We start from the raw sequence: 143,598 nt of genomic DNA on the forward strand, positions 1-143,598 counted from the left end.
GTCAGTTCTGGTGTGGGGCCCATGTGGTCCAGGGAGGCTTGACATGAGTGACAATGTGTATCAGCTCTCCCTGTGAAATACCTGAGTCTCAACATTCCTACCTGCAAAATGGGCGAATAATAGCACTGACCCAACAGTGTTGTCACAGCATCAAGTGAGATACTGCGCACACACACCAGCAGGAGCTGCCTCTTATGTGGCCGTTCGTGTATGTCAATCGCTGTTCTGTGTGCTTGACATACATTTACTCCTTTCGTCCCCACAACAGCCCGACAGGCTGGCATTACTACCGGCCTGTTTCCAGCCATAGGCCTGAGGCGCAGGGACACTAATCCTCTTGCTGGGGTCCCACGGGCAGTAAGTGGTGAAGCTGAGCCCACCCCGTTGGCTCCAGAGTCTGTCCCCTTCACCCATCAGGGGGTCCAATAAGTGGTCTCCTCCCAGCCTCCATTTTCCCCAAACGTCGGGACAGTCTGCGTTCTGTTTGGATGAAGGCACCTCTCCCACGGACACTCCTGCTCTCTGGAAAGCCCACTGGGAGACTAGCTCCTCCTGGGCCCACTCAGGGCTCATTCCCTCACGCACTCACCTCCTTCATCCACTCACCATCCCACAACTATTTACTGAGCACATACACGTGCCTGTGCTGGGGACTGTAGCTGTGACCGATGTGAGACCACAACTGGGGAGCAAAGATCAGCCATAAACAAAAATCTAGGCAAACTATACAGGGCCTCGGTGTGTGGGAGCTGCATTGAGAAGAATAAAGCTGAGCAGGAGGATGGGTAGCAGGGGGGGGGGGGCGGCAGGGGGAGTCAGGGCGGGTGCATTTGAACGATCAACTGAGGGGTGGGGGGTGAGTGACTGCATGTGAGGGGACAGTGAGCCAGGCAGACGGAGCACCAGGGACAAAGCCAGGAAACAGGAGGCCGGGGAGACCGGTGTGACTGAGGGTGGAGGTGGGGGCTGGGGGTGGGGGGAGATGAAGGCGGAGAGAGAACGGTGGAGGGAGCCGGTCCTGGAGGGCTCCTTCGGCCAGTGCAAGGCCTTTGACTTGTGTCTGGGAGACAGGGGGGCCCTCAGTGGACAAGAGCCGACTCTTCGTGGTTAAACGGGCTGCCCAGACCGTTGAGAGAGGAAACAGCAGGGCCTGGTGGGTGCAGGGGCCCAAGCGGGAGGTCTGGGGGCCAGGTGATGGCTTGTGCCCAGGTATTAGGGTCAAGCGGGTAAGGAGTGCTTGGATGCTGACAGACGGTGTTTTGAAGGTAGAACCAACAGCGTTTATTGACACATTGGATGAAGGATGGGGAGAGAGTGAGTCGAGGGACCTGGGAGGCCAGGGCACCACTTACTGAGATGGAGGGAGTGGGGTTTGGTGTGGAGCCGGGGGACGCTCAGGGGCTTGGGTTTGGCTATATTAAGCCCAGATGCCTATTAATGAGATCCCCAAGTGCAGGTTCAGGGAGGCAATTGGAATACAATTCTGAATGTGAGGAGATGCCGCACTAGAGATATAAACTTGGGTGCTATCGGTGTGCGGATGGCATTTAGAACTCCGACACGGGATGAGGTTGCCCAGGGAGGAGGAGAATCGATAGGAACGAGCAGAGGTCTGAGGACCAAGCCCCGGAGCAGGGATATGCACAGAGCAGGAGCCTGCGGCCTTGCGGCCACAAGCCCAAAGCTGGACCGGGAGCACCAGCTCCGCGCTTTCGGCGGGCCTTTTCTGCCCTCTAGTGGTTAGCCTTGGGAATGACCCAACGGAGCCTGAGAACCCGGACCACCTTCCTGGGTTTCTTCTGAGTCACTTCCCTCATTTATTCCGCCGTTTCCCAACAGCAGTTAGTAGAAAGCCTGGCAATTTCTACCAAGCACCTACTTACGGGCGGGGCACTGACCAGCGCAGCAGATGAGATGCGCTCGGAGAGCCATTGCATCGCGGAAGAGAAGACACACAAACTCAACAGGGCACAGTGGTGCTCAGCTCGGGCGGTTTGGTCACTGGAGACAGTTTTTTTCTGTTGTCACAACGGGGTGGAGGTGGGTGGGTTGCTCCTGGCACCTAGCGGGTGAGGTTCCACAGCACACAGGACATCCTCCTGCAACAAAGAATGATCCGGCCCCCAATGGCAGTGAGTGCGGGGGGGGGGGGGGGGGGGGGGAAGACCTGTGTCAAGGGCTGTAAGATGGGTGTTCCCCCAGCCGTTTGGCTGCGAGGAGTAACTAAGCTGTCTCCGGGGGAGGCGTAAGGAAGGCTTCCCTTCACAGAGAACGTGTGTCTTAACTTGTCTTGAAGGATGCGTAGAGCTTTGCCAAGTAGATAGGAGAGAGATTAGAAAACAGATGATGGGAACGTGTTCAAATCATGTCACAAAAATACCTGGCTTAGCGAGGGTGACCATGGGCCCAGCTGTGTCTGAGACGGCCCCGGGTCTGCAAGGCGTCCCAGCATAACTGTCCCTGGAGCCCCCTTCCACTCCCACGCATGGCCCAGTGTGGGTGACAGAGAATGGGGGCGCCCTAGACCCAGCAGGCTCAGCGTGGCTGGAAAGGGTGGATGGGAGCTGCCTTGTCAGGGAGGGCAGGGGGGCTGGGTGTTAGCAGAAAGCAGTGGGGACCCCCTGGTGGTTGAAGGCAGGAGTCTTGCCTCAAGAGAGCTGACCAGGGGCAGCATAAAGGTCCCAGAGAGAGAGGAAGAGCGTCTGAGCTGGGGCTGTTAGAACGACCTCCCTTCACAGTCCTGAGACTCCCCGTCTCAGCTGAGGGCTGCAGAGAATGGAGCCGAGGGCTCCACACAGAACCCAGGACAGTTGGAAACCCTCCATGTCCGCGGCACAGGGCCCCGGGGGTCACTGGGCCTCCTCTGCTGTTGGCAGGCCCTTCCTCACTCCCTGTGCCCAGGCAGGGGTGCTAATTGGGTGAGTGCAGGAGCAGGGGGTAAGGAGAGTTGGGACTTAGCCTCAGCTCTGCTGCTGACAAGCCGTGAGGCCTGGGGCGGGTCACAGCTCCTTCCGCCTTTGGTTTCCCCATCTGTGCCAGGAGCAGGTGGACCAGCTCATCTTTAAGGAATTTTCTGGTTCTTGCCTCCTCTGTTCTGGCACATTCTCCTGCTGACACCCTCTGAGAAGTGGATTCTGCAGCCTCATCTGCGGGGACCAGTGGGGACCACGTCCCCTTTCCAGGACTCGGGTCCTTAAAGAAACAGGAGCAATTGTACCCATTTGGAAAAGGCAGCCTTTTAGGATGTGTATCAGCCGGCGCTCTTCTGCCGGACAAGCTTGGACTCTATGGCTGTGAACCCGGGTTGCTCCCCTTCTGGGGCCTGAGTCCAGCGGAGTTTGAGGCGTGTTTCTGGAGAGAGGATAAGCACGCTTTGCTAGGGGAAACTAAATAAGGGCACAGCCTGGAGAGCCATCGGAGAGATGCTGTGCTGCTATTTACAGATGGCTCAGCTCGAGTGGGCAGAGATGACGGCAGATGGGGCCAAGGCAGGACCAAGTGGGAGAGGGCTTTCTAAGAAGACAGCCTCCCACATGCACAGCCAGGCACAGCCAGGCACAGCCCACGGGCAGGCCGAATGGGTGGGTCGTCCCCATCAATGGAACTGAGGTTGGGAGGAGGGCTCATTCAGCAAGTGTACGGCTCAGCCTGTGGGTGGAGAGCCCGAGCGCCTGGCTCCTGCGTCATGCTGCTTCCAGGGCATCTATTCTGAGGTCTTTTCTTTTTCTTTCCTTCTTTTTGTCTTTCTTCTCTTTTTTTAATACATTTTTATTGATTTCAGAGAAGACGGGAGAAGGAGAGAGAGACAGAAACATCAGTGATGAGAGAGAACCATTGATTGGCCGCCTCCTGCATGTCCCTTGCTGAGGACTGAGACCAGCACTAGAGCAGGTGCCCTTGGCCAGAATTGAACCTGGGACCCTTCAGGCCACAGCTCGATGCTGTATCCACTGAGCCAAACCAGCTAGGGCCTGAGGCCTTTTCTTTGGTGGAGGAGGATGCTGGGGTCAGAGAGGAAAATGGAGTTGCCACAGTCACCCAACTGCCAAGTAAAACATCTGGGACCAGATCTGCCCGCCTCCTCGGGGTCTCCCACCTGTAGCTGGGAAAGGGGTCGCGATGTCCCTCATTTGGCCTTTATTTCAGACATTGTGTGTCTCTGTGTGTCCCTCTCTCCGTATACATCACATGAAACTGTCTTCCCTTATAAAAACACAAAGAGAATTTAGAAGAGAAAGCCAGGCTGAAAGAATGGCCCTCCTACCCAAGCATTAACTTGGAGGTACATTTGCTTCTCTTGTTTTTCCTGTACGTAATTTTTTTCCCCTTTTCACATAGTGGAGTTCCTATTGACCGGATCATTCTGTGCCCTGATTGCACTCTCACTATCATAAATATTTTCCGTGTTATTACACACACTCCACAGATGGCATTTTGAAGGCAGCGGGCTCACTGGACCAACCCCTGATGGTTGGACATTTAGACTGCTTGCCATTCTTAACTGTTACCGTAATGCTTCAGAGAGCAGCTTCCTGTAGGTTGCCTTTGAGTCCTTGGGGTGATTTTTCTTGGGCTGCACTTTCAGGGAGAATGCTAACGGGCACGCCAGGCGCCTCGTGAGTGGCCCAGCCTTGGGCGTCCCAGGCAGAAGCTGACAGGCCCCTCCCCTCTTTCTGCAGCCTTCCCTGGAGATGACATTGAGTTCTTGTTCTCATTACTCCCTCGGGACCTAGAAGTTCTTCCCAAGGACCCGCCATTGAAACCCATCACCTTAGCCAGGACATGCTTTCTGTTGTAAGTGAAGAAAAAATTGGGATGTGCTGAAAGATGTGCTAACATACGCATTGAATTTTGAAGACTCGGTCCGAAAAAACTGTGAAATAGCTGATTAATAATTTTATATTGATTACCTGTTGACATAATAATTTTTTTTATTATATTGAGTTAAATAAAAATCGCCGTCACAGCCTTCCTGGGCCTTTCCCTCTCTCTGCTAAATGGCCCCTGGACTTGTTGGCTATGACTCGGTTTCCTGTCTCTTTGCCATTGGCTGGCTTCCCTGGGTGTGTTCCTGTTTGTTTGTAAAAGTCAAGAACCGCACATGAGGCTGGGTCTGAGGCAAGTCCATGAATCCCTGGGTTTTGGAGAAGTCTCTAGTCACTACCCAAGCGTCCCCTCTACTACGCTGCCCAGCTGTGGAGAGAATTGGTTCCAGTCCAGGTATCCGAGTCGTCCCTTCCCTGGTGGCTCCTATGAATCGCTCTTTTAGCCAATTTCAGGGCCTGAAAGCAAGAGGAACAAGCCCAACCGTGTGTTACTGAAAAGGAGATTTATTACATTTAACCAAAGGGATCGTTTGGAAAGACGAGAGCTCTGTGCGCCAGCAACCACAGGCAAATGGCACCTGCTGCCAGGGGGCGCTGCCCTGGCTTCCCCCGGAGCTTCCTTCTCTGCCATTGCCGCCCTGAGGCTCAGAGCGGGCCTCTGCCCATGGGGTGCATCCAGCACGTCACAGGCCCAGCAGGTCATGGCCCAGGTAGCACATGCATGGATCATCCTGGCTTGTGACTCCAAGTGTGATCGATGGACAGCGTCTCGGGACTTCTGTTAACAACACTTCAGCGGCCATTGCTCCATCTTGTCGGCTCCGTTCACGTTACCATTCCGAGGCAGAGGATCACTGCAGATTTCAGTAACTTTCACAGACTCTCCGCCCGCCCAATGGGCTGTGATTATCACCTGATGCTCAAGTTGAAGCCCTACTGTTTGCTGTAGGACAGCTTCCATGAGAGGGTCCCTCCTCTCAGGCAGGCCCCTGCTCACCCCCACCAAAGCCCAGAATGCCCCCCACTCAACGTCATTGCTCTCCAACTGCTAGAGGCTCCTGACCCAGCTTTCCTCCCTACATCTACCTCTGGAAAGGCCACCCCAGTCTCCTGAGAATGACAGCAGGGAAGAATTGCATTCTGGGCTGTGACTGCATCGATGCCACTTTGCAAGCTTCCTGGTTACATGCAAGGCACTGCCACCGGCAGTTCAGGCGTCTCTGCAGAGAGAGGACGTTTTTTCAAAGTCACGAGTTCATGCTGATGTGATGGTGATCATATCATTCCACAAAGCCTCCTCTTTTGTTTTTAATCCTCACCTGAGCATGTGTTTTTATTGATTTATTTGAAAGAGAAACATTGATGTGAGTAACATTGATCAGTTGCCTCCCGTATGCGCCCCGACCGGGGATTGAACCTGAAACCTACGTACATGTGTCCTGATCAGGAATCGAACCTGTGACCTTCTGATGTACAGGATGATGTTCCAACCAACAGAGCCACTCGCCAGGGCCAAAGCCCCTCCTTTTATTATTCTCCTATAAGAACCTCTTGATTTATGTCCTTGTTTCCTTTTCACAGCTCCCAGCCTTTCCTCTCACACACAACACTAGTTTCCAAATGCCATGCTGTACGTTGTTAAACCAGACTGCGTGTTGCATGAGAATAATGCCCACAGCTCTCAAAACAGCAACGTCCAAATGCCACCTTGTGGCTCCTTGCTCTCAGGGTTTCTCCTGTATGACATTCTACACACCACGCATGAGTTTTAGTTATTGGAAATCTGTTACTATTTCTCTGAGCCAGGAGGCTTGCCTTTCTGATTTATTGTCTCCACTCACTCCATTTATTAACAGTGGTTCACGTGTCCAACTCCTTCAGGAAGCTGGTAACTGGCTAAGTTCACCTGCGGTCTCCCTTTAAGGAAGAACACAGTGAGTAAGATGTGACCTAGATAAAATAAGTATCCTTTCCTATTTACACTGGCCATCGGGGTACAGGTACACCCCTGTGCCATTCACCACCCATACCTTTTGGCACAGCACGCAACACAATAAAAGCATCTTTCCCAGGCAAATCTCCTTGGATGATCTCAGGGTGTGGTGGAGATGAAACGGGGCGGGGGGAGCTTCAGGGCTGTACGTAGTGACTGGAAATGACAGAGTTGAGTTGGCCGTGGGACAGCAATCCTGGGTCCCAAGAAAGACTCTTCAGGCCTTGAAGATCTATTGGGATAGAGAACACACACACACACACACACACACACACACACACATACACGCACACACACCTGTAGGGCCACTGTCTGTGCAATGCTGTTCCTTCTGCCCAGAACACTGTCTTCTTCCCCATCTGCCACACTTGATTGTAGTGTGTGTGTGTGTGTGTGTGTGTGTGTGCGCGCGCGCGCGCGCGCGCACACGTGCGTGAGTGGCTCTGTCTGCCTGTCTTCTCTTCTTACCCTAGGCCAGGGGTGGGCAAACTTTTTGACTCGAGGGCCACAATGGGTTCTTTTTTTTTTTTTTTTTAATATATTTTATTGATTTTTTTACAGAAGGAAGGGAGAGAGATAGAGAGTTAGAAACATCGATGAGAGAGAAACATCGATCAGCTGCCTCCTGCACATCTCCTACTGGGGATGTGCCCGCAACCCAGGTACATGCCCTTGACCGGAATCGAACCTGGGACCTTCCAGTCCGCAGGCCGACGCTCTATCCACTGAGCCAAACCGGTTTCGGCAACACAATGGGTTCTTAAGCTGGACCGGAGGGCCGGAACAAAAGCATGGATGGAGTGTTTGTGTGAACTAATATAAATTCAAAGTAAACATCATTACATAATAGGGTACAGTCTTTTTTTTTCAATAGTTTTATTCATTTCAAACGGGCCGGATCTGGCCCACGGGCCGCAGTTTGCCCACGGCTGCGGGCTTAGGCTCTTGGGGCTCAGAAGCACTTCTTCCTCATCTTCATATCCTCAGGTTCTGACATGTGGTCAATACTCAATAAATGTTGAATGAATGACTAAAATTAGCATCCAACGCACCATAAAACCTTAATGAACCTTAAACTCAAAGTGAATCCCATCCCACGCAGAGCCTCTTCCTTGTCGATATGCAGGAGACATTGATATGCACGCTAATGATGACCATGGGAACGTCATTATTTCATGGGAACGTTTCCAGAAGCTACGGGCCCCGTGCCGTCGTTTGCGATGGCATTGCGCTGTTCTACTGCGTTAACACGCTTCACTTTGCTGGGTCAGCCCCGCTTCTTCGGCCTTTGGGTCGTTGACAGTTTTTAGTTATTATGGGTAAGGCCGCGATAAACATGTTTTTCTTTCTTTGGGGCTAATGCCACAGGGTTTGTTACGGACGAGGAAATTACTGGGTCAGAGAGTTGAAACATCGGCGCTTCTCTCAATCATTATGCTGATTGCTTATGCAAATTGGTCCAGTCTCTCCAGAAAGGGATGCTGAAGGGCACGCATGCACTGGCTGCCAATCTTGGGTTGTATCATATTTATTGTGGCTTTAATGGGCGTGTAATGGGACCTGAAAGTTGCTTGCATTTAAATTTGATGTTATAGCTGGCAAGATGGCACAGGTGTCCACGCTGTGACTTACCATCTCCATTGCTTCTGTTGAATCTCCTTAGGCCACTTATCAGGGGACTCACACCGCAGTCCATCCATTATCTATTTGGGGCAGAAATCAGGCCTGGGGAGGAGCATGTGACCGATGTAATAAATGCCTCCGCCTTCCTTTTGATGTTTATTTATATTACATTGTGGTGCAAAAATCTTCAGTCTTATACAGCTGAGCCCATACATCAGAGCTCCGATGGCATCTGTTTCTTCAACAGCAGGGAGTTTATCTTATCGGCAGGGTGGCGATGCGGGTCTCTTGTCTCCCTCCCGGTCTGTCACAGATGAACCGGCCGATAGGGCTGAACTTGACCGGCATGCGTTGTGAATTTAAATGAACTCTCCCCTGGCCCATTAGCCAATGGTCCTGGCGATGTTTATTAAATAACAATCTCTTTACCCAATCTGCCCCTGGGCTGGCCCACCGTGAGTTTTATCGGAGTTCAAATTCGTCTCGGGAATCTCTCTTCTAGTGACCTTTGCTGCTTGTAATTCATCGAAGGGTAATCTCAGCGATCGACACTTCACGTCTTAATCGCTCAGGAGGGATGGGCTCTCGGTGCCATTAAAGGACAAATCCTTGGACGCTCTTCACCTGGAAGGGTGAGCGTCCTGCGCCCCGAGCGGTCAGATTCTATTAGCGGACTTAGGGGATTCACACGGGCATCGCATTAACTCCAACTATTGACTTTGGGATGTAGAACATGTACTTAGGGATTACAATTAGACCAGAGCCGGAAAGCCTCCCAAAGACCTCAGAGCTTTCAACAAAGGGGAGGCTTATGTTTCCTTCACATGGGCCTGGCCTGGGGAGTGTCCCACAGGGTCTGGCCGTCCGGAGGCTAATTGTTTCTAGTAATGTGATGTGTCTGTGGCCTCCCCTCGCCCCGCCCCAGGAGAGTGACCCGGAATCCCGGTGAGAAGGCGGAGAGAGAATTGTGACTATAATACCCCGTGAATCCTGCAGCAAAGGCGCTGGTGGGTGGGCGGTGGTTTGGGGAGGGGATGGCAATAGAGGATTCACAGCCCCTCCAATCAGTCCAGAGTCCACAGAATATGACTCCCACACCTTCGGTGCCAGTATTTCCAATCCCTTTGCCCCACTGCCTTCCAGTTGCACTCTCCAACTTAACTTCGTTTAGCTGGACATCTTCTCCTCAGTCCGCCCTGGGCTGGTGAGAACTCCGGAAGCAAGATCACACCCCGTGCACCTCGGTGCTGGGAAAGTTCACATCTCCGAGCTCACCAATGCTCGCGGTCCTCCTCTGCTTCCGTGGTCTGTATCCCCTCCAGCCTGCCTTTCCCTCCTGCATCCTGCTTCCCTGGGAGCAGTGTCCTTGTCATGCAGGGACCTACTCCTCCAGACCCCACCCGTCTGCCTTATCCTGGGCCTCCTTGTCACACCCTCTACACCCTCAAACTCGCCTTCTCCACTGGCTGCTTCCCTTCCACACCGACAGATTCCCTACTGTCTTCATTGTTGAAAAGCTCATCTTCAGATGTTTCAGGACTTGCATGTTCTTCACATACTGAACGCAAAACAGTGACAATGGATAAGCCGTCAGGGAGGGTGCTCCTCAGCAAAGCCCTGCATTCCCCCCGGCCGTGGCCCGCCTGCATCCTCTATCCCCCCTGCATCTCCCCTGCATCTCCCCTCCATCCCCCCTGCATCTCCCTGCATCCTCCCTGCACCACCCCCCTGCATCCCGCCTGCATCCCCCCTGCATCCCCCTGCATCTCCCTGCATCCCCCTGCATCCCCCTGCATCCTCCCTCTATCCCCCTGCATCCCCCCTCCATCCCCCTGCATCCCCCCTCCATCCCCCTGCATCCCCCCTGCATCTCCCCTGCATCTCCCTACATCTCCCTGCATCCCTCCTGCATCCCCCCTACAGTCACACACTGTCACATCCCTTCCATTGCAGCTCACCTCTCAACTCGCTATCCTAAGGACTTTGGCCTACCCCTCCACAGAAGCTGCTTTTACCAATGTCACGTATGGTTTCCTCATGTCTAAGCCCCACAGGCACTCCTGAGTTCTCATCTTCTTGACTCCCCAGCAGCGTGTGACAATGCTATTCCCTCCTAGTCTCACCTTGAAACACTTTTTTCTCTGACTTGGGGATGGCCTCCCCTCTTGCCTCCCTCCCACCTCCCTCCCTCCTTTCTCAATCTCATTTTATTTTTGGCTTCCCTTCCTCTGCCCAGTCCCCCATGGTGGTGTTTCTCCGGGTGCTGTTGGTGGCCCCTGGGTCTCCCCACTGGACGCTCTGTTCCTGGGCAGTTACTTCCATTCTCGTGGCTTCAATGTCTCTCTGTGTGTGCATGACTTTCCAGTTACATCTCCAGGCCGAGGGCGTCTCTCTCCTGAGTTTTAGAGCCTTGCGATGATCTCTGGAATCCACTTTCTGCATATGAACTTGCCCCTGCCTCTGAGTAGCTATGTGACCTTGGGTAAGTTACTTGACATCTCTGTGCTTCAATTTCCTTCCTCCAAAAGCTATACTGAGAGTTGAATTGGGTTATTGCCATCATTATTACGAGCAGCCAACTGCCTGTTGAACCTCTTCTCCTTCAGGTGACCCAACGACATATTGAATGTGACCTGCCCCAAAGTAACTCACTGTCTTCTCCATCTGTCCTCCAAAGCCTTCATCTCCCATGTGTTCCTTTCCTTTTGGTGGGTGACACCCACTGAAGTCCCCAAACATCCTGGGCATGACCTTCCACCCTCACCCCTGTGGCCTATCAATCACCAAGTCCATGCATCTAGCTGCTAAACTTCTCCCTTCACCCCCTCTTCCCCGCCTCCCCTGTCCAAACCCTCACTCAGGTCACCATCATCTCTCCCTTAGGTTTGCTGCATGCGCTCTGCAGTGGGTCCCTCTTGCTTTAAAGTTCAAATCCCTTAGCAAGGTTCACAAGTCCCTGTCGGGTCTGGGGCTGCTCATTTCTCTCGTCACTCCTTCCCCACCCTCGGGCATCCAGCCGCTCTAAACAGGACTCCTTTTGTCACACTCACTGTGTCCTCCGGCATTTGCCTCTGCTTCCCCTTTGCCTTGAGCAGTCTTTCCCCGTTCCCTTTCTTGGCATCACTAACTCCTAATCTTTGGACCCTCGTGATAAAAGCCATATCCAGGCAGCTTCTCTGACCTCTTATCGCACTCTCTCATAGCACCATACGCTTCACCCATGCTTGGGCCCCCTGCACATCAGCCTGTTTGGAAGTCCATATCCCCCAGCAGGGAGAGGAGTCATGACACTCCTGTTCACTGCAGTTTGTCTGGTGCTTGGCACATAGTAAGTGCTCCATAAATATCTGCTGAATGAATATTCCATTCCACAGCCTTGGGACAATATGCATGCTCTTCAATACATGATTCTACTCAACACCTACTACTGGCTATCAGCTATCCTTCCCCCACTTGTCACTCTCCTCTAAGTAATTCCCAGACCTTGCCATTGAGAAGCTCAGAGTGTAGGAGTAGAGAGGCACAAGGAAGCAGGCAATGACAGTGGGATAACACGAGGTGATCTGTGTGTACCAGAATCAATGGTGTGAGGATGGGGGCAGAGGGTGGATGGGCAAGACTGCCTGGAGGAATTAACTCTGAACCAAGTTTTAAAAAATAAGGAAGGGTTGGATAGGGGACACAGGAGAGGAAAAATGCTCATGTATTTGCCCTAACCGGTTTGGCACAGTGGATAGAGCACTGGCCTGCAGACTGAAGGGTCCCGGGTTCGATTCCGGTCAAGGGCATGTACCTTGGCTGTGGGCATATCACCTGTGGCGGGTGTGCAGGAGGCAGCTGATTGATGTTTCTCTCTCATCAATGTTTCTAACTCTCTATCCCTCTCCCTTCCTCTCTGTAAAAAATCAATAAAATATATTTTTAAAAATGCTCCTATTCTTCTATGTGCCAAATAGCAGCCATGTAGCGACAACCCTATGTCTACCTCCACCTCCCATCAGCTCCATTTCATTAAAAGACTGTGCTGCACACTTGGGGTGCTAAGCGCTCCATCCCCTTCTCAAAACCCCTCCCATGTGTTTGCTCATCTAAATAAGCCCGGCTGGTCCTGCATGGCAAACCCTGAGTAACTGATGCTGCTAGTGTTCAGTGCGCACCTGTCTTCATTCATTATTTCTCCAGCCAAGGGCGTTGACTCAGAGGAGGCGAGTCATTTGCCCAGCGTTGCACAAGGGTAATTGGAAGCTCAGCGAGGAGGCAACTCCAAGGACCTGCTCTTTTCCCCACAACCTGGTGCCGGCTGCATACTTCACCGGCCTGTGCTGAAGGGTGACGTGAAGGCTGGCTGTTTGGTGGGGATGAGGTATGGTGTAGCAACCCCCAAATTTTGAACTTGAACATGAAGAATCTTGGGGAGACTCTCCATGGAATGTATCGTTTACCAGGAGACAAAGACACTTACTCAATAGGAACAGACAGAAACAGTTTCCATACCCTGAGGCTGTGGTTCAATGAAATGAGAAATAAATCGCACAAACGAGGAGTTACCCAGTCGCAGAGTTAGCGTTCCTGAATGAAGCCACGAGAGGGAAGCGGTTCAGAGCGCAGTACTCAAAGAACAGAGACATAAGCACAGCATAGCAAGTGGCCGTAGGAGATGCTGCCATGCTGGTACTGAAAGGGGGAGATATGGCTCTTTCTGCGAGACAGCAAGAGTGACAGACCAGACTTGCACTTCCAGTGAGGTCCCTGCCGCTCTGCGAGGGAGGGGTCAGGACGTGACGCAGGGAGCCTAAGCAAGAGGATCTTGTGTGAAGTCAGGCGGGAGGTGGCCTGCTTGCCCACTTCACTCTCCTAGTGATCCTCCTAGGGGGGTACTATGATTCCCTCCATTTTACAGGTGAGAAAACTGAGGGTTCCAGAGGCTGAGGGTGCCCAAAGGGCACCAAGCTGGCATGTGGTGGCGGCCCAGCCGATGATCTCCGTCGCCATGCTGCCTCCTAACCGAGACGGTGGCCTCCAGGTGCAGGAAGAGACAGGGGTTTCATGGTACTTGAGAGAGAGAATTGCCAGGATTTGGTGACTGGTGACAGCTAGGTTCTGGTTGGGTAACCAGTGGACCAAGCCTCCTTCGCCTATGAGACGGAATATAGTCAGGACGGGGAGATGGTTTGAGGAGAAAGGGGAGGTGATGAATTTGGTTTAGACCAGTGCTCCGCAAACTGCGGCTCGAGAGCCATATGTGGCTCTTTGGCCCCTTGAGTGTGGCTCTTCCACAAAATACCGATTTCTGCGCATGGGCCACAAAGTTTCAATCGCACTGTACGTGCGCACCCGCACATGGTATTTTGTGGAAGAACCACACTCAAGGGACCAAAGAGCCACATGTAGCTCACGAGCCGCAGTTTGCCAACCACTGGTTAGGCCTTATTCATTCTGATACGCTGGTAGGATTACAAAGCCACATTTGTGTGGATTCAGGAAATAACCATAATTCACCCATCCCCTTCACAAATATTTATTCATTGCTTAATTTGACAATGTTGTGTGCCCAGCACAATTTCCAGGCTAAAGCCCACTCCCGAGGAAGGGACCCTATTTTGCCATGTTTACTTTCGATATCTTCTCTGGTATGACCTCATTTCTCCCTTCAACTTGTTCGCTCACATCGATCATCAGTTCTCAATCACAAATGACAGAGTCTGTGGCTAAAATGGCATTTCCACCACCCAAAGCCACAGATGTGTGATTGCCTGGTGTGGCAGGGCCCCTGCGTGCTAACTCAGATTCTCCACGTCACGGGAGAGCGGTCAAGAACGATGTGGAAATTCTTGTCTTTTTGCTCATCTCTTCCTAAGTGCCTCCTCCCCGACAGAAAAGCTCCAGGCAGGGAAAGTCAGGGGGCCACACCTTTCACACGGGAGGAGCTGTGCTGACTGAGAAACCTGCAAACCCACTCACCTGGTTTCCACTTGTGCCAGCCGCTCAGGGCTCACCTTGTGGTGAACCGCAGGTCAGCAAGCCGTGCATCTCACTTCGCCTCTCTGAGCCCCGTTCTCCGATCTGGGAATGGGACCATGATACCTGCTTTGCAGGGATAGTGTGGGAATTCCATAGGAAACTGTTGCAAAGTACTCGGCACATAGCTGGTCCTTCTGTCAATCATGTAGGGGTCTTGATTAGCAACCGCTTCCCGTTTCAGAGATGCTTTAAATCCACTTGACCGTCTGTAAGTTCCTCTGGGTGTGCCCATAAGTGACTTTTTGTATTTTACATGGGTATGATAAATCTCTATGACTATGGGTCAGGTTAATTTTCTGCAAAAGAGAGATGAATTAGATTGACATCGGTGTGATTTTTTAATATAAACGTACAACAGAGCTTGATTCCTCGATATTTTACATTCGATTGAAAGGACTATAAACTTCAATGAAAGTTTCCAAATATTACCCATATTCGCTAGACATGAACACACCTCATTGTATCTTCCTGTCATTGTCTGCCCACCGTTTTGTTGTGTGCTTTTTGCACTGAATAATTTCACAGATGCCTGTGTGTGTGTGTGTGTGTGTGTGTGTGTGTGTGTGTGTGTGAGTGTGTCTTTTAATGTCTTTGTATCAGGAAGTTCTGAGGGTTTCGTAATATTCCATTGCATTGATATTCATTTGTTAAAAAAAGAACTCTTCAATGTTTAATATGTCAGTCTTTGCCTGTGATCTTTTCGGGATAAAGTAAGACCCTTTCTGTGATCATGTCTGTGTCCTGGACACTGGGTGGATCTCTTTTCCTAAGTGAGGGCTACGCTCTCATTTACATTCTCCTGCTAAAGAATTAGAGTCTGGTTTTAGAACTCAGTCTGTTTTATCCCTTCTAGACCGTGTGGGTAACCTTGTCCCATATAAGAGGCAAAGGTAGGTCTTCTTCGTGTTCGGTCTTTCCTTTCTCATTCCTTCTGGTTCCTTCGGAGACAGTCTTGGGGTGGAATTAGCAGCCGTGCTTGTTCTGAATCTTGACTGGAACCGAGACCTGAAAAGAAACCTCTATTTCCCATCTCGTTTTGCTTTGATATCTCATATAACCAGGGCACCCGGACACCCCTCCGGCATTGTCGGGGTGTGGGAAAGGGATGACTGGAGGCACTGCACACCCAGGCTTTGCCATTACTCTGCCATGATTCCTGATTTTCCGAGGCTCTGATGTCCAGGTTTATCTCTGATGTTATGAGATGCCCCAGTGTCCTTCTGATACACTTTCTACTTTCTTATGACACTGATTCCTTCATTTAACACATCTGTATGGAGCACCAACTATTTGCCAAGCACTGTGCTAAGTGAAAAATTGAATTGACTTCTCTTTCTGTCACAACCAAAATGTCTTAACTAAGACACCCAGGTATTACTATGCTTATCTTACAGGTATGAGTGAGGGGGACAAGGGGGCACAGGTGAGCCTAAACTGAGGGCCAGTATCTTCGCCAGTAAGGGAAGAGCTAGGAAATATACCCTTGTCTGAGCTCTTCCCACTGCAAATCATTGCATCTCTGTGAATGGTCAGCAAGTTAGAACTCTCTGGTCAAGGTGTCCTCAGGAGTGAAATCAGGCCACCTCAGTAGTCCTGCACTTAGCGGAGGTGAAAGCAGACTGAGTCCCCTTTGTCTACTGCTCTGTCTGAACCTTCAGGGCTGGGAAGTTACAATGGGAGGAGTGGTCCCTCTGCCTGAACCCCAAAGCAGCAACAACTCCATCCAGGGGAACTACAAAGGGAATTTTCAAAATCTCATGTTTCCTGTATAACTTAACAATTTAATACCTGGTACAATAAACATAATTATATATTACTTAGTACTCTCTCTTCCAGTATCTGGGGGAGATAGAAAGAGAGACAGCAGCAAACACAGAGACAGAAGCAGAGAGAGCGAACTTTCAAATATCATTTGATGCCTAAATGTCACAGGCTTAAAAAATTCATCAGAATTCTCATGCATTCTTTCCCATAGGGGACTACCCTTTAAACAATGACCTTTAAAAAAAAAAAAAAAAAAAAAAAAAAAAAAAAAAAAAAAAAAAAACAACCAAGCAAACAAACAGCCCTGATACTGAGACATGTTTATTTTTTTTTTTATTTCTTTCTAATTCTTCTTTTTTAAAAAAAAAAAAAAATCAGCCTGCACATCCTACTACTGACAGGATAGATTTTGTCAGCCTAAAGTGTAACTATTTGGGGCAGTCTATCTTGGAATCTAACAGATTCTTTTGGACCACATCTATCTGGTGTGATTCAGTCCCTGGCTTTTCCAAGAGGAGATGGTTTAAGTAATGATGATTTCCTGTGGTTGTAAAAATTCCATTTCACCTGCTAGCTGCCATGATTTATCTGAAGACTCAGGGCGGGAAGGTGGGAGCACGGAGTAATCTGTAGGAAAGCATATCAATTACACGGCAGGTGCTACTCCCCCTAAGATCTCAAAGAATGGTTCAAAGCCAGTGCTTCATAGTGGAAAGGGCATGGGTACTTGAAGTCGGTAGGAGTTCATGTCTTGGTGTTTTTACAAGCTCCCAGTGGGAGCTATAGGGCCAGACACAGCAGTCTTTCCAGATAACAGCAGGTGTTTTTGCAAGTCTTGATAAATACAAGACTTGGTAGTGTTGAACTACCAAGACTGCCAAGTCTTGAACAGCCTAGATCTTACTAGGTGGCAAGAACTCTGCTTACAATTGGAACTTTGCACAGATGATCTGCTAGATTATCTCTCTGCGTATCTGTCATACACCATCTTTGTAATTAATATGAAACATGTTGATACATGGAAGTGACCTTCCCAGCTCAGACTGGCATGTAATCAGACCAGCCTGGGCCTAGTGTCAGCAGATCTGGGTGACAGAAGAAGGATCCAGGTGAGCTTTACACATAGACATGATTGTCTTAGTAAGGGATCCACTAATTGCCAATGAGAAGGAATTAGAAGTTTATCAGGATTTTGCTCTGTGTAGTTTTATTACAAATATTCTATTCTCAGCTTTTTGCCTCTCGTCAAAAACTCAAATATAGCAGCCCTTTCTGGTATTAAGGAAAAAGTAAACTCTGTAAGTAGTTGTCCATACTTGCTGTCTCCAATTCCTTCCTTCCATTCTCTCTGGAATCCATTCTCTCTGGAATCCATTCTAATAATTCTTGTCAAGGTCCCCAGTGGTAAAGCCAAAGGTTGAGCCTCCATTCTCATTCACCTTGAACTCTCAAAAGCATTTGGCTTAGTTACTCCTTCCTTCCTGGAGCACGTTGTCTCTTTGGCTTCCGGGACACTATATTCTCCTGGTCTCTCATGGACCTGCTCCCACCCACCATTTCTGCTTGGTGTTCTTTCTTGGTGTCTCCTCACCTTCTTGGTACTTAAACAGTGGAGGATGCCAGGGCTGTCAAAGGACCTTGTTTCTTCTAGGCCTACATCCAGTGTTTGGTGATCTGATCCAATGCTGTGGCTTTAACAATCATCTCTAGGCTACACCATAAAAAAATCACCATTTTATAGATCAAAATAGTTGAATATTGGCATTTTCACATTGCTTTGACATAATGAGTGTTCAGTAAGTATTTGTCGAATAGATGACCTGTGGGTATAGACATGACTCAAGACAGAATGGAATCTGAGGCCTAGAGAAAGGTCTGTGTGGAGTTCTGCTTGTCTGACTGGTCTGATATTACTGGCCTGATATGCTGTTGGGTGCAGCACCTTCAACTCTATCCTCTTTGAGTTCATTCCTTTACTATAATCTTGTACTTCAGACAACAGCAAACTGAAGAAGCAGTGTTTGTTTAAGGCAACTTGGGTTCAAGATCATAGACATGAACGAAGTGCATTCTGGGTCATCTACTTCCTCCTGCTAGATTATCACTCTGGGTATCTGTCACTGGTGTGGGAGAGTAGGGCCAGATTGTGGCACCACTAGCCAGCAGCAAGTGTGGTCAAGAGTAAATATATCACAGTCCTAGACTTCTTCATTGGCCACCTCTGGGGCAGGGGTCAGCACCAGGAATCCTGGGTCCCAGGCCAAGGCCAAGGAGTAAACCCAGCAGTGGCAGTGGGGTAGCCGCTGGGGATGAAGTAGGAACCAAGGGAGGGATTTTGGAGGGGAGAATGAACCACACTGTCTCAGGCTCTAAAGCACGAATAGAGCCCCACAGACCAGGGGTCTCACACCCACCTTGCTATTTACCAGCTGTGTGACTTGGGCAAGTCCCTTAACCTCTCTAAGCTGTTTCCTTCTCTGTAAATGGAGCTGGAAGCATGACAGGACTGTGGTGAAGATTAATGAGACAGCATACACTTTGATATATACCCGTAGGTATTAATCTTATAGTTGTATTTTCTCCTCCCAACTACTCAGTGACGTAGGTATCATCAATCCCATTTCAGAGGCAAGAAAATAGAGACTCAGGAAGGTTAAGTCTTGCCTACAGCCACACAGCTGGAAAGATACACCGTGGGAATATTATCCCAGATCTTGCATCCCCCTACCACCCCCAGCTCATGCTGGTTCCACTGGGACCTGGTGGGAGCTGGGAGAGAGAAGGGGGCCGAGGAGCAGCCATCCACACCCACCTTTTTCTGCAGCAGCTCAGCTCCCTCTGTGCTGTTAGGTGGAAAGGCAGAGCAGTGCCCACAAAGGGTTTCCCTGCCCGACCTTGTTGCTAATTTTGGTTTCTGTGGCTTGGTCCTCCTTCTCAGTCACACCTACCTTGGGAAGTCCTCCTACCCCGACCACAAGCCAGGGAGACACCACTGAATGCCCCACTGGGCAGTTCTGTGCTGAGGTTTTCTATCTCTTTCCTTTCCGGGAGTTAATATCGCCTTTTCATCCCTCCCACCAAGAGGGCTTGGTGAACTTCGCTTTCTCTTAGTGTGAACACCAGAAAGAGAAGAATCAGCGTGGGTGAGTGACTTCCACCGGGGTTACACAGCAAAAAGTTCTCTGTGGGCAGTCAACTCCTTGGTGGCCACCTGGAGCAAAAGATGACAGAAAGACCTGGTCAAGGTCTGATAAAGACCCCAACCCCACAATGTTCCATTCATCTTTGCTCCATGCATGTCAGAGTCTCTCTCCGTGGCTGGGGAAAGGCCCACCTTTGGTTTCACAATAGAAGTCTGGATCTTTCTGGGTGTCAGAACTGTCCTCCACATCCCTTCTTCTCTCCCTCACACTGCCCGCAGCTGACCAGAACCCTCCCCCACAGGGAAATTCCAGTCCCTGCCTTCTGTTCTGCTCACTCTGAACCATGGCGGGTGCTGTCATAAACTGCTGTCCCACCTGACCCTGGCAGTCAGTGTTATTCTCATTCTAGAGTGAGAATACTAAGCCTTCAGAGAGGTCTAGGGAGTTGTCTAAGGTCACAGCCCTGGTAGCGCTAAAGGCCCCAAGCCCTTCTCTCTGGAATCCATTCCAATAACTCATGTCAAGATCCCCAGTGATAAAACCAACTGCAGCCTGCATCAGGGTGGGGCATCCATGCTTTCTCTCACTCTACAGAGGAGTGGCTCTACAGCTGACATCAATCAAGTGCCGACACTGGGTCAGGTCGTGGAAGTATGAACTTGAGCCTGGTCCTGACAGCCCCAGTGCCTATGGCCTAGAAGGAAAGCATGGGTGCGAGAGTGCAGAAGGTCTGGGTTTGAATCCCTGCTCTGCCTCTGTCTAGCCGGTGAGGTCTCTCTCTCCACGGGGTCCTCAGCCATGCAATGCGGGGGTTACCTTCTTCATGGTTGGGTTGTGTTGAGACCCGAGAGGCATCCAGAGATAAAGCTTAATATAGTCTGGCCCTGGGCACGGAGTAGGGGCTCAATCGACGGGAGTTCCTTTCTTTTCTAGGCTTCAGCAAAGTCTTGTTTTCCTGGCTATAAACCAAGAGAGTAGCAGAACCTACTGCATCTCGTGTCGTGAGGATTGAAGGAGCTCGTGCCAAGCCTGGCACAGGGTCTAAACCCTTGATTTAGGTCAGCTGCGAAGCCACTTTCTTAGGAGAGGGGAAGAAGAGATGGCTGTCCCCACTCATGCAGACCATGGAAGGCCCTGGGGTTAGAGCTCAGAAGACATTCTGCTGGAGTTGAGCCAGGTCCTTTCTGGGTCGTAGACAGCTTGCTCTTTCCAGCCTTCTTGTTTTTTCACCTTTAAAAATGTGTAAGTTACAGTTGACATACAATAGTATATTCGTTTCAGGTGTACAACCCCATGATCAGACATTTATGTAGCTTATGAAGTGATCACCCTGATAAATCTAGTACCCCTCTGACATCTTACACAGTTACTACAATATTATTGACTGTATTCCCTAAGCTGTACTTTACAGCCCCATGGTTATCCTGTAACTACCAATTTGTACTTCTCAATCCCTTCACCTTTTCACCCATCCCCCCAACCCCTCTCCTATCCAGCAACCCTGTGAAAATGTTCTCTGTAGCTATGAGTCTGTTTCTGTTCTGCTTGTTTGTTTCTTTTGTTTTTTAGATTTCACATATAAGTGAATCAACTGACATTTGTCTTTGTCTGTCCGACTTATTTCACTTAGCCATAATACTCTCTAGGTCCATCCATGTTGTTGCAGATGGCAAGATTTTATTTTTTTCCTGTGGCTCAGTCACAATCCATTATATATATGCACCACTTCTTTATCCATTTATCTAGTGATGGACACTTAGGCTGCTTCCATAAGTAATGGCTACTTTAAGTAATGCTGCAATGAACATATGGATGCATGTGTCTTTTTTATTTAGTATTTTGGGTTTCTTTGGATAAATAACTAGAAGTGGAATTGAATTTCTGGATCCTTCTTTATCTCTTGTCATAGCCTTTGTATTAAAGTCTATTTTGTCTGGTATAAGTATTGCGCTTTTTTTAAAAAAAAAAAAATCTTGTTCTCTGGAGCTTTGGGAGATACTGGGTCCTATGGTTCCATTTCTGTTCCAGCCTTAATTTTTTTTTAAAATATATTTATTTATTTCAGAGAGGAAGGGGGAAGGAGAGAGAGATAGAAACATGAGTGATAAGAGAGAATCATTGATAGGCTGCCTCCTGCACACTCCCTACTGGGGATTGAGCCCGCAACCCAGGCATGTGCCCTTGGCTGGAATCGAACCCGGGACCCTTCAGTACACAGACCAACGCTCTATCCACTGAGCCAAGCCGGCCAGGGCCAGCCTTAATTTTAATCTTCTTCTTCCCTACCTGCCCTGGCTTCCCCCACCCCACCCACCCTCTCCCTAGCACACTGCCCATGGGTTTCCACTATGGGAAGGTCCTTCTGCCTAAACTCCTATCTGCTTCCTGTGGTTAATATTTGGCAGAGCTTTTGAGTGGGCTCATCTGTCTGAGTCACTGTCCCCTCCCCAGCTTCCACTGACACAGCAGTGGGCTTCTCTTGGTCTCCTTCCTGCCCCCCACCCCCACCAAGGTGATCTGATTCTTGCTCCATTCTAATCGCCTGACAGCACCCCACCACCACCACCACCTTTCAGAGCCTCAGAGAGAGGGCAGGGTTCCATTTCAAGCCCCCACTTTCTCTTTCTCTGAGCACCTACACTGAGCCAAGACCCTGCCCTAAGCACTTTCCATGCATTATCTTACTGGGCTCTCACAACATCACTGTGTGGTCATGATTAGTTAGCAACTGTTTCCTTTTAGAGGCTCAGGGAGGTTAAGAAGTTTGCTCCCAGTCAGATAACCTATGTCCGACTGACTCCAGGTCCCAGGCTTTTAAACACAGTCTTCTGTGTGTTATTTGGTCGGGAAGCAGAGGGAAGGACAGACAAGAGTCCTTCCAGCTGTGAGAATTTGAATGCTGCCTCACTCATTCAACTTTTGGGGGAACATTTGGTTTGTGAGCACCCACTTTGAGCACAAAAGGTGCCCTGGGATTTCCCACAGACCAAGAGGGCCACTGCACGTGGGAGGGAGGAAGTGTGACTCTGCACGGCCTAAGGGGTTCTCAGAACCCAGGGCTCAGTGCCTGGAGTCGGGTGGCTTGGGGAGGGCTTCCCAGTGTTAGGGGGAAAAATAGAATAATGGGAACTGGCTATGGTTATGGGAAATATTAATCATGCTGTTAACCATGATTGCCTTGTGTTGTTAAAGAAAGGACCTTCTAACCTGGCCAGGGTTTGTACGTCCCCGGGACCTGGGAGTCTACGTTGGACCTGAGAGTCCAGCTTGGAGTGTGGTTCAGTCTTATTCAAGAATTGTCTAATATCATGGGGAGATTAACAACCTCATTGCCCAAACAACGGAGTCCCAACCCAGCCTGCATTGCCTCCTTCCCCATGCCTATAAATCCCTACTTCCCCTTGAAATCTTTGTCCTAGCAGCTGCCTTATGGGGGTCTACAGAGCAGATGTTTGTGGGTGACCTGCTGCTCTCCCATACTGCCAGCGTTATTGGGATAAATGCTCATATGTGATTCAACCCTGTCCCTGCTTAATTGGCTCAAGTAGTGACAGGCAACCCGGGCCCATTGGTTGTCCGGTTTCACCAGCTCCCCCCGAGGTCTGGGCTGAACCCTTTGATGACAGCACATGGGTTCAGAGAGGGCCCCCGGAAAGGGGAGGAGGAGCCCGTCAAGGGTGAGGAGCACCAGAATCACCCAGGTAAAGGGTTAAGGGGCCATAATCATCTGGATATGGGTTGGGTTGTTAATGAATGCAGAGACTACTAAAACTCAATTGGTTAGGGTGGGGCCCAAGTTCCCAGGTATGTGCTAGCCCAGCCGTGGGCAAACTACTGCCCGCGGGCCGGATCCGGCCTGTTTGAAATGAATAAAACTATTGAAAAAAAAGACCGTACCCTTTTATGTAATGATGTTTACTTTGAATTTATATTAGTTCACACAAACACTCCATCCATGCTTTTGTTCCGGCCCTCCGGTCCAGTTTAAGAACCCATTGTGGCCCTCGAGTCAAAAAGTTTGCCCACCCCTGTGCTAGCCTAATAACCAGGATTGGGACATTGAAGTGTTTAATGTGTCAGTGAAGTACTTTTCTTACTCCCACTGTCTAAGGGATGGAGAACTTGAGTGACTTGGCAACTCATTTAACCCTTTGCTTCACTGACTCTAAGAGAGAGTAGTCAGATTGCCTCCTCTTTCAAGGACTAAGAATAGAATGGGTAAAAAGTGTCAATCCACATACTAGTCAAGTTTGCTCGGATGTGGTTAGCAGCACACACACACATTTCTCTATGGTGGAGACCAACTGCCTGAATTCTCTAAATATGAACCATCTCCAGGTGTCGGGCTCACTTATTTTTGTTTTTTTGGGGTTGTTGTTGTTTTGGGGTTTGTTTTCAGTGAGAATGAGCTGGCTCAGATATAGCCTGCCTGTATGGTTTTTGCTGTCACCAGGAATCCTCAGCAAAGTGACAGCATGCACTTGCTGGTGAATCTGCAAAAGAGCCAGGCTGAGTGGCCTCAGGCTTGTCATCCATGCCCTGCCCGGCCTGGGTGAGCTGGGTGCTGAGAGCTCGCAGGAGAATGAGAGGAAACGCCAGGTGTTTGATGAGGCCTTTGCAACACTTATGGTTAAAAAACAAGCAATAAACAACAAGCAAAAAACCAGAGAGGGGGACTTACTTGACCAGATACCATGACTTGTTCTGAGTTCTGTGTCAACGAGACAACAGAAAGGTGACCAATGGAGTGAAACAAGAAAGCCCAGAAACAGAACCACATATGGATGAAGCCGGGGTTGTAATTATCTGTCATGTCAATGGGGAGAGATGAGACTTCAGAAATTAGGCCTGTGAAAATGGCAATCCATAGAGCAGAAAAGATTTCATTGGATCCTTACATTACACCATATACAAAAATAACTCCAGATGGTGGTGAAAGGTTAAAAATAAGTTTTCAAAAATTTAATAGAAAATCTTAATAGAAATATTTAATAAGACACAAAAACATTGCCTATAAAAGACTGATAAAAAAAATTTCTATATTAAATTTATGAGTTTGCTTTCTAAAAAAACAACTTGAAAATAAGCTATGAATTGGAGAATATATTACATACACATACTAACAAAGGATTAGTATAAGACTGTATCAAGAGCTTCTTCTGTGGGAGACTATCGTCTTTTTCTTAAAATATTTTTATATTGATTTCAGAGAGGAAGAGAGTAGAGAGTGATAGAAACATCAATGATGAGAGAGAATCATCGATCGGCTGCCTCCTGCACACCCCCTACTGGGGATCGAGCCTGCAACCCCCAGGCATATGCCCTGACTGGGAATTGAACTGGTGACCTCTTGGTTCCTGGGTCGATGCTCAACCACTGAGCCACACCGGCCAGGCCTATAGTCTTATTTAAAATGATTCAGAATATATTTCTCTACACCATTGGCTTGGGGCATGGCCATGTAACTTTCTTGAGCCAATAGAATGTGAGCAGATGTGACATGTGCCCGGCAGAGGCTTTAAAAGCACTGCCGATCCTCTTACCCCTGGACTCTCGGCCTGAAGAATGACATTAAGTGAGAGCCATTCTGTTAGTCTGGGCCCGGGAGCGGGAAGACATGGAGCCAGGACTGGACCCACAGCTTGAGCCAGAAATGCAGTTGACCTGCAGACTTGAGAGCAAAAAAGAAATGTTTCTTTCATGCGCCACTGATAATTTGGGTTTGCTTGTTATTGCAGCAAGAGCTGACCAATATGGAAACTAGTACCTTGAAGTGGGGTGCTGTGCTAACCAACGAATAAAATGTGTGGTTTTGGCTTTGGGGCTAAGTGGCAGACAGCAAGGAAGTTATCACAGGGGCTGGAAAAAAATGGCAGCCTGTGCTACACAGTCGTGAAGCGATTGGTAAAACAGTCAAAATTCAGTATACCTACTGAATTTATGGCTTTGGGAGAAGTAGTTTTGAAACAGAATATTGTTAGTGTGAGTTCGTTGTTACTATTTCATAAGAGACAAAAAAAGTGATGACAGGTAAAAACCGGTTCCTTTGCAAGCATAGAAACTGGAAGGGAACATAGAAAGTCTAGAAATCCTGGGGTTTACTGTGTTGAAAGGAACAATCATCTCTCATTTCAACCTCTAAAAAGTAAAATAGTCTCAAAATAGGGCATAGCTTTAGGGGCAAAGCTCAAAACAAGGCATGGCTATGAACACTCAGCCTTAAGGGCAAGACCAAATCAAGGGCATGGCCATTACTCCCTTCGTTAAGATCTCCAAGGAGATTAAGATAGTTCCAGGGAATCCTGTTTGTTGGACGAAAGGACTCATGGAAAGGAAACTGGATGTCATAAAGCCTAGCACTGCCCAAGTACTTGAAATTATGTGGAGAGAGAGAGAGGGCAGGGGCCATGTCTCAAAGCGAACTGTGAGTTTAGCTACTGACACTTCAAAAAAGTTTTTGAGAGAGTGTATTGCCCAAAGTGCTCCAGTCTAGAATAAGGCTGACTTTTCAGCACATAAAATGATCTTGAGCCTCAACAGCTACAGGCAGAAAGCAGGCTGATGATGTCGATAAAAAAACAACAATACACAGAAGAAAAATGGCAAAAAACAGGAACAGATATTTCAGAGAAGAGGAGGCCCTTGTGGCTGGTAGACCAGTGAAGAAAATACTTCGCCTCATTACTGGTCAGGGAAACCCAAATCCAGATGAGAAAGATATCTGAATTCAAAATGATTTGGTTAGAAAAAAAAGGAAACTCGGACAATACCAAGTGTTGGAGGGACTGTGGTCGACGGGTCTTGTAGGCATTGCTGGTATTTTTATGTAGCTACTTTGGAAAATAAATGGAACTATCTCGTAACAGTGAATTTCTTAAACCAGCAATTTCACAGGTTTCTATATACCTAATAGAAGTCTTGCTTATACAAAAATGGTCATAGCTGCACTGTTTATGATGACAGGAATCTAGAGAAAAACTCAAATGCCACCAAGAGGGAGCGGATGAATAAACTAGTAGCATACTAACCCGATGGAATATCACACAGCAGTTAAAACAATGAATTGCAGGGACACTCAGTCATATGGATGTTCGTTAACAAAATACTATTGGGTAAAACAACAAGTCACTACAGTTATAAACAGCATGATCCCCTTTTAATAAAGTAAAAATATATACATTTTAGGAATACATGAATTCAGGGTGTTGGTTACCTTGGGTTGGAGGCGTCAGGGAGAATGGTGTGGAGGGAAACTACGTTAGAAGTAGTTATTGTCCAGGCGCTAGCTTTTGTTTTGAGTGAGTGGTTCACATGCGTTTATGGCATTATTAAAAAGAACGGGAACTTTTACAAACAGATTGTTTTGATTGCTTTTTAAAAATATTTTTTATTTTGTTTTATTGCTTAAAGTATTACAAAGAGTATTACATATGTCTTTTTTAATATTTTTTTTAATTTTGTGATTGCTTTTTTTTAAAAGTCATAGACTATGAGAGCTATGGATTCTTAGAAGTTGTTTAGTTCTTTCCCTTTTTCCCCAAATAGAGAAAATTGAGGCCCAGATCAGACCCAAGTTATACCGTTCTTGAGTGGCTCAATCCAGCTGCTCTTGTCTCAGTGCAACATAGGCCAACCACGGCGTCACACTTCCTCTTCTCTCCCCCACACCTAACCCATGTCAGTCCTGTGGCAACACACCAGTGGCTGTCCCTTTTGCACACCCCGTGCCAGTGGAAACCACCCTCTTTCCCGCCTGCCCTTCTGCTATGGACGCCTCCATTCTCTGTTGCTCTGTTTCTCAGCTGTCTTCCCAATGCCCTTAGATTAAAATGTAGGCTCATCATGGCCTGCCAGGCTTCACGTGAGCTGGTCCCTGCCTTCCTCACAGACGTCATGTCCCACACGCATGCCCCACAGGCTTTATATGCCATTCTCACTGACTCCTTCTGGAATGTAGCAGATGCGGCCAGTGCCCAGCTCACGTCCCTCAGCCAGGCCTTCCACCAACTGGCTTCAGCCATGGCAGACGCCCTGCCCATGAGCAGTGGGCAGAGGTGCCAGGGAGAGCCCTCACCAAGGACTGACGGGCTTTGGAGTATAAATACCCCCGTTCCTGCGCTTCTCAGTGGGATGACTCAGGGGTGGGCTCTGCACTGTCTCCCAGTGTCACTGGGAGATGCCATTTCAGTCACCTACAATGGAGCTGACTCGATTATTTTTTATTGGCAAATCCTTTCTTAAGTCCTTCCCCATCTTGCTTTTGCTCCCCCACTGCTCCTTTCCTGCACCTCCCAAGTAAACCATTTTCACTGAAATCTTGGCCTTGCGTCTTATTCAGGGGGCGGTGTAGACTGAGTTAGCTTTTGTACTCACCATCCTCTCTGCCGAGCGTATTCCATCCTGTCATTCAGGTCTCAGCTCAGGGGCCATCTCTTGAATCCCACCCCCGCCCCAACTAATCAGACCCTTTGTTGTATCTCTTCATTGACTTATCCTATTTGAAATGATATTGTTTATATAATTAGCTTGAAAATTGTGTCTCTCCCCGAGGGTGTTAGTGCTACAGGGTAAGTGCCTTGTGTATTGTGGCTCCCAACACATTGGAGAGTGCCTGGCCCATAGTAGGCATCCTTTAAACATCTATTTACTTAGTGAATGAGTGGGTTTTTGCTGGGAGGGATGTCTGATACTGCATCAGGACTAAGATTTACAGCAGCTGTTTGAGTCCACGCGTTTGTAATTGGCACAGCAATTGCTGGCGTGCGCATGGAGACTGCTATTGTGTTTTGGAGCAGTTGATTCTCTTCCATGGGTTTAATCTGCTTCGAATGACTTTGAAATGATCACAATTGCTCTGCTAATTACAATCCCGATAAACTCCATGAAAGCCTATCTTGGAAGTACTTCCAGCCCAATAACACTGTTAGAATTACCCACAGTTGAAAGTAAGAAAACCACATTTATTTCATAATGGTCTTCAATTCAACTTGCCTTTCCATTGATGTACCTGAATTAGTAAAGCCAGACTGCATTTAGCTGTGTACTTACTGTACTTACAGGGGTGAGACGTTGACCATGCAGATGTGGAGGCCAGAAAGAAAGGCTCCGTGTGCAGTCCTTTGGCAAAAGCTCATTTCTTAGGTGGCCTGGTCCATCCCCTGTTCACCTGGCATGGACCCCCTTCAGCAAGGGACTAGCGGTCTTTTAGACTCGGGGTCCTGCAGACCAGAAAGATGGCCCCAGGGGCTGGGACTGCCTAGGGCAGTGGTCGGCAGACTCATTAGTCAACAGAGCCAAATATCAACAGTACAACGATTGAAATTTCTTTTGAGAGCCAAATTTTTTAAACTTAAACTATATAGGTAGGTACATTGTTATTAACTTAATTAGGGTACTCCTAAGGCTTAGGAAGAGCCACACTCAAGGGGCCAAAGAGTCAGCTAATCTGAGTTCCTGGACAAATTCTCTGCGCTTCAGTTTCCTCATTTATAAAGTGGGACTGTAAGAGATCAGACAGGTTAGCACATGTGAAGGGCTGTGAGCCATGCCCAGCGCACAGGAATGTCAGCTATTAGCTACTGTTATTCCACAGAGGCTGGAACAGCAGGATTAAGGGACAGGTGGAGGACAAGGAGCCTCTAACCGAATCTCAGAAGTAGCAGACATACAGGTTGAAAGCGAACCAGGAGGGACACCCGTCATAGAAGTCACAGCAAGAGGATGTTTCCAGGGGGGTCAACAGGGTCAGTGGTGCTGAGCGGTCAGGCAAGACCATAGCCAGAGTACCTTGGATTTAGGCACAAGTTGGTCACTGGGACTGTAGCCACTGCCGTTTTGATGATGTGATAGAGAGGCCAGTTTTCAGTACGTTGAAAATGTGGGCCGGGAGGAAAGGAAGAGAATGGCGTGAAATATTTCAGTTTGGCTGGGAAGGGAGACAAGCGAGAGGAGGCGGTGGTACAGCCATGGTAAGGTTAGCAGCAATCTTCTTTGCCGGATACACATTCCATCCGGCTGTGCTATCTCCTTGAGGCTTATCAGGGGGACAGGTTAGGACCCATAACTTACAGATGAGGCCATTTACGTAGACAGAGTTGGGACCAAACCATTTCTTCTCCCTCCACCCCACGCTGGTGTGATTATGTGCAAGAGGGAAGGAGGGAAGGGTGTGATTAGTGCATTTGGCTGCTTTATCACACCTACACATCAAAGGACACATCCGGTGAAGAGGAATTGAGCCGTTGGCAGAGGAGGGCGGTGATTGATTCCTTTAATTCCTTTAACCCATCCTAGTATCCCAACATCTCCCATCTTGCTGCATGACACCCTATCAGTGTGGGAAGAGAAATCTTTGGTTGCAGGAAGTTCCAGCTACAAACAGTGGGCAGGCTAGACTCCAGGCCCACAGAAAGGACACTGTCTCTTTTTCCTATTTCCTCTTCTCCACAATCCCTTCTCTGCCACCTGAGATGTGTCTGGCTGGCAGGTGCCCTGGCCTTTGACCCTGCTGCTGCAGAGTTGGGTGGGGGGTGACTTGAAGGTCGATGTGTCACTTGGAGCAATGCTGGTGAGGAGTGAAATACATTTGGGGAGTAAGTTTATGTCAAGGACTTTGGAATGATAAAACCGTAGTGGCAGGACTTTGGAAAGTCACCTTCCAAACCAGGGCAGGGAGACCCAGAGTGGGCAGAGGGCGATTCCAGGGAGTAAACTGATGGGTGTCCGTCTAACACAGTGGTTGTCAACCTTCCTAATGCCACGACCCTTTAGTACAGTTCCTCATGTTGTGGTGACCCCCAACCATAAAATTATTTTTGTTGCTACTTCATAACTGTAATTTTGCTACTGTGATAAATCGTCATGTAAATATCTGATATGCAGGATGTATTTTCATTGTTACAAATTGAACGTAATTAAAGCATAGTGATGAATCACAAAAACAATATGTAATTATATATGTGTTTTTCGATGGTCTTAGGTGACCCTGTGAAAGGGTTGTTCGACCCCCAAAGGGGTCACGACCCACAGGTTGAGAACCGCTGGTCTAACATGAAGCAGACACATGGCAGGAGGGCCGACGGCCAGGACAGCCCACAGGGTACATGGCCCCTGAGGCCTCTGCTGTCACACTCTGGAAAGTCTTAGTCTTTGAACAAGGGACCCCTCATTTTCATGTTGCTCTAGACCCGGACAGCTATGTGAGCCATTCTTATCAGGGGCACAGGGTTGGTGGAACACACAAACTGCAGGCGCTGGCTAGGTCTGGCCAACAGCAGCCTGACTTCATACGGCAGCTTGGTCCTGAAACTCCCCAGCTCGGAGAAAGCTAGGCCACCAGCCACAGTTGAGCCACAGGACCTAGCCAATGTAGATCACCGCTTTGGAGCAGGTGTAACGCTGCCTCGGATACACCAACTGGGCAGGAGGAGCACGTACCACTCTCAGAAACCATGACTAAGGAGCCAGGCAGCGCTCAGCTCCTTTCCACATGGTTCCGTATTATTTCCCAATAATCCTGAGGTTCAGAGATAATGACTCAGAGGTTCAGGAAGGCGATCCGTGTTGGCCAGGTGCTAGTAAGTGGTGCTGTGGATTAAAATGCAGGTGCTTGGACCCCAAGTCCAGTGCTTGCCCCACTAGCAGGGGTGGGAACCTTTTTTCTTCCAAGATCCATTTGGATATTTATAACATCATTTGCAGGCCATACAAAATTATCAACTTAAAAATTAGCCTGCTCTATTTGGTCAAACATTTCATTAATTTACCCCTTAATGACTTGTCAGACCAAATGATTTTTTGGGTCTTATATGGCCAGCGGGATGGACATTGCCCACCCCTGCACCAGAGGACAGAGGTGATGGCCAGGATACCTGAATGTCAGTGTATCCAAGGCCTGGCCCCAATTCTGAGGGGTGAGCCCAGCTCCAGTTCTGAGGGGTGAGCTGTGTAAGCTCAGTGCACTCTCTGTGGTCTGATCAGCTCACTACGCAGCCCAGGACACATATGGTGATGGTGGCATCTCTCGGTGTAGGCCAACTCTGAGCTGAGCCTGGGAACAGGGCTGTGGGTACAGGGTGTACTGGGAAATGGGTTGTGGTGGGCCCCAGGCTGTCCATCTGCCTCCCCAGAGAGAGAAGGGCTCCTCGGGGGACTTTCCCAACAGGCTGTGGGCGTGACTGAATCATGGTAGCCTCGTTGGGTTTGGTGGGCATATTTTGGAGTCAGATTGCTGCCACTTCCTGCCCCTGCTCTGTACGGTGGAAAGGCTGGGGCGCTTTTCCCACCATTTCATGCAAAGTTGGCACCGTGCCCTGACCTCCAGATGGGCTGTCGGAATCCTCCAGGGCTTCCCGGCACCCTCGGGGCCCGGTCATGCCCACCTTCTCCTTCTGGCTTCAGCCCAGCTCTCCGGACCTGAGCACAAAGCCAGGAAATCACAGAGGCAGAGCCCAGCCTGGGAGTTACCTTCAGGTGCCGTCACTGGGGCCCCATGTGGCAACTCACTTTTCCTTTCTGGGCCTCCTGCTCCTCATCTCTCAAGTGAGACGACCCACCCCGATTCTTCCTAGGGGCTCTTCCTGCTCCGTGGGGAATGGGGCACAGCTGGTGTGACTCAGAGGTTGAGGTCATGATTTGATTCCTGGTCAGGGCGCATCCCTGGGTTGCAGGGTCGATCCCAAGTAGGGGGTGTACAGGAAGCAACTGATCAAATATTCTCTTTCATCACTGATGTTTCTCTCTCTCCTTCTCTCTCTCTCTCTCTCTCTCTCTCTCTCTCTCTCTCTCTATATATATATATATATATATATATATATGAGAATGGGGCCTCTGGGCCCTGCTGCTCACTTTCTTTGGGACCTCTGGCAGGTAACTTTCTGTCTCTGTGCCTCAGTTTCTTCACCTGAAATGTAGGAGGGTTGGCCTAACTCAGTGACTCTTTTCCCTGGAAATGGGATGCATATTAGGATTATTCGGGAACCGTTTATCAAAAGACATGTGCTTGAGCCCCACTCTGGAACTTCATATGCTGAGTCTAGGGCAGTGATGGCGAACCTATGACACACGTGTCAGAGGTGACATGCGAACTCATTTTTTTGGTTGATTTTTCTTTGTTAAATGGCATTTAAATACATAAAATAAATATCAAAAATATAAGTCTTTGTTTTACTATGGTTGCAAACATCAAAAAATGTCTATATGTGACACGGCACCAGAGTTAAGGTAGGGTTTTTCAAAATGCGGACACGCCGAGCTCAGAAGGTTCGCCATCACTGGTCTAGGGCAATAGGAGTGCATTGAAAAGCCATCCCACCACTTCACTCCATCCGAAGTCCCCAGCCGGGGTGCCCTGGGAGCCTCCGCAGTTTGGCACAGTGACTCTGGGTCTCCAAGTGTGAGCAGACCCCTGCCCAGCCACCCCTGGTGGAACTGGCCTTCGGGTCAGGCCTGTGATGTGGAGGGAGCCTTCCGGGAGTCACCTTCCCTTCCTGGTGAGGGTCCAGGCAATAGAGCCTAACGGGCTGATCCCAGCCCCTGGGGCGTTTAGATCCCAGCAACCCCAGGAGCCGTGGGCCCAGCAAAATGCTTCCAGCTGAAACTCAGAAAGCACCAGGAGCCGGAGCTCAGAGAAGCCCGGTAGGCGGGACAGGGGTTTGGATTCAGAAAGCTTTGTGATCCTGAGCTGTCTGACGCTGAATCCAAACTATGCACCTTGCGAAGGCAGGGGAGGGTGGGTGGGAAGCATGTTTTTATGCTCCTTCACTGAAGAACCTCACCTGCCACCTCTCCTGGACTTTCACATCTAAATGTGACTTCATCCCTTGTCTTGCACAAGCCTTCAGTCCAAATCACAAATCTGGCCACACCCCTATTCTGAATTTTAAAAAAGTGTTCATGGCCTTCCGCTGCCAAGAGAGGGCAAAAGGCCTGCCAAGAGGGTCCGGTCCCAAGGCCTGCGCTTGGTGATCGGGATCTTGTGAAGCCGGGCCCACAGCCGCGTCCCTGGGCTCCCTGTTGAGCCACTCCGTACAGGCCTACAGGCGAGTGAGGCATGTGGCCCATCTGGCAATACAACGGCTAAAGGAGCAAGTCCCATTCACGGGGGGGCCGGGGCGGGGGCGGGGGAGAGGGGGGGAGCCAGGTGGGCTGGCCTGCAGCTAGTCAGCCCGATGAGGCTGGAAGGACATCGCAGGCAGAAGGGAGAGTGAAGTCCCATGTGTGGCGCATTGTGTAGGGCTGTGTAAGCGGGGCATTTGTCCTTCCTCTCGGGCACAGGGGGCTGAGTGTTGTCGGCTCAGTAGCTCAGAGGCTGTGTCCACACACTGGAGAGCTGATCACTTTCTCTGGGCACCTGAAGGTTTGCTGTTGCTACAAAAGATGCTTAATGCCCCCTTCACGGAGCCAGAAAAGAGAGGCCTCCTCCAAAAACAAAAGTGCTGACTGTGAGAGAGAAAACAGGGGGCAAAGGAACCCCAGCGGAGTGTAAGAGGCCCTGGAAAATGCGAGAGAGGGTTTTGAATCCCAAGGCGTTTGCACGCTGGGGGACCTGACTGGGAGCTGGGCTTGTGTTTGCAGGAGGCAGCTGGGGCCTGGTCCAGAGGTGGGAACCTATTTCATAAGAGACTGAGAAAGCCTTTCTACAGGCACTTCCTGGTTCTCAAATGTCTAAGAAAAGCGTTGTTCGTAGAAACAACTGGCTCAGGGTTGCCTCTCGATCCATCCTAGGCCATTGTGACCCACCTCATTCAAGTCCACGCATTTTATTGATGTACTGACTATTTGGCCCTCACCTTTCGGCCAGGGGCTGGAGAGGAAGAGGCCAGGCTGGGCTTGGGCAGACCGGTGTGTGGAGCACTAGGTCCTGCCTAAGAGGGTCTCAGCCAGTTCCCCCTGGGCCGGTGCCAAGGAGCCCGGAGGAAGCATGACTAAGCTCTCTGTTCTCTCCTTGCCAGTCCTGGCTCCCAGTGACGGGGGAGGAGAAGTGAGTTTCTGGAGGGGCAGCCCCGTCCCCTTCCCGAGTGGGTCCGCTGTGTCCCCAAGAGAAGGAAAGAATTTCCTGGGTGACCACATCTGTCCTCTCCATGTCCCGAGTGAGTCTAAAGGACCTACGGTTACAACAGTCAGCAGATTGGTCACATACCTTTGTCTCTTTTCTCTCCCAAACCCCACCCCACCCCTAAATTGACAGTAAAGAAATTTTTAAAAGTACAATCTGCAAAGACAAAGAGACCAGGAGAGTGACAACAGCTAGTCATGTCTACTACCTCAAGTACTTTGTGGGTGGCAGGCCGCAGCTGGCGGGAGCATGGGAGCTGATGGAGGTGGAGGTCAGATGCCCAGGTGGCCTGAGTGCCCATAGTCTCATCTCTGCCATACTTTTCAGTGTGACCTTGGGAAGTCAGCTTCCTCTTTCTGAGATGCCTTTTCTCCATCTGTAATATGAAGAGAATGTGCTGGATACATGATTCTTATCTTCTGGGGCCTGAATTACAAGTATAGGTACATAAGTTGTTTATTTAGTTTGTTATTTTTAATATATTTGTATTGATTTCAGAGAGTAAGAGAGAGATAGAAACATCAATGATGAGAGAGAATTATCGTTCGGTTGCCTCCTGCATGCCCCCCACTGGGAATCAAGCCCGCAACCTGGGCATGTGCCCTGACCAGGGATCGAACTGTGACTTCCTATTTCATAGGATGACACTCAACCACTGAGCCACGCCAGCCCAGGGCGGTGCTTAGGTTTTTTTGTTTGTTTTTTGGTTTTTGTAAAAAATATATATTTTTATTGATTTCAGAGAGGAAGGAAGAGGAAGAGAGAGATAGAAACATCAGTGATGAGAAGGAATCATTGATTGGCTGCCTCCTGCACATTGGACCAAGCCCACAACCCAGGCATGTGCCCTTGACTGGAATCAAACCCAGGACCCTTCAGTCTGCAGGCTGACGCTCTATCCACTGAGCCAAACCGGCCAGGGCGGTACTTAGGTTTTGATTCTGGTTCTGAAACGAGGCCATCTTTCCAAAGCTCACCCAGGGCACTTTCAGAGCCACTGTTGGCATATAGTCTTCCAGGCCCGTTCAACTCTGACACGCCAGGACGCCCACCCAGGTGTTTCTCTGAAGAATGCACGGAGCAGAGGGGTGGCAGAGATCTGACACCTTCATGGGGGAGGTCCAGGCGCGGGGGTGGGGGCTCTTCACAGGAGGCTGGATGGGAATAGCAGCAGGGTCTTCAAGGAGACAAAGGCATTGGAGATGGGCAGCAAGTTCACAGAGGGAGACAGCGAGGAGAGCCCTGAAGGTGGAGGTTACAGCAGAAGCGAAGCCCTGGGCACAGAAAAGCATGAGGCAAGTTCGGGAATCGCAAACACTGAGACATGCAGGAACCCAAGGAGACATTCCATGAGGAGCCACGAATGAGCAGCTTGAGCTTCGTGCACTTGACGATGGGAAGCCACTGCTGCTTTGTGAGCTAGAGAGTGCACGGCCGCGCAGATCAGCCCGGCCCACACTCGATGAGCATAGAGTGCACGCTGGCCTCATGGTTTTAACCCTCAGATTCGGCCCAGCTCCTCTTTCTTGAGCATCTACTACGTGCTGCTTATTGTAAGCACTGCGCACAGTGGCTTCATGACCTGGCTGCTTCATAGCTGTACAATCGCATCTCTCCCAGCCATTTCCTCACTCCTGTCACTCCCCTCACGCCCCACCCCCTACTCCAGCTCCACCTGGCATCTCTGAATGAACGTTCTCCATCTTGCCTCACAGCCCCTTCCTCTGTTGGCATGCCCCTTCCCATTCAGCCCTCCGCGGGAGACTGCTTGGTGAACATTCCCTGGGAGGCCTCTCTGACGCCTTCATCTCCCACTGTCCCGACACTGGGGGCCTTTTACTGTTTATCTGTGAGTCCAAGGGCAGCAGCTGGAGGTCAGGTGTGCATCTCAGTGGCTTTCCCGGCCTAACGTACGGACTGCTGGAACAGGGCAAGCTGTCAGGTGGTGAGATCGTTGAAATGAGAAATATAGGGGCAGGGCTCAAGCATTGAGTCATATGCACAACAATGAGTCATATGCAACCATTCGCACATAGCACTGGATAGGTGACTGGGGCGAGTTAACGCAACTGCTGATTGGCAGAACTGGGGACCAAATGCACATGTGTCTTAGTCCTGGCCCAGAGCCCTTTAGCTGGGGACAGCGGCTGCATCCCTGGATGAAAAGATGTGGGATCAGAGAAGCCACAAGCAGGCCACTTCCTCTCACTCACTCTTCTCAGCTTCTCAGGGGGCAGCTCCTACTCACTTTGTCAAGATCCCTATCTGCTCCTGCACGTGGGAAGTTTCCAGGTACTTGCGCATTGCTTCCCTCAGAGAGGTGGGGAGGGTGTGGTCAGCGCGGCCCTGGACCTGTGTACCCACCTCTTCTCCCCATGACTTCCCCACCTGGGAGCACCCATTTCGCTCTATAAAAACCCTGGCCACTGCAGGATGGGGTACGGAGAGCACTTCCTTCACCAGACTCGTGAGACCTCTCCAGAGAGACCCGAGCCAGCCCACGATGAAGCTCACCACCACGGCCCTGGTGTGCCTGCTGCTGGTGGGGATGTGGCTGCAGGATGGGAACAGCTGGAGCCGTGAGTGGGGCTGGCGTCCCTTAGCTTCACCTTGGGGAGGGCAGCAATGTGGGCAGGCACCCTGGGGTTGCAGACAAAGCTCACCCTACACTCCCTGCCTCCATCTCCCCTGCTCCGGGAAGAATTCTTCTGGAAGAGGGGGAATGGGTGGGGCACAGGGCCCGTAGGAGAACCAGGAGTTTGGGCAACCACAGACAGCTGAGCCATTCGCTCCTGCAAAAGGAGGCCCTGCCTCGTCCAGACCCTGCAGACAGATGAAGGGGGCTGTGAGGTTATTAGCTGGAGGCCTGAGGTCCAGAGGGGCCCTGGGTCTTGCCTCCACAAGGTAACAGATAAAGGGCAGAGGTCAGGACCCGGGGCTGTAAGAGTTGGCTCGCCTTCGGCAAGTCACTTGACTTCTCAAACTCTGGTTTCCCCATCATTAACGTGGGACTGAGAATGTCTAACATCCAAGGCTGTTTAGAGAATGATAGATACACCAAAGGGGCTTTGTAAACAGTAAGACCAGGAGGAAGGAGCCAGGAGGGTGGGGTGTGGGCCGGGGTGTCAGGACAGAGCTGAGGACAGGGCATTCTGAGAGCCAGTGGGGGAGCTGACTTCCCTTGTCACTCTCTCAGTTTGAGCTCCTTGAACAGTGTCTAATTCTGCCCCAAGACCATAGTTGTCCTGCATGGGCCAGACTCACCAGGCCCCCAGGGCATGAGATTCCTGAACCCCAATAATGGGGCAGAACCTCACACGAGTGGTGGGATGTCAGAGGTGGAAGAGCCTTTAGAAACCAATCTTGAGACTGGTTTATTTTTACAGATGGGAGGTCTGGGGCCCAGGAGATCTTGCTCAAGGCCACCCACTGGTTTGTGGGGAGCTAACCTGAACCCCAGTGTCCTGACTCTGCCTAAACACAGAACTAGGTGGCTGGTGGGACAATGCTGCCCCAGGGCCCTCCCAAAGCCTGAGCCTGTCCTGGAAGGGTTTTTTGTTTGTTGTTTTGATTTTTTTTTTTTTTTTTTTTTTTTTTTTTTTTAGAGAGAGTCGAAGGGAGAGGGAAAGGCAGAGAGAAAAATCAATGTGAGAGAAACACATGGATTGGTTGCACCATTGACAGGGATTGAACCAGAGACCCTTTGGTCTGCAGGCTGACACCCTATCCACGGAGCTAAACCGGCCAGGGAGGTTTTTGTTGTTGAAAGAGAGAAAAGAAAGCCAGGTTGACGAACTGCTGAACCATTTTTGTGTCTCTCTTCTAGTGCACGTGCCGTCTTCCAATTGTTGCTTCACGTTTGTAAGGAAAGCGATTTCCCTGAAGAGCATCCAGTGTTACAGAAACTCCAGTTCCTCCTGCTCCCACCAGGATCGTCTAATGTGAGTGCCATTCCCTGCTCAATTCCTGACTTCCTCCTCCGGAGAACAGAAACCGCTACTGGAATTAGAAAAGCGGTCGCTAGATGGCAATGTCCCACCAGAGTAAGGTTTCTAAACCCCGGGAGCAAGGCCTTCAAAACCTGGGTGCAGAGCTGAGTGTGGGCGCCAGGGGGTGCTCCGCGCGTCCTCGCCTGCACCGGTGTGTCCTGCAGTGACTAGTTTCTCGGCGCTCCGAGGAGCCCAGTGTTCTATCCTAACAGTATTAAAGGAGCTGCCTACACGCTCCCGCTATTACTGCACAGCGAGAGGAGTGAGGGCATCACGATTAGCGCCTGACCCCAGATTTGCCGGCCTCTCGTCTTGGGTGGCCTCGGGCAGGTGACTCCCTGCCCCGCATTCCCCGGGTGCTCCTCTGCAGTCCTCCCGGTGAGGTGGAGTCCACACCATAGCTGCATCCAGGTCGTTATCACCGTGTCGCTCGGTGTCTAGAGGGCACTTTCGTGTGTACTGTCTTGGTGAATCATCTTGGGGTCACATATTTTCATTACCATGAAAACCGGGGTTCAAGGAGGTAGAGAGAGTTGTCTGAGATCGCCCAGACAGCAAAGGGCAGAACTGGCCGACTTGGTCCATGGCCAAGCTTAGGAGCCAGGAGGGCGGGGTGTGGGAGGGGGCAGATCAGAAAAGAAACACACACACACACACACCCTTAGGATGACAGCGTCCCTAACGTACACAGACACGGGAAAAGAGAGAGCAGGGAAGCCTCCGAGGTTCCCAGGAGGGGAATTTTCCATGCCTGCTAATCCTCGGGAGGTTGACAGCCTTCAGCTCCACTCGGACGCACCGGGGAAAATCTCAGGGAAAGAGGCGCAGGAAAGGCCGTTTAATAAGCTCCCCTGAAGCATGGGTGCGCCCCCGGTAAGGCCGCCACGGGTCTGGCGCAGTGACTGCACCTGTTAGAGAGACAGCAGCGTAGGGGCACCCAGCAGTAAGGAGGGGCAAGGGGACTCCTGTGTGGTGCCTGGCGGGTGACTCGGTGCCTTTTCGGTTCTCTGCCCACAGATTCAAATTGAAAGGAGGCAAGAAGAGCTGTGCCTTGAAGACAGACAAATGGGTTACCGCTATCTTACGGAAGATAAAACCCTGCTTGCCGACGGAAATGTGATCCGGTTCCTTTCTACCCTGGACTCTGGAGGCCTCCTGGCTTCACCTGCCCCCACCCCTACCCCTCCACCCTCCACCTGTTCTGCGCCAACATTGCTAGGCCACGGAGGGTCTGGTGGGTTGTCACACTTTACATATTTAAACTACAGAATCCTTGATTTCTGCCTCCCTGTGCCTCTCAGACCCCACAGGGATCTCAGGTTGCAAAGGTGATTGGCACTGAGGGTCTGGGGCCAGCGACTGGAGGGTGGGGGAGCAGGGGAGACATGTTGCACCTGGTGCCAAGGGAACTGACTTCTTGTCAATAAGAGTCAGTAAGTCAGAGGTGGGGAACATCCGGCCTGTAGGCCTTATAAGGCCCCTGAAATCATTGGGTCTGGCCCTGCCAAAGCATTAGGGGTGAGTTAATTAAATGTTTGACCAAATATAGCAAGCTAATTTGTTGATAATTTTGTATGGCCTGAAAATAATGTTACAAATATACAAATGGTCCTTGGCAGAAAAAAAAATCTCCCCTCCCATCCCCCGACCCCCCCATCCTGCAATAAATGATTGACTCCTCTCTGCTGACTGTCTTTGTCCTGGGGGTAGGCGCTGACTCAAGCTGTGATGTAGCTTCTCTCTTTCCAGGTTGGTGGTGGGGGAAGGCACCGTGCAGCAGCAAGTGGGGCCCAGGGCTGCGTTCACATTTGGGTGCAGGACGTCCTCCCTCCCTGACCCCCTCTCCTCTGCCCCTGGAGGGTTCAGGGGCTGATGCTATCCAGAAGGTACAGCTGCTCTAGCAGGAGGGGGTGTTATAAGGTCACTTCCCTGTAAGGTGTTGCCAGTCCCATTTTACAGATGAGGAGACTGAGGGCTGGAGAGGGACATGGACAGGCCTGAGGATACATGGCAAGTCCGGGTTAGATCCGGACATAAAACTCTTTCCTGTCCCGAGATGTTGAGTGACTGCCTGACACAGCATGGCACAGGCACAGGAGCCCTCTCTCCCCAGACAGACCCTGCCACGTGGGTTAGCAGGGCCTCCTCCTCGGGGAGGGCTCTGGTGAGTATCCAGCATGGGAGGGTCCAGGTCTGAGAGATGCCAACACAACTCACTTAGAGGAGGAGGCGGTGCTGGGAGAGCAGGAGGCCCCTTGGTGCACTGGAAGGAGGGCAAGCACAGCTCCACCTTGTGTAACATGGGACTCGGGAGAACAGCAAGGGAGGGAGCACAGTCCATGCTGGGTCTCGGGATTGGCACCCTTTAAAGACCAGCTCGGTGGCTGTAGGGGAGAAGGTCTCAGGTCCTGTGTTTCAGGGCTTCTCCCTCTTGCTCCAGCATTCAGCATGTCACACGGCCGGCCCACTCTTCTTAAATGGCCCCCTCCCCTCTGCCCCCATGACTGCCCTGCCTAGGCCATTCCCTCTCTCCTGGACCAGGCTGTTCTCCATTCTCCCTTGCCAGCTCCACCCTGCACCGGCCACAGGCTACTTACTCTTCCTGACATCCCCCCGGCCTCCCATGGCTCCAAAGCCTTGGGCATCACCCGCCTGCCTTCAGATCTAACTCCAAACTCCCCGCCTTCACATTGTGACTCCTCTCTAACCACAGCACAACCTTCCCTTTGAAAATCTCTAATGTTTCCATCTGGAACCAAACTCTGACCTTACAGGGACAGTCCTTCCAGGCCCTCTCCCCTCTTTTCCGTCCTGCACCTTCTCTATAGGAATCTCGTGATGACTGTGCTGCATCCTCCAAGGTTGAACTTGTCCCATCTTCTCGACAAGTTCAATGCTAACTAGGACTGGTCAGCTGATTTTCCCCTGGGGGTGGAGGGGGGGGGGCAGGTGCACAGAATGTGTATGACTCCAGGATGGAGGACTGCTCCCAGCAGGAAGGCACGGGTTCAGGGAGACCAATTAGAAGCTGATGCTGGGACTGGAGCCATTGTTCTAGACTAGTCTGGGCTGGTAAGCCAGGGTCCCCCTGACTTAGGCTAGCCATGGCCAGGGCCCACTACATCCACATTCCTCTAGTGCCCTCTGCCAACCTGCACTTCAGAGTGGCCCCTGCTGCTTGGAAGTTACCCTCAAAGAAAACACCACTGTTAGAGATTTTAAATAAAATGTATTTTCTGCAAAATATCAGCAGTCCCACGATTGCATTTTCTCCACAATAACATATTTAGTTAACAACACTGGCATTTATCAGGTACTTTCCTCCCTAGTTGCCCGGGCTCTTCACCCCCGTGGTTCTTACAGGCATGGCCACAAACCCTGGGGCATTAGGCAGGAGAGAGAGACTCTGCCTACAGCTGACAGCAGGAGGAATGGGGGCCCATGACAAGAACCAATGGACTCAAGGCCTTCCTTTAAAACAGACAGGTCAAGCAAAAACAAACAAAACTCATAGACCCAGACAACAGCATGGTGATTACAATGCAGGGAGGCAGAAGAGGGTAAAGGGATTATAAATGAGATGGAAGGAGTCTTGACTTGGGGTGGTGAACACACAATACAATATGTAAATGATATATTATAGAACTGTACACCTGAAACCTATATAATTTTATTAACTATTGTCACCCCAATGAATCCAGTCCTATATAATAAAAGGCTAATATGCAAATCGACCAAACAGCACAACGACCAGTCGCTATGATGCGCACTGACCACCAGGGGGAAGACGCTCAACACAGGAGCTGCTCCCTAGTGGTCATGGCTGGTGAGCACAGCGGTGGTGGCAGGAGCCTCTCCCACCTTCGCGGAAGCACTAAGCCATCAGTAGGATATCCCCCGAGGGCTCCCAGACTGCGAGAGGGTGCAGGCCGGGCTGAGGGATCCCCACCCCCACCCCGCTCCCAAGTGCATGAATTTCATGCACCGGGCCTCTAGTTAGGTTATAAATAGTGGTATCTAGCAGTGACATTTTGTCACTGCTTAGCTGGCATCGCCTCTTTGGAGAACAATTTTTATCAAGTATTTTAATCAAATTTTTCAATGTGTTTATCCAGCAATTCTACGTCCAGATATCTCCCCTAGAGAATACACATGTGCACAAAGAGAGCTGTATAAGAAAATTAATGGCCACATCCTCTATAATAGTAAAAGACAGGAAACCACCACATACTATGCAATAGTAACAAAGAATGAGATAAATCTATATGTACTGCCCTATCTGCTGGATACGTGCAATTAAGTGAAAATACTGAGTTGAATAATAATACAATTCCAACCCATTACTGTTAAAAAATAAGACCAAGATAAATTTTTTTAATGCACTCATTACCTGTGGTAAGCACAGCTGGTTTTTCCCCATAGCCATCCCCCACTTCGCCCCCTCCTCGCGCCACGACCTGTTCCTCCTTGCAAACAGAATGCCCAGAGTTTTTCAAGCAACAGCCAGATAGCTATGGGCTCAGGGCAAGCAGGCCCCTGGGATGAAGAATAATTGGTTTTATGAAAAATTGGTTCTTTTTGCCAAAGAAACATGAGGGAAAGTTTGCAGGGTGACTTCTAGGACAGACTTTCTCCTTTGATCAAAAGGAAAAGCTTTGCTTGGCAGGTGTGGCTCAGTGGTTGAGCATCAACCCATGAACCAAGAGGTCACCGGTTCGATTCCCGGTCAGGGCACATTCCCTGGTTTGGGGCTTGATCCCCAGTAGGGGGTCATGCAAGAGGCAGCCAACTCATGTCTCTCTCATGGATGTTTCTATCTCTCTTTCTCTCTCCCTTCCTCTCTTTGAAATCAATAAAAATATTTTAAAAAGAAAATTCAATATTTAAAAAAAAGAAAAAGGAAAAGCCTTGCCAGGAAAGAAGCTGCTTTTCCCCAGCTCCTTCCTTCCATGAGGAATGTCCCGTGATGTGTGAGAATGTGGGACTTGAGGTGCAGCAGCCGTCTGCAGCCATGAGGCACCGGCCAAGAGAACCCCAGACGCACAGACCAGAGGTGGTGCATTGTTGAGCCACAAATGGGTTCTGAAGCCAGTCAGCTACCTCTAGGCTTCTTAAGCAATAAATGTCCTTATGATTTAAGTCACTATTTTTCAGGTTCTGTTTCTTGCAACTGAACACAGACAACAATGGGAGAGAAAAAAACTACTAGCAAGATATGCATCAAACTGTTAACAGAGGTCCCATGGGGAAGGAGGGAAAAGAGGACTTTCACTTTCTAAAACATCTATTTTCCCAAATGCTATATTTGAGTATTGCTAATGCCAAAAATGGGGGCGGGGGGGAGGGAGGAATATACAGCTCAACTTTAGCAACCATGTATATGGCCTACGTATCTGGGTTCTAATTTCCCGTTTTCCCCAGGCCCTGGTTCATGTATATTTTCCCTTTTTACTGTGTTTTGGAAAGCCACTTCAAATCTTACATGGAAAGACGGTATAAGCAAATAATGCAACAAAGGGTACCAGCCCTATCACAGAAGTCCATCTCAGGCTTGCTAGATGTGCAGAGTTTGAGAGGCACAAAAACCAAGGCAAGGAGGAAGCATCAGAAAAACAAAGGCGCCGGGGAGAAAAGCAGCAGGCTTCTCGGGCAACGTTCACATAGCTCACTTTGTAAAGTATATGGTTACCTAACCACGATGCTGTACACCTAACACTAATACAAAATGACACGGAATGTAAGCTGCAATTGAAAAATGAAGTTAAAAAGAGTATACACACCCTTCTTTGAGGACCACTCGTCTTCATAAGGATGATGGCTTTAACGTTAGGATGTTCCATCTCTCTGAAATTCAATTTACTTTTCTGTAAAAAGGGAAAAAGAACAGTGAGAATTTCCTGAAATACGTATACTGGTATCCTGGTATCAGCACAAGTACGGCACCAGGGGCTCAGAAATGCTGTCTCAACCCCAAATTCTCCCTCCTCTCCACACGTCTGACCCCAGCCCCCACTTCCTCCAGATAAGAAAAACAGGACAACGCTTTTTGTTGTGTGGGACGAATTTGGAAATGAATTCGAGTGACAACCCCAGTAGCTTAAGGGCTGACGGCAGGTGTAGGGAAGCACATCATTTTCACAGGCATTTGCCTGCCTCCACCCCATTCTCAAGCTCAAGTGTAAAAATGCTGGTCACAAACCCTACAGCAGGTCACCTCACCCTGTGCAGGCTTAGAAAGGCTAATGTATCCTCACCAGAAACACACACGCAGGAAGGCTAGAGACGTCTCATCTGTAATTTGTTCAAAGAAAGTCCATAGACTAATAATCCTTTAGTTTCATATTTATGGGAATGGGAGGAGATAGGAGTGGGATACGCCAGACTTCAACTTGCCAATTCACCACTCCAAATAAACCCGAGTATAGCCTGTGTAGCTCTGGATGGCAAAATATCACCTCACAGCTCAAGGCAGTCATTCTTTCCTCCCACCCCCCACCCCTCCCCCCAAAGATATGAGCCACATTCATGTTAACTTAGCAACTGCCAATAGAGAATTGTGTAAAGGAGTTCATGATTGTGGCTCTCACCTCTTTGAAGTTAACTGAGCACTGGCTACCAAGAGAAGTATTAAGAACCTGACTCAAATCTCCAACTTCCCCAGAGAGTGAAAAAAAACACTAAAAGGCAAGACATGGGACTGGTGGCATGTCTGTAGAACAAACAGTACATTTATCATCCATCCAGATTAGAACTGGGGATTCTTGGCTCTGCTCCTAGGAGTATAAAAATGACCCAGAGATGTTAGAGTTAAAACTTAAATTCTGCTTCCATCGTTCTCTCTAGAATAACTTCTTGTAAATCTTTCAGTCTGAAAACCATATACAGAATAAGCACATACAAGGTTTGGTATCCGTTTCTGAAACAATGGTTTGGCAGAAGCTAAAAACAAGGTGGTAAAAATCTACAAAAAGCCTTCCTTCAATTACTTCATAATCCAATGCTGCCCTCTAGCAACTCGAGAGAGGAATAACACTAACAAGCCAAGGGGTCAGGAATCTGAAATGTTCAGGATTAACTTTTTAAAATGTTGCTACAAGAGAAAGGGTCTCCACAATTGTCCAAGAGCCCATCTTAACACAAAATTTCCTTTTGGAAAGATGCTGGGATATGTTAACACAATCCGCACCTACTGGGCTACTCTACAGACTGAAAAGGCCTGAAGACACCCGCTACTGAGCCGTCTGTGTGAACAGTTACGTGGGATTTACTACTTCCCCAGGCAGAGTCATTTTATGTCCCTGGAAAAACTTCCTCTCCCCTGATTCTTCCATGTTTTAGAAAGGAGGTGGACTGAAAGCTTAGACCTACTTGATACTTCTCACAACCAGTACTTCATAAATACATGGTTATCATGTAAGTTTTTCCTAAGAAATGTAGGGACTAGTCTAAAGCAAAGTTATATTACAATTATGGAATCAATTGCCAACCTTGGAACTCAAAGGAAACATTTACATCTTGGTAAGGGGTATTTCCAGGAAGGGGAGTGGCTAATAATTAGGACAAGAAGAACAGGTTTAATCACAACCACTTGAAGTACTACGTCCAGAAAAGGTCTTTCATTTCCACAATCACTTTTCCAGGACGACCTGCAAGTTCGAAATTCATTCTATGAGATGTCATTGCTCTCATGTCAAGCCGATCAGAGCCTGTTAGTTGTTACCCTGAAACATGGAGAGACCTACGCTGGGAAAGGAGGGCCTACTAATCAGGTCTAAGTGTGAAATAGGAGAACATCCGCCTATGTGACTTCTGGCTGCAGACAGGTGTTTCCAATTTCTCAGGTTTCGTCTTAAAAGAAATGCATCCATGTTAGTGAGTCTGTGTGCAGGTGGGGAGGGAAGAACCACATACATTTTTTTTTCATCTTTATTGTTAAAAGTATTACATATGCCCACTTTTTTCCCCCTCATTGACCCCTTCTATCCCACCCCTGTTCTCCCACATACATTTATTTTCAAACAAAAGTTGCCATGTATTTATTATACATTTCTATTAACTTAAATATGTACAGTTGGCTCAAAAAATCATGATCCGTACATTATCACACGTTCTGGAAAGCTTCTCAGATCTATCAGGATGGGCTTCTCTTGTGACTCAACTGAATCTGAGGAAAGAATAGAAGAAATCACACACCTGATTTATAACTGCTGGTCATCAACAAACATGTAAAAAACAAACAACATGTACTGACAATGTAATTTTCAGTGGCAAAATAGCTGGAGTGTTTTCCCCCACAGCTAATGTTTTGCTCAATATTATTCTACTTTCAAAAATTCTTTCCTCTATTTAAATCTATATGCACTCCCAGTCTCTCCTCAACATGTATGAATCCCAAAGATCAAATCAGTCAATTGTAATGAATAGGCCCACTGCAAAGCTCAGCCTCATGTCTACCATGTCTCATTTCAAAGGTCAAACCCTGGGAGAAGCAGCCTGCCCTACTGTTTTAAATTTTGGGCAGCAAAACTAATGGCCAGACATTAACTATGTCTATGACAATCTACTATTAACTAGCTACAGGGCAAGCACTTATAATCTCTCAAGAAACATATAGTATAAAGTAAGAGGATTTGAAGCTCCGGGAAGCTTTAATTCTATCTGAAGATACTTATCTCTCACTGTTCAGTCTCCTTTGTGGATTAAATGTTTAGTAATTACATTAGAGAGCTGACCTCAGAAGAAAAGAGCCAGATTACTGTTGAAATTCCCAAGGAAGCTCTGCCTGTGTGGCTCAGTGGTTGAGCATCAACCTATGAACTGAGATCATGGTTCGATTCCCAGTCAAGGCACATACTTGGGTTTTGGGCTCAATCCCCAGTGTGGGGCATGCAGAAGGCAGCTGATCAATGATTCTCATCATGTATGAGAATCTCCCTCTCCCTCCCTTTCTGAAATTTATTGATTTAAAGAAAAGAAAAAGAAATTCCCAAGGAAGATTCACGTCCAACCAGGCTCTTCCTGATCTACCTTCCATCCCACTCCCCTAAAGGAATACATAGCAACACAGGGGCAAAGAAACAAAGATCAGCTAATGTGGTCCTTTTGCCACTGACAGCAATGGGCGTAACCTTAAAACCTAAAGAAGCAATTTAAAGGATTTTCTTACTTCAAATGATCTCTTTAGAAGTCTGAGTAATGGTGCAACCTGCAAAAGTAAAAGACAAATCATCTAAACAACTTTGTGATAACCCAGAGTACTGTCAATCAGATCACAGAAGGGCACTTAGGGATATTTTAAGGGGGTAGGAGGGTGGAGTCATTCTCACCAGGCAGCTAGGTTGACTTCTCAATCGGACATTCTGAAGGAGTCTAATGCTAATACCTCAGATTTTAGATGAAAGTCTTAAGCTTGTCCCAAAGCATCAAATTGGGGTCTAAGAAATACCTGACCAGCCATACCCCACAGAAATGTTGTCAGTCCAACCTACTTGTTAGAAACTCTCACTGGAGAGCAACGCTCTGGTGGAAACGCTAATGGCCTGTGGGGCTTACTTAAACAAAAGAAAATTTTGGTTATAATAAACCAAAGGAAGAGAATTTCTAAGTGCAACAAGACTCTATATTCTTTTATATAATCCAAACTGAATCACCAAAAATGATCTGAAATGAGGATGGAAAATATCAATTTTCCAGGTATAACCCATTTTCCTTTCAAAGTAAGTTGAACTTGAAACCATATTATTGTTTGCTATATTCTTTTCACAGCTATATCCTCAAAGTCAATTTACATGCCTCCTTTTCTTCACTCCAGATTTCATTTTATTTCGAAAACAGACCTTCCCCAAAGCATATAAACATAAACACAGGCTTCTATGCAGCACCCACTACCAACACAAGGGAGCAAGGCGGTGGGGCTGTGATAGAAGTCACAGGTTTCCAGCTCTTGGGTTCTCCCTGAAGAGCCACCTGTCACAGAAATCTCCTGGCAACAATGCTACTAGATTTCACTTGTTCCTGCTCTATAGCCAAGTATACTGAGTGCAGAAAAGACCCTGGACAGAGCATAACTTTTGGATATCTTTGTGGTTAACGTCCTTATTTATAGCTTACCGCTGCAGGAAAAGAATTTTCTTTTAAAATGTAAATCTAATGAGTAAATGGCAAACTGCCAAATCAACATAAGGCACAAGAAAATGGCAATATTATTAAAGTGGCTACTTTTCCTCAATTTGACATTCTCAAAATACAGCTTACTCAACAAATAAAAAATAAAATTAAAAATTATCCCCAGGGGAACCTTTCTGCTAGTGCCATTTTATGGTTTTATGGTAGAAAAAAAAATGTGCATTTTGTTAGATAATAGAGATGAGATGTCAAACTCTACACTCTACAATTAATAACTTATTGTCATTGATTACAGAATTAACAAATTACATATAATTTGTTAACAATAGCATCTCTGCACACTTTCAAAGGAAGATTATAGATATTTCTGACTTTTACACATAAATAACACCTACCTATACAGTAGGGCCCTGCCCTTCTCATTCCCCAAAGCAAAATATCCACTTCTTGGAGAAAAATCCATGGTATGCACAAGAGAAAGATTCTTCTGCTTAGAGACCGGGAAGTTTGAAAATACTGTACAGGAAGGAAGGTGAACCTGCAGGAAATAATGAAAAGCTTTACATTTCAACAACTGGGAACTCAACTTTCTTAAATTTTCATCTTCACTCTATCTTTTAGCTGGAACAAAAAGCTCATTTTGACTGTAGTACACATTAATGTAGCAAAATATTCCAAAATTAAAATTTGATTTTCAAATTTGAAAGGGAAGGGAAGGAAGAGAAAAAAGCATTTTCTTGATGTTTTTAAAACTGCATCTAGCATGGTGCCTGGGAGATTCAAATGCTTGCCAAATAAATGAATAAACTAAGTCAATAGAAATACCCATTAATACTCTCACTTAATGACCACAGTAAAGAATACTAAAATCTGTCACAGGGAATGGATACTTAAACATTACAAAGAGTCTGATTTTACATGACTGAAGCCTCGGCAAAGTCATGCCACGTATTCCAATAGCATGTAACTTATTTTCTCGCTTTTATTTCTCAACTATGCAACACATCCTTTGCCTTTGGCAATCTCTCCTCAGGGAGGACTGGATCATGAAAACCTGGTTTCTCAAGTGAAACTGTGTTCTGACTCAGAGCTGAAAGCTCCCCTCAAGGCCAGGCCTAAGCACATAGGCACTCAGCCTCTTTCTCCACGAGTCTCAGGGGGAAAATGAGCCCAAGTCCAGGATAGGCGAGACAAGCCCTCACCCAGTTTGCAGATAAGTAAAACTCAAGCATGGAATCAGTTACCTTAAGCAGAATAGGACTTTAACAGCCCTCACTTTTCAAATGTTCTATAGCTCTTCCAAGAAATACAGCACCCTCACATTCATACGCATAGTTATCATTCAGCTGGTTATCTTGGTAGTCTGCCATCCTCCACATTTCTCGATGAGACTTTAAACCATCCAATCAAGGTGGTTTTCATAGACAAGTACCATTAGTATATGCATTTGTCTATTAAACGGGTTTTAGTCAGTCACTTACCAGTATTAGATCCTACTCCCTGATATATACCTATGGACCATTATATGTCAAGAAAGTATGTAGTGAATCCCCAAGTCATTTTCAATTATTCTCAACTTCTCCAGAAGACAGGTCTCACTGCATAGCATGGCATCAATGCAAAGGCATTAGTGCCAATGAGAAGTGGTCTTGACCCACTAAAGCTAAGAAGTTGGCAGTACCCAATTTGATCTTAACCTTTAAACTTCTTAAATACCACTCTGTATAGGGTCTTTGAAAAATTTAAATATATATATTAAAGTACATAATAAAGCACATTAGTATTTTAGGAGAGAAGCCACAGTATGGATATTGCAGAAGGTTTTACGCTTAGTTTGGGAATGCAGGAATTATGAGTTTTGGCAAGTGGCCTGGCTTCTTAATTATTTTGTTTAGTTAGTATAAGTTTGCATCCTCCAAGCATCTGAACAGGTGATCCAAGGCGTCAGGGGAGCAGACCATCAGGAAATAACCACTTGCCGCAAGGGCCAAGGACAGAATTGCCCCAAGCCTTACTTTTACTTCCATCCTCTATGTAACCTGCTCTTTAAACTATGCCCATATATTTGCTCATTAACTCTTCTGTCATGACTTGGAAGTTTGGGGACTGCTTTTCTGACTCTTCCAAAACAAAATATACCGGAACCAACCTATCTACTTGAATGACTTCTTAAAGAGAAGTGTATTAAACTACCTTTTTATTTTCTAACTGAAATTGGAAAAAACATCCTTCTAATTTGGATTCATGTTACTTTATACTTAAGTCAATTGCTTATTACAAATAGGAACTCCCTACAGGGCAAAAGTTGGGGTACAAGATGTATAGTAATATTTTTAAAGTTAATTTTTAACAGAAGGTAGCTGTGTATTTTAGTAGCTAAATCAACAGAACAGAGTACCAAAACACTGTGGTAAATACACACACTTACAACCCCCCTTAGATGTGGTGCCTTCGTGCAACAAATAACCTATACACCCATACAGAGTGGCCATGTGAGGTCTTTCTATTGGAGAATGAACATCAACTTATCAACAACTCATTTTCTTATTTTATCTCCTCTATTGACTTGGCTATTGGGGGCAAGAACAAACAAACAAACTAACAAACTGTTTACAATGTCCTCCCAAGAGACTCAACTCTATCTATGTGCAAAGTCCCCACTGTAATCTCTCACTGCATTACCACATCTTTCCTCAGACCTATGACCCTACCTGGTTAGAAGGTGGCAGTGCTCTGACCGCTATGGTTATCGTCATTATAAGATATAATTGAACAATTAATTAAAACCAAACTTTTTTACTTTAGAAAGTTCCCTTTATCTCCAAACACACATCTGTCATTACATTTAAGGGCCCAGATATAAAAATTCAACAAGTAAAGCTCGCTCATCCTTAATTTAATAGATAAGAAGTTCTCCAACTTTCTACTACATCCCAGATTACAGATGTAATAACTTAACTTCCCGGTCTCTTAATGGCACAATGCTTTAGATTTATATTCACTGTGCTGTGCTGAGATAACAGAGCTGTTTGGATCATTATGAGAATGCATTTAATGATGCTAACATTGTTTCACTGAGCTATTCTGAAGTTGCTAGGCCCAGCTTCTTTCCATTAGATATTATGGTTGACTAACATTTAAAAAATGGGATTTGGCTGTTACTAATGAATTCCTTGTGTGATTTTACCACAATAAAACACCATAAATGCTGCCCTAATCACTGAAGCAAACTAGGCAGAATTTACTAGGCATCTTGCAGAATATATTATGTCTGCATGAGATAGATCCCATGGTTTTATAAAACAATTTACTACCACTGAAATGATCAATGATTAATATGTCCTAGTCCACCACTCCTATTAAAGGAATGGAGATTTTAAAGCTGACTTGAATTAGAACCTTCTCGTTTGCCAAATGACTCATTCAACAGAGGCAATAAAACAACGCTATATTTTTCAAACACTTTATTCTAGTAGAATCCTTTCCTCCTCAAAGAAAGCGTTACGCAGAATGCCAATATGTACCAGGTAACACTGAAGCTGCTCTATGTGATACAGGTGGGAGCTGGGCCTCCTCCTTGACCTACGTGCCATCTGAAGTCCTGTACACATTCTAGGGCTCCGAGGAATTCAGTCAAAAAACAACTAAAGTGCTAGGGAAAATATGGAATCTAGAGGTACAGTACTGCCCTTCACCAGCTGTGACTTTGAGTAAGTTAATCCTGTGAATTGTTATTTGACTCAAGTTTTTTTTGTAGAATTCTCTGTAAATCTTTGTAAACTATACACTATTATACAAAGCTGATGAAGCATGCCAGACTCTTTGTTGAATGAAAGATAAAAATAACAGTCTGTGAAGTGCTTTCCACCTGGAAGTATACACGTAACAACAGCACAATGCAATACTGCCATTCAAAGTTCAATGCCATCTGTATACCTAGTGCCTAGAGCAAATAACCATTAAATGAGTGAAGAAACTGATTCTGCTTAAGGGGAAAGAAACTTCAGAGATGCAGTGACATGTAAGCTGAGCTCTGAGACTGGGCAAGAAAGAGTTAACAGAGGCCTGAGGCTGCTCTCCTTAGAAAGGCCCACTGCTGGCAAGGGGGGTCCTGAGATGGTGTCTGGGAACCTGACTGGTACACAGTCCCATACACTGATCTGAAACTTCCTCTAAGTGAGCAGGGTGGCGCACTGTGCCCAAACCACGGACACAATGTGGTCTACGCTGAGCACCTGCCTGTACTCCTGGGAGCCTAGAATTTCGGTGCATGCTGGGCAGAGGGTCCCTACATATGAACAACCCCAATAAAAATGTTGGCACTGAGTCTCTAATGAGCTTCACTAGAAAACACTGAACATATGCTGCCACACCTCACTGGAGGAGTTACACGTGTCCGGTGATCCCACTGGGAGAGGACTGCGGAAGCCTGCGCCGGGTTTCCTCCGGACTTTGCCCCTGGCCGATTTTGCTCTGTATCCTTTCCCTGTTAACAACTCTTAGCCGTAAGTGTGACTATATACTGGGTCCTGTGGTTCCTCCTACAAAATCACCAAACCTGGGAGGGGTCCTGGGGACTCCTAGTACAAAGGTATATTCACAAGCACTACCTAGCTATTTAAACTGCAATCTTTTTTAAAAAATGTATTTCTAAAAAAATAAATAAATAAGTAAATTATATATATATGTATATATATATCTCTCTTGACTTCAGAGAGAGAGGGAGAGGGGGAGAGAGGAAGAGGGGGAAAGAGGGAGGAAAAGAGAGAAACATCAATGATGAAAGAGAATCATTTTTTAAAAATACTTCTATTGATTTCAGAGAGGAAGGGAGAGGAAGAGAGAGAAACATCAATGATGAGAGAGAATCATTGATCGGCCACCTCCTGCACACCCCACACTGGGATTGAGCCCTTAACCCTGGCGTGTGTCCTGACTGGGAATTGAACCTCATGGTTCCTAGATCAGAGCTCAACCACTGAGCCACAACGGCCGGGCTAAACTGCAATCTTTTTACACAATTTATTTTCAAATCTAAAACTTGCCTCCACTCCACTAAGACAACATACCTCAGAAGGTAGATGAGGAAAGAAAACTGAAGAGGAAAGAAGTGTTTGCCTTAAACATACTCCTTAATAATATGCTGAAAGAAAGAAACCTGTGAAAATGAAGAATAGCCACTTATGAAATTTAATAAAACAGCACAGCTTTCCCAAAACAACCGACATAATACAAATGTGGTGCTACTGTGCATCTTTCCTACAACCACACCCAGAAGCGACAATACTAGTAATTTCTACATCAAAAGAAGCTACTCTTTAAAATAATCCACTCTCTCCTTTCCTGTTATTTTTCCATGTCTTCAACTTAAATTTTAAAATTATCAATGATAAAAGGAAAAGGTAAAGAAATATTACCAATCTGACTGCTTCTTTCATTTTTTCTGAAGCAATTGCCAAGATTTCTGTGGTAGGACTGAAGGTCAAAGAAGAAACACCGGTAACCAAGTTCATTATAGCTTTTATCGGCTTTGGGTTTGTTTCTTGGAGACAAGAATCTTGACTATATATGTTTACCACTCCACAGTTAGAACTGCAAAGAAAAAAGGGAATATGACAGGTTAAGACAAGCAAAGGGAAAAGCAAAGCCAAAGGGGCCAAGCGGTCCCGGGCCTATCTGAACATCTAGCCCCACCAGCTTATGCTTCTGGACAGCAAGACCCACGGGACCTCCCACCCAGGGAGGATTTGACCAAAATCTCTTAGGGATCAACTGTGTTTAGGCTAAGAAAGTCATAAAAATCCACTTCTCCAAGTTCTAAAACTACAGGTGCTGGTTGGTGGTTTGGTGGGTACGAATTACAGGTAAGTATTTAATGCCTCCTCCTCCCACCCTGGATCCTTAGAATCAAGCAGGGGAATGAAGCCATTGTTTTCCAGTGATCACATACGAACGTCCTAGATCAGTGGTCGGCAAACTGCAGCTCTGCAAACTGCAGTTTGTGAGCCACATGTGGCTCTTTGGCCCCTTCAGTGTGGCTCTTCCACAAAATACCGACTTCTGTGCATGGGCCACAAAGTTTCAATCGCACTATACGTGGACGCCCGAACGTGGTATTCTGTGGAAGAGCCACATTGAAGGGGCCAAAGAGCCACATGTGGCTCGCGAGCCACGGTTTGCCGACAACGGTCTTAGATAATACTTTCAAAATTTCTACAGTACTAACAAACAATATTTCCAAAGAACGTATGTTTTTGGTTTATACCACCTAGCCAGATGAAGGCAAAAATGCTTTAAATGCCTTTAAGGCTAAAACAAGTAACTAAAATAGTAATAGGAAAATTTGATGTGATCAAATAGATATTTCAAATATAAGAAAAATACAATGAGCCGAAACCGGTTTGGCTCAGTGGATAGAGCATCGGCCTGTGGACTGAAGGGTCCCAGGTTCGATTCCGGTCAAGGGCATGTACCTGGGTTGTGGGCACATCCCCAGTGGGAGATGTGCAGAAGGCGGCTGATCGATGTTTCTCTCTCATCGATGTTTCTAACTCTCTATCTCTCTCCCTTCCTCTCTGTAAAAAATCAATAAAATATATGAGAAAAAAAAAGAAAAAAAGAAAAATACAATGAAACAAGGCAGTCCAGTGTTTTCTTTGCTAAAGAACAGATAAACCACCAATATTATGTCACTGCATTAAGACAACAAAATGTAAACAACCTGGGTTTACTGATTTCCTATTACTCAATAGTTTATAAACAGTACTTAAGCACCATTTAGAATATCCAATTCTTTATTATTTTCTCATTACCACAATGTGATTCTCTTTACTCACCCACAAGCCACATACTGTCCATTCCTAGATGCTGCAATGCTCAATCCATATAAACTGCCTTCATCAACAAACCTGTTCAGGCACTTCCTAGAGTTCACATCCCAAACGTAAACTTCCCCATCCGCTGAATGAAAGAGCCAAAGGTTTGGTTAATTTTGTTTTAAACTTGAAAGGCAAGTGAACTGACTGATCTTAGTCCCTCTTGAACAGTACAAGGGACTACAAATAAATACCTACTACAAATAACCTAGATCTACAAAACTGGCTTAAAAATATTTCTTGCATACGTTCCCATGTATAGAAAACTGCATTCTCAATTAGTCATTAATAGTATCTTTAGATTTAGAGTGAACATCACAAACTCTTATCTTGCGTTGAGCTTTTAGAAAAAGCTTCTACATTTCACAGATTACTGGAGAAAATTTGAAAAAAAGAATAAAACACCCACCAGCCCAGGTTCTCTAACATCTATCAACAAGTATTAGAGCACCTAATATGTGAGGCTACGTGATTTAGATGTCAGATTGATGATAATGTTGATGGTGAAACAAAGGAAGTGAACTGATCCAGACCACAAGGAATTTGTAATTTAATTAAGAAAGTACACAGTTTATCTATTACCAAATAATTTAAATAACAAGGAATGCTAAATATAAACAACCATAAATAGTTTTGAGAAGGGAGAATTTGTACAAGGAAGAATATTAAATCTGAAGAGAACACAAATATTTTCATAACAGAAATGGCCATCAATTGCCAAAACCAGTCCTTAATTTTTTTTCTCACACCTATAGCCATCAGTATTGATGATCACCCTCTTCTCCACACCCAGTATCAATTTATTTCTATAATAACCCTACAAGTATCTCAAACATGGCTCTTCGCTCACCTATTTCAGCTCTTCCTTTTTTGTGTATATTGCTCTCAAGTTCACTGTTCTATATACTTTTATCCTCCCCATGGAATTGAATATATCTCACTGTTTCTACTCTTTCCTTAACAAATAAAATCTCCCAGGCTGGCATACAGATTTAGAGTAGGTAGCAGGTAAATATAATTGGAAAATTTTCATAGGATCATATTTCAAAACTTTGTTTTTCTGCAGGGTAATGGTACAATAAAGAAAGGTGTTTAAAGATTAGCTAGCAATCGACTAAAATGGAACAGAAGGGATCAAGGGCAGAAAGATCACCCAGAGACCAAGTCTATTTAAATGATCACAAGTTGATGAAGACTTACAGCAAAAGAGGCAACAATGAATCCATGAGGAAAAAGAAAAAAACTGATAAAGTGGAAAAGAGAAAAGGTAAATTATTTTTTCAATTATCATTCTATCTCAAAACATTCTTTATAGGTAACAATATGAACAATATGATGGCAATCACATAAACTACTTCTTTCAGAAGAGAAAAGGAAGAGGAAAGAGAACAGAGGGGAATAACAAGTAAAATATAGGCAACCCCCCATTACCAAGACTCAACTTGTGATTACACCTTCCCTCCTTTTAGGGCCTCTCTTACACTAAATTTGACCTCCTCCATGGTGACCAAATTTGTAAATATTTTACATCCACATCCAATTCATATAGCAAATTTCAGTACTCCTGCTGACTCTCCACCTCTTCTCCCCAGCTCTGACTCTCCCAGGGCCCAACAGCCATTTCACTAGGATTATTACTCTGAGCCAATATTTGTCCCGTACCTCTCAGGAAACCTAGAATAGGGACTATAGATACTGCTGACCTTCTTATATTAATTGGTAAAAAAAAAAAAATCTAACTCAGTTTTGTGAAAGTTTGATTCTAGGCCAAAACAAAACTTAAATAAAAGTTAATGCTTAAGTTAATCTTCTTTTAAAACTTTAAAAAATGTGATAGTATCAAATGCTCCTTGCTGAGGTAAAATAAAAATTATGCTAAAAAGCCCTGCAGAGATTACGAGATGCCACTCCTGGGCAGAACCACTCAAATGCCCCCACTACCATGCAGCATGGACTACACTGAGATTGGGATGACCCTCAAAATCCTTCAGGAAAGGGAGCAAGAGGCAAAGATGACACTGGCCAGAAAGGCAGAAGAGCAGGAAAGCACAAGATAAGAGAACATCAGGGATGATAAAGAGCTGGTCAATAGTGCTGCAGAAATATCAGGGAAGAGGAGGTCTGAATTGCTTTCAGTCAACAATAAAGAAAATTCCAAACATCCAAGTCACCAGGAGCTAAAAGAAAAGGGGTGATGATTCTACGTAACTTTCAAAAAGGAAGTCTTAGAATGACTCATCTTTTAAATAAGCATTTACTTTCCCTCTTTTCCTCAAACATGTTAGTGGTGTATGTTAAATGGTTAGCTCTGCACTATTATTAGCTAGTAAGTGAGAAGGCCAATGGCAACAAAAAAATGCATGCTAAAAACAAAACTGATTTGCTTACTAAAACAAGAAAGTCTAAAATCAAACACAATTTTTGATTAAACTTGAAATGTAAACACCTTCAAAGCTTCAAAGAAGCTTCTGATCATGTCATTAACTTACCCGAAGAGGCGTACACTTTCTTACTATCTGAAGAGAACGTGGATGCTGCAATCCTTCCATTTACTTTCATGCTACTAATCAATTCTTTAGTCTAAAAAAAAAAGTAATAAATATTGCTTATCAAATCGTCGTAGGAGGTGCACCGAAGAATCACACTGTGTAGGGCAGGAACATGGGGCTCTCCATTTTGTAGCACCTACTCGGCGTTTCTCCCTGTTCTCCAAAGTTCTCCCCCAACTGCCCGCAGCTTCTCCCCAAGCGCCACTCTGCCCCTCTACTTGGGATGCAGACTTACGGGCACCATGAGTTACGGTTCAAGACCATCCCTGCACTAATGTCTTATCCTAGAAGCAACGACTAATAATGCTTCACCTTCATTGACAGCAAATGAAAATATCCAGCAATGCCATTTATGAGCAAGAAGGACCCATCTGAGGAGACTTCGAAGCTCCTTACTATCTTCTCTTTCAAACCTAGGAAGAAAGGGGAATCAATTAAATAAGGATTAATATGGTTTTCCATAAAGCTATCTTTCACTGACAATTGAGAGTTTCTGATCTTTTAAAATATCTAAGCACCTCAAATTAAACAAAACCTAGCCTCAGCCACTGAATAAGTCTGACCCTCCTTCCACTCTCTCTGAAAAGCAATGGAAAAAAATACCTTCAGGTGAGGATTAAACAAAAAAAAATTTTTTAAAAAAAGGTTAACTGTATTTTCATCCAAAGTTTACAGTATATTATACTAGTTATATGTACATATATAGCGTTTTGCGTTTAACCTCACAAAAAATAGTGATAATTGCTAGTATCGGTATTATGATTGCTCTTTACAAATGCTGGACCTTTCAAAATATAAGTCAGATAAAATTTACAATGTGGCCTAAGGAAAGAGGATACAATGCTTTAAAGATGTCAAATACAAACCTTTTTATAGATTTGTGAAGATTTTTAGGTCAACTGCTGACAATTGATAAGAAAAGGGACGGCCAATTTCCATAGTATAGTAAGTGGGTGTGTGATAGGCAGTTAGATGGACATTTGGCCAGGTACAGAAGGTCACTAGGGCGGAAAGCCTCGGGTGTCTAGCAACAGGCAAAACTGGAAAAACAAGGACCTTGCCCAGAGTAACCTTTCCTCCGTTAGCATATAGCTGACAATGCAGTTTAGACCCCTTGACCTTTCTTATCACTGATCACGTGGCTCCGACTCTCTCCTGGCATGTCACTAGTCATGCGTAGACACAGACCCCCTTGGAGAGGGAACAAGGGGCTGAAGAAGACTCCCAGGCAGACCCTTGCATGACCACTCCCTTAAGCATTAACCCCTAGGGATAACATCGAAGCCTCAGTTTTGTTTCAGCTCCAGGACCAGAAAAGCAGCAAAGCCAGACAAAGAGATACCACGGCTGACATTAGGACCAGATAAACTGACCAATGACCCTCTGCCCTGGCACCAACCAATCACTGGAGACCACAACCCTGATTGAAAGAACACACACCTGGAAAGCTGATGTATAATTCTATTGAGACGCTCCCGAGATTTCCCAATAAATACCCTCAAGACAAGGATCTAGAGCATGCCTTAAAATACATTCCAACCTCTAAAAGCAGTACTTTATTTCCTTTAAATGTAAACCAAAATTCTATTATAACAAACACTAGAACTAGAGGTTACCAAAATTTCCTGAAGAGCAGAGAGGTGAAATAATTTGTCGAACAAAGTGAAACACACATCTTCTACCTCCCAGGCTCATGCTCTTTCCTCTGCATTAATTGCTAATTTTACAGACAAGTATTTGCAACTGCTTTTCTGGTCTAGGGGGATATATAATTCCAAATTATGATTTTCCCATAATAAGTGTTCAATGCAAAGCCAGTTCACTGTTTTCATTCAAACATTATTTCAACAATGCAATGACATTTTCTAAACAATACTATAACTAAAGAAACTTATTTTTAAGAATCCTATAGGGAGCATTTGATCTTGCTCCCCAGCATAAGTCATCATTTTGGCTCAAATAAATCCTTATAAAAATTCTCTTACAATTATGAGGAGGAAACTAAGTGGCTGTAAATACTGTTAGATGAACTCAGCTGTGGGCTGGGGAGTTGGGGGATGACCAGCTATGTGTTCTACAGAAAGCTTACCTCTCACTTGATGTACTGGAATTAACTTTCCAGCCAGCATATCATAGACATAAAGCACTTTGCTGTGGGTACTTGTGGCTAAAACCTCTTCTCCATTAGCACTAAAACAAGCCTTAAAGATTGGAAACTTTTCCAAATAGATGCTCTGAATTTTAGGATTTGTTTTCCCATCAACCTATAAGGAAGTACAAAATATTCCTTTTGGTTATTTCCATAGACCCTATATCCTGGTAGCAAACTTTTCACTCCAAGTTGTCATTTAAAAATGCAATGACATACCTGAAACAGTGATACAGAGTTATCTAGTGCAGCAACCATCACCACCTGAGCACAAGGATGGAACTGCACAGACGAGATCCGAGCAGTCGTAGGACGTTCAGCATTGGCATGTACGCAGTGCTTCATCTATGGAAAAATAAAGCTGGAATTTTATCAATTCGAATGGGTTAACATTATTTTCTTTAGAGCATGAAGGAAAGACATTATAAAATAGTTTATTTGCAGAACAAAGCCCACTGGAATGGTACCGAAAGACCACAGCTCTGCTACCAACCAGCAGGTCATTTCACCATACAATAACCCATGTTTACTGTCTATCAGATAAGGCTTAGATTAAGCTCGTGGAGCACCAGGATACAGTCACTTCTCCAAGATGCACCCTACTGGTTTGGTTTATTTTTTTTTTAATCTTCATCTGAAGACATGTTTTTATTCATTTTTGAAAGAGGAAGGGGGAGAAACATCAATGTGAGAAACATTGATTGGCTGCCTCCCATGTGCACCCCAATGGGGCATTGAACCTGCAACCTAGGGATGTGTCCTGACCAGGAATCGAACCCACAACCTTTTGGGATACACTCTATTTGGCTTAAAAGACTGAATTCCAGGGAAATTTTACCTAAAACTATGCAGCATCTTTGCATTCATGGCACAAAATAAGAGGTTCTATGATTAGCATGACGTACTAATGTTCTACAGGATGTATGGTTGTTAGTTTAAAGCAGGGGTCCTCAAACTACGGCCCCGTGGGCCACACGCAAATACAAATACTGTATTTGTTCCCATTTTGTTTTTTTACTTCAAAATAAGATATGTGCAGTGTGCATAGGAATTTGTTCATAGTTTTTTTTAAACTATAGTCCGGCCCTCCAACGGTCTGAGGGACAGTGAACTGGCCGCCTGTTTAAAAAGTTTGAGGATCCCTGGTTTAAAGTAATGACGATCTCATGCATCATTCGAACTATTTTCAGTTATTTCTTTGTTTTTATAGGGTTTTCCTTCTGTATTAAAATTTGAATTACATAAAAAGCAAGGTATTATGTGTATGCTTTATAACCACTGAAGTTAAATTTCTATGGTGACTCCATTTTCAATGGAGGTGAATTCACCCTACGAGCTCAATGAATTGTCTTAAGGTGGGGGGAGACAGAATCACTTTTTCCTAATAATTTATCACAACAGGGTCCCCTTCCCCATCCAAATATACATGCACGGCTTTATAGTGGGGAAAAATATCCACGTCAAAGAGAGATCTGTCCATGTGACAGATGTTTAACTGAAGCACGGTGCTGGGTAGGCACTCGGTTACTGCAATGAACAAGCTAACCACAGTGACGAGTTAGAAAGTAATGAGTGTACATTCATGGATAATAGAGACCAGTATAAACTTTTGAACAATAACAGATACAGAGGCAGAGCTGCCTCAAACAGATTGTCAACCTGCAGCGGGAAGGCCGGGGAGGGTTGGGGGGCAGGAGGGAGGGGGGTAAGAGATCAACTAAAGGACTTGTATGCATGCATATAAGCATAACCAGTGGACATAAGACATTGGGGGATAGGGGAGGCTAGGGGACTGTCTAGGGCGGGGGGATAAAATGGACACATATGTAATACCCTTTGTAATACTTTAAGCAATAAATAAAAAAAATAAAAAAGAAAGTAATGAGTGTAGACCACTTCAGATACAGTGGCCGGGAGAGACCTTTCTAAAGTGTCATTTGAGCAGAAAGGGAATAATGAGCTGGCTATTAGCAGTGCCTGAAGAACAGACAGACAGAAAGAAGAGCAAGAGCACAAGTTCTGAGGCAAGAAAGGACTCAGCTCATTCAAGAAACAGAAAGAAGGCCTGCATGGCTTGACTAGGAAATACGGAGAAAGGTCTGAGATGAAGTTTTGGATGTAGGCAGAAGCCAGACCATAAGGGCAGCATAGACCATGAAAAGGAATATAGAAGTTTTCAAAACACAATGAAAAGTGACATAATGCTTTACTTTAAAAATATCTATATGAAGAGTAGTTCAGGAGGAAGTAAAGTGGACGAGGGAAATGAGTTACAAAGCTACTGCAGTAACCGGGGTGACAGAGGACAGCAGAATGAACTAGGCTGGTGCCAAGAGAAATAAAGAGAAATGCAAGAGGAGAAATCAAATAGGATTCCTAAAAGATTCCTAGGGACATCATTTAACTTTCTTGATCATTTTTGTAACAGATGAAAAACTAGCATAAGTATTTACCCAGGCAAAATGACAGCAAACACATTTAGTCCCACAGATAAAAGGAATCCATACAGTTGTAACTGGGAAGCATACTGAATTTCAGAGGTAATTAGCTGGGGAGGCCCAACTTCACTGACTCTCACCTTTAAGATTCCTTTAGGAAGAGAAGTCGATGTGGATATGAAATTCCCAGTCCTTTGCAATAAATCATCTTCATCCTCTTCACTTTCATCTAAGTCAAACAAACCCACAAGGCTGATCTTTAGAGTAATTGAGATGAGCATTACCTACCCCAGATGTCTATAGTTGAAACCTCAACTCCCTTACCAGCCTCCCAACCTTAACTACTTTATTTAAGCTGCAATTGGTAAAAGTAAAACAGCAAAATAAATTTGAAACAGCGGAAAGGATGACAGAGCTCAATATATATGATCAAAATCAAGCCTGACTCTAGAAAGACACACATTCACAGACAGTGACTAGAACAAGATGAAATGAAGTTGAAATAAACTCAGTATTTAATTTGAAAAGAATTCATATTGAGTTCTTTAGCAATAGGGTGGACAGCAGAGCTAGCTTAACAACTCTCGTGAAAAAGAACTAGAACTGAAAGACCAATGTCAGCAAACTGTGTATTAGAACTTCAAAGAGAGCTAAGAGCGCCCTGCTGTGGCTCAGTGGTTGAGCATTGACCCCTGAACCAGGAGGTCACGGTTCAATTCCCAGTCAGGGCATGTGCTCAGGTTGCAGGCTGTCCCCAGTGGGGGGGTGGGGGGAGGTCCTGATGGATGATCCTCTCTCATTATACATGTTTCTATTTCTCCCTCTCCCTTCCTCTCTGAAATCAATAAAAATATGCATAAAAAAAAGAGGGAGAAGAAAGAGTACATTATGTGATATATTTAAGTGGAGGCTAAAGTATCCTCTAACAGATGTTGTAGAAAAGGTTCTTGCAGTGAATAAAGCAAGCTACAACACTAAGATTCCCTCAACCTCTACAAGTATCTGGCTGGAAACCAGAAGATACACTCCTATTTGATAACAGGGTGAGTTTTCCACAGCATTATATAAAACAAGTAGCTTCAGTACTATGAGGACTGATGGGTGTGGTGAAGGTGTACTTTACTACCATGAGGACTGACAGGTGGAGGAAGGGAGGAGAGGTGGTGGTGGTAATCAAACAGAAACTCATCCGATATCAAGGATGCTAAGGAAGAACTCCTGAATTATGTGGGAGGACTTATCTGGGACTCCCTAAGGGATTTCAAAGGTCAATTCCAAGTATAAAATTTATAACTCCAAGCACATAAATCAGATCTTGGCTTAGCCATTCATAGTTACATCTAAACTCAAGAATCTAAAAGCAGGAAACAGTTATGGTACAAACCAAACTTGAAACCTGGAACTGAAAAATAAGTTTTTATAAAGTGACTAATCAATCATCTGGGCTCGACCTGACATGTGCTCCTTAGGCAGACATCCCATTTCCTACTGGTCAGCTAAGTTAGTTGCCAATGTCTTCAGAAGGGACTCTGAATCAAGAAGTAACAGTACTACTCATTTTTCCTTAACCCTATGCCATAAGGCAACACAGTTCTGTTGAGGAAAAAAACCATAAAATCCATCCATTATGTCTTTACAGTGGAGAATATGCTGTTAAGCAAGCCTTACATTATTGCAAAAGGGCTTCCCTCAGAGAAATGGTGGACTTCAAAACCAGATTTTTTTTTAAAAAAAAAGACATATTTGAAACACCAGGCAGGTTTTATTGTTTGTTTTTTAAATATGGAACGCTTCAGGAATTTGTGTGTCATCCTTGCACAGGGGCCATGCTAATCTTCTCTGTATCGCTCCAATTTTAGTACATGTGCTGCTGAAGTGAGCACGAAACACCAGGTTTTAAGGAGCTTCATGAGAAAGCTCAAATAATAACAGAACAAGAATAGCACTTCTTTACTAATAAACAAAGGAATCAACACTTACCATCTGAAGATATTTTCCGCTTATTAGTCTCTACCCAGGCAGGTACTCCCCCCATGGCATGCTGAAATCTAAGCAAAAAACATGAAAAATGTGTATGGTAACCACTGTATGTTCATAGAGCATGATACATTTAAAGAATATAGGTAAGACCATCCTTGAGAACATGTTTATATTCTCTTCCAAAGAAGAGAACAAAAAGAACAAAATAGTCCCAAGGAACTTATTTGGAAACTTTCATGAATATCTAAACTAGTCCTGGATACGGGACACCTGGATACATATTTGTTGTTAATTATTTACAACTAGTTATATGGTTGTCTTATTTGCTCATTTCAGCACATCCGAGATGTTGGGACTCATCCCAGATGGTGAGCCCTACCATCACCAGGATTTTCCCGTGAAGGAATTTTTTAAAAACCCTGGCACAGGGAAAAAGATCAGACCTGAAAGAGGCTGAAGCAACTAGACTTGGAGGGCAGTAGACTGTAGATGAGAAAGCGCTCCAGAAACCTGCACAGTAGTTGGCAGACACTGCTGGGGAATACTAAGCTGCACACTCATAGGGTGAAAACTCCACGAGGTGAGGCCAACAACTACCAAGGAGCTGTAAGTTGCACAATACCAAAGCTCAGCCACTGGAGTTCCAACCAATTAGAGAAGGTCCTTCCTGAACACTGGGCATCCAGTAAGAGATGCCAGGAAGGGCATACCTTAGTAATGGAGCTAAACCAGACTGGAGGATAATATACTACTCTAGAGCAAAGCTAAAAAGAAACCTTTTAAAGGATCAAACTGATCTCTGAGCCAGTTAACAGCCCACCAACACAAAGTTTAATAGTCATTAAAAGCCGAAAACAAAACAAAAAACAGCCTGGCAGGTATGGTTCAGTGGTTGAGTGTCAACCCATGCACCAAGAGATCACCAGGTCCATTCCTGGTCAGAGTTCCAGGCTTGAACCCCAGCAGGGGGTGTGCAAGAGGCAGTCAATAGATGTTGATGTTTCTCTCTCGTTGATGTTTCTATCTCTCTCTCTCCCTCTCCCTCTCAAATCAATACAATTTTTTTTAAAAGCAAAACCCAGACACTGAAGTTAACACACACTTCTCAGAATCCAAAATTACTAGACATGCATAGAAGCAGAAAAATGTGACCCATAACCAGAAAAGTCAGTCAACAGAAACAGACACAAGAATGACAGACACAACAGGATTAGCACACCAGGACTTTAAAATAGCTAATACAAAAATATTCAAGTATTTAAAGGAAGTTTAACATAACAAGAGGGAAATAGAAACTAAACAAAATACAACGTCTCAAGCTGAAAAGATCTTCTAAAGCTGAAAAAAATATAAAAATACAAAAATAAATAATAATAAAGCTGAAAAAATGTAACACCTGAAATACTGTAATAGAGTCACTAAATGGGCTTAACAGATTCAAAAGAGTACATATTGTATATGTTATTGATGACACTCTGGAAAAAAACAAATCTGTAAGGACAGAAAATATCAGTGGTTGTCGGGACTAGAGGGGTTAGAAGTTGAGGCGAGAGGGCAGACTGCCAAGGGTAGTGTAAGAGAACTTTTGGGGGTGATGGCAATGGTCTATATTTTGATTCCTTATCTTAATTATTGTAGTGCTTACATGACTATGTGTTTAACAAAATTCATAAAGATACTTTGAAAGAGTGAATTTTACCATAAATTATACTTCAATAAACCTATTTTTTAAAAAAGTAATAATGCAATAAACCTCTAGAAATGCTTTTAAATGTCAGTACAAACAAAAATAAAATATTTTCTTTCAACAACAAAGATAATAATAAATAAAATAGAAAACAAAAATATTTTTAGTATTTTTCAATGTTTTGCCCTGGCCACACGGTGTGTGTGGTTCAGTTGATTGGACTGTTGGTCCATACACCAAAAAAAAAAAAAAGATCTGTAAGTTTGAACTGGAAGAATCAATATGAAATCATTATGTTAAAATATACACAAATTTCCTAGCTCTGTTCAACTAAAAGAGCTTGGAAAGTGTGAAAAAGAGATGGCTTACCATATACAAAGGAACAAGCAAGTAAGCAACATTATCATTGACTATGATATCTGGGTGATAGGATTACAAGTTTTGTCCAAAATTTTTTTGTGCTTGTATTTCATCTTTCCCCAAAATACTGAAATTTAATCATATCTTCCAATAGCAATGCTCGTAATGTTTCAAAATGGAAATCATATTACCCAAGAAGCTATTATAACCAAAGACTGAGCGAATCAAAATAAACTACTGGTTATAAAGACCTTCTCATTAAGTCATATGAAAAAGGATACTTACTCTTCCTTAAGTCTCTTTTGAAGCTCATTTTTTGAAAGTTTATTTTCACTGGCATTTTTCATCATATCTTTCCGAAAACGATTGTTCCTCATGTCAACCCTATAAAAAACAGAACAGCATGGGTTAACTGACTTTTAAAGGACTAATATAAAAAACAACTGTTGTCTTCAGTAGTTTGAGAAAACTAATTTAATTGAACAACATGTCAAAACTTGTAAGATATGGAACATCTGAGATGCACATCCTCTATTTTCCCCAAAACAAACAAACAAGAAGTCTCCAACATTTTACACTATACAATTTACCACTTGAAGCGCTAATATTTCAAATACATAATGACTTTAGACACAGCTTATGCCATTCACCTAAATAAAACTCAGGTAAAATAAAAAATTAAATTATTTTTTTTTAAAAACTTAAAATCCTATGAAGGAAAAATATAGGCACCCATTTATCTCTGATGGACTTTTTACTTTTTAACAACAAAAAAAAAAGGGAAAAGATTCCTAGACTTGACCATATAAAAACTTAAATATTCTATTAGATATTTTAAAAAGCATTAAAAGGAAAACAGAAAGCTCAGAGAAAAACCTACAATAAATTTGACATATAAAGGTTGGAAATTCTCAACGTGTAAGGAGCTGATATAGCAAGATCATTAAGAAACAGTCTCAGCTGCCATTTGTGACGTGAATGAACCTGGAGACATTATGTGAAGTCAGGGGTCCTCAAACTTTTTAAACAGGGGGCCAGTTCACTGTCCCTCAGACCGTTGGAGGGCCGGACTATCGTTTAAAAAAAAACTATGAACAAATTCCTATGCACACAGCGGCGGCAAAAACACCCGGCAGGCAGGCCGGATAAATGTTTTCGGCGGGCCACATGGGCCGAAGTTTGAGGACCCCTGTGCTAAGTGAAATAAGACAGACAGAGCCTGGCGGTGTTGCTCAGTGGTTGAGTGTCGACCTATGAACCAGAACATCACATCTGGAGTCCCAGACAGGGCAAATGCCTGGGCCGTGGGCTCAATTCCCAGTGTGAGGCATGCAGGAGGCAGCAGATCAATAATTCTCTCTTGACGTTTCTCTCTCCCCCTCTCCCTTCCTCTCTGAAAGCAATAAAAATATATTTAGAGGGGGAAAACAGACAAAAAAAAATACTGCATGATCTCTTTGTATGTGGAATCTAAAAGGCAGACCACATAGAAGCAGAAAGTAAATGGTAGTTACCAGGGATGGGGAGGTGAGGAAAATGGGAGAGATGTTGGTCAAAACTGCAATTATATAGAATGAATAAGTCTAGAGAGCAAATGTACAGCATAATGACTACACTTAATATTACTGCGTTGTATAGTGGAAATTTACTAAGAGAGTAGTTTTCAGGGACTCTCACACACACAAAAAAAAATGGAAACTATATGAGAAGGATATGTTACTTAGCTTGACTAGTAATCATTTTACTACAAAGTATCATGTTGTACCCTTAAATACATATAATTTCTACTAAATAAAGTCTCTACAGTAAACAAATAAAGACATAATAGAGGACAGTTTAAGAAACACCAATGAAAAATGTTTTCTCAGCACTAAGTATACATTTTCCACCCATTAAACTCACAAAGTCTGAAAAAAGCATTGCTTGTAAGAATGAAATGCAATGGGCACCTTTTAATGAGATGATAAATTGGTAGGACCTCATGCTCAGTCTAACAGTGTTCATTCATCAAGAGCCTTAAAAAATGCCTGTGCTCGTTAAGTAGTTCTATCATAATCTTTCTTAAATAATTAGAAAAGTGAGTCAATGTTTATGCTCAAATGTGTATCTCAACATTAATTTTTTTAAAGGGGGAAAAAAACCTATCCATCCATTAACAGCTATGGAAATTACGGTAAATTCATACAATGGACTATAATACAACCCTTTTTAAATGTTTATGAAGGTATTTCTTTTTCAAGTGGGGAAAAAGACTTGTGTCATTTCATCTACTAAAGTACATATTGTGCATACAGATATTTTAGTCTTTTCTTAGTTTTAGGCATTGTGCTAAGAGCTCTACATATACTACTTCATTAAATCTCAAAAGCCTTTTGGTATAGTTACTATCATTATCTCCATTTTACAAAGGAGAAAAGGTAGTTCCAAACTTGCCCAATGATCAGTTAGGAACTGGCCAAATTAGGAGGCAAAATCAGGGCTAGACAACACAGAAGAGAAGAGAAAGGGCGGGTAGTACGCCAACACGTTAACCTCAGTGGCAAGATAATGAATGACCTTTTCTCTCCTATACTTTCCAATATTTTTCAAATCTTCACATAATCACAAATTCGTAAAAAGAACTTTTTTCAAACCTGCGATATAACTTTTAAAGTATTCCGAGAGATTCCGGAAGAAAACATTTGGCAACTTACATTTCCTCATCTTCATCTTCTTCATCCACCCAAACTGGCTTCTTCTGAGGTGGAAAATTATCTTTTGCTTCATTCTCCACTTCTGAGTCACCTGAGTCTTCCTGTACTTGAGCCTAGAGAGGAAAAAACGCCCTCAAGCGCTAAGTTTTTCATGTCCCACGTGACAGACACATAAACCGTGGAAGTTAGATGGCTTGTAGAATGTTCTGCTTTTACAGCCCTCTGATAAAATAGTAAGACAGAATGCTATCACAGCATAGGCTGGAGGGAAAAATAGAAAATGAGGAAATTAGAGAACGGTACCACACACTGGACAGGCGGGGTAAGATGGAACAGTCAAGGAGAGAACATCAACATGCTCGAAGGAAAAGACCAAGCAAGACAAGAACAACAAAAAAGGTAAATTGACAGATGAAGAAAGGAGCAGGAAAAACCCCAGAACGACAGAAATTACGGGACCAGAGGCGGGCTAACATCAAAGATAAAATCACATGACAGAATGTCATAGTTAGTTCGCCTTTCATATCCTTAGACATGCCTCTTCTCCACTTCTCCTGTCATTCCTGACCCCATCCCCTTTTCAGAAATGCTATCCTGCACTATCAAGTCTAAATCTAGACCACACACTACCTGAAGTGAGCTTGAGCTTTCCCCAAACCACAGGGTAGAAATAAACAAATCATTCCTACTGGCTGCTGCCCACCTACGACCCTTCAAAGCCCAATAAATCCCACCTCACATGGGCAGTTTCTTTTCCTGACTAGGAAAGAGTCACACGGTTCAGCATTTTTCCAATAGTAGTTCCGTATCTCCCTACTAGATGAGGCACCCAAAGGGGTTCCTGGCCATCAGCTGTTACTTGCTGGGTCCACGCTCATTTAGCAAACCGCCATCATCGGTGAAGTCCTGCGTGGCCACCCTTCTCTCCGCACACTTATCTCCCTTTTCCCGAACGATTTTTTTTTTATCTCTCTTCAGCACTTGTCATTGAGAATTTTACAGTACTTCTCTCCTTTATCTTATGCCTCTGCCACAATACATAAGCTCCAGGAGGGCAGCCAATGAAAACTGATTTTTTTCCCCATTGCTGTTTCTGCTCCGGTGCCCAGAACAATGCCTGGGGCTTCTTATCGTTGAATAAAAAGCCAAATATATAATAAAAGATGATTTTTGTGTGTGTGTGCAAAAACAGGGTTTTCATTGCTAGGAAAAAATACCTGGCACCTAACAGGCTCCCAAATATTTGCTGAACAGGCGAATATGTGATCATTCTCAACGTTGGAGAGAAAATCATTTGGAGAAATGTTAACACGCAGATTCCCAGGCCCGTGCCCACGAATTCTAATTCCACAAACCGAGTGGAACTCCTGAATCACCGCCAGGTACGGAGGCAGGCGATCGGACGACCCCGAGGGAGCAACACAGAGTAGGAGGACGCGCGGGGCTGAACCACGAAAGATGCTCCCGACTACAGTCCGCCAAACACATAGATGTTGCGCGCCTGCTGGGTGGGTACCAGGCGCAGCAGCTCCCACGCCGGCGGGGAAGGCGCGGTCTCCGCCCTCCCGAGACCTTCCGCCAGGCCCCCCTCGGCGCCCGCGTTCTCCCGCTCCCTCCCACCTGGGTCTCCCCGGCGCCGCAGGTCGCCCAGGCTCCGCCTCCGGAGGTTCGCCGCCCACCGCGCGCCCCGCCCGAGCGCGCCCAGCCCGCCGCGCGCCGCGGCCTCTCTCACCCGCGGGCCTCGCAAACGCCGCAGCAGCGCGTCCTCGTTGTCCGCGGCGTCACCGAAAACCAGCTCCTCCAGGCACCGCTCCACGGCCGGCTTGTCCTCCTCCAGCGTCAGGCGGTGCAGCTCCCGGAGCCGGCTCTCCTCCGCCGCCGCGATCGTGATCGCAGCGGCCGCTGCTGTCGGCCCGGCCGGCGGTTTCCGCTGGGATGAATAGGCAGCCTTTCGGGGCGGCCCGCCCGGCCCCGCTCCGGCTTTCCTGTCCGGCTTCATTCGGATCTTCCGGTTCGGCCTCGACCCGGTTCTCCGCTCCGGTTTCGTTCGGCTCCTCCGTTCGGGTGGCATCGTTGGCTTGGAGAAGAAACGCAGGCGCTCACGTGGAGCTTCAGTGCGCGTGCGCCGAGGCGCGGAGCGGTCCGCGGCGGCCGAGGCCCCCGGGGGCCGGAAGGAGCATGCGCAGCCGGCTAGCACGTGACCACCACTCTCGTCCGACGTAACGCCCACTCCCCGCACGAGCCCCTCCCGTGTGGGAGTTCCTCGGGGAGGAACAATCTTCCGGGTGGAGGGGGAGGCGGCGTGACTGGAGTGGAAAATTTTTTTCCGACACAACTTAGCAGCGGCCACTGATTGAAAGGAGCACGAGGAAGCCAGAGTGTGCACTCAGATGACGGCATGAAACGTTTCCTCTTCCTCCTGACTTTTTAGCCACGCCACTTAACGTGAGCCCCTACTGTATTTTCCACCCCTCCGTCTTGGTACGGCCCTTGGAGTACGGAGCCTGCCGAGGGTCCCACGCTGGACGCGAGCGAGGAGGGTATGTAGGGAAGTGGGCCAATCGGGGCGCGGGTCACGGCGCAGGCGCGCTGGGGAGGGAGGGCTATGCTAATGTTGTTGATATCCTGGGGCCACCCTAGTTAAAGGGGGGAAATCCGGGGGCTGCCGCAGCCGCCGCGGGTCTGGGCCCAGCCGGGGCACCCCTGGAGTCGCCGTTGCCCCGGGGAGAGGTGCCTGCCCCCCAGCTCGGGGAGGGGGCGCCGCGGGCCTGGGGAACACGGACCACCCCGACCCATGAGGCCCTGATGGAAAACACAAAGGATCTGGTGAGAGCCGAGCGCGGCAGCCGCTTTGTGTGCCAGGCGAGGGGGGGACGCCTGCAGCTCCCCGACCCCAGGAGCCCCCGCAGCTGTTTGACCCCGCTCCCAGGCCTGCTCCTCCATCCCACGCCCCCGGAGCTCCCCTCCCCCTCCCGGCCGTTAAACGATTCGGGGGGGTTCCCCTCCCCCCACCTCCCCAGCCCCGGATCCGTTGGGGTTCTCTCTCTCTGCGCTCTCTCTGCACTCTCTGGAAGAAAACATTGAGGAGAAAGTTTTCTCTGCGTCCCGTCCCCTCCCCCTTCGGCTCCGGCTGGTGGAGGGGGGAGGCGAGATACGTGACTTCCACTTTGTTGAGCCGCCCCGGGTGGGCGAGAGGCGTCCTCGCTTCCCCGAGGGGGCCGTGGCGGCGGGGCTGCGCCCGGGACGGAGCCTCCCGCCGCCTCGGGGCCGGTGCCGCGAGGCGTTTTGCACGTGGAGGTGGATGTTGAAAGGGGGCGGGGTGGGCACGTGTGGGAGGGCGAGGTGGGAGTGGTGTCGGGGAAGCGGCCGCCCCGGCTGCGTTCGTTTAAAATAAAAAGGGTTCTGGATGGTGGGCTGGCCTCTAGGACCCTTGCGTTCTCTTTTGTGAAATGAAAATCCTCACGTTTCAGAGTCGGGAGGGACGTTAGAGGTCACCCCAAGCCGCCGCCCCCTCTGCAGCCTCTGACAAGTGGTAGGTAGTCCGCCCTCGGCTTCAGCCCCTGCACACACGGCCCCTGCTGCCCAGGAAAGCCCGCTCCGGGTTTGTGTGTGTGTGTTTTTTCAGTAGTTCTACTTATTTTCCTGCCCTTAACAGACCCTAGAGTCTCATGCATGTCCTTGTGAGGTTGCTCCCTTTTTTTACTTCTCAAATTTCCTCTCACATCCTCCTCACCCACCGCTCCCTGGCCTGTGTTTTGTGCTCCAGGAAGGAGCGGCAGGGAGGTGGAGAGAGGAGGGCTGGGGGCATGGGGAGGGCCCGCTGAAGAGTTTTGCTGGGTCGGTTTCAAAGGTGCTGGTCTGTCTGTCCGAGAATGATGGGTGCTCTTCTATGGGAAGCTTGGGGATGGCGGCCTGGGCGGTTCGGGCTGTTGTCCCTCAATAGCGCGCATCCTTTTGAAGTTAGAAAGTTCAGCATCATCTGCATGAGCACCTTGGCTTTGTTACCTAAACCGCTTCCCTTAAGGATGCCTGAAATTGCCTCCTGGGGGCAGGAGGGGAGCTGTCAAGCTCCTCCTGGCGGAGGGATGATCGGAAGACCCCCATCCCTCGCCCTTGTTGGCCTGTGTGTTCCTTTCCAGCTGGTCTTCCGTCTCAGGGCCCCTCCTACGCAACGCTTTCATGGCCCTCTCTGCTTTTCCCCCCAACTCTTTGATGAGATTTGAGACTGGCAACACTCTAATAACTGCTTCGAGTTTGCCGTGGGTTTCATGCTCCTTGCAGTGTCAGGAGCCAGCATTGAGCACTTGCTAGTAGAGAGTTCAGTTCCTACTATGGCCGGTCCCTGGGCCTTTTTCTAATGTTCGCCTTCACTTGGTGAGCTATATGCTGCCACCAAAAGTAGTTTTGTTGGCTTCAGAATCTTCCTAATATGGTGAAGTGGGAGTTAAGACATAACAGATAAACTGTAGAAGTCATGAATCTGGTCTAAAAGCCATCTTAAACTCCCAGGCCCGTTTAAAATGTTAGAACACCGTGTTTTCTCTCCCCTTTTTACAATGACTTCGAGACTGTTGCCCTGCTCTCGTGTGCTTAGACTGTGTGGTGTTTTTTTCATGTGTTTACCTCAACACCAAAGAGTGTTTAGAAAGAAAATAGCTGTCTTTTTCACTACCTCCTCGGAATAACAAATTGCTTCTATTTATATAGAACCCCAACCCAGGCTTCTGGATGCCTTGTAAATTATGGCAAAAACGGTCTTAAATAAGTATGGGTTCATAAGTATCTTATTTGGGTCATGTTTTTTAACCATTTAATTTTTAATTTTCTACAAACTTTCACATATAGTATTTCTAAATTTAGTCACTGGAATTTAACATGGCATTAAATACTGGATACGAAAAAAAATTAATAGAGTTGTATAATTCTGTCTTTAAAGTTTCAGACACAGTAATATGGAGCTCCAAGTTATTTCCTGCTTGCTTTAAACATGAACTGTCATGACTTAAGTTGACTAACTTTGGAGACATTTGCATTCTAAACATACTAGACAGGAACAACTGGTTTTATTTTAAAGGAGACATTGCTGTATTTTATGGCTGGTTATCTGTTCACTTAATTAGTGTCCAAACCTTCCTAGATGTTCAGGTGCTTCTAGTTCCTCAGTTACATTGGAAGCTAAAACAATTAGACTTGTTAAAACATGACCTAGTAGTCAAAAGGTAAAATTATGCTTAGAAGTGAAAACAATGTTTTAAGGCATAAATACTAAACCACTGAATTACTATAAGCCACAAGAGTTCAGTGGTTTGAGTGGCCACATTCTAAAATTAGACAAGTTTTTTGGTTGCCACTTGTTTCTCTTTCATCTTTAAACTGTTTGCTAAATAAGATTTAACCATTTCACATTTATAATTTAAAGGTAAGTCGTGAAATGTATCATTAGTTAAAGATAAAAACATTATGACACTAGCAGAGGAAACACTTAAAATAGTTCAAACAAGCTAGGATATGCCTCCTAACACTAGGATATTCTTAACTAAGATTACTTTTAATTTAATACAGTAATTGCAGCTGGTTTAGATTTAGTTTTGTGATTTTTTTTTAAATGAACCTTTTATTTAGAACTTTTCCCCCACAAATTTAGAGTTTTCTTGCTTTGCTGGATCCACAAGAGTGGAAAGAAAATAATTATATTTGAATAAATCCTGAATTTGAGGTGACATGAAATTATATAATAAGAGGGGAATTGGCAGAGTAGGTTAGAATTTCAATTCTGCCACTAACTAGCTTCATGCGCCTGTTTTCTTATCCTCACAGTTAAAGGGTTGGTGTAGAACCCCCATCATCCCATAGAACTTTCTGCAGTAATGGAAATGCCCTATATCGGTGCTGTCCAGTATAGTAGTCACTGGCCACATGTGGCTATTGAGCACTTAGGGTAGGTAATGCAACTGAGGAACCCGATTGTTTTTTTCCCAACTTCATTGATGTGATCCGTGTACATTTAAATAGCTGCATCTATGCCATATTGGACATATAGATATGCAACAATATTTGCCAAGCTCAGCTAATCACTAGAATCATCTCTTACTGTAGATTTCTTGTAAAAAAGCAAAACCTCTCTCCTGGACGTTATCATTCAGTAGGCTTGTAGTGGGGCTATTGATAACTTAGCACAGTAGAAATGAGCTCTGGGCAGAATTGGCAAACTGGCCTGGTTTTAGCTCTGCCACCTCCTGCCCTGTGATCTTAGGCAAGTTCCCTAATCTCTTGAGCTTCATTTTTCTCATCTAAAATATGGGCTGAAATCTGCCTCCCTCCCTCCTAAGGTTTCTGTAAATTTCTAATCAGATGTGACCATTGTATAAGAAAATGTAAGCTGCTATAAATGATAATTTAAGTGTTATCTTTCCAGGATTCCTTTTTCTTTGTCCCTTTTCACTGTGTTACCCAATTCCTACTTCATTCTTAAAGAACGGGTTGTATACAGTATTTCTTAATTAATACAGTAATTTCTTGTCTTCCCCACTATTTGGCCATAGTTTTGCCGTCTAGTCCTAGGACATACTAAACCTAACACTTTTTTGTATTTCTGGTGCTTAGCATAATGATTTGTATCTATTGCTCAATAAGTATTGGTTAATACCACCTACTACTTTAATTTTAGGTTTCAAAACTTTAGTTAGTTTCAGATTATTTTATACACCAGAAAAATAACCTCCTGTGTCCCCATAGGTGTTTAACCTTTCTTTTTATCTTCCTTTTTTTTTTTTTTTTTTTTAGAGAGAGAGAGAGAGAGGAAAAGGGAGGGAGGGAGGGAAACAAACATCAATGTGAAAACAAGAAACATCGATCTGTTGCCTCCTGTATTTGCCCCGATCCAGGATTGAACCCGCCAACCTGGTTATGTGCCCTGACCGGGAATCAAACAGGTGACCCTTTGGTGCACAGGACAATGCTCAACCAACTGAGCCAGGGTGATTGTTCCATTACTAATTACCCATAGTTATTACTGCTTAGTGATTATATGTCTTTTGAGCAACTAGCTCCAAATATGTTTTTAAAAGATAAGCACTAAGAGAATACCATTAGTTTACATTAGTATTTTTAGGTTATATCTAGCCAGCATGATGCTGAATAACCTGTTTAACTTGTTTTCGCTCTATTAACATACTAATAAATGATGTCGTTCGATCACTCAGACTGCATTTGCACTACAGCTTTAGTATGAATTCTGTCATTTGGGTAAATTGATAGCTAATAATGTTCTTAAAGACCCTCTAGGCTACTATGTTTCAGACTTAATTTTGACATGGTTGTTTTATTTTTAATAGCTTTTCAGGTTCATACTTAAGGATTCATAGCTTTCTTCTGAAGAACTGAAAGTCCATTCATGTGAATTATTTATTTTATCATACATCCTTTCTGTGTGGTAAGTGGTATTTTCCTTATTTTGAAGAGACGGAAACTGAGATCCAAGTTATTGTTAATATCCAAAGTCATAAGTGATAGAACCGGAAACCAAAGAAGTAGAAATTTGTATTTCTTATAGATCAAGGAGTAGCTTCCTTTTGCTCACTGTTACTTTAAATCTTAGAGTATAGTTATGTAATACATTGACCTCTCCTGTCATTCCCTGGGCACTTTTCACTTTCTCTAGGTAGGTTATTCAGGATATTAATTTCCATTTCCTCCTGATTATATCATTAACCTGAGTTTATTTCACATTGAACTTATGGGAAACAAAAACTCAATAATCCCAAATCCTTACCATTTATTTTCCTACTAATAGTAAGCTTAGAAAGAATGAAGACATATCTGTTTAGGCTGGTGAATTGTATCACTATGCTGGACTGTGCTTTTCATCTTATGGTGGAATGGGGAAGAGACCATAAGAGCTAAATAGCTCTTTAATCTTCTACTGAGTCCAGTCATTATAGCATATCTATTAATTTTTATTTTGAATTTTGTAAGTTCACGCATAAAATTTTCAAATTTAATGACTTAGGACAAAATATAAAACTTTGAAAATTATGTGGGCCACGCTACTAGTTTGGGTAATAGATGTTAACTGTTAATGAGTTTATTCATATCGAAATTATACTATTATTATTTGCATATTTATACATTTATAATCTCAAATCTTTTCTGTAAAATTTCTCCTAGAAACCTTTAGACTTTCATTGGAACTTTTGTTTGATTATCCAACAAGTTAGTGGCTATATCTTTTAATTACTTTGTAGATTTTATAGGGAGGAAGGTTCATCAGGGTGACAGTTATAGTAGGAAAATGAAATTCAACTGATTTGTGACTCCTCACATTTTGCCACTATAAAAGCTTGTGTTTACTTTTTTCTGTTTAAAAAAAGAAAATGAAAAATATAAAAATGTTTAAATCATTCTCCCATCCCATTCTCACCCTGGTAAGAGTTTAGCTTTTCCTTCTAGTGTCTTTCTAAAATCCACACATAAACAAGCAATCTCTGCGTACACCAGCATATATAAAGTGAGTTGTGCTATTCATCACTGACAGTTTGTTTTTCACTTTTACCTATTGCTAATCGTTCTCCTAATGATGGTGAGTTTTTTAATTACTACATTATTGCTGTAAGAAACCTTTCCACGTAGATTTTTGTGTCCTGGAGGCAGATTTGTAAAAGTGGAATTCCATGGTCAAAAGGTTTTCATAAATAATGTCAAGTTGCCTTCCAAAAAGATGGCATAAATTTGCCTTCCTACATAAATTTGCCAATCCTAGATGTCTCTCAAATTTTATTAGTTTTCATGAATTTTCAAAATGTAGTTTATACTTTATAAAAATTAACATTTATTTTTGTAAAAGACATGCATTTGATAGTACAATATTAAACAGTGATAAAAGTACTGCCAAAAAAATATCAGTTGCAGCAATCCTTTTCCCAATTCAGCTCTCTTGAGACCAACTACTTGTAATTCATTTAGCTTTTTTATCTAGTATTTACCTCCATTATTCTAAATATTAGGTTTATGTTACTCAGTTCATGAATTTTAGATATTCTCTTTTTACTGCCACTGTGCTGGGTGGAGAGTTACCATATATGCTCAAAAGTAGGGGAGGTTTCCCCACCTGCAGTCATCCCATCACCTTATATTCAAGGACTTAGTCACTTAACACAAGTTTTCGGTTTTATTTGATCCTTGTTTTCTAAGCATGCAGGTGTTAAATAACAGAACCATAATTAAGAAAAAAGAGAAGAGCAGTTAAAATTTAACCCAGATTTAAGATCATTCCTCTGACTCATATTATTAGTGTTCATTTTAGCTATATGGCCTTGGCCAAATTGCTTAGTCTATTTGAGCCTCTACTTCCTCATCTATAAAATGGGAGTAATAGTACTTATAAAGGTTAAATATATCACTACACATTAAGTGCTTAGACTGTGCCTAACACTAAGTATCCTATAAATGTTAACTGTATTAATAATTATGAGACCTTTGCAAATCACCATAAAAAGTAATCCTGTAAGATGTTATTATGAAATTTACAAATAAACCCCTATAGGGCAAACTATGTTTCTGAACCAAATGAGATAAAAATGAAGACTTACTCTGGAAAACTGTTAGATGATACAAAAAGTGAATCTAATGACAGGTGAAGTATTTCAGAAAGTGACAAAAGCAGTATTTCTAAAATAATATATTCTAATATACTACTTAAATATGCATGTGTAGACTTCTAGGTCTAGCCTGATCCAATTTTCCCACCCACTTTTCTACAAACCTATAAAACCAACAAGGAGCACATATAAATCAAACACTACCTGTGCCTTCAGTATTATTAAGAAATAGTTTAACACAACCTTCAGATTACCTATAAGTAGAGAAATAAATCAGATTCCAAGAGCTCCTTCTGCTCTTTACTGTGGATTTAAAGAGTGGGTGAGGGAAAGCTTAACAGGTTCACTGAAAAAGTTTACGGGCATAGAAGATTTAGATGAAGCACAAAATATCACTTCCAAGAGAAAAATTCCAACACTAAGTTCCAAAATACTGAATACAGGTTTGAAATTTGATAGTTTTTAGCTCTAACCACAGAGAAGAACTTGAAAATAATCTACCGAAATGGATAGCCTTAAATTATAAGCATTGCTTCATGGGGGAGGGGTGAAGATACTGAGACTTGGAGAAATGGTAGTGAAGAGAAAGAAAAGAGGAAAAAATTAATGATGCTTCAGGAAAAGAAAGAGAAAGTAAACTTAAGATGTATTCATGGACTAGGAACTCTGACCATGAAATGAATCGAAAGAGAAAAGAGTGGACCATCTCCATACAGAACTGCTCTAAGAAAGAAACAGTGTGAATCAAAGCATTTCAATTGATGGGGGAAGTGGGAAAGGGAAGCAACACCTTGAATCAGAAATATAAAAGTATAAAGAAAGGAACGAACAATAGGAAGAAATCAAGTTAGAGTAGATCAAACTCAGAAAAGTGAAGGAAAAAAGATGAAAAAAGTCAGAAATGAAGACTTCAGCTATAATAAAGTTCCCACTGAACAATAGATTCCAATGTGAATATAATAAAATACATTGAAGAAAAGCAGGAAAACAATCCAGAAAATGAGATTCATTTTTTTTGTTATTTGACAGTTAAATGGAAGATGGGTCTAAAAAAGCCTACTGTGGCCTGGCCAGTGTGATTTGGTAGTTGGGCGTCAACTTATAAATCAGGAGGTCACAGTTCGATTCCCAGTCAGGGCGCATGCCTGGGTTGTGGGCTCGATCCCCAGTGTAGGGCATGCAGGAGGCAACCGATCAATGATTCACCCTCATCATTGATGTTTCTATCTCTCCCTCTCCCTTCCTCTCTGAAATCAATAAAAATATTTTAAATCTAATGTGTGTAATTATTGTCCCTAATAAGGAAAAAAAGTATAATATTTAAAACTATCAGCGAAGAAAACTCTGGAAATAAAAGATCTGAATCTGAACATCAAAAGTTCGTATCAGAAGATAAACTCAACAGTAGAGCAACATGAGGAAAGAAAATGCTAACCAATGATTTTATAGTCAGTCAACTGTCCTTCAAATGTCAAGACTGTAGAAAAACAATTTTGACTATGCCAAGAACTCGGGGAATACTGTACTCACTAGCCTTTCCTGAAGAAATTTAAGGGCTCAATTTCATTAGGAAGAGGTGTTTGGGAAATTTTCTGCAAAAAGATTGACAGTGAATACTTCATGTATTTTGTTTTGTTTTTTAGCCCAAGAAATTTTGGGTTTCAACAAAGAACCATTTACCTGAATATTTACATTGATGGGGAAGTGAGCGTACACAGACCTCATCTTGTAACACCAATGTAACATCCTTGATCATCACATTCTGTACATGACTGCAGATAGTGTGAACAGGAGCCAGTTCATTTCTAGTTCCCCACTACTGGCCAACCCTCTTTTTTCTTCCAAGGAGACCGAGTGCTACATTGACCTTCACAGTAACTGCATCCCTGAATTCAGAGTGAGGGCAACATTTTCTGGAATGTTGACAGTCTGATTGCTGAGAATGGTCTTATCCTCACCATAGATGCAGCAAAAAAGGACTTTTGTTTATCTTTTTGAACTAAGATTAAAATCAAGAGTAGGGACATAACTAGAATAGTACCTAAACGTTACCTGTTCTGACAAAAGAATGCGATCAATAAATTACCTGAGAGAAAGGGAACAGAACAGGGGGAAACTAGAATGAGGTTAATGCATATAGTTTATTAGGAGTGATTCAGAGGGTTTCATCTGAAACAAAAGGTTAGGTAACAAAAAGATACCTAGTGTACTGCAAAAGATACAGGTGTACCTTGTTACTGCACTCTGCTCTGTTGTGCTTCATAGATACTGCATTTTGAGTGTTTGTGGCAACCCTACACTGAGCAAGCTTATTAGAACCATTTTTCCAATAGAACTTGCTCATTTTGTGTCTCTGTGTCACATTTTGGTAATTCCTGTAACATTTCAAACTTTTTCATTATTTTTTAAATACATATTTTTATTGAATTCAGAGAGGGAGAGAGGGAGAAACATCAATGAAGAGAGGGAATCACTGATTGGCTGCCACCTGCACTCCCCCTACTGGGGATCGAGCCCACAACCCGGGCATGTGCCTCAACTGAAATAGAACCTGGGACCCTTCAGTCTGCAGGCTGATGCTCTATCCACTAAGCCAAACCAGCTAGGGCAAACTTTTTTACTATTTATTGTGATCTGTGATGAGTGATCTTTGACATTACTATTGTAATTGCTTTAGGGAGCCAGCAACCACACCTATGCCAGACAGCAAACTTAAAATTGATAAATACTGTGTGTGTTCTGATGGGTCATTCCCCATCTTCCTCCCCTTGGCCTCCTTAGTCTGAGACAACAATATTGAAATTAGGCCAATCAATAACCCTATAATGGCCTCTAAGTATTCAAGTGAAAGGAAGAGTTGCACACCTCTCACTCAAAATCTAGAAATGATTAAGCTTACTGAGAAGGGCATGGCAAAAGCTAGGCCTCTTGCCCAGCTGGCATGGCTCAGTGGCTGAACATCGACATATGAACCAGGAGGTTAAGGTTTGATTCCCCATCAGGGCACATGCCTGAGTTGTGTGATCGGTCCCCAGTGTGGAGCATGCTGGAGCCAGCTGACCAATGATTCTCATCATTGATGTTTCTTTCTCTCTATCCCTCTCCCTTCCTCTCTGAAATCAATAAAAAATATATTTTTGTAAAAAGCTAGGCCTCTTGCGGACTCAAGGTTCGATCGGACTCAGGTCCGATTCCGGTCAAGGGCATGTACCTTGGTTGCAGGCACACACCCAGTAAGGAGTGTGCAGGAGGCAGCTAATCGATGTTTCTCTCTCATCGATGTTTCTAACTCTCTATCCCTCTCCCTTCCTCTGTAAAAAAATCAATAAAATATATTTTTTAAAAAAAGCTAGGCCGCTTGTGCCATAGAGCCAAGTTGTGAATGCAAAGGAAAAAGTCTTGAAATTTAAAAGTGCTATTCCAGTGAACATACAAATGTTACGAAAGTGAAACAGCCTTGTTATGGAGCAAATTTTAGTGGTCTGGATAGAAGATCAAACCAAGTACAACCTTCCTTTAAGCCAAAACCTAATCTAAAGCAAGGCCCTGACTCTCGCAGTGTAGGAAGGCTGAGAGTGATGGGGACACTGCAGAAGTTAGAAGCTAGCAAATGTTGGTTCATAAGGTTTAAGGAAAGAAGCCATCTCCATAACAAGTGCAGGATGAAACAGCAAAGTGCTGATGTAAAAGCTGCAACAGGCTGTGCAGAAGACCTAGCTATGACAATGAAGATGGCTACACCAAACAACAGATTTTCAGTGGAAACAGCCTTATATTGGAAGGAGATGCCATGTAGGACTTCCATAGCTAGAGAAGAGAAGTCACTGCCTAGCTTTAGAGGCAGGCTGACTCCGTGGTAGGGTCGAATTCAGATGGTGAAAATTGAAGCCAGTGCTCATTTACCATTCTGAAAGCCTTAGGGCCCTTAAGAATTATGTGAAACCTATTCTGACTATAAATGGAACAACAAAGCCTGGATGGCTGCACATCTATTTACAACATGGTTTACTGAGTATTTTAAACCTGTTGAGACCTGCTCAGGAAAAAAATAGTAATCACCTACCCTTTTTGCTCCATAGTGACATTTTATGTATTAATTTGAGAGAGAGAAATTTCAATTTGTTACTTATGCATTCATTGGTTGATTCTTGTATGTTCCCTGACTGGGGATTGAACCCACAACCTTGGCGTACTGAGCTGACGCTCTAACCAAGTCTGCTACCCAGGCAGGGCTCCAAAGTGGCTTTTAAAAGAATCAGGTGCCTATACTTCTATATAAGAATTTCTGGTGCCAAGAATTAACCAATCAGATTCAACCTTATTATGTAATGTTACCAATAAGATGCTACTCTATTATATCACATATTTACTTATGGTTCAAGACACACTGGGCAATTATTGTTGTGTTGGCTGTTGTCATTTCTTAATTTGACAGTCTAAGGAAAAAGAGGTCAATGACTAAATAGTTAGATATTGCATGTTTTAAAAATTCTTGCAGCACACTGGTTGAAATTGCTTGTCTAGACCAGTGGTCGGCAAACTGCGGCTTGTGAGCCACATGCGGCTCTTTGGCCCCTTGAGTGTGGCTCTTCCTAAGCCTTAGGAAATTAAGTTAATAACAATGTACCTACCTATATAGTTTAAGTTTAAAAAATTTGGCTCTCAAAAGAAATTTCAATCGTCGTACTGTTGATATTTGGCTCTGTTGACTAATGAGTTTGCCTACCACTGGTCTAGACGTTGGCAGTTTTAGAGATGAAACGCAAATTAAGAAATCATCCGTTGTGTGTATTTTAGCACAAATTTTTTTAAATCAACTGATGTAATCTCTTTTATAGAGAAGTGACACACCTAGTTTATGGCAAAACTTGAATTACAGGATGAGCTTCTGATTCAGTCAGTGTTCTTACCATCATTATTGTTATTCTTGTTAGCTAACATTGTAGCTAATAAATTTGTGTCTCAGATACGTGGAGTTCTCCATTTTGACACAAACGTTTAGCTTTTCATTATAAAATAAAATTACCATTCCTCAGGGCTAGGTTTTCATTTTTCAAATTCCATTTGCCAAATTTTGAACTAAGGTCTTTTAGGGGTGTATGTAAGTGCTGTGTCACGTATTACTAATTTCTTGTACTTTTAAGATTGAACATTTTCATGATCCCAAAGGAAAAGAAGAGACTCATTCGGGATGTTTGACGGTTATGATAGCTGCAGTGAGGACACAAGTAGCAGCTCCAGCTCTGAGGAGAGTGAAGAGGAAGTTGCTCCTTTACCTTCTAATCTCCCAATTATCAAAAACAATGGACAAGTCTACACGTACCCAGATGGCAAATCTGGCATGGGTGAGTATGAATGCCTCAGCCTTCACCTGCTATACAACTTTATGTTTTAAGGTTATGTTTTAATTCCGTATCTTCTGTCATTTCCCTCCCTTAGAATTTTTAAAGGGCAGCTTGAAGAAACTTACAGTTCTAGAGTAGATCATTGGGTTTGTGCTTGATCTCTTTATTTTGTCTGCCAACCACCTTCCAGTGGAAAGCAAGTAAAACAAAATGAAAAGAGAAGGCTGTTGAGAAATTTAATGTGGACTTAAATTTTAAGATAATGAAATCTTATGTGATTGAAAGTGTGTAAGGTAATACTTATAGATTTGAAAGAGACTTTTCCTCTATGACAATTTCTTGTAAGTTTTCTGTTTTAATACTTCCAGTGATTGGGTATCTAGTGAATATTCTTTATATTAAACCAAAAGTATCTATGCTCTAACTTCTATCTTTTGGTCTTAATGTTGCTTTTTATTTTTTTTATATTTTTCGTATTGATTTCAGAGAGATTTTAAAGGTTTGTAAATAAGGGGAGAGAGAGAGAATCATTGATCGGCTGCCTCCTGCACACCCCCTACTGGGGATCAAACCCAGAACCCAGGCATATGCCCTGATAAGAATCGATCTGTGACCTCCTAGTTTATGGATCGACACTAAACCACTGAGCAACACCAGCCAGGCTTAATGTTGCTTTTTAAAGGTACACAGATAATTCTAATTTTTGTACGGTGACATAGTTCTAGCATGTCTCGGCACACTAAGTAACCCTAGTTGCCCTAGCCATTTCTCATAGTAGCACAGGGATTTAATTCTTCAGTATCCTGCTTACTTGTTTCTGGGGATACTTTAGATTATACAGTAATAGGGTAACAATTTGTCCAAGACTGTCCTGGATTTAGGATTGAAAGATCCACATCCTGGAAAATACCTCAGGCAAATGGTTGGTCACCTGGTGTGATTAGGGCAGAAGGGGGTTCAGTCTTTTCTCTCCCTTCTTTTCAGGACAGTATGTTTCCATTCATGCCAACAAAATTGCTTTAACATTTTTTTAAACTAATACTGAATTTACAAATAACTAAAACCCTTTGATCTGTACCACATGAAATAAACCAATTAAACCAGTCATGTGCTTTTGTGGTTGATCTTTTTTTAAAACCAAGGTATAAGACTTTGAAGCTCTTCAGTAACCTTTTACTTACTAAATTCAGCCATCTTGTGCCTTGGCCTAAAGGCTCAGTTGGTTGGAGTGTCGTCCCTTACATCTAAAAGGTTATGGGTTCGATTCTAGGTTAGGCACATGCCTAGGTTGTGGGTTCAATCCCCAGTCAGGGTGCTTACAGTAAGCAACTGATCAGTGTTTCTCTCTCACCCTCTCCCTCTTCTTTTCTCTCCTCGTCCATCCCTCCTTGTCTTCCCTCTCTGACTCCCTCTCCTTCTTTCTCTAAAATCAATTAAAAAAAAACTTTAAAAAGGAAAAAAAGAAACACAGTATGACAAATTCTCAAAAAAAAAAAAAAAATTGAAAAGTACAACCATATAACTAAGCAGTTCCACTCCTGGGTATATTCCTGTTTATCTTTTTTGAACTTCAGTTCTTGTGACCCTTCTTCTTTCTGTTCTGCCCTTCACGTTATTGTCCATTAAGCTAATTTACAAAAGATGCACAATAGTAGAGTTTTGTTGCCCTTTTTAGTTAATAATAGAGCATATACCTTAAGCTCAGGCCCTGTCCCTTTGTCTTGTCCCTGAACATATCTGGAGAGATTAGTTCTTTTGCCCTTTGCGTTTTTCCAAGAATTGGTTTTTTAGGTATCAATCTCTGCAATATTTTAAAGGCTTTGTATTATTTCTCAGTTGTGTTACACCTTTCATCTTTTGTTTATAATCCTTTCAAACACTGCAGCTCATAATGTAGATGAAAATGCCTGGCACCTGGTGAGCACTAAGGAAATGTTAGTTGAATCTGACTTGTATTTGTTTGTGTCTTTTGACCCTTTTTAGAGCCTGTCAGACCTTCAGTACTCCTAGCTATGGCATCATACCAATCTTTTCTCTTAACTTTTGTCTAGGCTTTTCTACCATTTGTATAGCAACAGATAGAAGAAATTTTCTATCCTTAAGAAGGAAACTTTTTAAATTAAAACTTTTAGGTAATTGGAGAAATTATTAAACTGTTAGATTAAAATTGATTTTATTATATGATCATGACACTAGTCTTTTTATTTTGTCTATTAGCTACCTGTGAAATGTGTGGGATGGTTGGTGTGCGAGATGCTTTTTACTCCAAAACAAAGCGTTTCTGCAGTGTTTCGTGTTCAAGAAGTTATTCGTCTAATTCCAAGAAGGCAAGCATTTTGGCCAGACTTCAGGTAACGGTACAGAAACCTTCTTATTCTTTATATCTGTTATTTCTATGGTTTTCACTGTTTATCTGTCATTTGATGTGATTCACCGCACTCCACTCTGCCCCATTGGTCAGTTATCATTTTACACCCCACATTTTTAGGAAATAGCTCCCATGTTTGTTCCATCTGTAGAATTGACAACTATTATAAATAGACAAGGCATATTATCCAGAATAAACTGAATTTTATAAGTGGGTTAAAAAAAACCCTTTTTCTAAATAATTATAAATATAATAAATACCTTCCTATATGCAGAAATCGAAGCCATTTTCCCTCTTGTTTTCTTTTGAGTTAACATTAAGGTAGAATCTTTCAGCATTTGAGGGGATATGATTTCCCTTTGGTTTTATTTTCCCATCATTTTTGCTTTGTACTTTTGATAACCCATTTGATACCTTGCCCAAATGTATTTGGTTAATCCAACTAACCTTTTTGAAAACATTCATGATATAGAAGGAAAATCATATTTCTCTGTATATCAATACCTACCGAATAACTGGAGAGTTGACCATTTGTCTAAGATTTACTATTGTAGCATATAAACAATGTTTTAAAGGCATTGCATATCTGATTTTTGTAATACATTTTATTTTTGTGATCACATTTTTCTTATTCTCCTTTAATTTATTACTGTGATCATTACATAGCACTGAAAGGATTATTTAAGTCCCCCAAATTAAGGAAATACATCACTTAGATGTATTTCTATATTTCAGAAAGGCAGTGCCTAAAGATCCTGAGCATTGGTCTGTACCCAAATGGATGGCAGTTTGTCACACTGTGAATTTGGCCCATGATCATTTTGTCATTGATCTTTTGCGTTAGCGCTAAAGGTATAAACCTCAGTCACTTACTCTTTAAACGTTAAATTATCTTTTCTTACCATATAAATAGCAATGCTTGGCAACCTGCATGAGTGAATAACCACTGGTTTTATCTAGTAAAAGAAAGAATCAAGTACCCACCACAGCCTATATTTTAACATCTTATGGGATGTAATTTTTTATTAACATATTAATTTGCATATTGCTATTTTTGTCTATGCCAGCTCTGCTACCCATATTAGATATCTACATTGTGCCAGAACTCAAGAATACATTTCTCATGTTAAAATTCCTTGTATGTTCCCTCTGCTTTAATAATTTTCTAAACCCTCAATGTTTACTTAAGCAGAATGAGTAGTATGCAATCAAATTAGTTTTTGATGGGGGGGAGGTGAAAAGAATCCTATTTACTTAACTCTTCTTGTTTTAGGGTAAGCCTCCAACAAAGAAAGCAAAAGTTCTTCAGAAACAACCTTTAGTTGCTAAACTAGCCGCATATGCTCAGTATCAAGCTACCTTGCAAAATCAAGCAAAGACTAAAGCAGGTAATGTGAGTGAATGTAATAGAGGTGAAATAATTTGATAGATTCATCTAGTTTTAATTAGTGACATTCTAATTTGGTTTCTAGTAAACTAAGCTATTTCTACGCCCTATTAGCACATGACACTAGGCTTCCTGATACTTGTGACAGTGTCCTTTATATTAATGGTTTTTATCTGGTTTGGTATTTTTTATGTACTATTTGTCAGTGCTTTGGGTGGTAGGGAGTGTTGTGAAGGTAATTGGCAAAGAAATAGGACATTTAGCAGGCTTCAGGGGGGTTGGGTAGAAGCGAGTCAAAAGAGAAAAGGACCATTCTAATAGGATATTCTCTGGCCGGGAGGTAAATAAGGAGTAAAGTAATGAAAGCCCTACTATTAGGTGGTAGATACTGGGTAGACTTAGCCCTGAGGCTCACGTAAGAACTGTGTGGGAATAAAAACAAGTAGCCATAGCCATGTTAGTTATGAGCACCTGCTCAGCTGTTCTTGGCTTCTCATAACTGGAGAGCTCTTAAGAGTTTAACTGCTATTTGTTTGCAAATGTGACTGATGCCAAAATTCATGTTCATCTAGAGAAGTTCTTTAATCTTTACATAAAAACACAACTTTAAAGGTGCTAAATTTTATATCAATTCACATTTTAAAATAATAGCCTTTTTAACACATTGTATGTGGGAAACGTATGTATACGTTTTACGTTGACTGGTAGTAGAGCGCGGGACACGTTATTTTATAGACGCGGGATACGTTTTTTATAGACTAGCGGTAGAATGCGGGTAACGTATAAATACGTAAACCAAAGTTATAGTAATTTTACTGAACGTTGCCATTTGCGCAAAAAATTAGCAAAAATGGCCCGCGCCACCTGTTAGCGCGTAATAAAAACTACCCACAAACAATGTGTTAAAGATAAAAGATTTGAGAATTGTAATATATCTAAATTTCTTTTTTTTTTCAACAGTAGTCTCCATGGAAGGTTTCAGCTGGGGTAACTACATCAATAGCAATAGCTTTATAGCAGCTCCAGTTACCTGCTTTAAACATGTGAGTATGGAATTTCTCACCTCAAATTGAAACGCTTATTTATTGCTAAATCTAGAGGTACAATAACACCTAAGCATCTTATCCTTAGATCTTTATTTTATACCTTGTAATGGAAATGTTTTTTATTTTACCTAACAATAGCTAAAAAATAATTTCTATAAGTTTTATAAGTAAAAGCTTTTTATAAAGAAATTGCAATCTGAAATTATTTTAAACAAGGAAAAATACTAATCTCATCGAATTTTTATATTAAGTTGCTGGTTTTGTATAAAAAATAGTTATACAGTGGCAATGTCATGTCATTCAACAATAGAAATCGTCTATTATGTATGTTACCTAAATCTTTGTGATTTGGCCTGATAATTCAGAAAAGAAAGGGTCTGTCTTCCAGTTTTATTTTTGTCTCCAAATGTAAAAGCACCAAAGCACAGAAGGAACTATTAGTAATACAGTATTGTGGGCTGAAGTATGTGGTATATATATCATGCATAACCCATTCCTAGATTTTTTTTTAGCAATTAGATTGTTACAAAGCATCAGAAATTATTCAGTTATGTTTAATATGTATCTGATGAGAAGTTCTTTCCTTTTGATTCTATTTCTTTTTGATTCAAGAGCCTGTGATAAACTTTCTGCAATTTTTTTTTCTACAATGCTTTTGTAACCTGACTACAAGTTCAATTTATATGTAAAGGTTCTATCTGCTACTGACCATATATAAAAAAGAGAATTTAGAAAAATAATGAATGAAATTTTGTTTACACTTAACATTTTATTAAGTTAGGGCTATAATTTTAAATAATAGCATGTAAACAAAACTGAGTTTGAGTTCTTGCTGTGGAAATCCAAATGAATTTTCATTCATTCATGGCTAATACAAGATCTTGATCAAGGCCAAGCATATTAATTTAGTGGTAGAAATATAAATTAAAGCAAGTTCATTCATTTGCTGGTTTTCTTTCTTGAAAGTACACGTGTTAAGCCCTTAGCCCTGGTGGCACGGTAACTATCTGAACCAACTTAGTGGAATCTTAGATACTTATCACAGTGTAACTTGGGTGATTTATTTTGCTGTAATGTTGATAGTGGTGTCACGTTTGTGAGAGCTATTAAATACATGGCAACAGCAGCTTTAGAGAGAATTACTAAACAAATCTTTACCTGTCTCTTGGGATAGTTCCTTCTGGTACTAAGAAGCTCAGAATTAGTTTGCTTTCAGTTGCAATACGTCTTTCATCCCAGATTCCTGGAACACTTGTCTGTTGTCTCCTGAATAGCCTTTATTCTTTACTATCTTTATTTTAATATTGGTTTTTATGTTTCAGTATCATAAGCCATGTCTAGTTATTTTATGTAAGTAGTCAAGAATATTTTTTAAATAGCATATCAAAGTCTCAATTTCATGTTTTATTTCACATCCTTATCTTTGAATAATAAAACTATATTAAAATTCTTTGCAAGAAAATCTCAATTATAATAATGAAATTGATTTTCTTTTCAACTTTGCTTTATTAAGATTAAAGTATTATCCTATATATTAAAAGGGTAATATGCAAATTGTCCATTCGACCAGAGTTCATCCAGGGGCGGGGCCGGTCCACCAACCTCCTGTGTTGTCGTCCCCCACCCCCCGCCCCCGCTGGTCCAGGGCGGGCCAGCCAGACCCCGCCGTGCACCGGGCCTCTAGTTATATAAATAGAGCATCTAGCTTTAATCGTGTTATCAATAATGAATGCTGTGGCCCTGGCAGGTCTGGCTCAGTTGGTTGGAGGATACACCAGAATGTGGTGGGTTTGATTCCTGGTCAGGGCACATATCCAGGTTGCAGGTTCAGTTCAGTCCCCGGTTGGGGCACTTAGGTAGGCAACCGTTCAATGTTTCTCTCTTATCTGTCTATCTGTATCTCAGTTTCCCCCCTTACCCTCCCTCTCTCTAAAATCATTTTTTTCCTTTTTTCTAAAATCAGCTTTAAAATAATAATAATAATACAGTGGAGACTCCTCTTTTGCACGCAGAGGCGAGGCATCTGTTACCGAGTGCCTTTCTGCTCCACTCATCTTTCTTTACTGCCTTCTCCTTATCAAATAGGAAAAAACTTACATTGGTAATTTCTAAGTATATATTAGTACTAATGACTTTGCTCTGTGGCTTAACCAGCATCTTCATCTGAAACCATTTGGTTTAGGAGATCACACCTCATGCTACACTTGATTTTGTTGTTTAGAGTTGACTCTTCATGGTTCTCCCCCTGAGATACACTTTTAGGTCTCCAGGGAGGGTTACTATTACTAGCTTTGGCTTTAGAAAACCTACTGTCGTCATCAGCTGGAAACATGAGATCTGCCTAACACTGGTTCATCAGTAGGGCCTGCGTCCTCCAAACTCTATATACGCCTTGTCTTCAACATGAGCACAGGTTGGGAGCCTTTCCCTGCTAGGGGATTCTTTATTCAAACATAATTTTTAAAAAATCCAATGTGGCCCTAGCTGGTTTGGCTCAGTGGATAGAACGTCAGCCTATGGGCTGAAGGGTCCCGGGTTCAATTCCAGTCAAGGGCACATGCCCGGGTTGCAGGCTTGATCCCCACTAGGGAGTGTGCAGGAGGCAGCCGATCAATGATTCTCTCTCCTCATTGATGTTTCTATCTCTCTCTCCCTCTCTAAAAAGAAATCAATAAAAACATACTTAAAAAATAACAATATCCAGTGTGTAACATAGAAGCAGAGTTGTTCTGATTGAACCAGGAATTTGGGGGGAGGCTGGTGTGATAACTGCACTATTTATGCATAGTGGTTTATACTCAACTAGAGGCCCGGTGCACAAAAATTTGTGCACTCGGGGGGAAGGGAGGGTCCCTCAGCCCGGCCTGTGCCCTCTCACAGTCTGGGACCCCTCGGGAGATAACGACCTGCTGGCTTAGGCCTGCTCCCGGGTGGCAGAGGGCAGGCCCAATCCCTAGGTGCAGCCCCTGGTCGGGCTCAGAGAAGGGCCAATTGGCTAGTTGGGGCGCCATCCCTGTCATGCACAGAGCAGGGCAGATCGGGAGGTTGCGATGCCACCCTCAGTCACGCTCAGGGTAGGGCCAATTGGGGGGTTGGGGCACCTCCCCCTGTCACACTCAAGGCAGGGTCGATGGGGAGGTTGCGGTGCCGCCCCATGTCATGCACAGAGCAGGGCCAATCAGGGGGTTGGGGGCGCTGACCCCTGTCACTCACAGAGCAGGGCCCATCAGGGGGGTTGGGGCTCTGTACCCTGTCACGCACAGAGCAGGGTTGATCATGGGGTTGGGGAGCTCCCCCCTGTCACACACAGAGCAGGGCCAATCAGGGTGTTGGGGAGCTCCCCCCTGTCACTCACAGAGTAGGGCCGATAGGGGAGTTTGGGCACCGCCCCCTGTCACACACAGAGCAGGGCGGATCAGGGGTTTGGGGCGCCGCACCCTGTCACACACAGAGCCGCAGGGCGATCAGGGGGTTGGGGAGCTCCCCCTTATCAGGCACAGAGCAGGGCTGATCAGGGGGTTTGGGCGCTGCCCCCTGTCACGCTGATCCCGGTGCCGGGAGGCCTCGCGGCTCCGCTGATTCCGGTGCTGGGAGGCATATTATCCTTTTACTATATAGGTTAGAGGCCTGGTGCACGTGTGGGAAGTGGCTGGTTTGCCCTGAAGGGTGTCCTGGATCATGGTGGGGGTCCCCACTGGGGTGCCTGGCCAGCCTGGGTGAGGGGATGATGGCTGTTTGCAGCTGGTCACACACCCTTCAGGGTGGGGGTCCCCACTGGGATGCCTGGCCAGTCTGGGTGAGGGGCTGAGGGCTATTTTCAGGCTGGGACTGAAGCTCCCAACTGCTCCTTTTTTTCTTTTTCTTTTTTTATTCTGGGCCACCTTTAGCTCTGAGGCTCCATCCAGCTCTTAGGCCTCCGCTCCTGAAAGCAGGTATCTGGTTTGTTTTGGTTCTATAATCGAAACTCTGTATCAACTCCAGCTCTGAGATCCCAGCCGGCTGAAAGCTGGTTTCTGGGTTTTTGTTTAGCTTCTATATTTGTTACAATGTTTCTTAAACTGCAGGCTCAGAGGCCAGCAAGGCAGGCAGGGAACGTTGGAGTCCTCCTTCACTGAAGCAAGCAAGCCTCATGTTAGTTTCAAGCTGTCTGGCTTCCGGCCACCATCTTGGCTGGCAGTTAATTTGCATATCTCGCTGATTAGCCAATGGGAAGGGTAGCGGTCGTATGCCAATTACCATGTTTCTCTTTTATTAGATAGGATTACAACAGCATTTGATGTTTTTTATAATTTAGCAATGGAAATGAAGCTCAGTTGTCATTAAATGTATCTACTTAGAAATCTGTATATTATGGTTGCCACATTTCTGATGTATCTTTTATCTAGGTGGTAGTTTTCAGACTTTTTTTTTTTTAAGCATCAGCATTCCCCTTTTCCCTAATAAACATAGCTAGGATAAGAGGAAGCTGTTCTGATTGTCTGAAAGAGGTGTGTGTTGGGGGGGGGGGTCAGTTGGGGAAAAAGGAGACATATGTAAAACTTTAGACAATAAAAAAAAGGAATAAAGACATATGTAATACCTTTATCAATAAAGAAAAAAATTAAAAATTAATTAATTTTAAAAAAAGAGGTGGGATGAAATGGCTAGAGCCTTGGCCCTTGGCCCCCCTTCCTTGGCAGTCTCTGAGGTTGGAAACCACTGAGTTAGACAATATCATTTTTAATTCTAAGTCATATGGCACAAAACTGTGAGTCGTCTTTAAAATCATCTAGTTCAGCCCTTCCCCGGTAACTCCGTTGGTTAGAGCATTGTCGCCATAAAGACTATAGTCTTTTAAGTTGAAATGCTCCTATTTCCCATGATTTGCCTTATAAAATCAAGTCAAACATTCCCTAGGTATTACAGCAGGGGGCAAAATGCATCAATATCAAATGTACATGAGCCACACAAAAGCTAAAATCATCCTCCTTCAGTTATGTGTTTGCAGGTTTCATATCTTGTTTGGTCCCTGGACTATATCCACTGGTATCTTGTCATTGTGATCACTAAAGCCAGAAATGCTAACATCCTGCTTTTTTTCCCCTTTGAAAATAGTTTTAGTTTTCTATTTTTTTTAAAAGGTCCTTTTTACATGTTTGCCACAACTTTAAAGCTGAGTTTACTACACTTTTTCATCCTGCCTCCACAAATAGTAGCTGATACCTTTCTTGATATTTTCTAATCCTTTCTTTGCAGCATGTATCACAATTATATTTTTAAATTTTAAGAATAAAAGAAAAGCCCTTTTGTATGTATATGTACAGTAACAGTAATTTATAGTAATACTTATCTGTTTCTCAGATATGTGCTTATTAAAATAATCTTTCAATTAAAAAAATATTTTTCCCTAACCTTGACCACACATAGGCACTTACTCATTGAAAGTTGAAAATAAATATGACTTTGCATTCATTTTAACTATGTTAGACTCTTCACTATGTCATCCTAGATGGCAGAGTTTCTTTCTAATGGAAATAAAACTTAAATTTCTGGCACTTAGTAGTGTCCCATCTGAGTTAGCTATTGTCTTGCCACAAATGATTCTTTCCAGGAAAGCAGTGAACTGTAATACAGTAAAAAATCACCAGTTTTAAAGAAATCCTAAGTAATCCAGATTATTTTCTCTTTTTTTAAATTTTTTTTCTTTTTTAGTTATGTACTGTTTTATGTCATTCAAACTAATAACCACTGCTTTTCCTTTTTATGTGCACATGGCATTCTCTCGTTTGTAATCCTTTCACTCCAAACATCCCATTTTCCTTTTGTACTTGCCTTGCAATTCCCATCTCCCAGCTGCCACCACCCCAAAAAATAGATTCTAGTATCAAAGGTGAATGGGAGTGATTTTTTTTTTCTGTTTCTGCTTCCTGTTAATTCTAGCAAGTCGTATTTAGGAGCTCTAATTTCTTTCTAGCTAATTTTCTATAATGTTTTCTTCCCTTTTTTAGCCAAATATTTCATCTTTTTCTACTTGATGCACTTTAGTAATCATATGCCTATTAGTCTTAAAATATTCTAATGATGGCTTTTTCTCCATTTGCCATATCATCATTGGGGTTGATTTTTTTTTATTACCTATATGCAATTTCAAGTCTAACCTCTGCCCACTTAAATTCTATTAATATTGAAGATTGTGTGTGATTAGCAAAAGTTACAAGTTGGCCCTGGCCAGTGTTGCTCAGTGGTTGGAGCGTCTGTCCCCAGACCGAATGGTTGCAGGTTCGATACCTAGTCCAGGACAGGAACCTCGATCGCAGGTTCCCCAGCCCTGGTAGAAGCAAGTGCAGGGGCGAGTGTAGGAGGCAACCAATTGATGTGTCTCTTCACATCGATGTTTCTCCCTCTCTCTCTTTCTCTCTGTTTCTCTCTTTCTCTCCGCTTCTCTCTCCCACTCTCTCTAGAGATCAATGGAAAAAACATCCTCAGGTGAGGATTAAATAAGAAAATTATAGGTTGGCAGCTCTATGGAAGGAAATCTGTATTTCTGCCGTGAATCAGCCCTCTGAGAGTCTAAATGCCAGCCACCCAGGCTGCTGGACTGTCTGGGAACATTCTTGAAGTGCAGAAAATAAGGCTTCCCATCGAATTACTTACTTGCAGACAGTCAGGTGGAGGTTATGCATTTGTGCTGGGGAGCCCTCAGCATTTGGACGTGGCCGTGTCGGCAGGACCTGATGATAGCTTACCTTGCAGGGAAGGAGAGTCGCTCCCAGATAGCCTCACGAGCGGCCTGGAGCAGGAAGTGGTGAAGCAGATCTTCCTGGTTTGGGAGGAGCCTGAGGTGGACCTCTCGCCCTGAGTCTGGAAGGTAAATTTGTTGTTACCTGTAAATTATGGTTCTGCTAGTTCATGCTATGCCAATCCAGACTTTCAGAGGTATCCCTCCTGCCAGCAAGAGAAGACAGATGACTTGGATGAAGATGGCTGTCAAGCCCTGGGTCATTTAGTCTTCCACACTTAAGAATATTCATTTTAAACAAAAGGGCATTATCTATAAAATTACCTTATTTCAACACATTGAGCACATACTATTCAGTGACTATTGTGCTCTTTTTTGTTGTTTTTTTCTACTTTTTTTTCTTAGAGTAAACCATATGGATTGGTTTAAGAGGGCCTAGCAGAACCACAAACTTACAGGCAAGAACAAATGTCACTTTCTGCTACTTTCTCCTATACCAATCCAGACTGTAGGGACCAGAACATAATATCCCCTGCTAAAGTCAACATGAACCTTATTTTTTAAGTGAGCATATTGATACTTTGTTTTCTTTAATGTGACTAAAAGTTATTTTCTCCAAACAATTGTTAAGGCTTTTTTTAAAAAAAATCAGTATGACATTGTCATATCTAGTTCAAAAAGGAGTCCTGTCTGCCAAATGTACTTAGCAATGTGCCAATATAAACCCCAGCTACTCAGCAATACCATGCCTCTTTCTTCTCAATGAAAAATAAACCCATTCCATAAGATTTGGCAGCCAAACACAGAGGGATGAATGAATACCCTACCTTAATTCAATACATTTAACTACATCTGTCGACTCTAATTGGTCCATCCTCACAGAATTGAATACATGGTCTTTGTGTTAATTTATCTTAGCTTAATCTGTGTTACTATCTTCCTCCCAGCCTCTCCTTTTCTGGTCATATCTGCTGGCAATAGGGATGGCCCTACAGTCTAGAGTGATACAGGGGGAGATAGCAGAACCCGAAGAGTCCAGTATTTCCGTTTTTTAAAAAAGCAGGAAGAGGTCATCATGACGGTGGTATTATTTTTTTTTGCACAGCTCAGGGAGGTAGTTACAGGTACCCTTCCAGAATCACACATAGTTGAGATAGGCCATTGTCTTCAAGTTTATTTGCTACTTCAAGCAATAGCCATAAATTGATTCTGTGTTTGGTGCCAGACTTATCCTAGCTCAGTATCATTTGACATTTTCTTCCTCTCCTTCAGAAGTTCCCTGTAAAGTATTGAGAGGATAGGGTTCGTGTACTGTTTTAGGCTAATCCTCCTATTGGGTTAGCATTTGCCAATGTATGGAAGGCTTTGCATGGAAAGCATTGCCCCGTGTTCAGATTGGCTAGATCCTGTGACTCCTGGATGGCTTTGTGTTTACTCATCTTTGAGCCTTGAAGCTATTTTGTCTTTTCCTGATTTGCTCGTACTATCAGGTCTTTTATAATCTCACCTAATCATGATCAAGGTTCTGAATTATATTTCCTGGAGCTGATATCAAAGGCCATAGAGACTGTTTAGTATTATTAGCATTTATATTCCTGAATTCACTCATTTGATTTAATTTACCATTGCATACGCTCCAGATAATTGTAAATGGCCTCAAGTTATAAGGATTAAAATGTGGTGGAAATTGTAATTTAGGAACATATGTGAATTTTGGAAAATCCCTTCGTGATAGTCGTTTAGTTGGTTTTCTGAATCCTCATTTTAACCTTTTGTTAAAGGTTAAAATAACCTTTTGTTAAAGTAGTCTGGAGGCTACTGATTACGGGTTCTAACATTGAAAGTTTTCTTTTTGTTTACAGTAACTCCTGCATGAGAAATTTAGAAATAACAAATTATTTAACAAGTTACTATGGTATGCATCTTCAGAAACTCTTCAACTCCCACTTTTAAATAACCTTACCCAGTGCTTTTGTCTGTTTATCAGGCTATATTTCTGTCCTATGAATTTAACTAAGTTGAAAATACAGATATTTAAGTTTTGTTTCTCCTTTGTTATTGGAAACCACATTGCTGATGGGAATTTTTTTCTTTCTGCTCTTTGGTGAGATCTTTTAAAATTAGAGATTAAACTAAAGTATATTTATTCAGTGCATATTAAAAATAATGAGTTTCTTAAGTCAACCTTATCCTGTGAAGTCCCTCAAGTTGTGATTCAGTTTTTAAAAAATTGCTGCTCAAGTCTTGTATTAGGACAGTATTGAATTTTGGTCGACATGGATCTATTCTAATACATGTGAATCCTCTTTCATCTTGAGCTTGACCTTGTCACTGGATTTTTACAAGTAGAATTCTGTGAAAAGGGGAATAACAATTATATTTTTAAAGAAAAGTGAATGAATTAAATGGCATTTTTAGTTTAATATTTTTTTATTGATAGTAATGCTTAATTTTGAATGGTATGTTTTAGGTTTTATGTTAATAAGATGATAATTTAGTAATTTTTATATGACAGGCACCTATGGGGACCTGCTGGGGTGACATCTCAGAAAATGTGAGAGTAGAAGTTCCCAATACAGACTGCAGCCTGCCTACCAAAGTCTTCTGGATTGCTGGGATTGTAAAATTAGCAGGTGAAAAGCACGCATCTTGTTCTAGAAAATGCCGATTATGTGTGTAGCTTTTAAGGAAACGTATTTGTAAATTTTGCAAATGTTGCCAAATAAATAAATATGGTATTAGGGCAGGGGTTGGCAAACTTTTTCTGTTAAAAGCCAGACATAAGTATTTTCAGCTTCTTGGGCAAAACAATCTGTCACAACTATTCAACTCGACCATCGTAGCATGAAAACAGCTATAGCAATACACAAATGAATAGGCATGGCTGTGTTTCAGTAAAACTTTATAGCCACTGAATTTGGGTTTTATATAAATGTCACCTATTATGAAATACTATTCTTTGTTGTTTTTTCAATCATTGAAAATGTAAAAACCATTCTTAGATGGCAAACTATAAAACATCAGGCCAGCCCTGGCCAGTGTGGCTCAGTTAGTTGAGCATCATCCCATGCACCAAAAGGTTGTGGGTTTGACTCCAGGTCAGGGCACATGCCCAGGTTGTAGACTCGATCCCCCGGTGGGGGGTGTGCAGGAGGCAGCCAATTGATGTTCTCCTTTCACCTTGATGTTTCTCTCTGTCCCTCTCCCTTCCTCTTTCTCTCAAAATCATTAAAAATATATTTAAAAACAACAACAAATCAGACCAGATCTGTGAGCCATAATAGAATTTGCCAACCCCTGGAATAGGAAAATACTTTGAAAAGTAACTCACAGTAGAAGTATTAAAAAAAAAAAGTGATAAGAGTCACAATAGCAAAAGTAAACTAGTTTTGATAATTTCATGTGTCTTGAGTTCTTCCTTTTTCTTCATGTCCACTGCTTTTGTGTACCCTGATCCTTTATTACCTTATTGCTCATGAAGTAAATGTATTAGGTATTTACTCTGTTAGACACTGTAGGCAGGTGATGTGCAAAAGTGTAAGACTTGGTTTTTTTCTGTGAGCTTACATCTGCCAAACGTTGAAAAAGTTTATGACAAGGTGCTCAGTGAGTGGTGGTGTCACAGGGCACTGTAGGGGAGGGATAGCCACTCAAATAAGAAAAGTTACCCTTAGATTACTGGAAGAGGCGTCTTATCCTGCTCTTTCTAGTCCTATCCAGAAATTCTCCCCCAGTCATCGATAGACTTAACTTACCTAAAAATGATCTTAATTCCATTTTTCCAAATTAAATGTCTTTAATGCACAAATGAATAGGCATTTCTCTATTTTTGTTGCTCTTCTTCAAGACCTTTCTGGCTTCTTTGTCCTTAAAGGGTGAAGATGGCCAGCATTTACAGCCATTTGAGTTGCACCGTACACCAATGACCAAATCTTTTGTTGCTCCCCAATATAAGTCATCTGTTCTAAAGAGATTAATCTTCCTCTGCCCTCATACAGTGTGTTCTCTGTCATCTCCGTGCCTTTGCTTACTCTCACAAGAATGTCCCATGTTTTGTACTTGGCGTATAACCCAATTCATTTCCTATCTTTTCCTTGAAATGCTTCCCCTGCTATGTAAGCATTCTCTAAATGCTACTCTTATCCTCTACACCATAATTTGAAGCAGCAATATATTGTTTCTGTCCTAGGTGTTTAAATTCGTTGCATTTAATATCCGAGAATTATTTCTACCTTCCGTCTCTGATTTTACACATCTGTTTTATCGAATTGCCTCATATATCTTATTCTAAGCCACTTTAGTGATGTTTTAGAAGTGAGCCTGGTGTTAATCATGAACTAGAGCTCAGCAACAGTTAGCAAACCCATGAATTATTCTGTGACTTACTGCATTTTAAAACTAAAGGTGTAATGCTATAAATTTTTATCATAGATATTAACATATAAAGGCTGACTAAATGTAGCTCCCGTCCTAAAATATAAGTTTATTTGGCCTCTTTTATTCTACTAAACACCTTAAATTAAACATTAATCTATTTCAACATAAGATTTTATTAAATCACAAATAGGTTATATCTTATACTTTCTGTTATTTCTATAAAATACATCTTCCTATTTGTTTAGTACATATAGTTTTTTAAGTGATTTCACAGACTTTCATCTGTGTTTATTGAATTTCTTTACTTAGCATTTTCAAGTCTTATTTCCAAATAAACAGGACAGAAAAATTTAGACTCTTGAATTAGCTAAATCCAAATTATCCAAGAATAATTGGTCGCCTGTTGAGCTGAGTAAAATAATTTCTTTGAAATGTATTTTAACTGTGTTTCTCTGACTTGAAAAGATTTTATTAACTAACCATACACAATCTTCTTTCTTTTATTTTCAAAACTACACAGCCTAATAGAACTTTCCCAACTCTGTTTTCACTGTGAATTTCTGTTTTAAAATGTAAGAAACCACGGGTAAAATTGAAATATATTCTAAGGAGGAAGCCAGGCTTTGAAAACAGTAAAACTAATTGTACTGTACAAATGGTTCTCAAAGTCTGATCCATACACCAGGGGCAGCAGCATCACTGGGGACTTGTTAGAAATGCACATTCTCAGACTGACCCAAGATCTGCTAAATCAAACTCTCAGGGCTGGGGCCTAGCCATCTGTTCTCAACCCTGCAAGGGTTTCTGTGGCAGATACACACTGACGTTTTACAGCCATCACCAGCAGCTAGGTCCTATTTTATTTCATTGATTTTCTCCTTATGTGGTGATTAATTTGTTGGTTTCAGGTTACAATGCCCTTTTAAGATATGAAGGATTTGAAAACGACTCTGCTCTGGACTTCTGGTGCAATATCTGTAGCTCTGATATCCGTCCAGTTGGCTGGTGTGCAGCCAGTGGGAAGCCTCTTGTCCCTCCTAGAAGTAAGCAGTTTATTACCCTTACTGTGATATAAATGCACAGACTTAAATGCAGTTTCACTCATAGTAACATTAAGGTGATACAGAAATTAAGAATATATTTTTTGGTTTCAATTAACTTAATTGCTGGCAAGACATATTTGTTTTCTCTATTTTTGTTCCTCTTCAGGACCTTAATATTCTAAATTGCAAGGAAATGTGTTACTTTTTTTTTTAACAAATACTTTATGTAGCAATTCACTCTTCACTAAGGTGTAACTGGTTATTTCTTTTGTTTTAGCTATTCATCATAAGTATACGAACTGGAAAGCTTTTCTAGTGAAACGACTTACTGGTGCCAAAACACTTCCTCCCGACTTCTCGCAAAAGGTAAAGATGGAATCTTAGAAAAGGAATGAAGTGTCAAATGAGAGCTCTGTAGAAAGGAGTAACTTTCAAGTTTTTAAGGAATTGTTTTAATTTAGTGAGCCGGAGCTGTAGTAAATACCATTTTTTTTTTCTTTTTTTCTTTTTTTAAATATATTTTATTGATTTTTTACAGAGAGGAAGGGAGAGAGATAGAGAGTTAGAAACATCGATGAGAGACAAACATCGATCAGCTGCCTCCTGCACATCTCCCACTGGGGATGTGCCCACAACCCAGGTACATGCCCTTGACCGGAATCGAACCTGGGACCCTTCAGTCCGCAGGCCGACGCTCTATCCACTGAGCCAAACCGGTTTCGGCAAATATCATTATTTTTAATAGTGCAATAGTAAAATAATTTGTAGACTTCTGTCATGGATCCCAAAGAGTTTTTGTCTGCTTTTGTTTCAAGGTTTCAGAAAGTATGCAGTATCCTTTCAAACCTTGCATGAGAGTAGAAGTGGTTGACAAGAGACATTTGTGTCGAACACGAGTGGCAGTGGTGGAAAGTGTAATTGGAGGACGATTAAGACTAGTGTATGAAGACAGTGAAGATAAAACAGATGACTTCTGGTGCCATATGCACAGCCCACTAATCCATCATATTGGCTGGTCTCGAAGCATAGGCCATCGATTCAAAAGATCTGGTAAGCACCTGTCATGAGAACTATTGACAGTGTCATTGAGGCTGAAGTCTGCTACCTGGTTATTTTTCTCTACAGAATAGCATAGGTCAAAGATAGCATTCTAGTTGTCTGGGCAGCTTATTCTACCGTAATCGAGAAGCTTCACACAGAATATTTGTGTCCTAATTCCTTCTTCCACTCATCTTCAATTAAAAAATAATGCACTTCTGGTCACAACTACATTTGTTTTCTTACATTTTTCTTATCCACCCCATTTGAAAGATCTAAACCTTTATCCTTTCTCTTTCCATTCAATTTTAATCAAAATAGCAGAATTACATGTGGTTAAACTTAATACTGAATACATTAAAACACACTTAACGTTATAATGCCCTCATTAGGGAATTATCAGCATTCTAATTGGCTGAGTGTACTTAATGGCACATGTACTCTGAAGAGAGAAAGACTATTAAAGGTTATTAATCATAAATGTAGAAGGCATATATTTTTGCCGTGTTTTAGTGTATACATACCTTGTGAGTTTGAAACCTTCAAAGAAACGTGGTTTTTGGTCTTCTCACAAATGCTGACAGATTAGTATGTAACTTTTCCTTGTAGATATTACAAAGAAACAGGATGGACATTTTGATACACCACCACATTTATTTGCTAAGGTAAGAAGTTTTTATAAGAACCCTCATTTGTAAATTATGTTTAAAAGAGGGTTGTGGGGTTTTTTTCCTAAAATTATAGAAATCACAATTACATTTGTTCACTTAAAAGGATTAAGACCTTATAATTCATAGGTGTCACAACTATTGATTATAATTATTTTTAAATTCTGTCTGTTTGCCTGAATTCTCTCTGTTCCCTAATGAAAGTCTTCATTAAAATATTAGGTAGGTAGGAGAAGGCATTTGGTATTTCCATCTGGTAAACTTTTTCAAATTGGTAACACTTTCATTATTAAAATGATAATATTTGTAACAGTGATGTGCTTTCCTGTAATTCTTTAGGTAAAAGAAGTGGACCAGAGTGGGGAATGGTTCAAGGAAGGAATGAAATTGGAAGCTATAGACCCATTAAATCTTTCCACAATATGTGTGGCAACCATTAGAAAGGTACAAGAATGGGTTTTAAAATACAGGAATGCAGTTATAAGAACTGTTTTTAAAGTTACAGGAGAAGGAGGCCCCTAATAGAATTCTTTTTGACATAAAATGTGTGTGTGTGTGTCTTCACTGGGGAGACGAGACAGTTACGAGTATTTAAAGTGACTTTGAATTCTTATCAGAGGTTCTCCTCTTGTATAGCTTAAGATTGTCCTCTTGAGTCGCTGCCTTTAAGTTACTTCCTGGTCCAAACTAGTCCAACACAGAATTGTAACAAGGCCAAGTTTATCTTCAGTTTCCTGTGTTAACTTTTTGTGCCTTTTCCTTCCTTTTTGTAGGTAGTACTTTCTTTTTTTATTTTTTTTATTTTTTATTTTTCCTTTTTTTCTGAAACTGCTTATAAGAAAAGATTTAAAAGAGTGGTTCTCAGTTCTCAGGTCTAAGACTCCCCTGGCAAGCATTTTTCACTTTTAAGAAATCTTTGAGATTTTCCTTTCCTTTAGTATGTTACTTAAACTTAAAGGGTCATTTTTGTAATAGTGGTGTCTAGCCCTAACAGGTCTGGCTCAGTGGATAGAGCCTCGGCCCGCAGACTGAAGGGTTCTGGGTTCAATTTCGGTCAAGGGCATGTGCCTTGGTTGTGGGCTGGATCCCCAGTAGGGGGCATGCAGGGGGCAGCTGATTGATGTTTCTAACTCTCTGTCCCTCTGTAAAAATCAATGTTTTTTAAAAAATAATGGTGTCTAATTTCAAATACTTGGAATTCTTTTCATTTAAAAGGTGCTGGCTGACGGATTCCTAATGATTGGGATCGATGGCTCAGAAGCAGCAGATGGATCTGACTGGTTCTGTTATCATGCAACCTCCCCTTCTATTTTCCCTGTTGGTTTCTGTGAAATTAACATGATTGAACTTACTCCACCTAGAGGTACTTCATCCTAATACACATACTGGGTTTTCATTCTTGCTTTCCTTTTATGTGATATCTGTTTACAACATTTAACACAGCTCTAGGCTTCTTGCTGTGTGAATATCTATGTATATATTGCATATATGAATATATGCACACACCATAAGAGCTGTGAGATGGTCTAAAATCAAAGCACTATATTCCAGGTAGCTTTAATAAATTGTTAGTATAGAATTTTTTCTGAGAATCCATATACTTTATAATATGAATTTGTATTCTCAAGCCCTGTTGAAATGGTGATTAAGCTCAATAGGTTATTGCATACATTTAACTGTTTTTTTTAATAGATACTTTAGTGTTGAGGGGGCAAGTTTCCATTTTTAGAGTCATGTGGCTTTTTAAAAGAAGGTAGAACCTTAAATAGCTCTCGTGGCTTAACTAACAACTTCTCTGATTTTAACACCTGAGCCTATGGTTTTTCTTTTAAGAAAAGAAGGGGCGGGGGGGCAAACCCAGATGTCTATAAAAAATAGCATTTGTTCAGTGAGTTTTCTTTCTTGTAAAGAAAAGAATGTCGCTGGAAGGTGTTAGATTCTGGACTGTTCTAAGCCTAGGGTTGAGAAAGCAGAAGTGTGTAGTTCCTGTGGTGTCAGAGGAAGGGAGAGTCGCGTTTGCATTAGGATAAGTGGGTATACCAGGGTCTGTCTAGAAAAGAAGGAAAACCTTTATAACATGGAGGAGCTGTGAGACTCAACAGTATCAGAGTGAGAATTATAACCTCAAACCTGAGCCTGTGCTGAGTTGCTTGTTACCTGTTTTTAGTATTATGCTAATTTTAAATGAACTGCTACTTAAACCAGTTGTGTCCCACAGGTTACACTAAACTTCCTTTTAAATGGTTTGACTACCTCAGGGAAACTGGCTCCATTGCAGCACCAGTAAAACTATTTAATAAGGTAAATTTCACTGATGGCATGATTATGTGGAATTGTACACAAAAATGTACATCATTATTGAGGAACTATCTTTGCTTTTATTAGAATTTCTTAGTGGACATTTATATATATATTTTTTTATTTTTGTTGTTATTTTTTTTCTTTCCTTTTTTTTTTGAGATTTATATTTTAAAAAATAGAGAGTAATAAAACAATATAAATACTTCCTTTACCTAGGAAGTGAAGCTTGTTTCCAAACAGGGTTTCATTTTTTAATCTGAGTAACATAAAAATGAATACGTGGCCTATCTAGTTCTTAAATGCTTCACCTTCACACGTTTCAATGACTAAAGAATTATTGGGGAATTTTTGGTTTAAATTACATTATGTGGTTATGTTGCTTTCTTTCTTTCCCTCTCATAGTGATACTGGAGTTATGCATTCGTCTTCTCATCAGTATTAATGTTTTGCTTCTCCATGTCAGGATGTTCCAAATCACGGATTTCGTGTCGGAATGAAGTTAGAAGCAGTAGATCTCATGGAGCCACGTTTAATATGTGTAGCCACAGTCACTCGAATCATTCATCGCCTCTTGAGGATACACTTTGATGGATGGGAAGAAGAATATGACCAGTGGGTAGACTGTGAGTCTCCTGACCTCTATCCTGTAGGGTGGTGTCAATTAACTGGATATCAACTACAGCCTCCCGCATCACAGTGTAAGTTGGTATACAGAAAGGTGTCCTTTTGTAAGTCAGCAATTCTTCTGTGGACTGTCTCACAATGCTCATCTTGTGAGCTCACAGGACAGGAATATACGTATGTCTGATTGGTTGCCAGGTAAGATCTTAGGACTCAAAAACAGTATCACAGAATTAGAGCATGTGTACCATGGCCGTGCAAACTCAATAGTGAGTTTCCTAATGACTATAGAAACACAATAGTAAGAGCACTTACCACATTAAAGTAGGCCTATTTTAATGAGTTTAAAATGATAGGCCAATAATTTACTGGAATATGGTAAGTGCTTATTGAATAGATAGTGGAATCTGTCTGGTATTGAGGCTTATGGTTTTATCAGAACAAGCACTCTTGTTTTCAAAGCATCATGTAATTTTACAAGTATAACAGTTCTTGGTAAAGATAGTTCATTTAAGTTGTACCTATGGTTAGTGGTAAGCAATTATCTTGTACCAATTTTCCCTTTTATCTTTCAGCGACAAGAGAAAGCCAATCAGGTTCATCAAAACAGAAGAAAAAGGCTAAGTCCCAGCAGTACAAAGGACATAAGAAAAGTGGGTCACCACATGGTGTTTATATACATTTCCTAAATTGTTAGCCAATGGGGGTCACGGTGTTTTTGCACAAAAAGTGATATCCCTTGTGAGAGCTGATGACTGTGCATTGTGTATTACACTTAAAGGTGCAGTATGCCATAAAAGGCAAACATTTGCAATAATGAGAACCACATATTTTAATTGACAGGAAAAATGATTATAACATATATGGTAAAGAATAGAATCTACAAATGATTCTTGAAATAATATGTTAACCTACTGGAAATTAATTTTAAAAAAACATTTTTATTTAAAAATTTTAATAGCAGATGCTTGATGCTTATAATAGACTTGGAGCCTAATAAACCCAAAACTCTTATAAAACTAAACTCTAGAACAGTACTTATAAGAAATTCAAGTGGATGGCTAGCAAAGTCAAACTTAAGAAATTTTTTTTAAAATATGCTTTTTCTATTTTACCTTACAATGAATGGTTACTGGGGTTAATAGCCAAATATATTGATAGCTCTGATTCTTTTTCTTTTTTTACTGATTTTTTTACAGAGAGGAAGGGAGAGGGATAAAGAGTTAGAAACATCGATGAGAGAGAAACATCGATCAGCTGCCTCCTGCACACCCCTTACTGGGGTTTTGCCTGCAACCAAGGTACATGCCCTTGACCAGAATCGAACCTGGGACCCTTCACTCCACAGACGGATGCTTTATCAGCCGGTCAGGGCTAGCTCTGATGCTTTTAAAATCTTTTTTCTCCACCATAGAGAGCCACAGATTCTCTTCCTGAAGATGGTCATGGAATATTTCATTCTAAGATACAATTTTTTTTATGGAAAGATATTTTTAAAAGTAAAAAGTACATTTGAGGGTTAAGACTAAGTCAGTTTTTTCCCAACTGACTTGCCGTAACTTCAAATAAGTGCTAATCTGTCTCATTAGCAACCAGGAGACTGAAGAAGCATTAAAAAAATAAATAAATATGTCCTAACCTTCCCGGTCATAGTTGTTGGTTTATAATTCTTCCTGCGGGAACTTGAAAACTTCTACCAACCACTGCACTGGTGCTTGGGTTTCCTTCCAGCACAGAACCCAGACCCGCCTCACAGGAGTGAGAGCTTCTAGGCCTGTCTCCTACCCTCTCTTCTGTATTGGAGGCATGAGTTTCCCAGCGGCCCAGAGTTATTTTGCCCACTAGCTGCTTGCCGTCTGATATTCACTGCAGAGAGCATTGCCAGACCAGGCCAGCCAAAGTGATTTCCCATTTATCTGGAAATGACGAGGGAGAATTCACCGGGAACGTGGTCAGTGGACCAGCCGGGGTAGATGTGAGCACTAAGCTTTCTGTACGGTTGACGAGCGTGGGCTGCTTGAGCTGTCTTTTCTCTTTCTATTGGACAAGACTTTGAGATTCCAGAAATTTCTTTCCAAGATGTTGAATGTCAGAATGTTTTTTATTACTCAGTGGTTATGAGATGATATTTTTCACTACTAGTTTCTGACTATTGTATACACAATTCACACGCCTCTCTAGTGTGGCACTTGGCGGGTTTGTTTCTGGCTTATGGAGCCTAGTGTGGTAGGAACATAGGAAGAAATATGAAGTGATAATATCAGTACCCCAGTTTTTAGTGACATTTAACACCATCAGATTGCTGGATTAGCTGGGAAAAAAGAATTCAGCTATAAATGTATGTGTTCTTTAACCTTTTAATTGCTCATGTTATGGGATGATCTCTGATGTCTATTTTTTTCTATCTAATGTCTTTAAATTGTCCTTTGGACGTAGAAGGGAAGAACTATGGTCTCAGATTCTCTTATTAGTAAACCCGTGGGGCCAGATGTGTTTTGGAATTCAGAATTCTTTGGATTTTAGAAAAGTATAGTGTGCGTAGTATACACTAATGTAGCACCCATTGCAGACTCTGGAGCATTTTATGAAGCAGACTATATATAAATATTTACATTAAATGGGCCAAATAAAGATTATAAAGAGTATTACCACATGAGGTCTGATTTTGTTTCCAAAGTTTTATAGAAACTTGGAATTTTGGAATTGAGGATAAGGAATTGTGCCACATGAATGAAGAATAAGCAGTCTTCATTATAAGGGAACTATTTGCTCCTTTTGTTTTTTTATATTAGTCAACAAAGTATTTGTTAGAAATTTTCCCCATAAAACTTTACTTACCAAATAAGAAAGAATTTGGGGTCCAGGAACCTAAGTCACCCATTGCGTTCAGATTTATATCAATAGCAGATAGGCCACAAAACCTTTCATTTGTTGGAACTTTGCCCACAGATTATTATATTCTGGCTCTGTTGTTTTCTTTTAACTATTTGGTCTTTGTGTATCCAGAATCATCCATTAGTGTATTGGTTGGTAGTGCTTATGTCTTACAGAAATAGTTGCTTGGCTTCGTTATTCTAGCTTGTTTTGTAATGAGCTGTGTTCATGCTATAAAAGGATAACTGGTAACCAGTGCTTTGGAAAATAAGTCATACTCTGCCAAGAGGGTCCTGTAGACTGTTGTGTGCATGTGCTCCGTTCAGTCTGAAAAGCCTTTTTTCCCTCAAGGTTTAGTCATTTAAGAGCCAGAAAACCAGCACTGTTTCTGTGTCATCTTCAGGGGCTAGTAGTAGTAGTAGAGTTGGAGATTGTCCTGGCATTAGGAAAAGTCTAAATGATGGCTGTACATGAGTTCAGTTTGGCAATTGAGGTGAATGTGTGCTCACTAATAGCTTAGTGTCCAGATCATTTTACATAGGAATACAGTCTGACTTAGATTTATCTTTTAGTCTTGATTTTGTGAAGCATAATTTCTGATTGCCCTCGCCTGGGTCATTTGTATACTCTGGAAGAAAACAAATACAATTTATATTCACAGGTATATGTAAGTATTCTTCAGCTTTCATCCTGACTAATGAAGTATGCTTGGTTCAGTATTTACAAAGTTTAGAATATCTTCTTTTTTATTAATTAAAACATTGTATAAATTTTTGAAGGCTTATGTTTCCTTATGAAACTATAACCAAAGGATATTTCAAAAAAAAAAATTAGATTGCTTAAGAACTTGCAGGTAACATGCTTTAAATTTTAGAACTGCTCTTCAGAATAAGAAATACAAGTGTTTTCCACACTTGTACACAAACAATAGCGTGGTGAAGGCCTGGGTCTGGGGTCAGGGCGGGCTAGAAGGGGTCAATGGGGGTAGAAGGGAGGGAATATGTAATACTTTCAACAATAAAGATGTTAAAAATAATAATTTAAAAAGGGCGCTATTGCAAGTAATCCCTTACTAGGGTGCTGTTCTCAGATTGCCCACAAGAGGGCACTATTTCAACTAATCCCTAACTATGGTGTTGTTCTCAAAATGTCCACAGGAGGGCGCCAAGAAATACTCGTGTTTTCTAAAATTGCGTATTATAAACCAAAAGTTAGGGGAGCACATATCATATCAGTGAAACCCTGCCATCCAGATAATATATTAAACTGTTTATCTCCGAAGGTTGGTGTTTGGGCATATATGGGCAGTGAAATGCTACCCCATGAAAACAATTGAAAACTTAATAAGTTTTTATTGATTTTATTTTTTAATATATTTTTATTTCAGAGAGGAAGGGCGAGGGAGGGAGAGAGAGAAATAGAAACATCTATGATGAGAGAGAATCATTGATCAGCTGCCTCCTGCACGCCCTCTACTGGGGATGGAACCCACAACCTAGGCATGTGCCCTTGACTGGAACTGAACCCAGGACCCTTCAGTCCACAGGCCAACACTCTATCCACTGAGCCAAACCAGCTAGAGCAAGTTTTATTGATTTTAGAAAGAGGGAGGGAGAGAGAGAAACATTGATGAGAGAGAAACGTCAACATCAGTCAGCTGCCTTTTGTGCACCCCTGGCTGGGGACCCAGCCCACACCCTGGCATGTTCCCTGACCAGGAATCCAACCTGTGACCTCCTGTGCATGGGTCAACACACTCAACCACTGAGCCATGCTAGTCGGGCTTATAAAACTTTGTTTATTGATTTTTAGAGTGGAGAGGAGAAAGAGAAACAAACATCAATTTCTTGTTCCACTTATTTATGCATTCATTGGTTGATTCCTGTATGTGCCCTAACCGGGGATCAAACCCACAAACTTGGTATATCGGAACTACAACACTAACCAACTGAGCTACTCAGCCAGGCTAAACCCTCTCTCCCTTGCATAGAATTTTCAACTCCTCTCAAGCTAACAGTTTTTTGAAGGAAATTAGCCAGCCATTTTCCATACTAGTAATGCTCTCTCTAGTTCATTTTGCTTTCTTTTGTTTTAAATTTATTTGAGAGTCAGGAAGCAGGATCACCAGACTCTCAAAGTCTAGATATACCCTCTCCCATTATCTACCCCCAACACACACACTCTCCTTGTTTTTAGAAATAAATATCTTGCATAGTTCTCTTTTCAGAGTATCTTATGCAGCAAGACTTTTCCTAGTTATATAATGCACTTTTCTTGCCCGGCGTGTAAGTAAAAGCTTACTTTAGTTTGACTTGATATTTAGAGAGGAAGATGCCAATTGGGAAGAAGCCTGTCAGTTTGTCGAGCCTGCCCATGACAGGTGGGGTGCGGAGGAGCTTCTCTGGTGACGAAGAGTTGACTCCTCCTCCATATCGAACCCTGCCAGCACAGACAGCCCTGGAGGCCTTCCCACCTCCCAGCACTAGCCAAGAGTTCAGTCCCAGCCTCAAAACAGGTAACTAGTGGCCTCACACCTCAGGTACTGCAGAGGGCCAGGTCTGGGCAGGGTGGTGGGAGACGAGGTCTGGCATGCCAGGTGCGGACTCATTAAGTTTTTCATTTCTTTCCACTGAAAACTTCATTTTCACTAGTCCTCCTCGATAGTCACTTCACTCCTAGTGAAAGATGAGTCATCAGGGAAAGAAGGTTTTTTATCTTGTTATAAACCATTTCTGAGCTTTAAATTAGGGTAAAGTTATACTTTCAGTTTATGGAATTGTTAGGCAACTTGGATTAGTTCATGGTTTCATTGAAATAGTTGAACATTTGCCTTACAGAGTTCTGTTTGACTTGACGGGGGTTGGGGGGAGAAATGTGCCATTAGGGATCTATCTGATTAATCAAATCCAAAGATGAGGCTTTGATCATAGCATTCCATAGCATCTCATTCATTAGAAAGGATGTATTTTGTGGTTCAGTGTAATCTTGGTTCTGGTGATAATATTTACCACAATCTTTCGTTGAAGTAACATGGACTTGGAAATACAGAACCCGGCTAATTTTGGTGTTGAATTTTAGTGAAATTTGTTTCCATAATTTCATGTTTACTTACGTATAATGATTGAGTTGTATTTCATTTGAGTTTAATTGGTTAGGCCGAGTTGGTAGGTTGTCAGGAAGACTACAGAAGGTTTTGCACTCCGACAGACTGCATTTGCGTGGGATGAACTATCGTGGGTGTGAGCACAGGTCAGATGGCTGAGAACCACAGCTGTGTCCGTCTTGGCATATCTTCTGCCACATCCTAACTGTTGCTTTAAACCAGGTGGTTTTACCGGCCCCGCATTGTTTAAAACGCCTTTTGTACATTGAAAACTAAGGTGGGACTGATACCTGCTTTCTTCTCATTCCTCTGTTTGCTAATTTATTTATTTAATTGGTTGGTTGGTAATATTTTTGCACCTCAAGTTATCAGCCTTTTTTTTTTTTTTTGCCATTTTAAGATGTGTTCTTTAGTTTTTGCCTAACGGTGTTATTAGGTCATCTTGATCCTTCCCAGTCTGTTTTCTCTGATGTCCTTATAGCGAGAGGAAATTACACACATATATGTATATATATGTAATAGATTAGGACTGCAAACCCAAGTTTATCTGCTCTTTAACGGAAGAAACTTCAAAGTCTATCTAAAGAACATTACCGTTTTCTTTCTTGTTTGTCTCTTTAATTGTATCTTTTTGTACTTGTTGCATATGAAATCGTCTTCTTCAACGTATGTAATTAACTATAGATATTGTGAGCTCTGGTTGTATTTGAATTTTTATTGGACTTTAATTGTATTGTCTTTAGGAATTAGACTGATTTTGAAAATGGGCGTCACGTTTTGTGAGCGGTGACTGGTTCGTGTCAAATGAAACAACTTCTGGGATTGGCAGAACCCAGGAACTTAGCTAGATGCTGTGGTGGGAACTCAGGCCTCAGAGGTTTCCTTCTCCCACCAGTGTCTGCAGCGTCCTCTGAGCAGGAGCACGTCTGTGGGACCCATGTGGTCTTACTCTGGCGAAACGGGACTACGATGTCTGAACTATGTCAGAGCTGCGGTTGATTAGCTGTTGAGTTTATTGTATTTACGGGCTTCTTGCTAGGAAAATGTGATTCCCATTAGTGTGTCTCCTGAAATGTTAATGACTAGAGTCAGCAAAGTGACTCCTTTTAAAAATAGAGCTAAGGAAAAGTGCATTTGTGTAGAAAGTGAAATGTAGCCACAGGATCTATTTTATTTCATCCATCCTTCATTGAGAATGAGACCTGGAAAGGAGAAACGATTAGTGTGAAGATACCGGGCAGGCTTTATTTTAGGTTCCATTAAAACAAAACCTGCATTAGAACATTCCACATCTGAGTGAATGTTTCACCTTTATCTTGAGTTACTTTTTTTTAAGCATATTGTTTCCATATTTTAACATGAGTAGAAGCATAATCCAGAAATTTGGTGTTAATAATAAATGCACATAGTTTCAGGATGTGCTTTAGAATCTCAATTTACCTTTCTTGCATTTAAAAAATCAACATCTGTTTGAATGGAACATGTTTGGTCTTGAAGCACGTTAATTCTTTTTCATTCATTTAGCCATCTGATCATCATATAACAAGATACTGTTTTAATCAACCTTTTATTGTGGGTACTGCACCTTTAATGAAACTTGGGTTTTTTGGTTTTTTTTTCTTTTTGTGTGTTTATTTTCATGGTATTGTTCAGACGTCCTTAACAATTAATGCATGTTGGTTAGATTTAAAGGATATATACTTGCTATTCTTCGAAAAAGCATTTTTATTAAGTACTTTTTTAAAGAAAGGAAAACTGCATAGTCTTGTTTGCTTTACCTTTCAACAGTCTGATTGGTATTTGTTTTGCTATTATTAGGGTATAGTATATTCACTTTTCTGTCTTTGGGCTATTGCGTTTTTTTAACATCATTACCAAAACAAGTAACAAAGTAAAATAAGATGAATTGGCATCTCTGTAACAATTATTCTTTTAATTATTAAATAAGATATCAAAGACCATTATTTTTGAAACTAATCTTTTGTAACTAAAATCAAGACATGGTATTTTTCTATGCATACACTATTTACTCCTCTGTGAAAACTTAGTTGGCTTACTGCTCATCTAAACAGAGCCCTCGTTCTCCTCATAAATCAACTGTTTTTTCTGTGTAGGCAGTTCCCACTTGACATTCTATATATACACATCCCCTCCAGTTGTGATGAAAAGATCCATAATGGAGGAGACAGCACTTTTTTCCTTTTCTGTGAGCCTGTGCCTGCAGAAAGCAAGCAGGTTTCCTCCGTGAGCCAGACATGGTGACGCGGGGGTGGGAGCCCTGTGCTGCCGGTGCTGCCAAGAGAGCAGCAGCCAGCCGCCCCCACTGCTCAGAGCCCTCCCCAGTGCTGGTCTCCTGTTGCCAGGGTTTTGTGTGAAATCTCTTGGTTTCAAAATAATCAAATTTAAAATGAACCAAGGTAAGATGGGGAAAGCACAGTTGTTGCCTCTGATTTAGCAGATCTGGGCGAAGAAACTTAGCATTGCTCACCATGGATTAGGTTCCAGTGAGTATGCTATATAAGATCACCTGTTCTTGAAATTCTATGAAACTTGACCAACTCAATTTTGGTTCAACAATAACTTTTTAAGAAACCTGAACACAACTCTTGAAGGTTGGCTGTTATTAAGACTTATTTTTAACACCTAGCTGAGATCTTTTTTTCTTTTCAGAGAGAGGAAGGGAAAGAGAGAGACATCATCTGGCCTGCCTCCCATATGAACCCTAACTGGGAATCGAATCCCCAACCTGGGTATGTGCCCTGACCAGGAACTGAACCTTCACCTTTTGACGTGTGGGACGATGCTTCAGCCAGCTGAGCCACCTGGCCAGGACTGGGGTCATTTTTATTTAAAAAGTGGGAAAGCGATTTTTTGGAAGGAATGAGTTCTGTAGGAAGTAGGGGTAGCTCTCAGGGAAAGGAATTAGAACAGTCGGAAGTTACTGAGTAATTATGCCAAGGGACAGCCATTTAACTTGAGGGGCTTATAAAAAGAGTTAGCAAAATCCCATAATTAAACAGCTAATTTTTGCATAAGACCAGTGCTGGGCCCTGGCTGGTGTGGCTCAGTTGGATGGCATCGGCACGTGTACCAAAAGCTTGCTGGTTCATTCCCAATCTGGGCACATAAAAAATATTTTAATGACCCAGGACTGGGTCCGTAAAAAATATTTTTTAAAAAAAGACCATGCCCTAACCGGTTTGGCTCAGTGGATAGAGCATTGGCCTGCGGACTCAAGGACCCCAGGTTTGATTCCGGTCAAGGGCATGTACCTTGGTCGCGGGAACATCCCCAGTGGAGGGGGTGCAGGAGGCGGCTGATCGATGTTTCTCTCTCATCAGTGTTTCTAACTCTCTATCCCTCTCCCTTCCTCTCTGTAAAAAAAAGACCAGTGCTGGACCCAGCAAGGAAAATTTTTTTTGTCTTCATCCTTGCCCATGTAATAGAAAGAGCCTTTCTGTCACTAGAATTTCTGACTAGCATGATTTGAGTGGCTATCCAGAAATCTAAACTCCACTGAAAATATTGGAAACTGAAAAATAATTCTCCATAAAAATAAAGACCAATTAGAACGTGACCTATTTGTAAATTGAGGACTGCCTATACGGTTGGTTGTTTTGTTTTTGGTTTGTTTTTCATTAAAAAGCAAATCGTCAGATGAGAACTCAGGTAGGCAGTACTGCCATTAAGTGAGCCCATTGGTAATGTTAGCCATTTTGCACCAATTATTTTCAGATTGCCGATGTCAATAAATTTTTTATTTTACCTAACAATCAGTTTATTTTATTAGTATGTTATTTATATACTTTATATTCTATTTATATTATAGGTAATACTTTGTATATCAGATTTATATCTCTTTTCCACCGGGAGTCTTTTTAATAAAGGTACTCCTTGGAGTTAATAAGATTATATTAAAGTCATATTTATTGTGGTGTTAGTTTTTAAATATAGCTCAGGACCATGCAAGATAATAGAGCATTGTTTGTATAGACATTGACATAAAAGTGAATACTTAACCATAAGAAAAATTTTAATTATTCTAGTCAAATTAGGGATCTCTCTTATCTTGACTATTTTGTTGAAGATATCTATTGTGCAGTGTCCACTATGCAGTATTCTATTTTGGAACTTTCCTTAACTGCTAATACATTTTGCAAATTAAAATGTTTGTACTTCACCGTAAAGCTGGTGGAACCTGAAGATTAAAAGCAGTCTGAATATTCCAGAAAGGCTTAGTGACATCCCGTACCTTGGTCTCTCTCACGCAGTGACTGCATTGCAGCTGAAGGAGGAGTTGATAGATGGAGAGGACTACAGTTTCCTGCAAGGAGCATCTGACCCGGAAAGCAATGGCTCTGCCAACTTCTACATCAAGCAAGAGCCCTGAGGGGGCTCAGGAACGGAGGGTGGGAGGGAAGTTTCCACGGGACTGATTTGTAGTCCACCCAGCTGTACGCGGGGCTGTTCTACTGGGACATTTTGCTAAACAGAAAATTTCAGTTCCGGATTTTTCAGGTGGGTGGGGAAACTATTTTAGTCGTGGGGGGAAATTTTTCAATTTATAAAGATGAACAATTTTTGTGTTGTATTTGAAGATTTTGAAAGAATTTTGTAATATTTTACACGTTTGGATTTATGTGCATTGTTAACAAGAACTGAAATTCTAACTTTTTTGGTAAGATTAAAGTTTAGGTAGCAGGACTGAAAGAAATGATTTAAGAAGGATATAGTTGTAAATGCAAGTGAACTGTCAATACAAATGAACCTTTTTGGTACCTGTTGGGAGATTTGGGGATTTTAGAAGTTCGGCCAGTCACATCTCCAGCTTCCTTTGCTGCAGAAATATGCAACTGAACCCCTCCTGGAGGGGTTGTCACCAAATGGATCATGGAAGGGTGATTAATTCTGCTTGTCTGCATTTTTATTGCAGGCCATTTTAAATGTTTGTACAGAAATGTTTTTCATTCTGTGAACATTTATTTGGAGTTCTATATGAAACTGGAAGAACTCTGGATACTTTTCTATGTTCTCCTTTAATTAAAAAATGATAAAAATTGATCCTAACACTAAAGTGTTAAACTGGAATGGTTGACCAGATATACAGGATGTCATTCTACAAGTTGAGGGGTAGGGAAAAATGCAATATTGTTCTAAGTTTATTTTATTTTCCTTACTAAAAACTACCCCACAAAAGGGATTTTGATTAGTTCTCTGCCACTTCCCTCCATCTGTGAGATAATACTTGGTATAACCACACCCCAAAACAGATGTTCTGTATTACCAGGAGAATCAAATTCAAAGTTGTTTAAAGCCAAAATAAGTTTAGATTTCAAAATCATTCCAGCTCTGCTTTTAACTATCCTGGATTTGTTAGAAAACTAATTTGAAAGAGAATTTAATTTTCTTAAAATTCCATATATATCTATATAGTATGAGCTGTCTTTACTTGTGTTCAGAATTAGTTTTAACAATAATAACTGATTTGGACCATTTTGAACATTCCCTATTTTAAAACTCGTATGGCTTCCTTTCCAAAAAGGATCTAAGGGTAAATTGGTGAAAGGTTTGCTCTCTGCATTTTCTGATGTTGGGTTGTGACTGAGTGAGAGCTCTAGCGTTTACCAGTGAGGTTCATAAACGAAACTCTCAGGAATTACTGCATCTGTTCTAGAAGTGCTTCTGGGTCTTCGCCTGGCCTCTTCAGAGTGGCGATAGTGACCATCTCTGGAATATAGGTAGGGCTAATTAGAAATTAATCAAAATGATTAAACTCTACAGTCCTTCAACCTATGGAATGCTTTAAAAAATGTTAATGGAAAGCCCCAGGAGACATTTAGGTAAGATTTTTGTTTGAATTTTAAAATGCATAGAACATTAAAAACCAGCAATTTATTTTCTAAAATAATGCTCTACTTTTGGGAATAATAGCATTGGTAATACGCACAGGTTTACCTCATTCTATGCAAGAGGGGTTAATAACATAAGGTTTTGTAGTTGCTACTGGAAGTAAAATTTGTTGCTTTATTAATGTAAGAATGTATGGAATCGCATGTCAACATTTCTTAATACTGACTCTTTAGGGGCATAAATGCAGATCATATCAACGCCAAGTTGATCCTCATGTGTCAAATATATGTGAAATTCCGCTGTTAGATTACTGGATGTTTATCTTAAACAACATTACTGAGAGGGACCTACTGTAAATGTGACATCCTCACACTTCCCAAATCTTTAACTTTTGAGGATCTTCCCGTAAACGCCTAGAAGACTTCCAAAGCAGGAGTTACAACCATCTTCATTCTCAGACTCAGTGAATTAAACCCAGGACTCTGATTTCATGAGATGGGCACGAGAAGCCTGTTGGATGGCTTGCTCTTCCAGTACCTTGGGCTCAGAGGCTCAGTAGGGAACTGAGTTAGTCAGGAGGGATTTGATTTGGAGCCTGGTAATTAGTTCTGTGAAATGCTCATTTGTTTATAAGCTTCCGGTTCTACAGCAAAGCCAGGCTCCGAGCGCTTTTTAATTTCCCGCCTATTCGTGAAGGTGGTTCTTGTCTTGATCCCATGGCCACAGTTAAAGGTTGGTAGGACTTCCTACGTCTCAATACAATCTGAAGCCCTCTTTGTTGTTGAGACTCTTTAACTCCTGCTGCCAGTGAGCAGAAAGTAAGTTCATGCAGAGGAGATTTCTGTATTAGCCATAACTCCAGTTGTACAACTCAGCCCCATTATCTTTTACGGTTCAAAATGTACTGCTGACCTTGGGTTTGTTTTTGTTTTTTTCCCTGTTAGGATTATTTGGGGCTTTTGGTAGTTAAATTCTTTAACCTTTTCTTTGCTGTGTATGAAGAAAGCTAAAGCTGTCATCCACTTTTTTCTACGGATACTAACACGGGTTTTCAGTGTTCGTTTGTTGTTGTTATTAATTTTGCGTGATGTGAATACCCTCTCCCATCAATATTTGTATTATGGTGCTATATATTTGGTAATGATCCTTTACTATTGGGAAGGGATTTTAAAAATACTGTGATTAAACTGGGTTTCTTCCTTTGATTTTCATATTTTAAATAAAGCCACATCATTTATACAAAAGAAAAGCGTCTGTCCCTGGGCAAGTCTTTTGAGGACAGAGGTCAAAGTAAACTGCATAAGGTTTTTACATCATTTCTGTATGTATTTGATATATAGACCAATATCTGTACAAATTTAATCTTTTATTTTCTTGGTAACTTGTGATCATTGAGAAAGTATTTGAAACTTTCTCAGGAAGTGTATATAATGGCGTGAAAAATTCTTCGGAGAAATTTATGTTCCTTTCATTTTTACCAAATTGCAAATTTCCAGCATGAATGTGAAAGCATTAAAATTATAACTTTGTGTACAAGATGAAAATAATTCACTAAATTTGCCCTTTTTTACACAAAATAAACAATGTTAAACTTAAGTTGTATTTGAGCAATTCTTTAATACTCTTTGGTCTTTGAGAGGTTTTTTTCTTTATTAAAAATATTGAGTGCCTTCTGTAAGCAATCAGAGGCCCCTGTGAAAGTCAGACCAGCTTCTTCCTCACGGCCCCGGCAGTTGAGTGAGGTGAAGGAAGTCCATGAGTGAGAGAGAATGTACTCCTGGCCGACAGTGAAGGAAGAACACGGGTGGATATATGGACAAGGATGCATCCGACCAGAGCGGAAGCAGAGGTGAGTGTGGACCACTTAGGAATTTACTGTATTCATTTGTGTGTGTTTTTTGTTTGGTTTTTAATGTTTAACATCTTAATACAGATCAGGGAGTCTGGTTCATTTCAGCTCCTTCACTGCCAAACCTGGGGGCAGGTACTACTTCAGTTTCTTGCCTTCTCTTTGTGATGACCAAGGTCATAAAAGTATCTGCAGCTTCAGACTTTAAATTTCACATTATCTTTCTTTTTCTTGATCTTGAGATATTCGTCATCCTTTCACCTGGCTGTGAGCAGGAAGTTCCTGATTGCCTCAATTTTGCAATGCCTGTCTCCAAGGTGCGGAGAACGCAAGACAGGCACCTCAGATGACCCCCCTGTTCCCTGGGTACCATCCAAGAGGCCAGAGAGGAATTACATAACATTAGCTGGCACGTGGTGTTTCAGGGGTGACTTGCTTGCTAGGGGGCTTTTGTTTCAAGCTCTGTTAACTGTTTAAGCAAAGTTCATAGGATGTAAATAAATTGTCCCAGCCAGCTGGCGCTGTTTACATCGAGAGAGAATACAAGGACCTCTTCCTTACCAACGACTGACTCTTTGAAAAATTAATCAACTTCTGCAAAAGCAGTTTGTAGAGGATTTTCTGGATGTAAGATAGTAATGAGATGGCTTGGGTCTCTTTCGGAGTTTATTTAATCACACTTCAGAAAAATAGAAGGCATTCCAAGAAAACAGATGCGGAACCTAATTTCTGCCGTTTCCTACCTTAAATGGCTTGAACAGTTGCCCTAGAAAGTTGGAATTCCCAGATTGGGACACATTTACTATCCCACAAGCTTTGATATATATGTTCTTTTAGTTTTTATATGTATATATTCTTTAAACCATTATAGCCTCTTGGGAAACTATTTTCCTGATGTGCTTTATGCCCAGGGTTGTGTTTTAAGAGCATCCAGTGCTTCCCCCTAACAAGTCAATGTTGAGCTCTGTGTTATTTATCCAGCCCCTGGGATTGGGAGAACAGTGACTCTATTTCCTCTCTATAGACTGTTACTGAGGCTGGAGTAACGCTTGTGGGCCTATTAAAAGTGTCTGGCCTCTCAAGCAGGCAAAAATAAGGATTGCCTACTGCCAACAAATAGATGAGAGTGTAAAAAAAGTAATTATTTTAAATACAGGGGTGGGTGACAGGTTTACAGTTGTGAGTACATGAAACAGTTTATTCATTATTGTATTTTCCATCTGAAGAACTGTAAGCCTACTTTTGCCCACCCAAAATGCATTTACTGTATTCAAACAAAAGCTTTCTGGAAAACATGCATGAGTGGTCCACTTCACACACCAGCTGGTATATAGGATTATGTCCCAAACCCAACCTTCCTCCCAAAGCAGTACTTTTTTAAATTTTATTTTTCAGTTACAGTTTACATTCAATTTTTTTTCATTGACTCTAGACAGGGAGAAAGAGAAACAGGATGTGAGAGAGACATCGATAGGCCACCTCCCCCGACACGCCCAGACCAGGATCGAACCTGCAACCCAGGTATGTGCCCTGACGAGGAATCAAACCCACAACCTTCCATTGCACGGGATGATGCTCCAACCAACCAAGCCACACAGGCCAGGACTATGTTCAGTATTCTGTCTTGGTTTTTAGTGTACCGCTTAGTGGTTAGGCAGTAATATACTTTACAGAGTGGTCTGCCCAATGTTTCCAGCACACCCACCCGGCACCATACAGTTATTGTTGACTCTATTCCCTCAGAGGCAGGACTTGCAATCTCACCAGTCTACCCTTTCTTGCACTTCTACCAAAATGAAGTCCTAGCATCCACTCCTTTCTCTCAGCTCTCACCACTGCAAATTTGACTTCACTTAACCCTGCAAACTCGGGACTTGCTCATGTCACTTGGATAACTGTAAAGGCAGTAAAGCACAGTGGCCAAGAACATGGAATCGGAAGCCAGCTGCTCGGATTGGAGTCTGACACCTTCCCTTCTTAGTCGCGTAAGGTGTCTCAGTTGTAAAATGGGGACCTTAGTACCAATCTCCTGATAGTTGTAAAGATTAAAATGAATTCATGTGTGTAAAGTTCTTAGAACAGCCCTGGCCCAGAGTAAGCTTGCACTTAATTACTGCTTTGGATCCAAGTACCTTCGCAGTGTGCGTGAGAATCATCGGGGAGCACACATAAAGTGCGGATCCCCAGGCCACTCCCCCCACCCCCGAATATGGAACCTTAACCATCAAACATTACCACTTAATGTGGTGAAAGCATGTACCATATATGAACACGAGATTAAATTTTAAATGGAATAATAATTTAGAAAATGTTAAACTTCTCCTGACATTTTTTTACACCAAGCTGTCAGTGTATTTGCCATTGTGTGTAGCAGTATGCAGTAAAAGTAACACTCAAGTCGAAAAAAAGAAAAACCAAATAAAGGGGGGGAAAAAGTGTAACACTGAGTCTTTCATAGGGAACTGGCATTTAGCTTTCTCCAGTTTCCTAACAGAACAGTTATTCATAGACCCATGTATTTCTATAATCTCCCATTTTTAAGCCCGACTCCGGGTGATCAGTGCCATTTGGCATCAGAGGATGAATTTTGTAACCACTCTGCTGTGATGCGGGAAACAGGCGTGGTAAGTACTTTACCCCGGGGAGGAGAGAGAGCCATAGGGTTGCAGAATACATTTACCAGCAGTGGGCCAGGCACTCGGTTAACTTCTTTATATTCCTGCCTAACTTAACCCTGCCTTGCAGTGATATCATTTTACAGATGCCTCGAGGCTCCCATTTCCTCATGTATAACTTGCCCAATTTGCAATCAATAAAATGTATGTCTGGATGATAGTACGTTTTACTCTATCAAGTTTCAACAAACTATACAGAAATACACATTTCTACATCAGCAAAAGAGGTTGGGACATGTAGTATGCTATTTCCTTACTGGGTTCTCAGATGCACTACTAGTGCCGCATGTGGCCCGTGTTAGCCTCGCTACTTGCCCGCTAGTCTGGAGGTGCACGGAGGTGCTGAGGATTCATTAGTTCCGGATAATGCTAACCTAATGTGTTCTAGCCAGGAAACCAAGTCACTTCTTCCAACTTAGGCCGAGGAAGCACAGCAGGCCACACCCATTCCCAAAGGCTTTATTGGTAAATATGCTTTAGAAAAGATGGATCCTTTTGCTTCCAGGTCAATGGAATGAAGAGCTGTGTCCTGGGACACATCAAGTGGAGCCAAGGGGACTGATGCTTTGTCCACCTCTTATTCATAGATCCAGTCAAAAGCACAAGACTTGTAGTCGACCAGTTCTTCAGGCTTAAACCACAGGCTGATTTCTCTCTCAGCACTTTTTACTGAATCACTGCCATGAATGATGTTCCTAAGAAAGAACAAAGATTAGTTACAGTTACCCCATTTCAAAGTGCAAAGGGCTGTGTGATGGATACAGCACAGGACAACCACTGCGGACCTTTTCAGCCAAATTGCCACTTGAATCGGGAAACTCTTCCAAAGTATTTCCTCTTTAAAAGCAACTATAAAAGCACTTAACCCAGCCCTAGCTGGTTTGGCTTATAGTGGATAGAGCATCAAACTATGGACTAAAGGGTCCCAGGTTCTATTCCAGCCAAGGGCACATGCCCTGGTTGTGGGCTCAATCCTCCAACCCCCAGGAGGGGGCGTGCAGGAGGCAACCAATCAATGATTCTCCTCGTTGATTTTTCTCTCCCTTCCTCTCTGAAATCAATAAAAATACATTTAAAAACACTTGCATCCGATGATAATTACCATCTAATTTAGAACCTCAAATTCTTCTAAAATTGGTCTATGCCAAATAATATTTATAAGTGACCCTCAGAACTTACCTGCCAACTTGAATGCAAAAGTCTCCACGAATGGTGCCTGGCTTAGAATCTGCTGGATTGGTCTCCCCAAGCATCATTCTCCCTGTCTTCACCACATTCAGCCCCTCCCAGACCTTGACAGTAGGGAAAAGGAACATCAGGTCTGCCATTCAGGACCATTAAGAACAAACACCCCTGCCTGCACACAGCCATCAGACCCATCAGTGAATGAGCATCAGCTAACCTCAGTAGACAGTAGGGGGCCTGCCTAAAGCGTTCTGTCCAGGATACAGAGAAAAGGTCTACGCAAGTGGGCAACTTTCTAGCCTAGCTGAGGTAGAAACAATACTGAGGAATCCGTATGCAGCCACAAAGACGAAGAAGGTAACAGTGGGAAGAGCATCCCAGAAAACTGTTAGAGCAACAGATGGCAAAGATTGGCACGAAAGGGGGCAGTGTATTCCCAGGAAGAACAAAGAACAAAAGGTCATCCTCACGGAACAGGAAGGAGATCTACTTTCTCAATCATTTCAGTGGCTCCTATTGTACCCTCTACTTCCACTGCCAGCTGGATGTTAATGCCACAGGAAGGACTAGCCTGCTTTCTTTCTAGCTGGGAGTACACAGAACGCTCCCTGCGCTGATTCCCCTCCTTTTTCCTCCCGAGCTCCTCGCTGCTCCGTGAACTGACCTCCAGCAGCTCCAGCTGTAAAGCAAGGACACTGGAAGAGGTCTAGAAAAGCGACAGTCACTTACCATGGCCACCACGGGCCCCGAGTTCATGTACTTCACCAGCCCCGGGTAGAAGGGGCGTTCTTTCAGGTCAATGTAGTGCTGCTTCAGGAGGTCCTCCGAGGCCTGCCACCCGAGAGAGGGTACCAGTTAGTGACTACACTGGGGAGGCTCGAATAGGGCTCCATCCCCGTCTCAGGACCTAGCAACATAGTAGCCAATTTAGTATATCAGCCCACATTCACAAGGTGTGTATATTTAAAAAAAACAAAAGCCATCCAAGCCATGAAACCATTTTACCAAAAGACTGTTCTGCTTATGATGGCACCCTCACAACGTCAACGGCGTATGGATGGTATAATCTTCAAAGTAGATGGTTTGAGGGCCAAGGTGTCGGGGGAGAGCGGACGCAACCGAAATATGCCGACTGGTGGCCCTTCACAGTGCCCGTCTGAACATTTCAGATGTGAACGGGGGACAAGCTCCTGTTCACTGAGGAGCTCGGTGAACATCTCAGGACTCAGACACTTATCCCTGAGGGTCCCGATCTGCGAGCCCAAACTCAACGTGGGAAACCATGACTGCCCTCCGCCAAGGGAGCCTGGGCAAAGGGCAGAGGAAGGAACACCCGCCCGAAACCTCACTCCGATCAGGTGCAGGCTAAGCACAAAAGGACGCCACGCCTCCCTCTGGGCACAGGCAGGGCCACGTGGGCAGGGGCAGGGGCGCCGGCGGCTTCGCTCTCTGCTGCCCCCCAGCGACGACGGGCAGGCGACGGCCACGCAGCGGCGGGTGGGAAGCCGGTTCCGGGCAGGAGTCACGTTACCTCCCGTAACCTTCCCAATGGCGTCCGTGCCCCGGCCTCGGGAAGGTTCGGGGGCCGGGGGTTCCCGCGGGGCGGAGGGAGCAGAGGGGCCTCACGGCGGGAGAGCCGCGGAGTCGGGGCGCACAACCCCCGGCGCCGAGCTCCGGAGCGCGAGGGGGCGGGGGTGGGGGGGCGCGTACCCGCAGGAACTTCATGGCCACGAGGCGGAACCCCTTCTGCTCGAAGCGCTTGATGATGTCGCCCACCAGGCCGCGCTGCACGCCGTCGGGCTTGATGGCGATGAAGGTGCGCTCCGTGTTGGCCATGGTCCTGCGGCGAGCGGTCGGTCAGGGTGCGGGGGCCACGCCGACACGGACCGCGCCCCGGGCCCGGGAGCCCACGTGGGCGCCACCGCCCGGCAGCCCCGCCTGCCCCCGCCCCCCCGGCGGCGCCGCCGCGACACGTGGCTGCCCGCACGCCCCGCCCCGCGGGTTCGGCCGCTGCCCCTCCGGTCCCCGCGGAGGGCGCGCCGGGCTCCCGGGGGCGCAGGGCCTGGAGGGCCGGCTCGGACCCACGCCCCGGGATCGCGCTACGCGGCGCAGCGGGGGGAACCCGGGGAGGGGGGCAGGAAAAGCGCCCTCGTCGCCTTACCGAGAAGCGGGTGGGCGGGCGGCGGTGCGCAGTGGGCCGGAGCGGGGACCAGTGGAGACCGCGGAGCCGGAGCCGCCCGCGGAGGAGGGGCCTGCGGCGGCCACACCCCGGAGGGCCCGCCACCCAACCCGCCGGCCGGACGCAGCCCAGACCTCTGTCCACGCCCCGGGTTTGCCCGTGAAGCTCGGGGGCAGGAAGCGGTCGCTCACGCTGGCACGTCCAAGTCCAGCTTCCTCGCTTGCTCGCTCGCTCTCTCTCTCTCTCTCCCTCCCTCGCATGCACCCACCAGTCCGCTCCTTCCTACCCGTGAAACCCCGTTTTCCCCTCCCCTCTCCTCCGCTGGAGCCCTGGCTCGAGCCCCGCGCCCTGCTCATTCCCAGCGACTGCCTCCACCCGACCATCCCCGCACGAGCCTCCCTCCCCAGCGCCCGTCCGAGCCCGTCCCGCTTGGAGGATGGGTGCCAACCGCTGAGCAGCCAGACAGCCCATGCTCTCCACAGTGTGCCCGGCCCCTCTGCCTGTCACCCCTACCTTCCCGGCCCCGGCAGCTGCCCTGTTCCCCCCGGAGATGAAGATGTGCCCCTGCCTCGGTGAGCGTGCGGTCAGCTGCCCACTTCAGCGCGGACACGCCCTCGGCAGGACTCCAGACTCCTGGGAATCAGGCCTGTCCTCCTGCACACAGTCCGCTCCTCCTCTCCGCGCCCTTTGGGGGGTGTGTGTGTGTGTGTGTGTGTGTGTGTGTGTGTGTACACCCCCCTCACCAGTTCCTGACACCCGCCCAGCAGTGACCACACCTGAAATGGTCAGAGCCGTGTCCTTCTGTCCGCAGGCCGGTGAGTGACGCTGACCAGGGAATGGCGTTATCACCCGTGGCCTGGGCGCTGTTCTGTTAGGTGAGCTGTTTGCCCTGGTCCAGGCACTAACACCTCCTTTGGGACAGTAACAACCTCTTCCCACCACTGCTTTCCTTCCTGGAACCGAGGCCCTGGACAACCCCAGGGCCATAGCCTTAGCACCATCACCGGCCCCACTCACCCACTTGAACTTTTTTTTCAGCTTTATTGAGGCATATTTGATAAGTAAAAATTGTATATTTAAGACATACAATTTGATGTTCTGATATACACACAGGGGTGGGAAAATGTAGATTTACAGTTGTTCATATGGAAAAAGACATGCAGGTTATAATCATTCCAATAATTATTACAAAAATTAACTTTTGTGTACTCACAACTGCAAACCTGCTTTTGCCCATCCCTGTGTATCTTGTGAAATGATCACCGCCAACATAACCATCATTTCAGTTACCATGTTTTTTTCTTTTTTTTGGTGTGTAGTGAGAACATGTAAGATCTACTCTCTTAGCAAATTACAGCATACAGTATTAGTAACTACTAGAGGCCTGGTGCATGAATTCGAGCAAGGGGTGGGGTCCTCCCACCAGCCCCCATGGGGCTGATCTGGGGAGGGGCTGTTTGGGGGAGGGGCCGTGAGCGGTTGGCCGGCCAGCCCCGCCCCCCTGGCCAAACTCCCTGTGGAGGGGCCAATTTCCATAGTAGCCTTTTATTATATAGGATAATTTATTATATAGGATAATCTCACTGTACATGAGATCTCCAGCGTGGACTTTTTTTTTATATTTTGATTTTTTACAGAGAGGAGGGGAGGATAGTTAGAAACATCGATGAGAGAGAAACATAGATCAGCTGCCTCCTGCACGCCCCCTACTGGGGATGAGCCTGCAAGCAAGGTACATGCCCTTGACCGGAATCGAACCTGGGACCCTGCAGTCCACAGGCCGAAGTGCTATCCACTGAGCCAAACCACTTAGGGCAAGCGTGAACTTTTAAATAAAAGATAAGTTTCCATCTTGTCTCTGTTAAAGAGTCAAATCTGTGTCTTAACAAATCAAAGCTGTTTACCAGACTTCTGCTTCTTTTGAGGCCATCCCAGGGACCCAGGCCCACCATCTGCCTGGCTTTTCTGTTTTGGTGTAGTTTCAACTTCTGCCACTCCCCATCCACTCAATCTCTGAGCCTCTCAAAGGCAGAAAGGATGCCTTTTATTTCCAGTGAGTCCGCTGCCCCCAGGAGTATCTTGGCAACTGTGGGGTTCAAAATGAGTTACCCCAGGATGTGCCTCTGAGGCACATGGATAGTTTTGAGCCAAAGGCAACTTTACCTGCGGGCTCCAGAGAAACTTCTGCCTCTCCCTTAACTGCCTAGCACTAAGTTAAAGGCCTTGTCCATAAGACATCAGCGATAACATCATTGGACCTACCTGTTCGGCAGGACAAACTACTGATTCCAAAACATGTTCTCCCTGCAGTAACCTGAAGCCCCAAGGTACTTACCTTAGCCCTAGCTCAGAATGTGATATATTCCTATTTTCCCTCCTGTATTTGAACCTCATACATGTGGGCTCTCTGACTCTGTCATACGGATGTAATTACATTTGGTTATTTCCTCTTCTTAAACTGTCTCATGTCTATTTGATTAGAGCAGCCAAAAGAGCCTTGAGGGTAGAGGAAAGTGCCTTCCTCCCCCACACAACCTAGCAGATTCTCCGCACCTGCCCGGGGACTGGCTCAGTGACAAGAGTGGATGGGATGCAGGGGGAAAGGGACAGGCAAAGATCATGTGTGTGTATGTGTGACCTCTCAGGCCAATATAAATAATTAGTATTTATACTCTATTAGCTCAGGTTAGCCAGAGGATGTGAAAAGAAAAAAAAAAAGATTACAAAGCAATACAGCAACACAAAGTAACCAACGCGATGAATCCTAGTTGGGGTGAGACATTTTAATCTGACGGTAGCATGTAACACTGTACAGGGAACACTCGCAGCTCCAAGGGTGTCCCTCCAGATTAGAAGGAGGTTCTCAGAGATAAGCAGATCAGCTACAGTCTGGTCCCCTGCCGTGGGAGGGAGAGGAAACGGAGTGGGGAAAGCACAGTCGGTGGCTCCCCCGTCACTCGTAGATCCAGTTCTGAGCACAGCTCTTGTAATCTACCAGTTCCTCGGGCCGAAACCACAAGCCAATCTCCTTCTCCGCACTCTCCACGGAGTCACTGCCATGGATAATGTTCCTGGAGGGGGAGAGATGGCCACATGACCAAGACCACAAGGTTAAGCTGCCCAGAAGCCCCTCACTCCCAGTGCCAGAAAGCCCACCGCAGCAGAAAAAGCCAACGCTCATGTCACTAGTTCACGTTAAAAGAAAAAACCCATGACTACCATTAATGTAGGGTGAAGAATGCCCCCCTAGCAACATGGATGCTAGCAGCGAGAGCCTTCAGGAAGGACTTCAGCCAGCAAAGTGTTGTACCAGGTTTTACCCTCCCATCAGAGGCACAACCACAGTGATGTTGACATATAGAGAGAGAGCCTATAAAGCCAAACACCAACTTGAGAGAAACACTGAACTGATTTCAAATGTTCTGCATGAGGTATCATGTACATCGCTGGCTACAAGAACCCAAATTACATGGCAACTCAAATTCTGGAAATGGGTAAAAAGCGCCAACTCCCACCTGCCGACTTGGATACAAAAGTCCCCTCGGATGGTCCCAGGTTTGGAGTCTGCTGGGTTGGTCTCCCCGAGCATCACTCGGCCCGTCTTCACAACATTCAGCCCCTCCCAGACCTTCAAAGACAAAAGAAGATATGATCAAGCAAGAAAACCCATCTCAGCAGGAAATCAGCAAACTGTTACTTCAAAAGAAAGGTAAAAAGCCCCCGTGATCTGACATTCATTCATTGAGCAAATTATATATATGGGGGGGGGGGGGGGGGGGAGAGAGACAGAGAGAGAGAGGTTTCTTCATTACCTGCCCATCCCCTTTCAAGTTGTGTAGGCAAGGAAAGCTATGAAAACACTCCTGCTTTGTCTCATTCATGACTGCATCCCCAGTGTCTGGGAAAGAGCCTGGCGGAATGACTACCAATACACATTTGGAGAATTTCTGTGCTAAGTCCTGCCCTCCAGAAGCCTATAACCAGGCAGTCCCCTCTCAATCTCTCCCACAATGAGTCTTCAGTTCAGCAAGCAAATGTATCTTGTCTTTAGTGGATCAGAGAGCTGACGCATATCTTAACTGTCAGTCCTCCCAACCCGTTTCCTCTGCATCAATGAGGACCTGGCATCAGAAGCAAGAATCACCGCACTCACTCTTCACTCTCAACTGAGTCATTCGTATCTACACCCCACACGTGCACACTCACCATGGCAACCACTGGCCCTGAGTGCATGTATTTCACCAGGCCCGTAAAGAATGGGCGGTCCTTCAGGTCGATGTAGTGTTCCTTGAGAAGGTCTTCCGAAGCCTATTCCGCAACACAGAGAATGAGAATTGGCCCCAAAACTACGAACCAGTGGCTACTTCCCACTCACCCATCCTGCAGTTTAAAACGAGCTCTCAGCTCATTAATTCTGTTATAACCCAACTCATTCTCAACAGTACCAGAGGGGAGCAGTGACCAGGACTAAAAGTGCTTCAGCGTTGTTCAATTCTCCCCCTACTGTCCTTGTCAGATTAGAATAAAACTACAGCCCTAACCTGTTTGGCTCAGTGGATAGAGCGTCAGCCTGTGGACTGAAGGGTCCCAGGTTCGATTCTGGTCAAGGGCATGTACCTTGGTTGCGGGCACATCCCCAGTAGGGAGTGTGCAGGAGACAACTGATCGATGTTTCTCTCTCATCGATGTTTCTAACTGTCTATCCCTCTCCCTTCCTCTCTGTAAAAATATCAATAAAATATATTAAAAAACAAACAAACTACAGAATATTAGATTCATATCCAGCCATCTCATTTTAGACAAAATCTAACAATGCGAATTTTCCCTCACCTCCCTTCTCCACATCAGATTCAGATAACCCAGTAGATTCATGGCAGCTACGCCTCCTCCTACTCTCACCAAGCCCATACCCTTATTAGGAAGCTGGACAGGAGAAAATATATGCATTTAGGAGTCAGAAGCCCGAGTTAAATTCCAGCTGCATCACTGACTGTGCTTTCAGCCGCATGACTTAACCTTCAAGTCTCAGGTTCCTCATCACTAACAACCACAGGAATAGGAGTAAGTGCCTCTCAGGGTTGTCACGAGGGCTGGGTGAGAAAACCCATGTGCCCAGCACATGGTAAATGTCTGATCAACAATACTTGGATTTCACTTGCCCTTCAAACCTAACATAATATGCAAACTCTCTGGAAAGCATTGCTTGTCCAGTGCTTGGCTCTCATCATTGCATCTTGCTCTCCCCTCAGCATTAACATCGTCTATTCCCTCTAATATTAAAGCAGTTTCTCTAAACATCACATAGGAACTAAACTGCAAATCAAACTAAAATTGAGATGCACTACAGAGTCCAAAGTGGACTCTTTAATAGAAAAAAAGATTGTCCCCTAACACTTTTTTTGAGAGTGTGAAGTCTTTCACAGGTTTGTTTGAGGAAGGGTTCTTGGAAAATCAATCCTGTGCATTTTTTGAAATATTGCTTTGCAGGTGTTTTGAAATATTGCCGTTTCAGGTGGGATCCCCAATGGCAAAACCTACTCCTGCCCCCCGCAACATGTCCCAATGGTGGATGATGCCTAATATTTGGGAGACGCTAAGTGTGTGGTAAATGATGGAAAGATTTCCTTGGTGAAAACTACCTCCATCAAAAGAGAGTGAAAAAATCTCTAAACTTATCTGCTCAGGAAACTCAAGAGCAGAGCTCAAACATGCCCAGAGCTTTGAGCCAGAAATCACAGTCCTGCAGTAAAGATGGAACTCTGCATCGCTAAGGAAAGTGGGGGCTATTCTCTAAAGTCCCAAATAACTCGGTTTGTTTCAAGACCCAAGGTGCTAGGTCACCGAAGAGTTCCCAGGTTCCAGAACATTTGTGTTGACCTTACATGGAGGAGCCTACGAAGAGGGGGAGGGGAGAAAGGGAGACTAACCCACCATGCTCCCCTCTCCCACAAAAGCACAGAAATGCGAAGAAGGAAGTCCACTCACCTGCATGAATTTCATAGCAACAAGGCGGAATCCCTTCTGCTCAAAACGCTTGATGATCTCTCCCACAAGCTGGCGCTGGACGCCATCAGGTTTGATGGCAATGAAGGTACGCTCGCTGTTGGCCATGGTCCTGGGGACAGACAAGTGGAACAGCGCTGGACAGGGAAACAGCAGTGGCTATCCTGCCTACAGCATTCTCCTTCTCAAGCAGATCACCCCATAAATCTGGCTTACATCTGGCATGACTCCAAGGCTCTCTAGTAAAAACCCAGTTCCTCCTCGGTCCTCTCATGTATGAGCTAATATTCCAGAGTGCAAAAGCAGGAGCTATCATTGCTACCCCATTTTATTTAATACACTTATATTAAGCATCTACCGTGCCCCATACTGTGGCAGAACTAAGGTAGGAGATGTAAAAAAAAAAAAAAAGACACTATCTTTCTCAGTTATCCCGATGAGGCAAAATGACACTGATCATGTGAAAGCGACATCTGGTACAGGGCATATGAAATACGGTTTGACCTACTTAACACATCATGGCATTAGAACTGGAAGGAGTTTTAAAGATTATTTTCATCTCAATCCCCTTCACTTTACAGACGAGGGAACAGATCTAGAGCACCAGAACGAGGGCTAAATCCAGATTTTCCCATCCCTGTGCAATTTATGCTACATCATAAGATGTGATGAATGCTCTGACTAACCAACAAACTGGACTGTGGGAGAACCTGAACCATTAGTAATATTATCTGATATGGGTCATCTGCTGGAAGGAAGCCTAGAAAGCACCTATTCCAGATCTTTCCTTTTACAGAGAAGATTCGAGACCGACTCTGCCTCCGCAAGATGAGGAAAGAGGCCCCTCACCTTGGCAGACAATCCCTAATGCGGATAACAGCCACCTCCTGGCTCTATCTTCCTGCACCTGAGTTAACCTCCTAATACAGCACCTTAACAATACACTTGAATCTTATGTTTGTGTGTCTGTCTTCCCCGGTGGTCTGTGGTCTGTTCCTGGCACCTAGCCAGGGCCTAGCACTAAATAAATGAAAAAAAAAAAAGTTTTAAATGATAATCACCTTGCCCCTCCAAGAAAAAGAGACAAAGTACAATGACTGGAGAAAGCTCGAGACAAGCATGGATTCACCGGGAGAAAATGTGGCTGAAGAGCCAGAAATAGTCCCTATAGAAGTCCCTCCACGCCCACCCGGACACACCCCTGCCATTCATTCTGCAATCGCGTACTAGAGCGCCAGTTCCGAGACCAGGGACAAACAAGGCACAGCTCCTGTAGTCGCGGCCTGATGGGAAAGGCAGCCACGAGCCACCGACAAAGGCGAGTCCACGTGGCGTGGGCCGTGCGCTGACAGGTTTGCACCTGCCCACCGGCGCTGCCCCACCCTTCTTCCCAGTCCGATCCCCTCGCCACCTCTCAGATCTCATAGGACCCCTGCACCTCCCCGCTCCCCCGCCCCATTGCTCTCCCTTCCTCTCAGGACCCTGAACCCTTCTCACCCTTCCAGCTGTTGGAGCTCCTACTCCACCGCGGGTCCTCCGCACCGGAAACGCGCCCCGGCCCCACGTGGTTGCCGGCACGCGCACGCGCGGAACCCTTCTGCTCAAATCTGCTACCGGGGAGCCCATTTTACGGAACACCACTTGCCCACGGCTCTTCCGGTGAGTCGGTTGTCATTCTAGGGAGAACTTTCCGATCTTTAACTTCCGGCACTGCTTTTTCATGCTCTTCCTGCAGACCGCCGCCATCTTTTCTTTCTTTCTTTTTTTTTTAAGATTCTGTGACTCGCTTCCAGCTTTCTGGAGCGAATTGGCTTCCCGCGAGGTGGCGCTCATACTTTGCGTGAAGTCGACGCGCGCCTGACTCGGAGGTAGACACGCTTTCTTGCTTTAGGTTACTCAACTTTTCCGGTCTGTCAAACAATAACTTCTTTATTGAGTACCTACTGTGTGCCAGGCACTGTTCTAGAGCCTGCGGGGGATAGCAGTAACTCTCCTGGCACTGCTGGTGGCGTTGGGAATGGAGGCAAACAATAAAGAAATGGATATGGCATTATGTACATTCTATTTTAAAAAACGAACAACGGAGCGGACGGTGGGCGGCTGAAGGATTTAACTGCATATTTTAAAAGGTTGGTTGAGGAAATCTCTCTCTGAGGAGAAGAGATGTGCGTAGATGAGGGGGCAAGTTGGGTGGTCATCTGAGAGATGCGTTTTGTTTGTTTTGAATGCATTTTAGGGAGGAAGGGAGAGGGAGGCAGAAACATTAACGATGCGAGTGAATCGCTGACCGGCTGCCGCCTGCACGCCCCGCTCTGGGGACCGAGCCCGCAACCCGGGATCGAACCCGGGACCCTTTGGGCCACAGGCCGAGGCTCCATCCACTGAGCCAGACCGGCTAAGGCAGTTTGCTGCTTTCAGTACTGCTGGTTGATAGACTACTAGACCTGTCCTAGAGCCAGGTTCTTTTTTTCCTTTTTTTAGAAATAGTTTATTGATTTTGAGAGAGAGAAGTTAGCGTGGATCCCGGGATGGAGCCAGAAGCCTTTTGGGACACAGGCCGCGCCCAACCCCCTGGGCCTCACCCACCTGCGGAGCCAGGTTCTTTTTATTTTTTATTTTTTATTTTTTTTATATTGTTCCAGGTTCTTTTAAATGCTGATCCGGGTGAGGGAGGGCTTGCCCAGGCAGGTGCAGGAGAAGGAGGATGAGCTGTAGATACGGGAAGGTCTCCTCTCTTCCTGGAAGCCGTCCTAATTAGACGACTCCACCCTAACCTTCCTTCCCCAGCCCAGCCGGCCAGGCTGCCCCTGGTAAACGTTTCTGCAAACTAAATCAGACAACATTAAGAAATTAGAGCTAAAAGTCATCTTCTTAAACACTTTTTATGTATTGATTTGAGAGAGAGAGGAAGGGAGAGAGGGAGAGATAGAGAGGGGAGGAGAGAGAGAGAGAAACATCAATTTGTTGTTCCTCTTATTTAGGTATTCATTGGTTGACCCCTGTTTGCGCCCTGACCTGGGATCGAATCCACAACCCTGGCTTCTAGGAAGGACACTCTAACCAACTGAACTGCTCAGCCAGGGCTACAGCTAAAAGTAATCGCAATGGGCACATGGACCAGTCCCCTCTCCAGAAATCCTAGGAAGGGGTTTCTACCTCTGCTTGGAAGCTCCTCAAACATCAGATCACTGGCCTTCCACCCATCCTTTGCTAAAAAACAATTAAGCAAACTGCTAGTCAAATGTATTCATCTTCAAAAATAATAACGAGTACTGGCCCTAACCGGTTTGGTTCAGTGGATAGAGTGTCGGCCTGAGGACTGAAGGGTCCCGGGTTCGATTCCAGTCAAGGGCATGTACCTTGGTTGTGGGCACATCCCCAGTAGGGGGTGTGCAGGAGGCAGCTGATCAATGTTACTTTTTTTTTTTTAAATATATTTTATTGATTTTTACAGAGAAGAAGGGAGAGGGATAGAGAGCTAGAAACAGCGATGAGAGAGAAACATCGACCAGCTGCCTCCTGCACACTCCCCACCAGGAATGTGCCCATAACCAAGGCACATACCCTGGACCGGAATCGAACCTGGGACCCTTGAGTCCACAGGCTGACGCTCTATCTGCTGAGCCAAACCGGCCAGGGCTGATCGATGTTTCTAACTCTCTATCCCTCTCCCTTCCTCTCTGTAAAAAATCAATAAAATATATTTAAAATAATAATAATGAGTACTGTTTAAATCCTTTTTTTTTTTTTCTTTTTTTGAGAGAGAGAGAGGAAGGGAAAGAGAAAGGAACGTGGATTTGTTGTTCCGCTTATTTATGCATTCATTGGTTGCTTCTTGTATGTTCCCGGCTGGGGATCAAACTTCCAAGCTTGGCATTTTGGGACGATTCTGTGACCGAGCTACCCAGCCAAGGCCAATAATGAGAAATGTTTAGTGAACTGCTCTAAGATATCAACTATTTAAAGAGAGGAAGAGTGGTCACTGGGCTGTGTGGATAGAGTATGAAGAAGATTTTACTTAGTATAGAGGAGTAGGATTTCGACATACAAAAATAAGATGGTAAATAGGTAAGTCCGTAGGTATCACGAGATCAGAAAAATAGCCAAGAACAAAAAATGGAAAGCAATAAGGGAAAGGTAGGGAATGTCTGAGAAACTGATTAGACGCTCCTACAAGAGCACTGCTAACCCGTGAGGGATGAACCACCAGATTAGTGACAAACTTCGAATGCTAGTCGAAAAAGTTGAGACCCTGGGCTGTAGTTAATGGCAAGTCACTGGAGTTTGGGGGATAGGACAGTGACATGAGAAACATCTTAAAATTCTAGAACTCAAAAAAACTGTTGAAACTATTTACCGACTGCTTCCTCGCTGGGCGCTGGCGCTGTCTACTCAGGGTCTAGGACAGCGGTTCTCAACCTGTGGGTCGAGACCCCTTTGGGGGTCAAACAACGCTTTCACAGGGGTTGCCTAAGACCATCGGAAAACACATATATAATTACATATTGGTTTTGTGGTTAATCACTATGCTTTAATTATGTTCAATTTGTAACAATGAAATTGGGGGTCACCACAACATGAGGAACTGTATTAAAGGGTCGCAGCATTAGGAAGGTTGAGAACCACTGCTCTAGGACCTTTCTGTATGAGGTGACCACCAGGTCCTTGACTCACCCAGGAAAGATTTAAGGAAGAATTGGAGTAAGAATAAAGCAGGTTTTATTCAGGTAGAGAAAAACAAAGAGGGCAGGGCTCAGCGCGGGCGCCTCTGTGAAAGAAGCTGAAAGTACAAAAGTACGAGTCCCAGTGAACTAGGGCCAATGCCAGGGAAAGTTGTGGGCGTGGTCAGTTAGTCCTTGGGATTTTATGCATTTCCAAGGGTAAGGGGGGCTGTCTCCTCGCTTTGTGGCACCAAATTCTGACCCGCCTTCTGATTGGGAGGGGGCCTGATTGTGACTTTCCTTCCATTAACTGTTTTATCTTTGATTCTGCTGGGAGGTGGGGGATCTGGTGGCAGGCTGTGAGCTCCTACTTCCTCATTCCACTTGTCGGGACTTTCCCCTAACTTCTTTCTCTCCTGCCTCAAAGCCATTTAATTCCCTCACTTTACAGAGATACAAAACCAAAAGATATGACCCAGTTTATTCAAGGTAATACTGGTATGGAGAGCTTTATTTTAGACAGTAGAAAATCAAGTTATATTCCAGAGGGCAGTTAGATTGCACAAGGAGAGGCTGGAAGCAGACACCCATTAGGAGGATGTTGACATCATCAATAATCAAGGTATGAAGATAATAGCTCTTCTGGATTAAAGTTGTCAAAGGAGTGTTTATAATAGAACTAGAGGCCTGGTGCATGCATTTGTGCAGGGGGAGGGGACCCTCAGCCTGGCCTGCGCCCTCTCGCAATCCGGGACCCCTCAGAGGATGTAGCAGTGTGCGAAGTGGCAGGTGGCCAGGGAGGAGCCTGAGCCAGGTTGGGTGCCACCCAGCTCAGCTCTCGGGGGCTCTCACCGCTCTTGCCTGTCTTGCAGTGCTCTCACTGCTCTCTCACCACTCTCGCTGCTCCTTAGCATTGCTGGGGAGGCAGAGAGGTTCCTGCCACCACTCCTGCACTCTCCAGCCCTGAGCCCAGCTTCTGGCTGAGCAGTGCTCCCGCTGTGAGAGCGCAGTGACCACCGGGGGCAGCTCCTGCGTTGAGCATCTGCCCCCTGGTGGTCAGTGGTCAGTGCATGTCATAGCGCCTGGTCCTTCCAGTTGTTCTGGCATAATGGTCGCTTAGGCTTTTATATATATAGATTACTAGGATGAATGACAAGATTTGGGAGTTGATTAGATATAATGAACAAGGGATAGAGAGGACCTATATCATAGCAATAGTTATAGTATGGCTCTGTTTTCAAAGGATGGGGGTTGATTCCAGGCTCAGTTACTTATTAATTATGTAACCTTGAACAAGTTACTCAGCCATCACTAAGCCCGAGTTTCTATATTTGCTAAATGGGAGTAATATTGTCACCATGATTGTTGTGGATTGGCCAGCTGGCTAGTGGTTGAGCGTTGACCTATGAATGAGGAGGTCATGGTTCTATTCCCAGTCAGGGCAACATGCCTGTGTTTTGGGCTCGATCCCCAGCACGGCACATGTGGGAGGCAGCCAATCAATGATTATCATCATTTGCTGGGGTGTTATCCTGCATCTACTAGGGTTCAGGAATCTGGAGAAGGGGCTGTGAGTAAATCAAATAAACTAGACATGAAATTTGGAAGGCATTTTGGGGGGAGCCAGATGGAGCTCAGTTTTAGTAACTAAGTTCCCCGAATCTCTGAACCCCTAGCTTTTTAGTAACACATTTTGCCCTATAGCAAAGCAGATATACATATCAAAGGTAAGGTTTGGTCAGCTTTGGGGAACTGCCTTAGGCTGTTCCAGCAGCAGGTAATAACATGCAGATTTTCAGCCCTGCAGAAGCCTCAAGGTTCATCAACCTTTTGATGAACTTATTGCATAATTATGACATGCTGGAATTCGCCTCCAGCAATCATTGATGTTTCTAGATCTCTCTTCCCCTCTAAAATTAATAAAAATATATTTTTAAAAAATTATTGTGGAGATTATATAAAGTAATCCAATAAAAATTGTTTTAATTTTTTTAAAAATATGTTTTTATTGATTTCAGAAAGGAAGGGAGAGGGAGAGAAATAGAAACATCAATGATGAGAGAGAATCACTGATCGGCTGCCTGTGCACTCCCTCTACTGGGGATTGAGCCCACAAGCAGGGCATGTACCCTTAACTGGAATTGAACCCAGGGCCCTCAGTCCGTAGGCGGATGCTCTATCCACTGAGCCAAACCAGCTAGGGCTGTTTTAATTTCTTACTTATTGATTTGAGAGAGAGAGGAAAGATAAGAGAAACATCAATTGTTGTTCCACTTATGTATGCATTCATTGGTTGCTTCTTGTATGTGCCCTGACTAAGGATCCAACCACAATCTGGGCATGTCAGGATGATGCTCTAACCAACTGAGCTACCAAGCCAGGGAATCCAATAAATATTTAACAGTGTCTGGCACACAGTAAACAATAAGTGTCAGCTCTTTGGGTGTTTTTTTTTAGATTTTGGTAACCAAATTTTATACCTAATAAACTGTAACAATAACGATATTAACAGAAATAAGAGACCAGAGGGTGCCAGCCAGAAGAAGATGAATTTGGTGTCATGCTAAATCTGATGGTGGGTGATACAAGAGAGAAAATGTATAGTAATCAATTGAAGATACTTATTTTGGGGTCAGATGATATGCTAGGCCTATGTACAGAGAAGTGGGAATTATCTGCATAAAGGTGATCTCTAGGTCATCTAAACAGTATTTTAAAAGGAGCAATAATTACCATTCATTTGTTACACATAAATGAATAATAATAGCTAAAGTTTATTGAAAGATTGGTTTGTGCCAGGCAAAAAGTACTTTACTTAGCCCTGGCCGGGAAGCTCAGTTGGTTAAAGCATCATCCAATATACCAAGGTTGCGGGTTCGATCTCTGGTCAGGGTACATACAAGACGCCACCAATGAATGCATAACTAAGTAAAACAATAGATCAATTTTTCTCCCTTTCTCCCTTACTTTCTCTAAAATCAATTTTTTAAAATGTAAGTCCTTTACCTGTAATAACTTACTTAATCTGCACAACTACTTAATGAGGTAAATCCCACTATAATCCACATTTTTAGTTGGGGAAACTGAGATTCACGCAGAGTGAGTGACTTGCCAAAGTTCAGACACCTGGAAGAGGTAGAAAGCCAATCCCTGCAATGCCAGAGCCTGAGCTCTAAACCCCGTGTGCTGCTTGACTGTGTGAGTGCTTTATTCTTAGGGCTCACTTCTGTGAGGGAATCACCGTGAGTGCCAGCAAATTATAATGGGAGACCAGCAAGACAGCTAGCTCGAATACCCTGCAAAGAATAGAATTGATTCAGGTCATGACTGTCCTGTTATTAATTATTTAAGGAATCAGAGCAACTAATGCAATATGCCCACATGTGAGAAACAGAAAGGCACCTTGGGATGCAGGGCAAAGAGAGAACATTCATAACAGTAATTGGGAATGAGCCCCCAGGGAATCATCATGGCCCATAATCAAGAATGAAGTATGAACCCTCCCACCTTTGACTCCATAGTCAAACAACAAATCAAACAGCAGGATCTTTTGGTGAAGGAATTGCCTCTGTTTCACAAAAACTACACACAGCTCATCAGTCTGCTTCTGTTCTAGACTATGCCCATGGAGACTGCCTCTTCAGTCATCCCTGAGAAGGGAAGGAAGGGAGAGTGTTTTTGGAAACCTGCATTATTTGCTAATTGGGGAAGGAAGCCCTGAGACACTCACATAGTCTGGTGCAACAGCCATATCACCTGGGCACTATCCTAATTCCTACTTTATAGGTGGGAAAACCGAGACGCAGAAAGATGAAGCAATTTAGCCAAGGCCACAAAACTAGTAAGTGGCAGAGCCTGACTGTGAATCCATCGGGTTTGTGCTTAGAGGTTACATGCTTAACTACCATACTATGCACCATAGACTATGATGTCCCCAGAAATCATAGATTTCCTTGGCCCAGTGAGACCTTAAGGGTCACAATCCAACCCAGATCATATCACTCATCTTTTTTCTTCCTTTTCAACTATGTTGCCTTCCTTTGACTCCCCTGCATTTTCTGGCTGAAGAACAATGACACTAATACCACTTACCTTTTCTCCTTAAACTCCTCGGTCCCATTTATTTTTACATTCTCTTACAAGCCTCCTCTTGTTTCCACTTTCTAAGCTTAAATATAATAAAGCCTTTAGCAAAAACATGGGCTCTTTGCCTGTAACCGAATCTCCGCTTGCCTTGACCCTGGTCTAGTCTTTCAGACTAAAACTCTCGGGGGGAAGGATTATGTGACTGAAGAGGCACAGAGCAGTGATTTAGCATTAATCTCCCTCTTGCTTTCATGTGGTCTGACTCTCCAGACCCAGGACCGCTACTGGGTCTTTGACATGGGCCTGGTATCTTTTGTCTTTACTGATGATGATTATGATACTAGACTGGTTCGGCAAGTTTCTCCTTCCTCCTTTCAGCCTCTCCAAATTGGGGCTGAATGTGCCCTGACTGGGAATCGAGACCTCCTGGTGCACGGGAGGAGGCTCACCCAACTGAGTCACACTGGCCTGGTCAAATCCCCCTCCCCCCTTTTTTAATCCTCACCCTAGAATATGTTTAGGGAAATGAAGGGCAAGAGAGGGAAGAGAGAGGGATGGCTGGAGGGAAGGAAAGAGAGAGAGAAAGAGAGAAACAAGGATCGGTTGCCTCCAGTACCTGTGTCCACCAGGGATCAAACCTGCAACCTCGGGGCACCGGAACTGAACCGCCACCTTTTGGTGTATGACACACAAACCAACTGGGCCACCCTGCCAGGGCTAGAACCCCTTTTTTGTCTACATAAACAACAGACATTGATTTCTCACAGTCTGGAAAAGTCCAAGATCATGGTGATGTCAGCTTTGGTGTCTGCTGAGAATCTCCTTCCTCATTCATATAGTCTTCTCATTGGAATTTCCCAAGTCTTTTTTTTTTTTTTTTTTTTTTTTTTTTAGCAGCACACTAATCCCATTCATGAGAGCTCCACTAGTGACCTAGTCATCTCCCCACAGCCCTGCTTCCTAATACCATCAGCTGGGGAGTTAGGGTTTCTTTCTCTTTTTTTTTTTCTTCATTTAAAAATTTATTTTTTAATTTAATTTTATTTTATTCCATCACCATTTATCCTCCCTATAGCCTCTACCATCTCCACCCACCCCCCTTCCCTCCACCCCAGGGAGATAAGATTTCAACATATGAGCCCTGGCCAGTATGGCTCAGTGGGTTGAAACTTTGTCCCTACACCAAAGGTTTTGGGTTTGATCCCTGGTTGGGGCATGTAGAAGAGGCAACCAATTGATCGATGTTTCTCTCTCTCTCTCTCTCTCTCTCTCTTTCTCTCTCTCCCCCCCCCCCTTTCCCCTCTCTAAAATCAATAAGCATATCCTTGAGTGAGTATTTTAAAAAATATTTCAACATATGAATGGGGCGGGTGGTAGACAATCCGTTGCACTGAATAAAAGCACACTTACCCAAAATCTGCTACAGGGTCAGCACCTGCGGTTGGTCCCCCCTGCCCTGATTCTGGGAGCCCCGTTCCTCCCAATGTATGGCTCTGGCATCTCGGCCTAAAGCCTGTGTGTGCCACCACAGGGCAGAGGGCTGGAGGGCCACAGAGCTCTGAAATGGTTGGTTTGACCTGTGGATGACACCTGTCTGTGCTCCCTCCAGCCCATTGACCAGAGCTATTCAAATGGCTTGTCCCTCTAAGGGACCTAGGGAGTATGGAGGACCAGGTGGCGTTTTGTGAGCAGGAGTTTCTTTGCCTTCTTCTCATGAGTGTATTCTGCCCTGTACTCTTTCTTCCTTTCCCAGTCTAGTCCCAGCTCATCCACTTTTATCTTGGACTTTAACCTTCTACCTCTAATCCGCAAATTATAGTTTAATCTGATTCGTGTTTGGAATGTTTAATCTCCTGCCAGATGACCCTGACTCTGCCCTTTCATGGGCATGCCTCGCGGTGGAAGGGTGGAATGTTTTCTTCCTCAGCCCCATGCTTCGTTTTGCATCTAGTCGTTTTCCAAGAGCTACCCAGCTGAGAGTGGTCTGGAAAGACCCCCCTAAAACTGGAGTTATTAAGAGCAAGAAACAGTCTTTCACAGGAGTGAGATGAAAAAAGGGGAAATACTGAAGGAAGCAGGTGGAACTCATCCTCTGGAAGCCAGGTCCAGGGCCACTGCTGGTCCGCTCTCTCCCCAGGACAGTTGCATGTAGGTCAGATGAGAAGACACTCAGAAAGGGCCCAAGCCCTCTGGTAGAAGCGGGTCTTCCTCTGCCACGGTTCACTCTTGTTCTGGTCAGAATGAATGTTAGTGTCATGGTTTTGTTTTTATTAAACACACGACAAGAGCAGTATTGGAGGAAACTTAAAAGTGAGAAAAATGAATACTATCAACCTAAAAATTACTGTTGTTTGAATATTTCTTTCCAGTTGTAGAAAAAAATATTTTCCCATCTACCCATCTTCGGTTCTGTAGCTGGGACCCTATAAATTAGACTAGCCTTTAATAGATTCACAAAAGAAAAACAAATGGAAGTTTATTACATGCATGGCACATATACACATGGAAGCACCAGTGATGAGCCACCCAAAGGAGTGGCATCAGAATTTGGGCTAAAACAAGGAAAAGGGGTTTGAGGTTTCTGGGCAGGAGAAGCAAGTTATGGGAATGTGACTAGGAAAAATATGGTTAACGTGTTATTTAGTAAGTTGTGTTATGCAAATATGAATGGTGCCCCCTCCATTCATATGAGTTCTCAGGAATCCTCCTCTTCCTGGTTAGGGGAAAGGGAGACACCTTTAACAAATGGAAATTTCCTTTACAAAAAGAAAACTTGCGCCATTTTTTAATTTATTGATTGATTTTATATTTCTTTTATTTTTAAAAAATATATTTTATTGATTTTTTACAGAGAGGAAGGGAGAGGATATAGAGAGTTAGAAACATCCATGAGAGAGAAACATCCATCAGCTGCCTCCTGCACACCCCCTACTGGGGATGTGCCTGCAACCAAGGCACATACCCTTGACCAGAATCGAACCTGGGACTCTTCGGTCTACAGGCCGGCGCTCTAGCCACCAAGCCAAACTGGTCAGGGCATATTTATTTTTATTTTATTTTATTATTTTAAATCTTCTCCTGAGGATATGTTTTTATTGATATTTAGAAAGAGAGAAAGGGGGAGCGAGAGAAATATTGATCAGTTGCCTCCTGTATGCACCCCGACTGGGGATCCAACCCACAACCAGGGCATGTGCCCTGACCAGGAATCAAACCAGCGACCTTTCAGTGCATGGACGACTCTCAACCAACTGAGCCACACTGGCCAGGACTAAAAAAATACTTCTTACATTGAGAAAAAATATACCTCTTCATACCTTTGGTTATAATCCTCCCTTTAGTCCTCCCCCAATAT

General features: G+C 43.9%; 4 protein-coding genes and 1 long non-coding RNA gene across 7 annotated transcripts; 2 read left to right on the forward strand and 3 right to left on the reverse strand.

Moving 5' to 3' along the window:
• Window positions 1–46,335: 46,335 nt before the first annotated feature.
• Window positions 46,336–71,435, reverse strand: UTP18 (UTP18 small subunit processome component). Its single transcript, XM_081110197.1, has 14 exons — window positions 71,003–71,435; window positions 69,271–69,383; window positions 66,863–66,961; window positions 64,531–64,598; window positions 62,691–62,779; window positions 60,332–60,457; window positions 60,053–60,227; window positions 58,276–58,376; window positions 57,904–57,994; window positions 55,376–55,499; window positions 53,957–54,131; window positions 48,935–49,077; window positions 47,581–47,619; window positions 46,336–46,578 (listed from the first exon to the last, which is right to left on the reverse strand). Exons 1-13 carry the CDS (start codon window positions 71,339–71,341, stop codon window positions 47,595–47,597), a joined length of 1,668 nt encoding a protein of 555 aa, XP_080966323.1. The 5' UTR covers window positions 71,342–71,435; the 3' UTR covers window positions 46,336–46,578; window positions 47,581–47,594.
• Window positions 71,436–71,856: 421 nt separating this feature from the next.
• MBTD1 (mbt domain containing 1) lies at window positions 71,857–116,797 on the forward strand. Its single transcript, XM_081109258.1, has 19 exons — window positions 71,857–72,096; window positions 72,741–72,802; window positions 76,605–76,702; window positions 84,036–84,211; window positions 86,429–86,562; window positions 87,853–87,967; window positions 88,927–89,009; window positions 98,246–98,363; window positions 101,016–101,150; window positions 101,428–101,516; window positions 101,966–102,200; window positions 102,798–102,853; window positions 103,196–103,300; window positions 104,072–104,219; window positions 105,075–105,157; window positions 105,621–105,855; window positions 106,354–106,431; window positions 110,976–111,167; window positions 116,027–116,797. Exons 4-19 carry the CDS (start codon window positions 84,058–84,060, stop codon window positions 116,143–116,145), a joined length of 2,079 nt encoding a protein of 692 aa, XP_080965384.1. The 5' UTR covers window positions 71,857–72,096; window positions 72,741–72,802; window positions 76,605–76,702; window positions 84,036–84,057; the 3' UTR covers window positions 116,146–116,797.
• Window positions 116,798–122,572: 5,775 nt separating this feature from the next.
• On the reverse strand, window positions 122,573–126,179 carry LOC308532050 (nucleoside diphosphate kinase B). 3 transcript variants are annotated; one of them, XM_081109260.1, is made up of 5 exons: window positions 126,007–126,179; window positions 125,025–125,154; window positions 124,044–124,145; window positions 123,309–123,421; window positions 122,573–122,824 (listed from the first exon to the last, which is right to left on the reverse strand). In XM_081109260.1, exons 2-5 carry the CDS (start codon window positions 125,148–125,150, stop codon window positions 122,707–122,709), a joined length of 459 nt encoding a protein of 152 aa, XP_080965386.1. In that variant the 5' UTR covers window positions 125,151–125,154; window positions 126,007–126,179; the 3' UTR covers window positions 122,573–122,706. The 3 variants fall into 3 exon arrangements, with proteins under 3 accessions (XP_080965386.1, XP_080965385.1, XP_080965387.1); XM_081109259.1 differs by having other exon boundaries at window positions 125,476–126,039; XM_081109261.1 differs by lacking the exon at window positions 126,007–126,179 and adding an exon at window positions 125,628–125,741.
• LOC308532053 lies at window positions 126,137–127,264 on the forward strand. Its single transcript, XR_013996955.1, has 3 exons — window positions 126,137–126,187; window positions 126,305–126,368; window positions 127,131–127,264. It is a non-coding gene; the product is annotated as an uncharacterized lncRNA (long non-coding RNA).
• Window positions 127,265–128,255: 991 nt separating this feature from the next.
• Window positions 128,256–133,100, reverse strand: LOC308532052 (nucleoside diphosphate kinase A). The gene is made up of 5 exons (XM_081109262.1): window positions 132,994–133,100; window positions 131,479–131,608; window positions 129,700–129,801; window positions 129,009–129,121; window positions 128,256–128,564 (listed from the first exon to the last, which is right to left on the reverse strand). Exons 2-5 carry the CDS (start codon window positions 131,602–131,604, stop codon window positions 128,447–128,449), a joined length of 459 nt encoding a protein of 152 aa, XP_080965388.1. The 5' UTR covers window positions 131,605–131,608; window positions 132,994–133,100; the 3' UTR covers window positions 128,256–128,446.
• Window positions 133,101–143,598: the final 10,498 nt, after the last annotated feature.

Source organism: Myotis nattereri, assembly GCF_964212035.1.
Source record: "Myotis nattereri genome assembly, chromosome: 16".
Classification (NCBI taxonomy): Eukaryota; Metazoa; Chordata; class Mammalia; order Chiroptera; family Vespertilionidae; genus Myotis; species Myotis nattereri.

Excerpts from the sequence above, each read along its gene's own strand:
- LOC308532050 (XM_081109259.1), bottom strand. The coding sequence starts at position 125,876 with ATGGTCGGGTGGAGGCAGTCGCTGGGAATGAGCAGGGCGCGGGGCTCG. Across the intron at positions 125,155-125,475 it reads GCCCGCCCACCCGCTTCTCG|GACCATGGCCAACACGGAGC; the intron begins GTAAGGCGACGA and ends CGCTCGCCGCAG. Across the intron at positions 122,825-123,308 it reads TTTTGCATTCAAGTTGGCAG|GAACATCATTCATGGCAGTG; the intron begins GTAAGTTCTGAG and ends GTTCTTTCTTAG.
- LOC308532052 (XM_081109262.1), bottom strand. The coding sequence starts at position 131,604 with ATGGCCAACAGCGAGCGTACCTTCATTGCCATCAAACCTGATGGCGTC. Across the intron at positions 129,122-129,699 it reads CAGGGCCAGTGGTTGCCATG|GTCTGGGAGGGGCTGAATGT; the intron begins GTGAGTGTGCAC and ends TTGTCTTTGAAG. Across the intron at positions 128,565-129,008 it reads TTTTGTATCCAAGTCGGCAG|GAACATTATCCATGGCAGTG; the intron begins GTGGGAGTTGGC and ends CTCCCCCTCCAG.
- MBTD1 (XM_081109258.1), top strand. The coding sequence starts at position 84,058 with ATGTTTGACGGTTATGATAGCTGCAGTGAGGACACAAGTAGCAGCTCC. Across the intron at positions 84,212-86,428 it reads AGATGGCAAATCTGGCATGG|CTACCTGTGAAATGTGTGGG; the intron begins GTGAGTATGAAT and ends TTTGTCTATTAG. Across the intron at positions 98,364-101,015 it reads TGGGATTGTAAAATTAGCAG|GTTACAATGCCCTTTTAAGA; the intron begins GTGAAAAGCACG and ends TGTTGGTTTCAG.
- UTP18 (XM_081110197.1), bottom strand. The coding sequence starts at position 71,341 with ATGCCACCCGAACGGAGGAGCCGAACGAAACCGGAGCGGAGAACCGGG. Across the intron at positions 62,780-64,530 it reads GCGGAAAATATCTTCAGATG|ATGAAAGTGAAGAGGATGAA; the intron begins GTAAGTGTTGAT and ends TGTTTGACTTAG. Across the intron at positions 55,500-57,903 it reads GAAAGTGTACGCCTCTTCGG|CGGATGGGGAAGTTTACGTT; the intron begins GTAAGTTAATGA and ends TCTTTCATTCAG.